General features: G+C 41.0%; 7 protein-coding genes across 8 annotated transcripts in view; 5 read left to right on the forward strand and 2 right to left on the reverse strand.

The window, feature by feature from the left end:
- Window positions 1-27,242: 27,242 nt before the first annotated feature.
- adcyap1b (adenylate cyclase activating polypeptide 1b) lies at window positions 27,243-32,994 on the reverse strand. 2 transcript variants are annotated; one of them, XM_034209758.1, is made up of 5 exons: window positions 32,717-32,994; window positions 32,271-32,375; window positions 31,260-31,394; window positions 30,815-30,919; window positions 27,243-30,263 (listed from the first exon to the last, which is right to left on the reverse strand). In XM_034209758.1, the coding sequence occupies exons 2-5, from the start codon at window positions 32,372-32,374 to the stop codon at window positions 30,080-30,082; spliced, it is 528 nt and encodes a 175-aa protein (XP_034065649.1). In that variant the 5' UTR covers window position 32,375; window positions 32,717-32,994; the 3' UTR covers window positions 27,243-30,079. The 2 variants fall into 2 exon arrangements, with proteins under 2 accessions (XP_034065649.1, XP_034065650.1); XM_034209759.1 differs by lacking the exon at window positions 30,815-30,919.
- Window positions 32,995-36,754: 3,760 nt separating this feature from the next.
- Window positions 36,755-66,173, forward strand: yes1 (YES proto-oncogene 1, Src family tyrosine kinase). The gene is made up of 12 exons (XM_034209150.1): window positions 36,755-37,127; window positions 49,177-49,467; window positions 50,856-50,955; window positions 53,587-53,685; window positions 54,883-54,986; window positions 55,261-55,410; window positions 56,853-57,008; window positions 59,972-60,151; window positions 60,548-60,624; window positions 61,504-61,657; window positions 62,163-62,294; window positions 64,239-66,173. Exons 2-12 carry the CDS (start codon window positions 49,185-49,187, stop codon window positions 64,445-64,447), a joined length of 1,644 nt encoding a protein of 547 aa, XP_034065041.1. The 5' UTR covers window positions 36,755-37,127; window positions 49,177-49,184; the 3' UTR covers window positions 64,448-66,173.
- A 237-nt stretch (window positions 66,174-66,410) lies between these two features.
- On the reverse strand, window positions 66,411-70,683 carry clul1 (clusterin-like 1 (retinal)). The gene is made up of 8 exons (XM_034209776.1): window positions 70,562-70,683; window positions 70,141-70,289; window positions 69,888-70,058; window positions 68,848-69,298; window positions 67,883-68,005; window positions 67,078-67,289; window positions 66,671-66,849; window positions 66,411-66,495 (listed from the first exon to the last, which is right to left on the reverse strand). The coding sequence occupies exons 1-8, from the start codon at window positions 70,662-70,664 to the stop codon at window positions 66,477-66,479; spliced, it is 1,407 nt and encodes a 468-aa protein (XP_034065667.1). The 5' UTR covers window positions 70,665-70,683; the 3' UTR covers window positions 66,411-66,476.
- Window positions 70,684-76,958: 6,275 nt separating this feature from the next.
- colec12 (collectin sub-family member 12) lies at window positions 76,959-104,279 on the forward strand. Its single transcript, XM_034209222.1, has 10 exons — window positions 76,959-77,411; window positions 81,084-81,134; window positions 96,721-96,843; window positions 99,511-99,597; window positions 99,732-100,775; window positions 101,237-101,851; window positions 102,150-102,286; window positions 102,382-102,491; window positions 102,588-102,733; window positions 103,274-104,279. The coding sequence occupies exons 1-10, from the start codon at window positions 77,405-77,407 to the stop codon at window positions 103,291-103,293; spliced, it is 2,340 nt and encodes a 779-aa protein (XP_034065113.1). The 5' UTR covers window positions 76,959-77,404; the 3' UTR covers window positions 103,294-104,279.
- Window positions 104,280-105,144: 865 nt separating this feature from the next.
- stam (signal transducing adaptor molecule (SH3 domain and ITAM motif) 1) lies at window positions 105,145-120,972 on the forward strand. Its single transcript, XM_034209235.1, is given in 15 exon segments — window positions 105,145-105,505; window positions 108,203-108,287; window positions 112,153-112,228; window positions 112,405-112,500; window positions 112,595-112,741; window positions 113,250-113,340; window positions 113,557-113,752; window positions 113,903-113,997; window positions 114,730-114,818; window positions 115,063-115,150; window positions 115,275-115,329; window positions 115,464-115,617; window positions 117,554-117,675; window positions 117,979-118,086; window positions 118,088-120,972. Coding segments are annotated over 15 exon segments (1,521 nt in total). The 5' UTR covers window positions 105,145-105,465; the 3' UTR covers window positions 118,167-120,972.
- Window positions 120,973-123,937: 2,965 nt separating this feature from the next.
- On the forward strand, window positions 123,938-127,681 carry si:dkey-32m20.1 (transmembrane protein 236). The gene is made up of 4 exons (XM_034208411.1): window positions 123,938-124,340; window positions 125,193-125,265; window positions 126,107-126,230; window positions 127,059-127,681. Exons 1-4 carry the CDS (start codon window positions 124,087-124,089, stop codon window positions 127,679-127,681), a joined length of 1,074 nt encoding a protein of 357 aa, XP_034064302.1. The 5' UTR covers window positions 123,938-124,086.
- A 3,825-nt stretch (window positions 127,682-131,506) lies between these two features.
- The window catches only part of cacnb2b (calcium channel, voltage-dependent, beta 2b), a 42,377-nt gene continuing 31,470 nt past the window's right edge, over window positions 131,507-142,413 (forward strand). Inside the window, exon 1 of the mRNA XM_034209771.1 lies at window positions 131,507-131,919. Within this exon, the coding sequence (XP_034065662.1) occupies window positions 131,872-131,919 (48 nt within the window). The 5' untranslated portion in view covers window positions 131,507-131,871. The remainder of the gene's footprint in view (window positions 131,920-142,413) is intronic.

Here is a 142,413-nt window from a genome sequence, read left to right on the forward strand (position 1 = left end):
TATCGTTTGAAATTTATCGATTCCGATTCCGATTCCGGTTCTGCTTATCAATTCCGGTTCTTATCGATTCCCCGTTTCGATTCCAAAATTGTAAAAGAAAGAGGTCAAACGTTTAGATAACAAAAATATCTTTATTCTTTTCAGCTTTAACTGAAATTGTTACAAATAAAAAATATACATGCAATACAAATGTATTGCACAATAGCTGTGCTTTATTTTAACTGAGCTATGCCTGTGGCAAGCTATTAACACTGTGCCCAATTGTCTTTTTATTTTTTAGTGTAGTGGAGCCTCACTTCAGAGCGTTTACCGCGACCCATCTTTGGTGTTATGAAGTGACTGAGCTCGTGAACTGTCTACGGGAGGGCGGGGGGAGCCTCGCTGCGGGGCAACTGTGGACCTCTGTCGCCTGTCAGCGCAACTTACATGATGCCGTTTAAAAAAATTAAGGGCGGTGCCGGTGTCAGTACCAGATATGTTCGGGCTACCAGATATGTTCGGGTGTATTTCCGTCGCATCCGTCATCCGTCATATCCGTCATATACTCACCTCCCTCTGCTCCCAGCGCTCTGCTGCCACACACCGGCCGTCTGTGGAACTTTAGCCGGAGGAACTCGGGACAGCTTGTTATGTGTGGCGTGCTATGGTGGGGTCCCATGTACTTGTGCACATAAATAATGTTTCTAATTATTTACAATTAAAAAATATATATATTCTACGTTACTTTAGCCAACACTTTTATAAGGCCACTAGATTAGATAATTACGAAATGTGTAGATGGAATACATATATTTCAGGTTGTTATTTTGTCATGATGTTTAATGTTTTATTTACCTTTTAGTATTTTTATATAGTATCTGAACTTTGGAGAGGAGTTGGGAGACAAACGACACATCAAATCACATCTACAGATCAAGGCGAAGCGAATGGAAGTACTCCCATACTCTATATACTAGCGTGAAAATGTTTGTGAAAACGTGTGCAAAGTCTCCGAAAATCCTAAAAATAAGCTCATATTTTAATTCCCCATAAAAAAAAACACATCATTCAGTAAAAACAAGGCCCCACTGATCATCTACTCTCTGAGACGATTCCAGGGATATCTGGCTTGAGTTTCGACCACCAGGGAAAGTGGACAAAAGTGCCCGAGATCAGCCTCTTAATTTACCCAGGGCCTAGTGCTTGGTTTTGGGCATGAAAATTCAGGAAACTACCCTGAGTATTTTATTAAATATCTGAACTTTGGAGAGGAGTTGGGGGACACACGACACATCAAATCACATCTACAGATCAAGACGAAGCTAGTGGAAGTACTCCTAGCGTGTGAAAATGTTTGTGAAAATGTGTGCAAAGTCTCCGAAAACGGAGCAGTAGCTGTGATGCTAGCTTTGCGGCTAGCGGTTAGTTGTTATTGTTTGAAGTTGTTGCTATGGAAACAACATGACGGAGAATTTTTTTATATCTTCTACATATAATAACGGACAAAGTAAAGAATGAAGTGTAGGCTATGCCTGTTTGAAGTTGTTGCTAAGGAAACAACATGACGGAGAAAAAGTATAATCTTCTACATATAATAACGGACAAAGTAAAGAATGAAGTGTCGGCTATGTTTAAATGTTCGGAATTTGACCGTGATGGCCCTCTTGAGTTGCCGTAAAATATGACGAATAGGCCTATGACGGATGCGACGGAAATACACCCGAACATATCTGGTAGCCCGAACATATCTGGTACTGACACCGGCCATCAGCGTACCGAGCCGGCCGTCAACGGCCCGCTGACGACCGGCCGTTCTGTGATTCTCCAGGTCCGCCCTGTATTCCACCGGGTCACCGCGGCGCCGCGGTACAGACGGACCCGCTGGAATACAGGGTCTACCGCGTTTAGAAACCGTTAAGCAGAACCGAAAAGGTGTATTTTGTACGGGTACCCGGTACCCGGCATTTTCTTATCGGTTCTCATCTGGAACCGAGTTTCGGTTCCCAACCCTAGTCCTCACCCACTTTCATTGAAGCAATTTCTTATTTCACTGCAAGACAACTTTAGAGGACTGAAGACTCTGCTCAATATTTCATTATAACTCTATTTAAACTGTGAGAACATGCTTTTTTTTAATAGATGCACAAATCAAGGTGAGAAGTTATCGACTATGATCGGAAATGTATACTATTATGCATCCTTCTGATAATGAATAATAGCCGATAAATCATCGCTAACACTACTATTACGTTCCCTTCTGCGCTAGGGGAATCAACGGGAAGCAACACAACCAGAATGGGATTGGTAAAAGTTATAAGCTGTTTTATTGCACAACCGGTGAACAAAATGGCGGGCAAGCAGCCTGAAACACACAAATTGCCACAAACACTGTTTGCAAGTTTAAAGGGGCAACCAAACTAAGGAAGGACTCTAAAAAGTGAGTCTAAACGCATACAGGGAAACTAAATACTCACACACTAAATAAAGAAGGAAACAAAACCTCACTGTAAAAGTGGTACAACTAGCAAAGGAAGGCTGTTAGAAAACACAGCTAGGACAACAGTCAAACAATACTAAACTAATCTAATCACACTAATCCAGTGGTTCTCAAAGTGGGGGGCGCGCCCCCCCTGTGGGGCGCAGAGGCATGCCAGGGGGGGGCGCGAGAGACCAGGAGGAAAAATGTTTAAAAAAAAAAAAAAAATCATAATAAAAAAAATTGATTCGTGTGTGTGTGTGTGTGACGAGCCATTTTGTGTGCACGAGCGAGAGAGAGCGCACCGGTACTGGAGATCGTTGTTGTTAGCTTCTGGTGCTAGCGAGCTACGCTAACAGATATAAGGAGTTTTTTCAACAACAAAGTGGAGGAGAGTCCTCTCCTGTCAGACTGAGAGACTCAGTGAGCTAAAGGACTCTCAGTGTTATCTCAGTGGGTCTCAAACGTTTTGGTCACCATTAATGTAAACAATTATTTCCGAGGCACACGTTTATATGATCATTATAGTTATACAAATATAAGAGAATAAATGAAAAACAGGTATGAAATACTATGACAGTAAAAAAAGAATAAAGTTTAAAAGGGTGATTTGTAAAATATCTATAAAGAAAAAGTAAATCTGTTTACAGTTCTGTTTCAAATGGGTGTTGAGAGAGGTATCCATAGATCTCTTCATGTTGCTCTCAAAGTGCACCAGATTGATGCATTTAACTTCAATATTTAAAAATAAATCTTCCCGGGGGAGCTTGCCCTCGGACCCCCCTAGAGGAGGTGAGGACCCCCCTATGTGAGATCCACACACCACCTGTATATAGCACTTTACACCTATGCCGTGAGCTGATTATCGAGCCTTCATTGTAACAGTCGCGGGTACACTGTGTATATGCGTGGGGATTGTTAGGGTAGAAAATTCCACTGTAGCGCCCGGTACATTAATGGGAAACCCTAAATGTTTGAGCACCCTCTATGAAACGTCAAGCTACCCCACAGCACCCCCAAAAGAAATCTCTGGCGCCGCCACTGAGCCTGACTATTTGTGTTGGGGGGGCCCGACTTTTTTTTTTCTCCAAAGGGGGGGCCTGACAGAAAAAGTTTGAGAACCACTGCACTAATCTAAGCACATCTAATCACAATAACACGGTCCACACAAGTTAACCCCCAGAATGAAGAGCAAATAGCGAGAGGCATCTGTTCACTCAACAGAGCCTCCAGAGTGATGATTGTCCCCAGCTTTGTAGTCCTCTCCAGCAGGTGTGCGCTGGGCTTGCACAGGGATTGGAGAACGTCGGGCCCGGCGTGCTCCAATCAGTATCCTCGGAAGTGGACCAGGAGATGACAACCAATGATGTTGGGGCAACCACACAGCTCATTTACATAATCACACACAACTGCAGACAATCTCAAACAGGTTACCGAGCAGGCAGAAACAGCAGCCGTAACAACTACGAAGCCAATTGGCTTGCATTTACTTGACAATAGCAGCATCTACGCACACTGTTGGTGGTGGTATGCACTTCAAAATGGGTTTGCAATCTGCCAGTTACCCCAGAAAAGAAGAAGAACACTGACTAAAGAGCCAACCATGTTGTAGCTGGTGTGCATATTTTTCAACATGATAGAAAATTGTATGTGCTTTACTAATAAAAGTAAATGTTGTTGAAGAGTCAGAAATATTCCTTGTTGTGTTCACAATATGGTATGAAATCAGTTAGATTTGGTTGATCACAGTTGTGGAATATCAAATCATACTTACCGTGTCTTACCCTCAGGTGTGCATAAACAACAGATAATGATAATTCTTTATGACAAACAAATATTTAATAGGATCTATTTTGTAACATGTATCAGTCAGGAGAAGCTGGTAATGACTCGTAATCAGTATCGGCTGAAAAAAATCCATGTCATGAATCCCTAGTTATTTGTAATACTGACTGTGGGGTTACTTTGTTGGACTGAATGTTCTTTGTGTGCCTCCTACGCATGTGGTTGTTGTACATATTGTGTCTGTGTGCACATATGTGGACCGCTGATGTGTGCGTATACAGACACACATTTGCATATGTAACTACACTCTAAAAACAAATGCCTTGGCTCAACAAAGAAAATCAACGCAACAGTTTGCATCGATGTTTATTGAGTTAAGACAACTTCTAATGAAATTGTCTTAAAGCAACACATTTATTTGAGTTAGGGGAGAAGGCTTTTCCTCTACAATCAGAGGTGTTTTTAATTACACTTACTTAATAATTGATATTATAAACACAAGTTTTGAAGTTGATTACTCAAAAGATGATGTTGTTCCGACTAGTTTTACCACATGATTTAAAAATAATTTTAAGTTGTATGTACTTAATTACCCTCATTCGGGATACAAGTTTTTTTAAGTTGATTACTCCAAAAATTAAGTTGTTCCAACTTGTTTTACCGCATGACTTAAAAGGAATTTTAAGTTGTACTTAATTACCATCATTGTGAACACACGTTTTTAAGTTGACAACCATTTATAAATTAAGTTGCTTAAAATATATTGTATTCAATAGTTTTTTTTCTTAGCTTTTTCATGTTTTTGCCTTTAAAGAAATTAATTGATTCCACAACAAAAATATTAGGCAATTTACTTTTTATTTTGAACTGCAGTTGTTTATTTCAACACATGATGTTTCAATCAGGAGAGAATTCATTTAGTTTGAACATTTATTGACACATGCCATATGATAAGGTGCATGAACACCTGAAATCACAGCTGACTGCAGGAGAGAGGAGAACCATTTTATAGTATATACCAATCAGCAGATCACACACATCAATTTTACAAAAGATGTAACAAAGATGTTTACACTGCCGACAGTCATTATTTCAGACAGTATGAACACATTTAACGCAGAATGCTTGCTCATTCATTTGTTTCCTTCGACCACGATGGTTGCCATCGTATGGTCAGATCCTGGGGTGGACCGGTCACTGATGAAGGCGATATTCATGTCCTTTTGAAGCACATTAAATAATAGGTTAGCGCATAAGAGATAATCTGGCAGACTCTGCGGTCCTGCCTTGGGTCTCGTCATGCTGCTTCCCTGATGGCTTCCACAGGATTGTAGTTGACATCCTCGTGGATTCATCTTATTATTACAGACACATGCATTTCCTAACATTCGGTCTACTGTAAAATGTATTATCTCTTCGATTTACACACGGCATCTATTGCACGTCTGTCCGTCCTGGGAGAGGGATCCCTCCTCTGTTGCTCTCCCTGAGGTTTCTCCCATTTTTTCCCCTTTAAACTGTGGGTTTTCTCTGGAAGTTTTTCCTTGTACGATGTGAGGGTCTAAGGATAAAGGGTGTCGTTTTTCTCATACTGATATTCTGAACAATCTGTGCTGTTGTATTTGCTGTAAAGTGTCTCTACTGTAGGCTATTTTTATTTTATGTACAGCACTTTGGCTCGACCAAAAATCGTTTATAAATGTGCTATATAAATAAAACTTGATTTGATTTGATAATGAATTAGGTAATTGCATACTTTTTAAACTGTCACTCTTAGCTAATTCAGAGCCATTATTACCAGCTGTTAAAGCAACGCTGGTATTGTTTTCCCCTATTGAGTCTGCATGTGTGTGTCATCATGGCAATGTGGTCCTGAAGACACACAGAGGTGGTTTTGAGTACTTTGCCTAGTGTTTAAATGCATGTGGACAGATTTTGTCAATCACAACCGTGCAAGTTTTAGTGTATCTTCTCATCTTTTTTGCAGGTTCCATACAATACTTGAACTGGTTAAGAGAAGAGCAGAAGCCACTTTTCAAATGTTACACAATCCTTTTCCCATGCCATTGCTGTCAACACCTATCCATGCTGAACGTTGCTAAGATATTAATAATTGGGGTGTGGCCAAAAGTGCAATATGCTTCAAAATGTAGCTGACAGAGAGCAGTGATTTTGTCCTGTGTCACTGTGCCCATGGATTTTATTTTATTTCAAGATTTGTAATTACGTCGCTAAACTCCTTGAAAAGGTCCTCTTCCTTTTCTCCAAGGTACACGACAAGGCAGCGGATGGCTATAGTTCTCTGCGTACTTCAATTGTATTGTGCTATTTTTGAAAAAGGAAAAAAAGAGAAATTACCTAAATGAATATATTCTGAATGGGTGACTGCCAACAACTTGCATTTCAATGACAACTTTAAATAACGATCCTACCTCAAGAAGCATGTCCTTGATCTGCTTCACGAGATTCATTTTTAATAAAAAGCGATATCACAATAGTAACAAAAGTATTTTTACTCTCACAGTAGCCTCTACTACTTTGTACCCTCTCACAGAACTATTCACAGTTCAAAGGCTGTTAATTTTGGTCAAACAGCAATTTGCCTATACAGTACAACTACAATGCTATATATCTACTGTATTTGAATGACAAAAGATGACATTCACCTTAAAATGTCCGTTGTATATTTCTATGTGTCTTAACTGTCGGAACTTGTCCAGGCATGTTAAGTGGGAGTGGACTTGAAACCCTTAACTCAAGGTGTAGAACAATTAAGTTATCAAGCCAATTGCATTACTTACTACAACTTGAATTTTGTTGTGAGTCAATTAACGCAGAAATCAGAGTTCAAATTACGCACAATATTAAGTTGATGTAATTACCAACATTATTACGTCAACACAACTTATAAATTAATGTTTGCAACTTAAAATGTTTATCTAAATCAATTATCTCACATTTTTAACTTGCAACCATGCATTTAATTAAGTGGAGGTGAAAGGGTCGCTTGAATTCGTTTTTAGAGTGTACTTGTGTGTTCACATATACCTCCTCTCCCCCTCCTCGCAAATGATTAATCTGTCTGCTGTTTTTACAGGACATCTTGTGTTTATTGTTTGCTGAAATTGAAAATAGCACATCAACACCGACAATTGGCGGGTATATTTTTCCTCGTGGTTAGTCTGCGTTCTGTTTGGATCTATTTCTGAACTCACCAGGGAAATGTTATATCGGCTGTGATCTGTCCCGCTAACTGGGGGCAGCGGCTGCAGCGCTGCAGCTTCACAGGAGGCTCAACTGCTCCTGCATCACTGCTGGCAAAATCAACAAATTTGCTCTCTGAAAGAAACTCTGGTGCAAAACCAGTCAACATCTGGCGACTGCTGTGCTTGCCAATCTTCTGGCATTTAGTCTCCAGCCCTCCTGTGTTTTTGCTTTATATGAATTCAGCTCTCAAGGCAGGAATACTGAGCCAGAATTGGGCTTTTGAAAAAGTGATCAGAGCCTCAAATCTAAAACCGTTAAATCCAGTATACTCATTGCACATATATTGCCTTGGTTTGTTTTGGATAGGGGTTCATCAAAAGGTAAAAGTATACTGTTTGCACAATCCTGGTATTACAGTGTATATAGATTTTCTTTCTTTAGTCAATAATTGATGTGTCTTTGGGTCTTATAAGACACATAACGGTTCACACATGTACAAGCCTACGAGTGGGAATTTAAAGATAAAAGCACATTTTATTTCTCTTGATTTGCCATTGAGTCTATTGCTTCAAAGAAGTCGTCAAAAGCCAACATACATCAAAATACCATTCTGAATTAAGTATTGCAGTGCTTTGCAGATCCTCAAAGCAATATCATTATCACAATGTTATATCTCTTAATAATTAGAACAATGATTCTGAAATATTAGATATATTCAGACCTAGAACAAACCAAGTACATTTATTGAATGAAAAAAGGATAAGTATGTTTCTAATACAGCTTTTTTCTTTTCAGATGAACATAGTCACTTTAAGCCAAGAGGTGTCACATTTTGATGGCTGAGGATCCTCAGTGTTTTCTTTACTTTGCAAAGTCTTAATAAAACAAACCAACTTATCACAGCCTTCAACAACAACACCCCCAAGACCTTCTAAAGACCTTTCACCACTGTAGGGATCAACACAGTGTGGGAAGTTGTGAAAAACACCTTTTCAAGAACACTGGCGCTTATATTTCATCTTAACCTTGAATTTATTATGCTTTGCATGATGTTTATTAGACCTAAAGGCTATCGACCAGAACATATAGAAGTATTATCATGCAGGCAAGAAAGAAAATGGTGCCAGTAGACAATAGCATCGTCACCTTAAGTGTGAATGTACCCACAAACACATTGGATATGTCTTTGTTGTTATTCCTTTCATACCAGTGTGGCTGTCAGTCAGACACCGTCAATCATTTGTCTTCACGGCCTTGAACACACACGACCACATCCTGTCCAAAGCCCGCTGCCAGGTCTATATCCAACTCCGAGGGCAATCAAATATTTACCGACCAAAATAAGGACGAGAAATCTTGCCATCTGAATAACAAAAGACTTCACCCTGCGTTTAATAAACCTCAGATTCCCAAATCAATCTGAATTAAAGTATTTGATTACCAGTTTCCTAGCAACCAAAGACCACGGCCATCTGTTGCTTCTGCAGACAGACGAGTCGGCCGGCGCTGCAGCCAGCAGGGAGGAATTCCTCCACGCTTTCCTCCTCTAAAGCTCATGCAGAGGTCTCTCCACAAGGACACAATTTGCGACATCTGAGAAGTACCTCACAAAAACTGTTTTCCAGAGTGCATTCTGTTCAATAATTTAGCATTGGACTGAAGGAAAAAATGCAATATTCATACAGACAAATGTCCCACTCTATTCCGTTCAGGCCCCTTGGAGGACCGAGAGGATGCCACACACTTCCTCTGATTACGAGACACAAGAGTACACAAGGTATCAGTTAGAGATCAGCTGGAGACAACTCCTGCCAGAGGGTAAGGTAAACACACACCAAGCATGTTGGGAGCCTGTGAGTTCATCAGATTGAAGCACGATCCGAAGGGAAGCCAACAGCACATCAATCATAGATATAAAACATGAATCGAATTGGGCTTTGGTTAGACGACAATTACCTTAGAGCCTATGACTGACAGAGGCGGTTGTTTCTGCAAGGGAGTCCGGTCGTCTTTCAACTAGAAGGTTGTTGGTTTGATCCCAGCCAGAGCAGTCAACATGTTGATGTATCCTTGGGCAAGATACTTAACCCTGAGTTGCTCCCGATGGCATGGCCAACGGTGTGTGAATGTGTGTGAATGTTAGCTTCCCTAGAGAAAATGCTACTGCTCTGTGAGTGGGTGAATGTAAATAAATGCAAGCAATATAACGTAAAGTAATGTAAAGCACTTTGAAGGGTCGAAAAGCACTATATACTGTAAGTACCATTACCCAAATAAATTATTTAAATAAATATATTCTTCTGTTTAAGTTGTACAATATATCTTCAAATCATACATGCATTTTGACTATTTTTCTCTTTTCAGGAAATAGACGGATGTGATTGGACAGTTTTGGATTCATGTTTAAAGGCAAAAAAACAAACAAGAGATGGTTGCAACTGGAGAGGAACAATAATGAAAAAAGAAAACACACAACGGCACGTAACGTTGAGGTACCGTTTGTGTCCATTTTCTCTGTCAGTGAGATTGCACTGCTGTTTTTATTATCCCTAGCTGTTGACCTTCAAGACAATTGTGTTGCAAACGCGATTGAGCTCTTGGGAAATATAGTTTGCCCATATGCATTTTAAATGTACTGAATGTTGATAGATGATAAAATAATCAATAATTGTATTTGTACAGCACTTTTCAAGGACGTGGCAGTGCTCTCTGCTGAAGGCCAGGGTGATACAAACAACATAAGAAAAGACAATACTGTACAGGACACTACAACACCATTGATAAAGGTATAAACAAAACTGACACAAAAACAAGCAATGGAATAAACACAATCTTCTGGTTGCATGAGAGATTCGTATAATGCAATCAAATAAATGAATAGGCTCCAAGCCGAAGCCTAAACACCCCTAATGGCATTTCATGACAAATTGCCTCCAAAGCCACAGAGGACATTATGCAACTGCTTTCACAGGCTGGTTAGTAAGTAACCTAATTGTTAAAATCACCGGTGTTCCCCATAGAGACATGGTTTAAAAGCAGTTCTCGCGGAACAAATACTAAACTGAGGCACCAGTACAGCCGAAGCTCCATTACTCCTTGACTTTATTTTGGACTCAGAGCAGCTGGCAGAACAAAAGACCCAACCCCAGTAGATACAAGAGGCCTTTTAGGACATGGGCTAAGATGTTCACTTATGCACCACGCCATGTATGTAAAAAAAAAAAGAAGGAAAAAAAAGCACTTATATACTAACTAAGAACTCATATACTAACTAAGCACTTATGTACTAACTAAGAACTCATATACTAACTAAGCACTTATGTACTAACAAAGGACTGGCTTATCTAAAGCCAGTTGAGTAGCACTTAATGGTTTGGCTCTATGAAACCTAATGTAATGTTTGTGATGAGATCGATTTTAAAATTGATTCTTGAAGAAATTGGCAACAAGGAGCTAAACATGTGGAATGATGATGAAGTAGGGCCTCTTGATAAAACTGATAGTAGTAGGAGATGGTATCTACCATTTGTCTAGATGCTGGGTTTTCTTGGAAAATGAATTTGCGTAAATCTAAAATCTGAAGACCATGTTGGCGCTGGGAAAGTGTTGATTTGCTCAATAGTATTTCTGAAATAGTGAGATGACAGGATATCAATAATATTGAAGCATCCAACAACCACTTGGCTACCGCCGTTATCTACACCAAGCCCGCTGATCACTGGGACACACAAGAATAGTACGCTTGTTATATCATTCATATTTTATTTGACAATATAAACAAATATGCTGACTACCTACCAAGCACATCACATGACAAATGATAAAATCTGCCTTAATTTGAGTGTATTTCAGACTCCTTTCTGGAATATTCTCTGTCGGGAGTGCTTTGTGAACTCTGGATAAGCCGACCAGCTCTGCAACTCGCTCCCACCAAACCTTCCAATTAAGTTTTGTTGTGTCCAACCAATTCTGTGATTTTAGAAAGCTGGTTTTCACGTAGCCTTCGAGCGTGGCCATTTGTAAAAGCTAGAAACACTTCTGATTTTGTGAGGATATTCGGAAACATGTGCAATGAACACGTTCTGATTGAGCACAACCCGACCCTTAGTCTTTTGCTTTGAATAGCAATAAAGCTTCTTTGTATTTCATTTTAAAAAGTTGATTTTGTTTGATTTGTATAGTTTTGACTTTATCACGTATACCTTTCTAAACCACAGATTCTGTATTTGTGGTGGAGGAGTTTTGGATTGACCACACATTTGTCCTCATTTTGACAAAGTGTCAAAGTGTTGCGGCCAGCCAGAGCAGCCAGCACTCAGTCTCGCTGTGTAGCTTTGTTTCTTTTACTCTCTTCTGAGACAGTTTAGGTGTCTTTTTATGTTGGCTTGTGTTGTGAGTTGCTTCAAGAATCACGATAATATCTTTGCCCAACTGAGAGGAGTTTTTGTGGCAGAGTTTTGGCAGACGTGAGACCACAAAGCTCTTTTAAAAGAGTAAGCAGAGAGTGAGCTCAGACCGTAGAGAGAGAGAGAAGAGAGAGCAGAGAGAGAGAGAGGACGTAGAGAGAGAGCAGAGAGAGAGAGCGAGAGAGAGAGAGATACATTATACCTGATGAGAGAGAGAGAGAGAGAGATATGAGCAGAGAGAGATGAGATGCGATATCATAGTATCTATAGCGATCTATGCTAGGACGATAAGGCTCTCTCTCTCTCTCTCTCTCTATCTTCGTCGCTCTCTATCTCTATCGGTCTAGCTCTCTTCTCTTCCTCTCTCTCTCTCTCTCTCTCTCTCTCTCTCTCTCTCCTCTTGTTTCCTGAATCCTTTCCCTGCCTCAAACTTGACATAGTGATTTGACTCCAGGCTGTGTTTGCTATACACTGCAGCATCACAGAGACATTCAATAATCTCTGTCTATAATTAGAAGCTGTAGTCGCGCACTCATTTCCCCTCTTTATTACTTTCTGGTTGCTGTTGGCTTGTGTCCCTGGTTTGATGATATGAGCTATATTTACCTGACATAAAATTAAACTCTATAATATCCACGGTTTTATTACAGCATATTCATTTCCCTTCATGGTTGGTTCTGTGCGGAAATCCTCATTCCGAAACACAATATCAGAGTCACTCAACTTCTCTTTATAACTTAGTTAGATGCCGCATTTCATAAAAACCCATCCATGTTTTGGTGAAATCAGCAGTCAGCATAAAATAAACACTTCATGAATTCAAAAGGAAGCACTTAAACATTCGCAGAGTAAATCTTTGTTTGCATTAGCTGTTGTCTTTTTGCTCGTAAGGTCCTCCCATTTCCCTCCCTTGGCCACCACTTGCATCATTACACCATTCAGCCTTGGCGCTGGTGCAAAGGGGGTAAACCAGCCCCTTTGGAATCCTTCAATGGCCATTATTAGTATTCTGTGGGGAAATAAAAGGACCCATCTGTGGAGGTGGTGATGAGGGGGTGACAGGAGGATAGGGGGAGGAGAGGCAGGGTGGGGCGTCCCCGGAGAGAATGAGGGATTAACTACTGACACATGGAGCCTGCTAATAAGGCGGTGTCGAGAACCCAATCTATAGGATCAGTACATGCATGTGCAACACACACCAGACACACAACCAACATACTTTTATATGTATGTTTAGTTTCATATAAGCAGACTAGTTTCTCACACACTCAAGTATAGACTCTATCACACACACACACACACACACACACACACACACACACAACACACACACACACCCACAACACACACACACACACACACACACACACACACACACACACACACACACACACACACACACACACACACACAGTTGCATCTATGCGTCTTTATTAAATTTGTAGTAGGGCCACATCTGGTCACATACACCCCGAGAACAAAGGGGAGAGGCGGAAGGGGGGGGGGAGAAAAGCCCAGTGTCAGATATGGAGATTTCATTCCCTGCGCAGAGTATTAATGTGCGTGTGCACGCGCCTAGCATCTGTCACATATAATTGGAGGGTGTCAGGTGCGGACACAAGGCCAGATTCAGTCCACCCACAACATGAATTGTCTGCTCCTGTGACTGGTAGAATCTGTGTGTCAACATCTATATTTATTATGGGCCTGACCCAGGGGTTTTGGGAACGATGACTGCCTGATGGGGGATGAATGACTCGGGTTGTCATGAATCACGCTGTATCGCCCGGAAGAACGGGAGTGTCATTCAATGTCGCTGTTATAATTGTAATCAGAATTCATTGATTGTCCAGAGCCTTTCTCCAGAGTGATTCAAAAAAGACATTTATATCATGATATTTTGACCAAATACCACTAAATCAATATTGTTGACAATTGGTGTTTTCAAAATAATTTACACAATGAAATATTTGTTAAGTCATCATCCGTAAAGTTGTTTTAATGACTAAGCAGCTAAAGGTAAATACCAGAAAATCTCGAATAAGTTAAGTAACTGTCAGCCTTTAAAACCAGGAAATGAAAACACTTACAATATCACAATATCCCAAATCTCAAAAGATATCTGCTCTCCTATCACAAATTGCTTTCTGCCCTCCCGCTTCTATACATTTTGTTTGTTTGTCAGATGTATAGCCTACATTGTCTAATTGTTGAAATAGTAGAATACATTTTAAGAAAATATCGATTTATTATATATATATATATATATATATATATATATATATATATATATATATATATATATATTGACCAGCTATGTCTTGAATGGGATTTATGTCGAGTAAAACAATCCTACCAGTGACTGTTGTGGGTAATAGACTTAAAGGTGGGGTAGGTAAGTTTGAGAAACCGGCTCGAGATACACTTGTTGTTATATTCCATGGAATGCTCTTAACATCCCGATAGCAATGAATATCTGAAGTGCTTTGACAAAAAATCCATTAAAAAATTCATCTGTGGAAGCCGTAGCGCTGTAAAAAGCACGACCAATCATCTGAGCCGGCCCGGCTAAAGTAACTTGATGGCCTACCTGCCTGTCAGCCTTCCATCTGTGCACAAACTTATCTCGTGCCCTCATTGGTCATGTGCGCGTTCGTGTGTGTTGGAGGAGGGGCTCTGTAAGGAAGTGGCAGATTTCTTCCGGCTGTGTATTTTCAAATTCTAGCGATCTCGAGCTGGGTTGCGTTCCAATAGTCCATTTAGCTTAGGAACCTTCCTAACGGAGTGAAATGACCCGGAAGTACATCACTGGCAGCCATGATAAGTGTCGTTCCAATTCTCCAAATGAAAGGAAAGGAGGTTTCAAACTTCCTTTATAACCTCCTTTAGCACCTCCTTTAGCTTTAGACACTGGATTTCCCTAACCGAAAGGAGAGGAGAAAATGCTGCCCCACAATGCATTGCAGCCGCAGCATTTGCCGTCACTCAACAGTCGGCCGTTCACGGAAACAACCGATTATGACCGAGAAATTATATCATGAAAGTTACGGTGCTTATTAAGCATTTTAAAACGTATGTGGTAAGTTGCCAAAGTGCTTTGTTTTGAACGTTCATCAGTATTATAATCAAAAAGAGAAATATGAACGTTAGTTTTTACTGAAATGATCAAATAAAGTCAACATTTCACTGAGCTGTGTGGGGTTGTTCAACTTTTAAAAGATGTTTGAATGGTGATATACACAGTGATAGATGTTAAGGACTAACGTTTATAATAAATACATTTGTATTTATTTTAAGATCTTTTAATAGTTCATACAATCATACGTATTGGGATCATTTGTATTAATGTGGACCGGAGGGAGAGGGTGACGAGCATAAGTTTCACTTTCCTTTTTTATTTCAATTCCAACTTTGGTCATGAAGAATATGTTTCTCTGTTGTCCACGTTCATAAAGCATAAAGCATCAGAGCACGGTGCAGAGTCTCTAGATGAGTTTACAGTAGTCCCTCGTTCTTATTAAACATCCATGTTGTAGTCCGCTGTATAGAAAACTGTAGTTTCCATAGTTTCCCCACAGCAGCAGAGGCGCATCATAAACACGTCAGATAGTGAAAGTGCATTCGGATTCTCTAAAGCACCGCAGTCTCTTCTCCTAAATCCTTTTGAATTATCCTATCCACTATCCCTTAACCCCGTGACGTTTCACTCAGAGGTCAAGGAATAGGAGATAGGGTTAGAATTTAGGAGCTGATTTTTGGATTATCGGAATGCAACCCTGGTTTCTCCAAAATGAGCTACCCCACCTTTAATATAGGATCTTTGTTAAACTGAACCACTTGTTTGTTTGTTTCCAAGTGTGACACACACACACACACACACACACACACACACACACACACACACACACACACACACACACACACACACACACACACACACACACACACAGGGGATCCCAGTTCTTCCTCTCATGAGACCTACCTGTCACCACCACATACTCACGGCCCCCCAGGAGTCTCCTATCCTTCTTCTAGAAGAACCCACTGCACCACTGACTCTAAGGAAGGCTTTGACACTTCCACACAGTCGTTTTGTTTGTGAAAGCAGTCCAAATTGTCTCGGTGTGCAGTTCTGCTTTCCGCTTTATCAGACCGCTCATGAATGTGTGCTGACTTGAGGAAAAGTATTGCTCATTACGTTCAGGTTTCATTCACGCTAGGTAGGTATTGTGTCACATAGGTTGATGAGACTGGGAGAATCACCCAAGGGACGAGGCAATTAATGCATGCAGAGCAGCCCCCACAACAGCAACATGACAGGAGGGTTTTGTCTCCCTCACTCCCTCCCTCTAACTTATATAATTTAAATGACAATATGGTTTGGAGTGCTTTGGATAGAAATAGATCACAACGACTGGAGGAGAGACAAGGTAATGTAATGTCATTCACTGCAAATCAGGTCCCGCTGGCTTCCTGAGATACGGTGGTTCCAGAAATAGATATTTGCTGACAGGGGAAGTTGTTGCAACCAAAGATCGATATACTCTCACTCCCCCCCCCACTTTACGCCTAAGGCATTTTTCTGAGCGCTGCATTTTGTTTTCCCTGTTCCTGTCTAGCCGTGCCCCAACTTACGAGACGGTGGTTTTGACTCTAACAAAGTTTACTCATGAAACAATGTAATGCCTGCAGAGTCAGCTTAATGCGGATTTATGCACACTGAGGCTTCAGGCATTTTCCTTAGAAGCATTCTTTTTTTTAACAATTACAATTATGGCTGCAGTTATTGATTATTTTCAATATGGATAACCCATGTGGCCAGTCTGCCTCTAATGCCAATTCATCACTGTGGATAACAAGTCAAATATACTATAGTTACTTTTAGTATTATCACCTTCAGGATTGAAAATACATTTCTAATCAAAAAAGTTGCAGCCTGGCAGGATGAATGATATTTAATATACAAATCGAAACCTCTCTATGATGATTTTCAAACATAGAGAGGTGAGTGATTAATTTAATTACTCATATCGGCAAAATATCTAGGAATTATTTTAAATGGTAGGCTTATAATAGGAAAGGGCTATATTTGCTGCGGTGGTTTGAAGTGGTTGCATAGTCCAAATAAAATAACATACCTGCACCTCAATGCGTCATGAGGTCAAGGAGAGACATGAAGGAGCATTAATGAGGACCTTGAGAAGGCTCCCCTGGTACAAAGGGAATCCTGCTGCACTTAAAAGACAACAAGATGGACCAGTGTACACGATGGTAAAGGAAATAGCACTTAGCATTTGGAGGATTTGAATAGCACCTAAATACCTCCGTGTCATATCACTCAGTTGGGAAACTTTCAAAAAGACTTTTCGACTGCAACGTGGTTATTTTAGCCTTGTGCATAATTTATTAGTGTCCCCGTGTAAACCGTTTTCATTAACCTCTTTGTTGCTTGTATGCGTATGGCTGTAAAAAGCCAAATCATTGCTGTTTGTATCGTGCATTTTTATCCATGGAGGTTTTACATTTGCACAACTATCCCAGAGTCTGGAACATCTATTGTTATGTGTGAGATGTCAGGATGGGAAATATTTGCAGTGGGCCACACAATGCCGGAGTAAACCAGCAAGTTTAAAACTGTTTTGGCTTATGTGCTTGGTGAGCAATTCTCATTCAAATGAATGAGCACAATCATGGAGTCTGGTATCCAATTTTAACTAAAGATCCATGCATTGGACGACATCCTGAGATTTGCAGAATTGTTCAATCTCGCTTTTGTTGTTGTTGGGTGGAGACAACTTGAAATGAGTTTGACAGTGAGTCAATCCATACTCCAACGTATGAGATTAGGTAATTTAACACTGGACAAATGTTGATTTGAAAACTTTCTTTACTCAAAGGTGACTCTGCAGTATCTATTTCAAACTATTAATTAATCTCCCAAATGAACAGATAGATGGCGTGTGTCTGGCATAGTGCTGGGTTTTGCACTCTCTCTAGTTAAACACTGATGATTTTGCCGGCATGCGGCAGTCAATCTTTCCCCATATGGCTCTGAACATGCTCACAAGCTGCTGTCAGACAGTGACTAGATGCCTCCTACACAACATGGTGGAAGTGATATGGGCCTACACGTCCAGCAGAACAGCAGCAGATGGTGATTATTCTGGATCCACGAGCCATTGTGATGGACACCTCTGAGACTGAGTGACAGCTGTTTCTCAGTGCGTGTGCTGATCAGCCACGGATCGGGGGAAATTACCTCAATGGGGGATTGGCAGGAAGTGTGGCAAAAACAGCTTAATCACAGAAGTGATGCACCCTCCATTAACTCATAATGGCGTGGTCAGAATCAGCGTAAGTCATTATAAACCATATTCAAAGTACAAGCACTTAAAATAGGCTCATTAAGTTCTGCTTTGTTCCTGCAGCTGAATGAAACGCTAACTTTATAATTGTTCCTCAAAATAGAGCTGTACTGTACAAGGCATTTCAAAGCAGTCTATTTACAGATTGTAGTCATAGCTACAATATTTAATGTAGCTGATTTGATTTCCCACTACAGGAGGACCTCTGTAAAGGTAATTCACACGATGGTTATACAGATGTTAGCTGTCAAACTCTGAAAGGTGAGAATTGTTTATAATGAAAGCGGCTGCATGAATCTCACCTGCATGCATTGCTATCATCATTAGGAGAAAAAGCATCATTACCACACTGTTGAAAAACTTTAAAGCCAAACTGGGTCATTAGGTGACATTTACCTGGTAACATCATATTTAAAATGAGGCATTATCTTAATTAATGTCTGTCAACTTGCTTTCAATTTGAAGACAGAATTATTTACGCTGGATAAAGGCAGCTTTGACTTAATTATTGTTTCTTGAGTCAAACATTTTCAAAAAAGGAATTTTGGATATACATTGTCTCAAAAAAAATTGTTTGACCATGTTTTAAGCAATAACATGTTATATAAGTCCCACTATGAATGATACAAGCGGATACAAGCGGATACAAGCGGATACAAGCGGCCGAGATGGGTTTTCTCCGCAGGGTTTCTCCGCAGGGTGGCTGGTGTCTCCCTTAGGGATAAGGTGAGAAGTTCGGTCATCAGGGAGGGACTCGGAGTTGAGCCGCTCCTCCTTCGCGTCGAAAGGAGCCAGTTGAGGTGGTTCGGGCACCTAGTTAGGATGCCACCTGGGCGCCTCCCTAGGGAGGTGTTCCAGGCACGTCCAGCTGGGAAGAGACCAAGGGGTAGACCTAGGACCAGGTGGAGGGATTATATCTCTTCGCTGGCCTGGGAGCGCCTTGGGATCCCCCAGTCAGAGCTGGTTGATGTCGCCAGGGAAAAGAAAGTTTGGGGCTCTCTGCTGGAACTGCTACCCCCGCGACCCGACCACGGATAAGCGGGAGAAGATGGATGGATGGATGGATGAATGATATATGAACAAACGTTAAGAATACAGATATGAATGAAATCTGAATGTTGGTTTGATAAAGTGCTAATAAGTTGGAGATGTCTGGCTTAGAGTATAAATGAGGTATTATCAAATGCTAACAAAAAATTAAATGTAGGGGAAATATACAGATACAAATAATAATAATCAAGTGTTGTTAAATAAAAATCTAAATGTGTGTTATGGATTTGTTCTTTCCACTAGTCTAAAATAAATAGTCCAAACTGTCACTGTAGTGTGTCGCCCTCACTTTTGAATAAATGCTGAAATTAAGCCATTAATTAGATCTCAAAGGTATGTGGAAAGCTTCAGTACAGTAGTTTGTACTGATTCGTATCAGTCCTCAAATACACACAATTTAAAAGTTTAATAAACACTACTATTAAATGATAGTCATTCAGTTGCAAGTGCATTGAGCCGTTTTAACACAGGATTGATCTGAAACCCTTGTGCCAGTGTTGAATATGAACTTGCACAGTGCTTATGCAAAGTTGACTTGGTTGTTGACCTTGTCTTATCTTTAACGCATTGCTAACCCCAAGTTTCCTCCATGTTTTGCCTGTAAAATGTAGCTAACTAAAGAAATCTTTGAGTACAACATATTAAACCAGCGTCGCCTGCTGTGTGTAACGTCGGTCAATACCATTAGCGTAAACTCGATGATGTGCAGTGTGTTTGTTTTTATTTGGAGACGTCTTTGGTGCTAAGTTATTGCTGTGTTTTCTCACTGCATTTCTCAGTAATCACTGTGCCAGTACGCTGTGATGTCACTGGACTCACAGCAGCTGCCAAACCCCGAAAACAAACTGTCACGAGCTGCTCGACTGAGACTGTAAATACCAGCAGTAACAAACACAGTGAGACAAGAATATCTGCATTCACGATATGATGTGATGTGAAATGTGCATGCATGATGTACTCGTCTATTAGAGATCATAGCAGGCTGACAGGCTGACAGATAGAGCAGAGAGTGAATACACATACTTTACAGAGATGCTGTATGCGAAACCAATGTGAGTTTGGAAAATTGCACAACATAAATGTATTCTAGTAGACCTCAACAATGGAATTATGATCAGTGGAAATGGCCATGACATGGGACCTTTAAGCACTGAGCCTGTTTTTCAGGTTTCAGGCTCGAAAATGACATTCCCAGAACAAATGACCATAACTACAAAAAAAATGGTTAAATTAATAATCTTTTATCTCAAAGCAATGATAAACCTGTGAGTTGGATGTAGAAAAGTCAGAATCAATATAGATGTTTTTTATTTTAAAGAAAATTCAGATTGAACATCATAGCTTGTATATTGACGGTTGCATTTACATTATCTTTAGCACTTTAAAAACTAGGCCTGCATGAGTATTTTAAACAGGAAGTAATCATTTGTATTTGCTGATCCAAAACAACAATTGTGCACGGTCCAGACTCTGACTCATGGCTATAAGTCTTAAAGGAAAACAGCCAGATGTGCATCTAATAAACAGCCCTTATTATCATTGGATTCATTTCCATTTATGTTTCTACTAATAAAAAAAGATTAACAACAAAACACATCTTGTTCACATACTTGTTCTCGCAGGATTCTTTCTGCTCTGAATTTGATTCCTCTTGAGTGTCACCTTCATTAAATGAAATGTCATATAATGTAACGTAATGAAGGTCACTTAGCAAGAACCCAAACCATGATATTTTTCTCTGAACCTAACCAAGTTATTTTTGTGCCGAAATCAAATCAAAATCAAGCCAAATAATGTTGGCTGGTCTCTTTTGACACATCATAGAACAGATTTGCTTTTCTCTCTTTGCTTTTTTTTAGTCCTTTTGCCTTTAATACATAGATTGACCGAAAAGGGGGAGAAAGAGGAACAACTTGCAACAAAGGGCCACGGGTCGGACTCTAACCCAACAGGTGTGGAAAGGACTCAACCTTGGCCCATGTGGCCCCTGCTGGGCTACCTGGGTGTTCCCATGGTTACTTACTTTTTACATGTTACTTGTTAGACGCTTTTATCCATAACGAATTACATACTCAGTACTGTGGGCAATCCCCACAGGAGCAATTTGGGGTGAAGTGTCTTGCCCAGTGACTCAACGACATGCAGTGGGGTTTGAACCTGTGACCATCTGATCCGAACACCAACGCACTACCCACTACGCCACACGCCTCTCTACTTACTTTTAAAGATATTGTTTTGGACAGAGAGTGCCTTTTTTGGAGATACATTGTTGAAAGGGGGGGAGATTAGGGAGGTGGAATTTCCTGAAACTTGGCAGCCGACACCGCACATTGTTCAACAGTGAACTGCAACAGTTTTTGAGGCACAGACAAATTATGTTGTCCTGTCAAAAGAGGAGGCTTCAGATCAGAGAGAATGCGTTGAATCATTCGAGGGAGGCGTGTGGTGCAGTGGATTGTGCGTTGGTGTTCGGATCAGGGGGTCCCAGGTTCAAACCCCACTGCAGTCAGCATGTCGTTGTGTCCCTGGGCAAGACACTTCACCCCAAATTGCTCCTGTGGGGATTGGCCACAGTATTGAGTATGTAAGTTGCTTTGGATAAAAGTGTCTAACAAGTACCATGTAATGTAATGTAATAATTCTAGCGGGCATGGAATAACATTATGTTCTAATAAGATAATACATTTTTACTATGAGACATCTTTTTGGGTAATACTTGCAAACTAAGAACGATCCTTACATGCTGTGAGTGTGTTACAGCAATATGTCAATCAATGAGATGTAATAACATCCCCGATGGAAGAGCTGTGTAGTAGGGGAGAGAAGAAAGAGAAATTGCACAAGCAGAGCCTGGTACTCTTCTATGCGATGCAGATGCTGTATCCCAGGGAGCGCAGGATGTCGCTCGCAGGTGTGAATAAAGAGCCCGGCTGGTTTCCTCTCCTCCCCGTGTTTCCCACTCACACCTCTCTCCTTATCACACAGCCTCACTTCTTTTGGTTCCGCCGAAGACAATTCCCGGAGAGTTAAGTGTTGCTGGATGACAGGCAGTACCTTTTGTTTTGAATATGTGTGAAAAGACGGGGGGAAACCTATGTCTGCTTTGTGCTTCCGCCTCTCAAAGCGAGCGCTTACCCTTTTGGTGTGCATGTGAGGTTTGGGATAAAGCAATCTCCGAGGATCTGTAGGTGAACGCTTGCTGAGAAGTTTGTGGGAAAGGAGAAGATGCATTTTACAAAGGGCATGCGAGAATCTCAAAACAAAAAACTGTTTCCATTATGGACATAAAGTGATTATGAACGTTTTCTACGCTTTGTAAGAAAAGAAAGGGGACTTTTTTAAGTGTTTCTATTCTCCAGGAACTAACTTTAAAAACTTCCTGCGTTCCAATTCTGAAGCTGTGCCCTTGTTCCTGCTTTATTAGACAGTCAGCTCCGGTATTAAATCGACATATTAAAACCTTCCCTGCCAGCTACACATACACCCACTCACACCCACACACATGCATCACACCGCCTCATATCACATTCATTAAAAGGAAATAAGTAAGATAACACAACCACAAGCTGTGTGTCAGCGGGTACATTTGACTCTCATGTGCACGTAACCCGTGAAGCCTGGAGCTGACAAGCTTCTCTCTCTACCCTTGAATGTTTTCCATTCATTAACACTCATCTCATTCAGGAAATCTGTCACATTTAGAGAAGTGAAGGTGAATGATGTGGAAAGGCCTCCAACAGTGAGCGGCTGCAGGGGGGGGGTGATAAGCCGTCTTCTTCCTTCCTTTGGAGGCAAGTGAGAGAAACGGTGAGGCAAATAAAGAGAGCTTGAACATGTTTCTTTCTCACACATTTCACACCAGGTTTTCACACCTAACTGCTCTAGCAATGATACATTATTCAGTGTTTGCGCAGCCAGGCCCAATGGAGAACTGTACTGGTGTATGAGCTACGGGAAAAATAAAAGACTAAAAGATGGTGACGTCCATTTGTTCACCTCTCTCTGAACTCTAAAGGTCACCTTTTGGATGCTCTCATGCATGAACCAATTATTTAAACAACAACGCACAGAGACATGACATGACTTACTATTCAAGTCATGTCATCATACTCGTGAGGCCCACCTGCTGAGCATTGTTCTCCCCAGATTTTTCTAAGAAGCACATGGGATACAACAGTCCTCTGTTCGTGTCTTTGGGAGAACGACACTGCATGAAGCTTCAAATACATTGTTTCATGTTCGACAGCACGGTTTCACAAGCTCTCAGGATTACCACCAACTACAGAGAATGGGAGTTCTGAGGTCTGTTAGCAATATGTGCTAACACATGAGAAATTATTTCCAGACTTTAACTGTGGTATTATTTGAAAGTTATTGCTCTAATGCTTCAATTCAAATGGTGCCATAGCTGTCATGGAAATAGTTACAATATTTTCGATGAGGTTATAGATTGTCTTGTTGTTGTTCTTGTGGCAGAAGCACACCATTAAACCCAAGCATGAACAATAACAATAGTCAAGGCATCAGGAGAGCAAACACTGAAACTTAAATCTCTACAGAATCATTAAATGTGTTCAAAACATTTTTTACATTAACAAAGGTTGAAATTAAAAAGGCTTGCTAGTGACAATCCTACATAAAATGATTGTCAGAAAACTGCAATTCCCCGCAGCATTAGTTATTTTCTAGCTTATTGTTTTTGTTTTACAGGCCCCAGCTTGAATGTTTTGCTCCAGTCTCACCAGTCTCATCAGCTGTTTTTTGGCAGCAGCAGGCATCTTCTTTCATCCAAAAATCTCTGATAGGCCCACTGTGCAGAACCTGGTCAGGACCAAACGGCAGATAGACCCAGTTAGTGTCTCGCTGGTGAACATAGTGGAGCATTTAGCAGCTAAAGAGCCACATATTTCCCTCAGGAGTAGCACAGCTACAAAATGGATTTAGTAGGTTGGATTTTGAACTTGCTTTAAGAGAGGCTCTAATGTCTACTTGATGTGTAAATAGGCAGCGAACACAATCTCCAAATCCTCTTTATGATTGTGTAATATGTCAGTGTTCTATTCACTGCCTGTTGCACTGCGCCCAAGAGGATAAACATTTTGCAGGTATTGTTTTATTTTGATCATAACTTACTTTGACAAATGTAGTGCAACCGATGTGTGCTGAATTATATTTTCCCATTGTTCTGATATTAGTACTGTCTGTTTCTTTGCTTGTGGTTCCTAATATAACATAACAAAATGTATAATTCTATAGAGCCAATTCTGTCATTTGAAACATTGGAATCAGTTATTTCTACTTTATTTTATATGAAAGTACTTTTTATTATTAACTATGCTTCTCCCAATGTGTACAGAGCATCCTTGGCACATTAGTTTTGGGATCAACAGTCTTTGTTCTGCAGTAAAACAAACATCATTTAACTTTAGCAACTGGCAAAAGCCTCAGGATACTGCTTTTTGATGATATACTGTATGATGGATAGTTCCCCATGACTACTCAAGCCTCACAGGTAAAGTGTTTCCCTCTAAGCCAGAAGCATCTCTTGATCAGTGGTCCATGTCTGCAAACCCTCGCCCACATCTCCTGTTCCCCTCCTCCCTGTCTCTCGCTGCTCCCAGAGGGGCTTCTGTTCGCCGCAGAGTGCCTCCTGCTTAATGCTTGATGTGACAGATCCCACCACAAGATGAGATTTAAAGAGAGAGGGGGACTGGGTGGGGGGCTGCCACCATAACGGGTGTCATTGCAGCCAAGTCCAGACCGTCCCCCGAAACCTGACCACTGAAATATTCACGAAGTGAGAAAGGGGGAGTGTAGGGTGAGGTGTGTGTGATTGCATCATGTGTGGGCCTCCCTTGTGACTGCTGTATTTTTAACCCTGACACGCAAGAGAGAAGTCGGGGGAGAGGGAGGGGGCAGTGTTTGTGTTTAAGGTGAATAAACACACACACACGCACACACACACACACACACACACACACACACACACACACACACACACACACACACACACACACACACACACACACACACACACACAGCAATACATCAGAATTACACATGCATACACAGGCCTGGCTTCTAATGATGGAAAACAAAGCTGGGTGTGGCTGTATTGCTGTGTGGAGGGGGGGGGAGGCAGTATGGGTATCCCCACTGGAAAAGCCCTGAATACAACCTCCCCACCCCCTCTCATACCTCTCACATGATTAAGAAGTGTCTGGAGGCATGGTAGGGCAGAAGGACGATTAATAATAGCTGTGTGTTTTCTAAACTCTGCACAGAGTGACCAGGCTGTTTTTGCAGCTCTGATTTAAAGAGATCATACAATTCTTCCCTCCGAAAGCCCGTATAGCAAAGCAAGCCAGGGACGCAACTTTCTTGAACAATTAAGATCAATTGTAAAACCGCTTGAAGACACTAATGGGGAGATGAGAAGTGGAGTGATGCTATCCATAAAGCAGCGATGACGCAGCGCTCTGAGGGAGGAGGAGCCTTCTTTTATTGATTCAGGCATTAATGTACACTATGTACAAATTGGCTCAGGGTGGCCCCTCGTGTGAAGCCTACTGCTGCGCAAACAAATTGGTGCATTTGTCTCAATATCCACTTGTGGGCGTATCAGGAGGTGAATATTTATTTATGAATGCATTTTTTCTTCATGACACCTGACTCGCTCGCTGCATGTATCTTTTGTTAAGCCAGAAGAAATGTCAGGGGGGGAATCTCTGCTTGTCAAGAGCACTAAGCCGGCTTTTTCTTCTTGACAGCTTGAGGAAGCAAAGGGGGAAGGGAGGGATGGATGGATAAAGAAAGAATGGAGACGTCCGATATGTCACACAGGTAGCTCAAACTCTAGCATAGCAACAGGGCAACTCCCATCGAAGGTGTAAAGTCTGCTGCAGTTTTCTTTTGGCCATTTTGAAATTGTAATCATATTTACCACCTGTGCAGATATTTGTAATGAAACAGTGTGAATCTGTGTGTCCTCTGTTCTGCAGGATGTGTTTGTCTGTGAGTGTGTGTGCAGTGCACAAAGTTGTAATGTAAGACCCCGTCCCATTGCAGAGCCTGCTCAAGGTCTGCCTTTGTTGAGCAAACACACACACACACTCCTCCCTTTCCACACACACTTGACACATGCTTATAGCCATGTCCCTTGGTGGACCGTTGCCATGCAACATATCTCTGATTGGGTTAGTTGAGCTCTGGTGCATGTGCACACACACGCACACACACTGTTTGGCTGATGAGGATCAGATCACACACACGCTGCCTCGCCACACCCATCCTCCTCTCCCGCGGGACACAGCTGCACTTCCAAGGCCAAGGATAGAGCGGGGGGGAAGCCGCGGGGCTGATCCTGGAGGAGCTCTGCTGCTCAGCGCAGGCTCGGAGCTTCTCTCCTCGAGCTCCTTTGAGACGTTGGATGGTTCTTCAGTTTGAGTTACAGGTGCATTTACCCAAATGTATTCACCCTTCTTCTCTGTTTCAGAAACAGTACCTTTTAAAATTCTAAAACCAGTTGGAAATGTCATGATGTGGTGAGTATTGACCAACAAAAACAACCTTTTTGCTCATAAATCAGTTTTACCTCCTATTCCTGATTGTGCACAATACACTGGTGCTTTAAGTGTCTCACTTTCTCTTTCATTTCTGATGATTAAGCCTCGGAAAGATTAATTTAACTTGATAGGAGCTCAGGTCGACATCACCCTCAAGAGAGCAGAAGCTTGTTGCTGTGGTTGCTGGAGGATGTTTCACTTTATTTCCTGTAATGTGATTTTTGTGTTTCAGACAAATATGCGGCCCTTGCTGATCATGCCCACTCAACTTTTAAAGGTATACTGCTTCTTTTTTTTATGTGAGTAGCAAACAAAATACTCAAGATGTGTGACCTCTCTCTGTTTCACATTATCTATATCAACTTTACATTTTTATGTGTTTCAAAGATTAGACATTCATTAGAAAATGTTGTTGTTTACAAAATTTATTCATACAAATCTTACAACACTTTCATAACATTGAGAAACGTAAAACCCCATATAAGGACTCCTGTGTGTATAACGATGTTACTTGTACTAAGGTTAACTTTTTAAACACATTGTTTTCAGATAGATAAGATTAAACATTGAGGTAAGGCGTTTTGGCGCTTTCAGAAATATCAACAACAGGCATTTTCTATGATCTGACAACATCTTGGTCATGTTCTGAAACCCTTTGAATCTTTATAGTGATGCACAGAGTTCTAAATAATATGTCGGGGCTATTTTCTGATTAATAAATTACTGACCAATATCAAAATAATCAACAACACCTCAAAGTCAACAGTAACAAACACTGGTCATTGTTCACAACTCTCACAGACACTGAACACCCCAATCTCATGCACACACACACACAACACACACACATTGCCTGCACCATCAACATATACACATTCTATTCTTTTTTTTTTTTACTTTTATACTCAGTAAATCATTGGCCATGCTTTTAAAAAAAAAGCCTAATTCTACTACTCTTGGGGCAGACTAAACTGAGCGGAAAAGGACGTTTCAATATAAGCTAATGGACTGCAGCATTGTAGGGCCACTAAAATTGCCATCTGTCACTTGTGGCGAATTTCTTATATCGTTTTTTTTCTCATGTCGAAGCAAGGCACCAAAGCCAAAAGCTGTTTCAACTCAACATTCGCATTCAGTCTCTCATTCACACAAACACGCACACACCAATAGTCACATATCTACATCCGCACACAGACACACTCACACATGCCCACCAAGCAGCTACATCCGCACACACACGTTCACACAAAGCCTGTAGAATAAAGCCAGATTGAAGGAGTGTATTGATAGGTTCTATGGGGGAACACATGCCACTGATTGGATTGCAGGGGTGCATAAAGCATTTGCATAATATCGAATAAATACATGAGATATCTCCCTAATATAAGTCAATGGGAAGATCCCGCTTCTTGAGGGCTGAATTTCATTCTCCTCCATGGTGCGAGAAGGGAACTCACATATTGTAAATCTGATGCCAGAGTGATGGGAATTCAACACCTGATATTTTCTATCAGACTCCTTGACCCTGATGTCACTTTGGCAGGTCAGAAACACCTCTTTTTTCTCTGTTTCCAGGTGCAACAACCTCTCTCAGGCTTGTGGGTGCCATAACCTTTCTTTTATGTAACTTCGTTTTCTCTCTTTCACTCACATTATCTCTTCATCTCCATGCATCCACTCTCCTCGTCTCTTTATCACATCCTCACTGCACAAACCTCGGTAGACATCCCACGCAGATCAGCTTCGTCTTAACAACAAATCACAGCACTGTCAAATCAACTATATAGCACGGCGATCTAGAAGCAAAAATAATCTTTTTCTAAAACGCTACCAGGACAATCAGCAAGAAGGGGGTCCAGTGTCTTGTCTCATTATATCCACAATGACAGCAGCAGGGGAGGTAACAATTCAACAAGTCAGTGCAGTACCAGTTTCCACCACCTCTAGCCCTCCTTGTTCACATTCCCAACACATCTAGGGGGGGGGGGGGGAGTGGTGCTGAAATATGCTTAGCACAGCCCATCTCCCAAATAGCACAATCCAAAAAAAGCACGATGGCATGCATGCAGTTTCTAAGCAAAAGTAGCAAAGGTGTCAGTTTCCACATGCACCAATAAATAAGAAGTTTAAATATTCCTCACTGGAACTCAGATGCTACCGTTCCTCACTCCGCCTCTTGTCACAAGATAAAAAATGCTTCATTTCCTGCATCTTTACATGTTCTGGGTCCATTCTGAATATTTGGAGTGCTGCCCAAATACAATCAACAGTAGAAGCACAATCTTCTGAATAATCCTGTTGACTGAGCACAGACAACATTGAGATGGATATGTGCACTGTGTAATTTCTATACTGTACATAATACACACATATGGAACATTCTTAACACAGTCCTATCGAGAACGTCTTTTCTCCCTACTTGTTGAGGTAAGTGAGCAAGCAGTGTTTGCCGCATACTTTTAACAGCAACTTGAGTGCTTTTGATTTATCTTTAGGAAAGGCTATAATGCCCTTGGAAAAGCCTGCAATTACATTTCTGTTTAAAAGAGGGTCAGATTTTACCACCAGTTACATGAATGGTTGTGTAAGTCAATCAGTTTTTCCATCAAATGGGAGGCTGTTCAACAAAAGCCGTCTGAATTCCCCTGGAGGGGCAGCAAGCTAAACAAACCCACAGACTCCCATTAAGGGAGTGAGGGGGGGGGGGGGGGCAAGGGCAAAATATATCATTAGATAAGCCAGATATGCCTAGCATGCTCACTGCTTCTTTGGGCCTGTTTGGAATACAAACAACACTAAAAAAATAGAACGTTGGTTACAAAAATAAGTATAACATTCAATACTTTGATTGTCTTTTTAAAATCTATTTATTTTCTGCATATGTAGATGACCTTTGAAGATTTCAAGCGCATAATGTTGAAGGTGCACAATTATCTTTTTTTTTGTAGCCTACTATTTTCTTCTTTTTTTTTTTTTTTAAGTCATTTTGTTTTGTTTTTAACATCTGAACATGAAAATAAAAATATTGGTCCACAAAGTATAACTGTGCGGTATCAAGTGCTTTTGTACAAAAAGAAAAAAAACGATATTATTATTAAAATATTCATTTTAATGGCTTTACTTCATACATAAATACATGTTGAAAGAACACAGGCGCAATCCACTGGTTGGTCAGATATATTTGAATGACTTTGATTTAACGACTGGATGTATATACACAGGAGGGCAGCTTGGCGCTTTAAAACGCTACAAATAGGCAAGTCGGCGTCCTTTGTTCCTAACTCTCTGTCTGTACCTTCTTCCCAGAACCGCTGCTAGGTATTTCTGCACGGCCATCTGCTTTCTATAGCGACTGTAGCTGTCGGTGAAGATCCCATCTGAATGTCTTTTGGATAGGGGCTCTGACTCTTCCTCCATGCTGTTGTCTTCACTGAAAAATAACAAACGAAATAACATTAGTTAAATCTGAAGCCTTCCACTACTCCACAGATTTCTGCTGTTTTTGATTGGAAAGCGCTTTGATAATTTAATTTATGTTGCATAATGTAAAGTTGCCTACAATCATTAATACATCGTAATTTGGCCTTTAATAGTATTGTTTTCGTTTGGAAAAGAGCGGCAAGCAAGACAGTGTAAAAGAAACAGTGATTTTAAGCGTTTTTACAAAAGTTATACATTATTCATTTGCAGCCAATTGGAAATTCTGACGCATTTTTTTTTTTTTTCATTAAAGCTTAGGAAATCAATTTATGGATGTATCACATTTAAATTGAAGTGTATTTTAGCCTCAGAAAAAACAGCCCCTCGGGAGTGCCACAACAAAAACAGAAACAAAATGATTTTATTTTTTTTATGGAGAGAGATACAAATAAATGAAAAGAAACCACACAATGAAAGACAGTGATGCAGCAGCCGTGTGCAAACGGAGAAACATAAGAGATGATGACTGCAGGTGAACGCTTATAAGAAATGCCTGCTTACCCTGCACGAATTGTCACCAGAGAATGCAGATAATGTCTCGCTGTTAACTGACCCAGGATCTCCCTCAAGGCTCTATCTAATTCTTCCTCAGCATGCCTTTCTGGTCTAGATGATAAAACGCCAAAACACATAGATCATCAGTGACTAAAAAAGCGCAGACAAAATGATCAAAAGTAGCCTGAAATGTCCCCACCCACCCTCAGCTCCAATATCACATCAGGTGAAATTAAATCGGAGCCTTCTTGCATAAAGACTACCCTTGCTCCTTATTAACAGTATTTTTGAACCAACATTTTAGGCTACTCGTAATGAAAATAACACTGAACAAATAACATGAGGAACTCTGGGAAAAACAAAGCAAGCAAACATTATCGCAAAACAGCAAAAAAGTCATTAACATGGAATCCAGATCGAGGCTTTAGCTGCGATCTGAAAGCACATGTACCTTTTCTCTGGTGGGTAGTATAGCGTGTATGCGTCGTCGTTTAGGGATGGTGGGCTTCGTATAGCAATCTGATCGCCATCAAAGCCCATGTCGGATAATGAATTCCCATCCTCATCGAAGGCGTCGTTTTCAAGTCTGCAAAAGGGAGAGCACTCATCACAAATCTGATCTGTGCACAAGTGGGACGCAACAGTGAAAGAATGCCAAAATGTCTGCATCAGTTTCTAAAATCACTGGGAGTTTAACTGCATTAGAGATAAGGGAAGAAAGGGACAACATGTACAATCTGCAGGTGTTTTTGCAATAAAATCAGCATACGAATTATTTCAATTTTGATTAAAAAACAAATAATTGTCTTAAATGTAATAAATAAAGCTTTATTGTATTGTTTCATTACATATATTTATTTTTTTCATCGGGAATGTAATATGGTTTGTAATTCCAATTAGCTCTCAACACAGGCTACAGCCTCATTAATTATGTAGGTATCGAAACAATGGGTGTGAAAATTATCACATTTAGAGTAGGCGTGGAGAGGTGTTAAAAGAATGCCGCAATTAGCAGTGAAATATTAGAATCAATAAGAGCCACGCCCAAATGATGAATGTTTTTCACAAGGAAAAAAAAGAATTCATCTTAAATGGATAGAGCTCTCCTATTCGTTTCGCCTCGCCTCTCCTTGGTGACGCCAGTCCACCGTCATCCCAAGAGCTTGACTGTACTCTCATTTTTAATCAGTGTCCCCCCGGACAGAAACCTCTACGCTATTTCCATAATCATTTTCCACAGAAGACCTGTATACGTGTAAATGACTGTATTTCCTTTTGTTATTCCTCTCAATTATGTGGTTACAAATTGCGAAAAAGTTATTTTAGTGCCCAAATCCAAATATTCGAATTAAATATATCATTATTCACGATGCAAACCCATTCTTGAACAATAATGATCGGCAGAAACATGGATAAAATACTACAATCAGGTAATAAAGACTGATGAAGCACGGTTACCTACCTAATCTTAGGGTAACTTAGTCCGATAGGTGTGCAGAAGACGCTGTAGTGCATTAAGATTCCGTAGACGAGCAAGATTAAAGTCGCTTTACTCGAACTGGCCATGCTGTTAGAAAAAATGAAAAAACAGGCGTAACATTAAACAGGTTAGTCAGTCCTAGAAACAACATGCTCTTTGTTCTGTCATATTCAACATGCTGTGCTACTTCTCTGATCAAACTACAAAGCTGGATCGAATAATAATGAACATAAACTACAAACACAACGTCCGTTTGCCAGAACAAAAAAAAAAACGTAAAAGTTGAACTGGTATTGAATCCTTTGCATGCAGCAGGAAAGTAATTACAATTATAAGCAGATCTCCATGCAGTGCATACAAAAAAAGATAATTTCCATTACTTTCTCTCGCTTTCCATCAATAGATGTATCCGCAGATAAAGCACATACCTATAGCAGGGGAGCAGGGAGGCTGTAGGATGTGATCCGGGTGTGGTGGTGAGTGAGAGGAAGAGAGACGGTTTCCTTCTCACGGCACTTCGTTCCCTGGCTGAAGCGCCTCCGTCGTCTCCTTATGTTCCCCTCGGTGCAGCCTATCTCACCTTCACACACAATGAATGGCACTCAAGCAGACGCAAACAAACCCGGTGTGAAAGTGCGCTGTGAGCTCCTCTGCATATCGCTGCTCTAAACTTTGTCCTGTGCTGTGATTGCCTTGGATTTTTATCTATGTATCCTAAGCCTTGCCCCCCCTCCCCTCCTCCTCTTCCTCCCTCCAATATGTCACATTAAGGATGCTATAGACGTCATCAAGTTTGCCTCCCGGAATAAAAAAAGTACAGTTCCTTCCTCATCGATGCATCCGTCACCCTCAACCCCCCCCCCCCCCCACCTCCCTCCCTCCTTAGATGTTAGAAGTTAACTTTAAAACTTTCTTTCTTTTAAAACAAAAGAATGTGGTAAAAAAAACAAAAAACTGAAATGTGTGTGAGTGCTTTCATGAGCTTTGCACAGGATGGTGTGACGACCATTTCAGATCAATACTTCCCTCACCGCGTCACCAATAAATCCAATTAGGGTTTTGTGATTATGACAGAGATGGGAAGTGATCGCCTTTGCTTGTTTTGCTGGTATTATGTGACTGGGTGTTTTTTTGTTGATCAGACATCCACAGACCAAGTTCAAGGCCTCTGGGGAGTCAGGAGCTGTCCAGTGCTGAACACAAAGGTCTCAAATTCTCTATTTACAGTCACTTTCAAATCATTTCCTACAATTGTTGACTGGATATCGAGGGGGTGGTTTTAATGGCGGTGCAATGACAGCACTAAGGCCTCCTATCCGCTGGATTGTTGAAATAAACGAGGCACGTAATCTGATTTGAAGCTGGTGACGCAGGATGCCGGTTCAGAGAGCTATCAGCCTACGTGGCTTTAAAAACGATCCACTCATTTTCCCAACATTGTTCTGAAATTGGCATAATGCACTGATTGATACATTTAAACGAATAACTTGAGAAAAAGCTCGTAGCTATACTGGTATACATGTGGCAATTAACCAAGAAGCATTTGGGCCTAATTCTCCCTGATGAAGCCTCAATTGGCACATTGTTGGCAATTAGTTGAGCCTCTTTTCGCTTTTGGTTTTTCTTTTATATGCTATTTATTATTTGCTAATAATACAGTCATATAATATCTTAGTTAAGCATATACTTGGCATTAATATTCATGGCATATAAAACGAATGTGTGTGATGCAAGTTAGATGCTTTTACATTGAAAGGGTTGACGCCTGAGTAAAAATCTATTTTGGTATGCCTGCACGATCCCTCTCTTTAATCACCAACTGGAGGTGAATGCACCTTTTCATTCAGCTCTGTTCACTGAATCCTATAGCTCACAAACAGATTGAAGAGTTTGCCAAAGAGAGATTCACGTCAGCGTTTTGTTTACTCTGACGCAAAATGACGCCCAGAGCCAGTCACCGCCGGAGGGGCCTATCCACAACTTCTTCATGGTGGGGCGTGATTCCCTCGAGGAGCACAATTTAAACATCATGTGTTATAAACCGAGCAGACCACTCACATGAGGCCTGTTTCAGTAGGTCTTGGTGCAGGACGGAAGACTGAGCAAACGGCGCCATCATGAGGACAAGAAGAGAAACGCGAGAATAATCCCAGCTGCACTCAGAGAAAAGATGAGTCAATACCCTCAACCATTAACTGATGTGTTTTACCAGCAGAGAATGACGTACACAATGAATGGTTTCTCCTTATCCTCAAATATTTTTAGTGGAATATCTCTAATGCTATGTTTAATCCTCCGTTTTTTATTGGAATATCGTATTGCTTTCCACTCATCCTTACATATTATTATTATAATAGCTTGAAAGGTACTTTCAATTTGATCAAGACCTCTTTTTGTGTTATTTAGAATCCACCATGTTGTCATATATAACTTCAGATTATTCTAGTCAACTGATATGGGCTGAATTGGATGGTTTTATTGAATTGCAGTATGGGCTTGGCATAGGTGCATAACGGCCTTTTTTGTTCCATGAAAAAAGCATGTATTGCAGCCACCTTGTTGCAGGTTGAATGTCTGAGAAATGTCTGAATAAACCTCTGAGATTTGTTCGTTTTAAAGACCTGAAGAGATGACTGTATATCACATAACAATATTTGAGAGAAGAAGCCAAAATGTTTATATTTAATTGAAGATGAAACATTTCTAAATGAAAGCAGCTCAAACAGAGTCTTTTTCATTCGGTTGTGACACAGTAATAAACCCATCAGATAGAAATATACTGAAGCGTCAAATCACCAGCAGGAATCTGTGCTTTTCTGATCAGCTGCAGACAAAACGAGACTCGTTGAGGTTGTCGCTCAAAACCCAAATGTTTTTGACTTGCTTTTGTTGTATCATCTTTTTACATATTAATTGTGGTGGTAATGGTGTTATTCTTGATGTCTGCTTTTATTTTATGTATTTATGTCTTTCTCTTGGGAGCCTTATGTACTCACGAATTTACTGAAAATGACTCATACTGTGTGTGTGTTTGTGTGTGTGTGTGTGTGTGTGTGTGTGTGTGTGTGTGTGTGTGTGTGTGTGTGTGTGTGTGTGTGTGTGTGTGTGTGTGTGCGCGCGCGTGTGTGTGTTATATCTTATTTTCCACAGGGGGTGCTAGGGAGACCTGCCCTGGGTGCAGTTTGCAGAGCCTCCTGTGCACAGTGCATTTAGAGTCAGTAGGGGTCAGCAAACCACTTTGAATAATTCTTATAAAGTCCCACACATGTTGATCCTGCAGTGCTGTAATATTCTAGTAGATTTGTTTCCACTTGTTTAAAATGCACATTTAGCACGATCTTCCCTACCCCAAAACAGCCCATTATGTGTTAATCATATAACTGTCAAAAGCAATAATATGAGCCCAAGCCCACTATATTTTCCCTTTTGGAAATGTTATAGGGCGGACAGATATTTAGGTGGGCTATCATACTGTTAACTGCAGGATTATATGTAATGTTAATCTGAGGATATTAAGAATGTAGTCCCATTCATTTTTCACACAACGGGCGCCAGATGCCTGCAACATTGCGAATATGAGTTCAAAGGTTAACACAGCGTCGCTTTTGATGTCTAAATTCACAGTTTAAAAGTACATTTTACATGGTTTGATTTAGTGACAAAATTAAATCAGTTTTGTCTTTTTGGCACTGAGCCAGATGGTGGATTGTGCTTCAATCGGCGCCAGTGATGTCGGCCATATTGGACACAAGGGAAAAACCATTCAATAGGAGATCATGTGGCGTTCAAGGGTCATCGAAAAAAGTCAAACATGATGGTATAAACCCACATTACAACCGTAATGTATGAATAAAACCTAGTCAAATAAACAAAAAGCCTGCATTTGCTCAACCAAGTTCTCAAGGTTTTATTTTGTAAGTGTTCCTGGATAATGTTGTAATTATTTGTTATAGCCTATATTTTTTGCAAAACATTTACATCATTTTGGATCTATGCTGAGACAACAAAAAAAGTAATGGTAAAGTAATTTAACATGTGCCCTTGGGTCAATTGTTTCAGATTTGTATTTGTTACACAAGAAGTGAAAATAATAATAACCACTGTTCCAGCACTATTTTCACAAAATACTTTTTATTATTTAAGGTGTTAGGCCTATCTTTTAGTTGCTGGTTCCCAAACTGTAGGTCTGGGTGAAGGTTCATGGAATATTTTAGAAAAGATCACAAAAACAAGGACACAAAATATGGTAATCGTTTCGGATGTTCTTGTTATGTTTGCCTTTCAGGCGAATTACGAGATAGTTGTTTCAAAAGTATTCATGCAACTAGACACTTTATTCACAAGCATTGCTGTTTAAAGGGAATCACAAGCCTAGAAAAGTTTGTGTTAATCACGTTTAAGGTCCATTGCAGCTGGGAAAGTCAGATGTACGAGTCTAATCTGAGTCCCTGAACGCAGCAATATTCCTCCTCTGGCCTCGTCGGCTGCTCGGCGCTAGTCCGGCTTTTGTTGTGTGTCTTTCAGGGCAGGCTGACCCATCAGCCGGCGGTGATTTCTGGATAATTTATCTGTTTTGCTGGCCTCTTGCTCCGCCATATTACGCACCCTTTGTCCCCCTGCCCCGAGTTCTCGGTTAAAGGAATATAAAGGATCCCAGCGGAGGACTTTGGGCTGGGGAAGTAGTTATCGGTATGGGACAGACGGAAGGCTGAGATTCCACTTTAGAGCTCCTGATTCCACTCCTTTGGGCTGCGACGGGAAATAAAAACGTGCAGGAAAACACAAAGATCACAGGACGCATGTAGCCGAGGCACAACAACTGCAGAGGTCGCTTTTAAGGTAAGAAGTGCTCGTCTAAAAAGTAGCATTTTGTCTTGGAAGTGTGTGAGAAGGGCCTGGTTGTGCTGTGACACTCGGGGAAAGTTTAGGAAAAGAGATCAGGAGAGTTTTCTTGGTGTTTTTTGTTCTAACAAAAGTCGGTTTCATTGCGATTCCCGAAGCAGGACCCGGGGTTATTTGCCTTCATTAGGTGGGAGGAGAAAACAATGAGAAACCCGCCCGGAACAATGCTAGATAGCTGCATTTGCACCATTTGAACCATGGAATAAGCACCATAACAAAACAATTCCCATTTCTGTAACTTGTTTAGCCCAATTGTACATAATGTGTGTTGACTTTCTTTCAAATTCACGTAACAAACTTCAAACTCCTTTCCATACTCCTTTCTTTCTGCCTCACCCAATGTCTATCTCTCTCCACACTATCAGCTGCTGCAGGCCTCAGCTGTTAAAGGCCTTTATTGCAAGACACACAGTGTTGAAACAAAGCTTCCAAAATGACAAAACATCTGCATTTAAAGCCTTTTGCACTAGTTTCCAATTCAACTGGACTTCCTCAGATTTGTAGACACAAAAAAATCATGTGTGTGAGATGATAAAGTACAGATAAAGCTGTATTGGTGTGCGTGTTCAAATAGTCCCTGTCCCAAATCGTGCATGTGTTGGTTGTGGGTGCTTATATACTCCGTGCCACAGTAATCCTCCTCCATGGTAATCCCTCTGCTAGTACAGACCCAGTTGGCTGGACACACACACACACACACACACACACACACACACACACACACACACACACACACACACACACACACACACACACACACACACACACACACACACACACACACACACACACACAGCTGGAAAGCAGAGGGCTGTTGGCAGAGGAGTGAGGAGCACTAACAGGTGGTGCTGGCCTGGGTTCAGGGACTTGAGTTTTAACTGGAGGCTTTAAGGATCCTTGCATACTCTTCAAATGTCCTCATAGCACCAATGAGACCCTACTGTATCATTACAGTTTGCTGATTAGAGACTTCCATCTTCTTCTGTCCCAGCCAAAAGTTAAAAGTCATAACGTTACACACTTGAACAAATGTTTGTTTTTGGATGAGAGAACGAGAATCCTCATATTTCAGATATCCTCAGTCAGCACAGAGAACAAGAGAAGCTTCTCTATTTTATAGCCTGGAGATGGCCCTTCCTCTCTCTCCAGCCATTGACAGGCACAGCAGGTGGTCTCAGTGGCATGAATGGATTCGGAAGGAAGTCCCCCTTTCCCCCGCACCGCCACCCCTCTCACTGTGTGATTGGCAGGGATGGCAGGTTGCCCTGAAGATAACAGCGAGCTGCGCCTCAGAGAGTGTGCCAGGGCAGTTACTGGGTTACGCTCCAGTAGCCGTTTGCAGACCCTGGTATACCCCCTCACATCTCTGAGATTGTGGGCAGAAGTCGTTCAACTTAACTTCCAGGTTTATGCGCTGGATTTATCTTTCGGGAGCATGAGCAAGTTCTGCTTGTGGATTTCACATTCAGCGCTTTGCCTCAAGGCATGTAAAACTTTCAAAGACTATAACATACATTTTTAATCGTAGCATAATGCAGTGCTGAAATGACCAATGCAAATCAACATTGTGGTGATCAGTGTGTCAAGCCAATATTCACTGGTTTCACCTTCCTAAATGTGAGGATTTGCTGCTTCTTTGGGGTTTATATTGTTATCATTTGAATACTTTTCAGACAAAACAATAACAATTCAACATGTTGGCTTTTTTTATCCCAGCTTTTCATTATTGCACTAATTTCTCTGACAGGGATTGAAAAGCTTTTATCCTACTGCTGATACAATACCTGCTTTCAAAGACTTACATCTAAGTCTGACCTTCCTTGCCACGACATGCCTTTTTCTTCACCCTGTGCACCAGTGACGTAGCTTGGTGCTAAAGTAGCAGCAGCAGCATCTCAGCTGGGTGTGGTCAGATGTTCAAGAGACTTGGCGGTCATTGAGACTGAAAATAGCTCCCAATTAGAAAAATACACAAGGTTGGTGGGGCGTGTTGCTTCAGGTAACACAGATTTGATAAATAGAACGCAACTAGTCCAGTTGGAGAAATGCAATTTTACCATTTCATAATCTTTCTTTCCCACGCAATTCCTTATTTTATCTTATTTCAGAAAGATTACGAGGTAAACAGATAGTGTTCTGATTGGTTGGGCGTCTAATTGTGCTTTTGTAAAAGTTGTGTCAAGTTAACCTTCTGCCCATTCCTGTGTTGTTTTGCTGAAAAACCCTTGCATTGACACTGCAATGCATTGTCCTGAAAAAGATGAAACTATTGTTTATTTACAAGACGGTTTTTCAGGTTTTGTTAAATCCTATAGTGTAGTATGTTGTCCTATAGTATTGCAACCCTGTTTTCGGAGTCTTTGTAGTGTCAAGCCTTGAAACTCATTAATCATAAACTCCCCCTGGACTTTCTGGAATGTATTTCATGCCTCATTGGTAGTACCCTCACTTCTCCAAAAACATCTTTGGTTTCAAAGTCCGCTTCTACCTTTCAACTAAGAAAGGCAGCTATACAATAATGTTGCATAAATAGATAATAACTAATATGATCAGATCAAGACCGGTTTAGTGCAAACGCATACATTTATGGTCTACCCCAACTTTTCAAAAACTCTAATCATATTCTAAAGTTACTGAATTTACAACCTTTACAAGTGCGTTAGTTTTGTCCCCAGTGACAGCAAAGTCGTCGGCTCAAAGGTCGACGGGCCTCTCCCAGAACACTTATCTTATGAGTCAGGTTTACGACAGTTCAGAGCTGAGTCATGATGGATTCACGCATTACAACATGGTAGCCAAAGAGATCCCATTTATACACACCTTCGTTATCAAAACTCACGGAAATATCACAGCAGATCCTCTGTAATGTGTGCGATAAAGATAAAGGAGGGACTATGAGGGCATGAACAGTGGTTTATCAGATGGTGTATTTTGTTGCACATATTTTAAGCTACTGTTGAGCTTTCTGCTTGTCTAGAACATTTTCATAACTTTTCATGACTGCCACATTTCTTCTGTTTTGCAACAATTTTTCCTCTTGGAATGCCAGGGTTAAATAAATGTTTTCTGCATTTTTCACCAAAGAGGGTGGTCAATTCCTCCTGCTATGCATGCCTGTAAAACGGTTAGTGTTAACTTGGTAACTGATTTATTGAAAATAAAAAACCTCTCTCTAGTACACATGTGAGTTTGCCATTAGACATGTTGGTATTAGTTCACCTCAGTGTAAGGGCTAGGGATGCTCCGATCGATATCGGCCGATACTCACTCTCTGCCGATCGATCGGTGCTCTCTAAAAATGCCGATCGCGAGGGTTATGGCTAGAAAGGATCTGTCTTGTGTAAAACTCTCGCGAGAGTTCGCAAGTCACGTGGCTGAATGTTTACGTTTGGCAGGCAGCCTTTCAGTTACGATCCTTAATATCAGTGGGCCACAGCAAATGATGGTGAGAAGCTAAACTATCTATTAATTATGTCAATTACAGGGAGTGTGATTGTTGAAATTAGGTGTTAGCGGTCTTGCTGTAGAAGAAGAACGGCAACACTGCAGATCACCAACACCATGGTTTATTTTGTATTCACAGGCAAGTCAACGTTGTCTCAGTAAAAGTCCCAAGATAGCTCCTGGTGCAATAAAATGTTCCCTTTCAATGTTTTACTATTATGTCTGATGTTTCTCTATTAATATTGCTGCTGCATTAATGTGTATGTTGCATGTTACTGCTGTAGATGTGTTTCCGAGCCGCTCCGATTACAACGAGAGTTACAACGAGAACGTGACGTCATATTTACACAAGACGGATCCTTTCTAGCCATAACCGATCGCAAGAGCCGATCGCAAGAGCCGATCGCATGACTGTAAAATGATGACGTAAAATACATGACACTTTTCTCAGTGCGCGGCAAAACAAGCTCGCCAAAATGGTTTCACCTGTCTGGCAGTATTTGAAGGTGTCCAAAAATGACAATAAAATAGCGGTATGCAACGTGTGTGAAGCAGAAATCCTGCAGCTCCACCCGCTGTGACGGACCGGTGAGTGGAGCAAAACACACACTGAGAGTTAGGCTGCAGTCGAATAGTCCATTTAGCTTAGGAACCTTCCTAACCGAGTGAAATGACCCGGAAGTCCCTCAGTGGCAGCCATGATAAGTGCCGTTCGAATTCTCTAGAATTCAGTGCTTCTCAAAGTGTGGTCCGCGGACCACTGGTGGTCCGTGAGCGCCCCCTAGTGGTCCGTGAGTATATTGGTAACATTTCACATTTTTAATTAATTAATTAATTAAAGTTTTCCGCACTCTCGCGGGAATATCTCCGCAATGGAGCGAGCTTAAGTTTCACTTTCGATTGCATGATATAACCCAGATAAACACCTTCATCACACATGTTGCCACGTGTTTGTACAATTTTCAGGCGATTTGTAAAAAACGATGTGTTTTCGGATATTTGTGGAGTTAGGTGGTCTGCGAGTGTTTTTTTATTGGTTAAGTGGTCCTTGGTATGAAAAAGTTTGAGAAACACTGCTCTAGATGATAGGAAAGGAGGTTTCAAACTTCCTTTATAACCTCCTTTAGCTTAGGAACCACTGGACCTCCCTCACCGAAAGGAGAGGAGAACATGCTGCCCCATAATGCCTTGCGGCCGCAGCATTTGCCGTCACACAACAGTCGGCCATTCACGGAAACAACCGATTATGACAGAGAAATGATATCATGAAAGTTACAGTGCTTATTAAGCATTTTAAAACGTATGTGGTAAGTTGCCAAAGTGCTTTGTTTTGAACGTTCATCAGTATTATAATCAAAAAGAGAAATATGAACGTTAGTTTTGACTGAAATGATCAAATAAAGTCAACATTTCACAGTGTTTACTGAGCTGTGTGGGGTTTGTTCAACTTTTAAAAGATGTTTGAATGGTGATATACACAGTGATAGGTGTTAAGGACTAACGTTATAATAAATACATCTGTATTGATTTTAAGATCTTTTCATAGTTCATACAATCATACGTATTGGGATCATTTATTAATGTGGACCGGAGGGAGAGGGTGACGAGCATACGTTTCACTTTCCTTTTTTATTTCAATTCCAACTTTGGTCATGAAGAATATGTTTCTCTGTTGTCCACTTTCATAAAGCATAAAGCAACAGCATCAGAGCACGGTGTAGAGTCTCTAGATGAGTCCATCGTTCTTATTAAACATCCATGTTGTAGTCCGCTGTATATAAAACTATTGAAACAAATAATCTGAACAGTATGTTTTTAACAGTTGATTACCCTGAACTATAATGAGTATAATTCAACTGAAAAACCCCATTTTAAAAAAAAAAAAAAAAAAAATCGTTTTATTTCATAATCGTTGCAAGACAAAATCGTAATTGCGATTAAAATATGAAAAAAATATTTTCGCAATTGGTTGTTCACATTAAAGAGACTGTTATTGTGCAGCTGGCCAATCCAATGTAGTGTAGAGTTGAATGTCACGTTGCTGGTTTTGGAAAGTTACGGAAATGGATGTACCCCCAAAACAATTGTTGTTAAGTTATTGGAGGAAGGGGTTTCCAAAGATATTTAACCATCAGTGATTACAAACCTCACTGGCCCCTTAAGGTTAACAGTTTGTCCTGGTTACGTGTAGGGCTGTGATTTTTCTCCTGAATGCCGGCTCCATCCAAAGCTTCCCCCCCTGCAGCTCTCCAGCATTGTTGTTTTCGGCCCTGTGGGAAGCGGCAGCCTGTGTCTCCTTAATCTGACACGGCATCACTGGCAGTCTGGCACACGGCCTCACATGTCTCGTGTCCTGGGATACGATCAGGCTCCAGCATTTGTTTGATCACATACCACTGCCTTTTGTGTGCTCGGGTACAGTATGCCTGAAGGAAAGTTATTCACAAATATGTGCATGAATTCCCTTCCCTGCCATGTCATATTCAATGTGGCTCGTTTAAAATGTCTGAATATTGTGTGTCTCTTGTGTGGTAAAAGTAAACATGAACCCTTGAACTCATACAATTATGTTTTTTTGTAAATATGCAAAGTGATTTGAATTGTATATCTTTAAGGACCACGTTTTATTAATGTTTTTTAAAAAGCAATTTACATTTCTCTGTTTGAGCTTGAGGCGGTATTTACTGCGTTCCCTCAGAGCCACCAAAAAGAATGACACATTTCTTCCAGCGAATCTCATTGTGTGTATAACAGCCTCATTCAGGAAACCATCTGAGAGAGGATACAATAATCTGCCTATAATTTGATTCGCTGTGAGGTCAATTTGAGCCTTCATTAGTTTTGGTAGATTTGTGTCACAAGGGTGATCATTCTCTTCACCACAAATATTCCCACTCAGTTTAACATGGATGGGTTTCTTTTACTCCCATGACTCAAACATGTTATTTGAGGACAGTAACATCTGAAATACTCTAAGCTTGTAGGATAGTCCAGGAGTAGAGGGGGATACCAACTGAGGAATCCCATGCACTATGCGTCCTTGACATTCTCCAAGGTGGTTTGCATAAAGCTATCAACAATTACTACGTAGGGATGTCCCGATCACCTTTTTTTGCTCCTGATCCGATTCCGATCATTTGATTTTGACAATCTGCCGATACCGATTTTTCCCGATCCGATCTTTATGCAATGCATTAAGAGAAAAAAAAGGTAACAGATAACGGCTGGTCATCCAACGCGATGAATTCAGCTATCTTGGCTGTTCCTTTTTTTTTTTGTCTGTTGTTTCAGTGCCGTAACCGGAGTGGCCGCTGTGTACTTGTTGTTGGTGTTTGTTTCTCAGGTGGCGTATTAGATTGGTCGTGTTGAACGTAGCTCTGTTCTTTCCACCACGCGTCGCGGAACCTCCGCCTTGCAAACATTGCATCTGGCTGTTACACTGCCTTCGCTTTCAATGTTATAATACTTCCAAACTCCTGACATTTTCTCTGTCCCGACTCCCGAGTCACCAGCTGAACGTAGCCTCTCGTTAGCTTACTGCTACTATTAGACACTGCGCCCACTCTGTTGCCAGATTTGAGAGAAATAAGCAACCAGGTCTGAAAACAAGCCCAAAAGAAGCAACACATACATGATGTTGTGTCATTTTAAACCAAAACTAAGGCCTCAGGATGACTTTAAGACGTGAAAATGGTCATTTTGGTTTTGTAACATTAAATAAAATAATACAAATATTTTATAAAAATAAATAAAAATTCCCAATCCCCGATTTTTTTTCCTTCCGATCTTTTGAAAATCACGTGATCGGATCGGGACATCTCTAATTACTACAATGATTATAATACGTTTGCGGCAGTAATACAACTTGTCCATTCATAAGAGATGTAGGTGCAAATATATGGTGTATATTATCGACGGATCTAATTTGTTTGGATTATTTAATCGTAGCACTTCTTGGTTTGATCGATTGTTGGTCTTCTTGGTTCCACCACTAGAAGGACAGTGTGTCTTAGCCCTGATTAGCATTTGTGCTGCTCGGTGTTGTTAGCATGTGTATGGGGTTGCATAGTTCAGGGGGTTGTGACTGTGAGTGTGCTGTGCTCTGTGGGAAGCACCTCAAGGTACTTTCTCTTTGAGCATAACAAAAGGTAGAGGAGGCTGACAAAAGAATGAATCGAAAGCCTTTTTCTCCGCGGAGGTGGCCTTTTCTGTTATTCTCAGGGCACCGTTCTCCACGGGTGGTTCACTAAGAAGTTTCAAAAACTACTGTAGAAAGAAATAAAGTTAAACTCAGAGGATTGAGATTGTTTAAAAATAAAACTTGGCTTATTGTAGTGTTTTTTGGAATCGGGTATGAACCTGATTTTTTTTTTTTATCTGAAAAATATTATTAATCCTGATTTATTCTTCATCTTTGCCCTAATAAATAGCTGTTTGATCCCTGTAGAGCAAGAACACTTAGTTATATCATTAAAAAGGACACCCCTGATTGCTTTCTATCAATGGCGTCCTTCTTGTAATAAATCACTCTTTTCAAATGATATCCCTAAATCCATTATGGCTTTTGCTGCCGGCGATGTGTGGTATGTGTTGAAGCAAAGACGAAGTTATCGGAAGGTAAACTTGTTGGCGCTGAAGCAGTTTAACATGCCAGATCATGCCTGTGGACTCGCTCAGGCTTGCCATCTATTCATAGCCATTTTAGGAGTGAATCCTCTGGGTGCACATTAGTGGAAATAGGAAAGGTTGCCAATCATTTAGGGAGGGGACTTTTTAATATGTCATTCAACCTATAATTAATAACAGCATTTGGGGACGTCAGTCAAAAGTATTCCTAACAGAAAGTGAAACTGCTGATAACTGATGGTTTGGAAAGGTTCTGCTCACGCCAAACGGGTTTTCAATTGTCCAAACACTGATCCAAATTGAGGCAAAGTCCTTTAATCGTCATTATTCTAGTTGTTGATCCAGATGGTTAGCCTACTTTTTGAAAGTGAATGTGTCACATAGTAGAACATGACGCTCACTTACCTGCTAGTTGACAGGGAACCTGTGTTCTTGCTCTCATGACGATCACCAGGAGTCGGGTTTCATTAGGATTAGCTTCAGTCTGGAGTATGTGCTTCCAGAGGATTTGAATCAATGATAACCTCTTTAAACTACAACGACACTCTCCCACCTTGTATTCATCCAGGTCAGACATGTGTTTGTTGTAGCATTAACTTTAGTGTCAGCAGCACCAAGAGTTTTGGACATTTGGCATCAAGTGGTGGTTGACATGTGCGACAGGATGAGGTCAAAGGTGGGGGCCATGTTTACGTTGCCTTCTGCTCTGATGTCTGTGGCTTTGACTTTGACATGGGTTTAGGTTAGCCCTCTTAGAGATAATATGCAATACAATTAGCTCCAGGTTGGTCAAAGCACTTGACCGAGCCTGTAATTTCATTATTGGCTTATCAGACAATTATTTTCTTAATTAATCCTAGGGTGTGAAATGTCTAAAACTGAAGATCTGATACCTAAACTTTTCCTGTAAATAAGTAATTCAATTGTTTGTCGGTAAACGCCATCTTTTCATTCTGGCTTTTCTCTGGCTTGTGTTTTATCTTTTTTTAAATGTTTCTTACACTTGCACAAGTATAACAAATTACAAAGTCACTATCGTGCCGCATATGATTCGCAGATGCCAGAGAACTGAGAAAAAACATTTTTACACGAACCCCATCGCTGTGTTGTCAGATCAAGAAACACTCACGGCTGAAAAGAGCAGACATGTTTCATGTTGCTCTGCATATCATCCAACATTAACAAAGTGCCAGGACAAGTAGTGCTGTCATGCTCACACTGTCGCACTGCACGTTGTCCTCACCAGCTGTTACTCTGTCTCTGCTAACAATCCTGTGGAGAGTGCATGCTTTCCGAAAAGGCCATGTCTAATTGGACTAATTAACTCACCAATCTTTATGTGTAGGAGTGACTGATATGTATTTATGAAAATTAATCAAATGTAATCTTCCTCAACTTCTTTTTTCACATGTTGTATCTGACATGTAGACACAGAGGCAGGTTAACAAACAATAGGTTGCTCTTTGTAGAGGAGATGGAAAAATACAAATAGTGATCAATTTCAACTACAACTACATTAAAAAAACATGCCGGCTATTTTAAAGAAACAATTGTTATTCTGATTTTAAAACAATGCCTCTCCTGTGCAGCATCAATATATCTTTACATGTGCAAGTTTACATATATCAATTAATCTCCTTCCACTATTCTCACCCTGTCAATCAGCCCTGTTCATTTCCGCTGCCTCAGCATTGGCTTTCAGTCAATGACGTTTGTCAATGGGAGGACGTCAATACACCCTCCATCTAAAATGGGTAATCCATACATTGATTGTTGACCCTCATTAGGTTTGGTTGTAGTGCTGCCCTTTACAGACCTAAGCCCCTCTTTCAGTAGAGAATGAAAGATTTGTTTTCTTTACCAAGAGATTTAGTTTTAGCTCCAATTTGAGAATCAGAAAATCAATACAAACTTTTCATCAAGGAAGAGGAAGCTTTAGTCACTTCTTTGGGATGTAAAGTGACTTTTCATATCAGCCTACGAAGTTATTAGCACAAACAGTTCATGTTACAAATCATTTTAGAGGTATGACAAAGTAGCTCAGACATTAGGCTAGTACAACAGAAAGCTTTCTTAACAATTGTTTACTAATGAAGCTGCCCATATGACAAAATCAAGCAAGGACCAAGGTACAAATATGCAAATGCCTCAAACACTACGAAATATTTGTGCCAGAATGTTGCTTATAGGCCTAACTCAGGATGATGGATGTAAAATAAATCTACAAAACAGTGTTGAAACGTTGCCATCCACAGAAATATGGACACATAACACACATTTTCCTGCATCAGTAGATGGCCTAAAGCCTTTTTGAAGCAAAGTCAGCTGCTCTGGGCCACTGAGAATAAAAGCTACCCTCTGTGTTCTGCTTGTCTTTTCTTTCTTTTCTGTCTCGGTTTGTATGGGACTGCAGTCTGTCTATGAATGACATCGCTGCTACAAATCTGTCACTGAAGGACATTTGAACCTATGTCCTTGCATTTCACAAATGCCTGGATGTGAGGCATGGACAGCGGATCAGTCTCGGACTGGAGTGAGCAGCGGCAGCTTGTTTTATGGGAACAGTTAGAAAGGACCACTTGACATGAGGCAAAGGTGACAGGAAAATAAATAGACAGAGTCGGATCCAAAGATGATGGTGTCAACTCATGACAACAAGGACACACTCAAACACTTATACAATGACATTTATTTATTTGACAACAGATAGTATTCTTGTGAGGACATCATTGCATAAACATAATCAAAATGTTTATTTCAAAACACTGACTGAGCAAAATGTTTTTCTCTTGATTCCTTCATTTACATTGACACACACACACACTCCCTCCCATACTCTCAGATATCAGGAAGCTAAGGAGGAGAGAGCTCTGGCTCTTATCACCGAGAGTCTTTATCCCTGTGTGTCAGAGAGAGTGTGATCACAGAGAGCAGAAATGGCCACAGGCTGTAACATAATCTAGTTTCCAGCTCGTCTGGCTCGACAGGCCTTTGTTGGGACTTGCGAAATCATGTGAGGTCATCCGTTGGCATGCAGTCTTTGGTTTCTGCATGGGAGAGTTATGCCAAGACCACCCCAAAAAAAAGCTCCAGGCTAGTATGTTCAATATGATAATTATGTATCTCTATTTGTGACACAACTTAGTCTCCAATGAAAATAGTGAGCTCATAACTTTTAGGTTCTGCTGCCAGTTCAAATACCGAAACCCTCTTGAGTTTTGGCTACCTGTTTGTTTTCAAATGCTCTTGATTATATTTGAAACTGTTCCAATCTGGGCCAGTAGTTGACAAAAGTATAGAGATAACAACAAGTGTGTGGTGTTGATTGTTGGATTATTCTGATTGTAAATATGATTAGACACTATCAAGATTTATAACACTGTACTGTCAACATCACTTGGCAGTAGAAATTATGTTTTAAGTAGTCTTTTGAAGACATGCATTTAAATAATATGAGCTTTAGACACCTTTACAACTGGCTTTACAACTCTTTATAACAATTTTATATTAATATTTTACCTAAATTCACACATATTGAATGTGTCTTTCTGGAAGATTTTTCTGAATTTCTGTCTTTGAAATTGTTGCCATTTTGTTATTGCGGTAATTTATTTAAAAAAGCTAGTTTTGGTTTTATAACTTCTGTTGTTCTGCATTTGTTTGGAGTTAAATGTCCTAAATGTATATCTTATCAAGAGTATTTGTTGATTGTATCTCAGGGAGCCTTCACTGTTGGGTTTGGAACAGTTTTGTACTAATCCATCCAAAACGTTTGGATATCATTAACAGCAGAGGTAATGCAATAAGAATATAAGAGGTGTGAGAGTAAACACCTACATCAACCTAAAGGGCTAGTAATGGACTGTAATAAGACCAAACCTCAGTTAATCACACTATGAATCCCTCCTCTCTGCAGGCTTGACGATGGGTTGCGTCAGGAGTAAAGAGGACAAGGGCCCGGCGCTGAAGTACCGAACCGACAACTCTAACAACACGCCCACCAATGCCCACCTGGGCCACTACGGCCCGGACCCCACCCTGATGGGTCACTCCCCCGCCATGAAGACACACAACAACAGCTACAACAGTCACGCCGCCTCCCTCACGCCCTTCGGGGGGGCGTCGTCTATCATGACTCCCTTCGGGGGGGCGTCCACCTCCTTCACCTCTGTGGCCGTGAGCAGCCCCTTCCCAGGAATCATCCCAGGTCAGTGTGAGGAGTTAAGGTTTCAGAGCGCACAGGGGATTTCAGGAAAAAAGCTTTGGAATTTCCCTAAAAAATTCAAATCAATTCACAAAACTTTGGGTCCCTTTGGGTAAGAAAAGGAAACGTATTATCAGTTTTTATTCAAATACAAAATGAAGTATAAATATTTACTCAACTAATTTGCAATCCTAATACTTGGCCAACATTTCCCTCTGCCATCATTTCCCTCTGCCATTTCCTAAATTAAGAATAAACTTAAACATATGAGCAGCAGATGTTATGCAAATAGGAACTTTGAAATGAGTCAGCCCAAACCTCCAAGGCCAAAGAGAAACCCAAAATAAGTCAGTAATATGAGAAGCATCACAGCAGGGTGGCTTCCCCCGGTGTTTGTCATGTTCAAGTTTTTATATTAAACAGTTTGCTTGGAATAACTTTAGTTGAAATGAATCTCTCATTAAATGTTATCTCATGCATTTTCAGGTGGTTTTTACATTTTTATAATGTGACTTCTTTGAAATCCCTTCTCGAATCTTTCAAAAAAGTCTATTGTTGTTTTTCGCACACTGGTTTTATTTACAACAGTTGACTGATTTGATCTGGATTACCCCTCTAATGTGTTTTTATCAGGGACATTGATTTGTGTTTTAAAACTTTATTTCAATATTAATTTTTAATAATAAATAAAATAATAAATATTTATATTTATTGTATTTATTCCTTGTAAATAAATTGTTTTATAATTTTATTATAATTTTTTTTGTTCAATCATAATTATATCATAGATTGGATGGAACTGCACACACTCGCACAAACTAACGCATACATTGACACACACACACACACACACACTCCCTGGCTCTCTGAAGGAGGATAATCTAGCCTGAGGGTTTTCTGGTGATCTAATCCTGCCCGTTCAATTTCCTCCTCCAGAAGAATATATGAGAGTCCTGTCGTCTCTGTGCACTCTGTGTCTGCAGACCTCAGACCAATCAACTGTTTTGATTACACAGAGGAGATTAAGTGACATCCGTTTGACTACACGTGACGCCACAGAAAAATGTGGAGGGAATGTCCTGTTGTTCCTGATGTATTCCTAAAATAAATCAAATGTAATAGAGCTAGTTGTATTTTGGTCAAGGCCCTGATTTGCAGGAAGGTGTTTCTTTCATACAGTCTTGAACATCATTACCATAATACAGTATTAATATCGGTAATATTAGCATAATTTAATATGTTTGCGAGACCTTTACCCAAGTATGAAATATTACAAAATGAGAAAAGGAGCATATTTTGTTTTTATTTCAAGCGTCAATCTTTTTTGAAACTACTGTGGGATAAGATGTTAAATATGCACACCTCTCATGCTCGCTTTCTCTTGTTTTCAGGCGGTGTTACATTTTTCGTATCGCTGTACGACTACGAAGCGAGGACGACGGATGATCTGTCGTTTAAGAAAGGGGATCGCTTCCAGATTATCAACAACACGTGAGTACAGAGGCTCTGAACACTGTGTGTGTGTGTGTGTGTGTGTGTGTGTGTGTGTGTGTGTGTGTGTGTGTGTGTGTGTGTGTGTGTGTGTGTGTGTGTGTGTGTGTGTGTGTGTGTGTGTGTGTGTGTGTGTGTGTTGTGTGTGTGTGTGTGTGTGTGTGTGTGTGTGTGTGTGTGTGTGTGTGTGTGTGTGTGTGTGTGTGTGTGTGTGTGTGTGTGTGTGTGTGTGTGTGTGTGTGTGTGTGTGTGTGTGTGTGTGTGTGTGTGTGTGTGTGTGTGTGTGTGTGTGTGTGTGTGTGTGTATAATCCCTTATTGTATTAAGGTCTGTTAATAAGGCATTCTGGGTTAATGGTTTCCTTTTAATGGGCCATCTGTTTCGTCCAGATTGCTTTCCCTCTGCTGTAGATCCTTCCTTTAGTTTAGGGCAGGGGTGGGGAACCTTTTCCTCTCAAGGGCCATTTCAATGTTTACAATATCCTCAGAGGGCCGTGCAAATTATTGACCTCTGCTTAAAAAAACTAAAATCACAGCCCATTCATTTCATTCTGTGCAAAGAAAAAGCAACCTCTTAATCCAGATATTTTACCATGACTCGCGCATGCATGCACGTGCACGGTGTGGCGTGACCACCCAAACAGAAAGATATGGACACAAGATGTGTGCAAATGTATTTAATTTCCTATCCATGTGAACATGATATAAGTAGGGGGGGACCTAACCTCCTCTAGGGGGTCTGGGGGGCCTGCTCCCGCGGGAAGATTTTTTTGTAAATGTTGAAGTTAAAAGCATCAATCTGGTGCACTTTGAGAGCAAAATTAGGAGATCTATGGATACATCTCTCAACACCCATTTGAAACAGAACTGGAAGCAGATTTATTTTTCTTTATGAATATTTGACTAATTCAAACTGTATTCTTCTTTATTAATAACAACTTTTTTTTACTGTCATTTAGTATTTTATACCTGTTAAACCTATACATTATTCTCTTATTTTTGTATAACTATAATGATCATATAAAGATGTGCCTTTACCTCACTGGTTGTAGAAAAAGCGTCTTATATTCGTTAGCATAGCTAGCTAACCAGATGCTAATAACAACAAAGTTATTGACTGTATGATCAGTGTGACAGATGAACAGATCACCACTGGGCTTTCAACTAAAGACACAGACACGCAGAAACTGCGGCATGTGTACGGACTTATGGGTACTGCAATTTCTGAAGTGCTGGAGCGGCGTTCTGGTGCTCTCCGTCAGCACTGCACCCCTGTCAGTCGAGACATATACCACGTGATGACACGTTAGGCTCGTGTTGTGTTCAAGGACCCTGACCTTGGCCAGGAAAAACAGGCACTCGCTTGTTTAATTTTTTTGCGGTCTAGATTTCTTATATTTTTTTCTTTTTTGCGTGTGTTTATAAATTACCTCGAGGGCCGTACCAAATTGTCTCGCGGGTCGTATGCGGCCCGGAGGCCGGAGGTTCCCCACCCCTGGTTTAGGGTTTTACATTTAGGTGTAAACAGTGTAAAACATACCACTCTTCTCTCACTTAGTCAAATACAAGCTATAGGCAAAAAAAGATATTCATTTATTACGGAATTTAACTGAATGTATTAAAAGACACTAACAGTGCACTGAAACTCATTAGATTGTCATGCTCTCTTCAATATGCCTCTTTAAAAGTATATTGTAAATTGCAGTTATTGCAAAACTCAAATCCTTAACTTTGCTTTTGTTTATTTTTGGCATTTCTATTGCAAATAGATATGTGTTATCCAATTGCAATATTCCTTAATTTCTAGAACAAAACTAAAGGAATATACAACAAATAATGATGAACAAATTAATACTTTTCTACTAATTTATTCTATCCTATTGTATCAGCATCACCTTTCTCCCAGGTGTGCACAGGTGTGAAAGTAGGCAGAGCTCCAAGTTCTCCACAAATGCATCCCTCAGTCCTCCAGCTGCTGTCCATGGACATTGGCTTTAGCAGTAATGAAAGGCCATCTGCTTTCAGAGAAAACATAGGAACAGTTTTACCAAGAGAACAGATTTGTCCTTCACCTCAGTTCCCCCTCTCATTTATTATTTCTTCTCTAGTCATATATTATATTATATATATTAATATTTTCCATTGGCATAAAGTTTCTGATTGTTCGAAACGGAGGTTACGTTTAGACAAATCTTACATTAAAACCAAAATGAAAGCCTTTCAAAATGCCAATTTATGTAAAGAAGAGCACATGTGCTTTGATTCAACTGTATTATTATTATTATTATTATTATTATATTGTTGAATTGTATTTAGTTATGTCAATCAGGGCCATTTACTGCAGAACAATTACTTTGTATATGTTAAGAATGTAACAGATGATTCAGTATTACTTAAACTTAAGTAGGTTTTGAATGCAGGACATTCACTTTTCCTTTAAAAACAAAACAGAAAAGTTTTTCATTACTTCCTCCTCCTCTGTTTGATGTGTCTTAATAACGAACCTGTGATTCCTGATGTGTTGAATGACGCAGAATGAGACCTTGTGTTCCACCTACCTGTTTACAGTAGGTGTATTTTTTCCAGTCATGCTTTTGTGGTTTTTTTCATTTCTAATTAACTTCTCCTCTCAGGGAAGGCGACTGGTGGGAGGCTCGCTCCATCAACACGGGGCAGAAAGGTTACATCCCGAGTAACTACGTGGCTCCAGCCGACTCCATACAGGCTGAAGAGTGAGAGCTTATTATCTATCTCTATCTCCGTCATCCTCCAATTTTAATTTAGCTTTTTCTTTCACTCTTCTCCTTCACATTCCTGTACTGTTTCTCACCCTGCTCGGTTATTTCTCTGATTAAGAAGACCTGATTACGGCTGGGCGCTCACACATTGTGACTCAGCCGTCATGTACTGACAGTGTAAACAATGGAGGCCTGTGTAGTGGCTGACAGTCGTTGGCATTCCCATTGCTGTTCATCCGGTGTGACAGAAACGAGTGCTTCAGACAGCTCTGCCCTGGTTTCTCATTGGCTGTCAGCCATTTGACTAATACAAGATGTTTAAGCTTCTCATAAAACCCTGGTGGAAACCAGCCCAAAACGTTGGCTTTAATCTTAAAGATTGAGTGCAAGTCATCAACAGAGGTTATGAGTTTTAATTCCTTCTTCATTTAGTGTTGTGAAATGTTTTCAATTCAACATGACTGTACTTGTATCTCTTAAAAACTCTCACTACTCATAAACATTACATTGCATTTAGCTGACGCTTTTATCCAAAGCGACTTACAATAAGTACATTCGACCAGGAAGACACAACCTTGAAGAAAACAGAATCATATAAGTACATCAGGTTTCATAGAGCCAAACATTTCAAGTGCTCCTCAACTGGCTTTAGATAAGCCAGTCCTTTATTAGTATATAAGTGCTTTGTTAATAAATCTATCGCTCGAAGTGGAGTCGAAAGAGATGAGTTTTCAGTTTGCGCCATAAACAAATGAGAAAAGCTATTTATTAACATTCTTTACAGACATTATCTAATGTTTTATTTATTTATAATAGCCCCTTACATGTAATGGATCAGGCTAAAAAGCTGTAATTATAGTAATGTGATATCCATTATGTTGTCTTAAATTAGATTTTAAGGTATTTTATTGCCTATTATTTTATTGCCTTTGATTTGAAGGTAACTACATACGAACCACATACAAACTGCTGGTATTGTAAATGAATGTTGTGTAAAACTTACTAACAATATATTATGTTCTGTCCAGCTTTAATATTCGACTTGACAATTGTATAGACCGGGTGTTTAGGATTCATCTAAACCCAGAGAATGTCCATCAGCAGTGCTCTTATTACCCGAACAGAGAAAATGCTACTTGTTATGCAGTTTATAACATGTGGAGCTCCTCCTGTCTCTCTCTCTTTCTGCAGATGGTACTTTGGTAAAATGGGCCGCAAAGACGCCGAGCGCCTCTTATTGCATCCAGGGAACCAGCGGGGAACTTTCTTGGCACGAGAGAGTGAGACGACCAAAGGTAAGAGGATTCATTTCATGAAAGCCAGACTGTAATGAAAATGCTGCCGTTTTGATATTAAAGGCAAAGATGAAAGCCTTTCCTTATTTGTGCTTGTGGGCTCCATTTTATTGCGGCCATATGTTCATTATATGGGAGTTCTTCTTATTTGAATGTCGGTTAGAAGTTAAAATGTGTTTTTATGTTTATCAGATGTTCTGTGGGATGAAAGCCTGTGATGCAGATTCAAGAGTTTCTGCTGCTCAATCTAACTTACTTCCTGTGGATCCTAAAGGTGCCTACTCTCTGTCTCTCCGGGACTGGGACGAGGTGAAGGGCGACAACGTCAAACACTACAAGATCCGAAAGCTGGACAACGGAGGTTATTACATCACCACTCGGGCCCAGTTTGAGAATCTGCAGAAGCTGGTGAAACACTACACAGGTATGCAGCACATTCATCTTATTCTCATGTGGGAAGCGCTTAGACAAATTGTTATTTACAACTGGACAGCTGCTCTTACTAAAAGTAGTTTTTCCTTCAATGTTCAAAGGTTTTATTGTCCTATGCACAAAAGCAGTAGTGTAGTTGTTGGCGATGAACATCTTAAGTCCTGGGCCAAGCTAACAGTGCGGCATATAATAAATAGGAAGTCAAATAGTGTAATAAAAATAGTGCAAGAGATACAATGGTGCACTTTAAATGCAGAAATAAGTCGGCTATTCTCTGAGTGTTTTATGTGAGAAAATAAGCCAATGTTTTATCAGTTATACGTTTCGCGTCTTTGAAATAAAAGTATTTTATCCAATGAATGCAGCTCTTGCTGGAGAAAATGCATTATTCAGCTGCACATCTGCTGAAATACATTCTGAGTTTATCTTACAAACAGTTTTCCTCCTGTGGTGATTTTTAAAGCAGTGTCTTCACTGATCCGCTCACAGCTCAGAAATCACGTCAAAGTCTCAAAACGGCAAACCATGTAAGGCTCAACCCGAAAGAGGCATGAATATAAAATGTCTCGTTAAAAAAAAAACAGATGTAAGCCTGCTGTAATCTTCACATTTGAAAGGCAGGCAGCTGTGCCGGGGAAGATACCCAGCAGATTGTCAGAAGAAAGCGTCTGAATGATGAAAACACACACAGGACAAACTGTTTATGAAGAACACACTTACACTCACAGAGGCAGTATCCATAAACAAGAGGATGTTTGTTTTACAGCTCCTTAACATTTCATTTAGGTCTTGTGTTGTTGACACTGCTTGCTTCCACACGATTCATGTAATTTACTCCCGGCAGTGTGCCTTATAATTGACTCTTTGTATTCCTCCAAGTGCAGGCTTTTACACTCGTGACATGAGTCAACAATACCTGAGAACATCTTACCTGTTCAGTAGCTTCAATATAACAGGCTGCTGCTCGCTGTGTCTCCTTTTACTGTGTGCAGAATGACAATCATGCATTTCATGAGATGGTTTGAATGGCCTCTTTCAGCTGCTTTAGGCCCTAAACTTTGACTACAATCCTTTATTACAATTGAAACTTTATTGAGTTCAACACATTTCAAGTCATTATGGTGAGAATACCATAAGATTTGATTATACCTGGGAATGAGCATACAAATAAATAAATTCATTTTTTCTGAGGAATGACGGGTCAAGAGTTTAGTGCGTTTATTTTGGATTGTAGTTTGTTGGTGTCAAGTGGCAATGTATTGTTGTATTCATCACGTGTTCACACTGCATTTACTGAAGCGTAACTCCCGTTGCTGCTACGATTTTGTTCTTAACTCAACACAGTTATTTTGTTTGTTACCAGGCTGGAGGCTGATAATTCAAACATAAAGCTCATTCTTTTCTTTCTGTCTTCACATGTCTGTTCCTGTCCAGAACATTCGGACGGTCTATGCTACAGGCTGACGACCGTGTGCCCCACGGTGAAGCCTCAGACTCAGGGACTAGCTAAGGATGCTTGGGAAATCCCACGAGAGTCTCTCCGACTGGAGCTCAAACTCGGCCAGGGCTGCTTTGGAGAAGTCTGGATGGGTAAGAGACCATTAATGCTGTTAAAACACACACGCATGGACTTTGGCTTGTGAAGATGTTAATGGTTTAACCGTAAGGCAAACAAATTGACTCCCAACAAATGTGGTATTTCTTGAGTATTTTATTTTCTTGGTCACACCAGAAAGCAGTACTGTGAAATACATTTTGCACAGGCTGCAACTGGAAATAATTGGTGCTGGGCGTTTGGGGTCATAGAAAATACTTGTGCTCTTTGAACCTAGCTGGAAGGTTTGAACACAAGAGATAACACACAGGCCAAGTAACATTTACTCCTCTGTTACGGCTGACTGCAATGCCTCTTTGATTACTTTCATCATATATTAATCTGCAGATTAGTTCCTTATTAAGAATTTATTTGGTTCATTTAATGCCAGAAAATATTGAACAACACCTTTTACAATTTCAAAAGCCAAAGTTGCCATGTTAGTAACATTTGATTATCTGGACACCAATGAAACAACAATAGTATTCATTTCAACAACATAGAAGAAAAAGTAAACCAGCAAATATTTTCATTTGAGACGCTGGAACCAATACATTTTTGCCATTATTTAATTGAAATGGTCTGCATTCAGTCCAACATGTTGATGATAACACACTATGTTATAGACCTTTAAAGGGTTTCCGTTGGAGTCTCTCTGTTAATTCCACAGAAATGCTGGAGCAAAAGCTGTATGACGCGAATGCAGGTTGGATTTGTGTGAAATTGGTCAGCTGATGTTAGAGTATGGAAAGCCTGACGTATCACACACTGGGATGCATCCACCACTTTCCTATGTCAGCACCGCAGACACATGAATACACACTCTAATATTTATGTTTGAGGCTCACACTGATGATGAATTATTAAATAATATAAACAACTGCATGGGCATCCACTCACACGGCCATTAGGGTTTACATACAGATACAAAGCATAAGCTGTACATTATTTATAACTGATGTCAATGTAATGTGAAACAACTCGGAGGCAGTAAATGCACACAAACTGAGTTTATAGATTTGCGTTAGTTTCAAGTTGAGACTGACCTCTGTAAAAAGCTTGTCTTGATGCCTCGCTGGCCCACATACTGATGTAAACGCTGATTACTGTTGAGCTACACGCACACACACACACACACACATAGCTCAGTAATTACAGGTCACCTCCTGCGCTTCAGTTCTCCGGCCTGCATGTGAGACGGGGCTTTCAGGGAACGCGAGTCTCTTTCAGCTCTAACTCTTTCATTAAGCGTGGCCTGCAGCAAGCCTCGACCTGCGAGCCTCCGCTGAGCAATCCCAGGAATCCCTCTGTCCCTCTGCTATTGATGGTTTTACACTCAGCTACAACTTCTTACTGACCGTTTGTGTCTGTTTATTTGCAAATACATTGCATATACACAGACAAACGGATAAGAAAATACAGTACAGAAAAAGGTGGAAACAGATGTTAAAATGTACAATATATTAGAGAATATACTAATAATAATACTTTAAAAAAATGTTAAAAAAATACTTGAGTACAAACAATAATATGAATCAATGTTGATGGCAAAATATATATGAAAAAAAACTACAAAAATGTAATTTAATTGAAAAAGTGTGTGTGCCTGTGTTTGAGGAGGGACTATTGACATTGACTCCTAAAAAAAAAGTAATGTTTGATGTCACTGAGTGAAACAAAACAACTAAGGTAAAACAACATGGATACACTTTACTGAAATCCAAAGGGAGAAGCAGCTACTAGAACTCCTGTTTGTTCCACATTGAGTTTTTATATGATGCCTTGTGCTGGTTGACCTCCATTGTTCTCCATGTGCTCGCCACCATATATTATTATTAGATATTATCATTGCCCTACTTTGTCCTCCAGCGTGTGTGTGAAGTTTGTTCTGTGTGATTCGTTCATGAAGGTCAGCGCTGTGACGGAAGCAGCCGATCTCCTGCCTCAGCTCATTGTATGCAAACAGGGCGTGAGTAAGTGGCTCTGCAGCAGGAAGTGGCTGATTGTTTTAGCCGTGGAGTGAGAGCAGCTCCTCTCACACGGGAGCGCTGCCAAGGATTAGTGTCATGACGGGGGATTTTTTAGGCCCGACTTTTCAATCACTTAAAAGGGGTCGAAAAGTATTTAATGGATCCTCTGTGTTTTAGAGTTACGGTGTGTGTCACTTGATACATTGGACATGCCTTAGATGAATTATTTCCTTAATAATTTCAAGGTGTTTCGGAGCAAGTACACCAATTGTTACAAGTGTTTGTTCACCACTGTTTAGTCAAAACTGCTCCACCAAATGAAAATCTCGATTTGAATATCAACCCTTTGCTAAACTCCAAGAATGAAGCATAATTACTTATTGCCATCAATTCAGAGAAACAGGGTCCGACCATTTAATGAGGTTTGACTAAAGCACTCTTTTGTGTACCATTCAATCTTGAAATGAAATAAGGAGTTAAATACCGAATTAAGGATACCCTACGTCCACACGGTTCCGTCGCGTTGAAGCTTGCCGGTGGGCGTGTCTGGCGCGCGACCAACCACCAATCACATTAATCTCCCGCCCCAGACACTCAAGCACGCGGGTGATTGGCTAGCGCTTCCGCCGACACTTGAAAAGTTCAACTTTCGAAGCGAGCAACCGAGGCCAAGCGAAGTGACGGAACCACAATGCAGTTCGGCAAAGCTTGACGTCACCCCATTCAAAGTGAATGGGAAGCGTCTCCGTTGAAGCACGCAACGGAACCGTGTGGACGTACCGTAAAGGGTCTTTAACATATTGTGATTAAATGTAGTGTTACATTTATGTTCCCTTGTTGTTCCGTCTTCATATTTGTCCTTGTTGATGTTGGAAATGGAGCTGCGATGTGTGCATGACTTGAACTGACAATAAATTATTGTTTGAAATAGAACATTGTTTTATGGTTCATTTCAAACCTGAGTGATCATTTTGTTTTGTTTTATTCAGGCACATGGAACGGCACTACTAAGGTTGCCATCAAGACCCTGAAGCCCGGCACCATGTCCCCAGAGGCCTTCCTGCAGGAGGCTCAGATCATGAAGAAACTCCGGCACGATAAACTGGTTCCTCTCTACGCCGTGGTGTCTGAGGAGCCCATCTACATAGTCACTGAATTCATGGCCAAAGGTACGAACTCAAAAAGCAGAAGTCAAGCATTGGCACACACCACAGACATTATGGATAATAACAGGAACAATCTGTACCGAGGGACATTAATGTAGCAAAGCAATCATCTTTAACCTCTTATCCAGTCAAACATCATTATGACTCATTGAAACCCTGAGTGTGACTCTTATTGTAAGTGCGCTTAAACTTTATTGGTCTGTGAGAGCAATAAAGACCAACATAAAACTGAAGTTAATGCAGAAAGCCTCCATGATGTTTGAAGTCATGTTGCCTTCAATGTGTTTTTGGTTATTTGAGAGTTTTCTGACACTGAACTCTCAACTAATGCTGAATCAAGTGTTTTTACATTACGCCCAAACAGATATATTCACCATGCTTTACTCTGAACTCTGGCAGGTAGTTTACTGGACTTCATGAAGGAGGGAGACGGTCGATATCTGAAGCTGCCGCAGCTGGTGGACATGGCTGCACAGGTACGATTATAAAACAGTGTGTACACAGAAACTCCCTCCCACCTGCCCAGCTGCTGTTTTAACTCAGTGTGTGAGAGGAGCACTTTTCATGCATCAGCAACAAAACAAAGAAAGCTCCATGTGGGAAACTTCCCAGCCGTGTGTGTATGAGTCAAATATTCAGTCTCAGTTTGGTCTCTGCCTGGCTATCATATTTATTTAATATCCTATCTGATATCTCTACCCTCCCCCTTCACTGTGTGTGCGCCTCCCCTGGTTCTTCACCACTTAACTGCCACAGTAGCACTTAAGCAGCGCTCATCAGAGGCCACTTAAGCCGGCCGGTGCGCTAACCCACCGCGATCTGCTCTTAATTCGCCTCTGCACACTCCCAGGCTTCTTCCTCCTCACTCAGCAGCGGAGGGGGAAAGTGTTTGAGCGTTACACCGAGGCGGGTTAAAGATCCAGATAGTCGTGTTAAAGATTTGTCCAGTTGTTGTCGCAGCTGCATATAATCTCGTATTTAAATAACTAATATTAGGGTTGAATGATAGGCCAATGACCCCGCTAATTGAGTATTATTATTGTAGTTTGTAACTTTAGATGGTTTCATTTGTAGTATCTTGGATTTGTAATGACTATTTTTAAGTTTATTTAAATGTAATTTGACTAGGTGTTTCTGTTGCCCTATATGTTAATGTTTTTGTACAGCCCTTTGAATTGCCTTGTGTTGATACATGCTATATTAAAAAACTTGCAGTGTTTTATTCAAAAGTAATTATTGATCATTTTATTTTCATTTAAATTGATTCAAGTCTCTTGCTTTGGTTGCATCCTGGTAAAACATGTATTTTCTGTCTCCTCCCCCCCGTTTCTTTGCATGGTCCGCTCCCGTCTCAGATCGCAGACGGCATGGCCTTCATCGAGAGGATGAACTACATCCACAGAGACCTGAGAGCCGCCAACATCCTGGTGGCTGATAACTTGGTGTGTAAGATCGCCGACTTCGGCCTGGCTCGGCTCATCGAGGACAACGAGTACACCGCCAGACAAGGTCTGTATTAAGAACTGGCACATGTGTGTCTGCCTTTTCTAAGAACCACATCAGCTATAAATACATGAGAAAGTGATTCTGAACCCTTCAGGCCTTCTTTGGTGCTTCAATATAACCTTTGGTGTCACTCCAACACTGGTTAAACTAAAACTGTTTCAAGCATTCAGGAGTGCTTTTGGATCCCTAAAACCTGTTTGAATATGACGTGTTTGGTGTTATTGTGAGAAGATATCAAGTAATTGCTTACATTTTATAGACCTTTTGACTGTTTAAACCAAAAGAGAATCGGCATATAAATAAAGAAATGATAATAATTAATTACACGAGCACATATTGACACTTTCATTGTACATTCAGTATACCTGCATCACATATCACAATGTTTCACTAACTTAATGAACAATCAATTAGTGTTTTAACTGCAGATGAATGCCCCAAAGGTCAGATCAATCAATTGTGAAAATATTGATTAATCCTTTTTGGTTTTTATTCTCTTTTTTCCCAGGTGCTAAGTTTCCCATCAAGTGGACGGCCCCTGAAGCCGCTCTGTACGGACGCTTCACCATCAAATCTGACGGCTGGTCGTTTGGTATACTACTGACTGAGCTGGTGACCAAGGGCAGAGTGCCGTACCCAGGTAACGATGAAGAAGCACAGATGATGAGGAGAAAACTATTTTGATGTCTATTTTTCCCTTTTCATTTGACATGAAGCTTCCTTTTCCTGCTGTTGTCTATATTCCTGTCCCCCTACGGTCATGAATAGGTTGCACTTCCATGGGAAACAGGAATAATTCATTAACCTCGCCTCAGGATGATTCTGAAATTCAACTCATCGTCCTTTATTAATAGTAGATGTGATAAACGTAGATGTGTAATGACTTGTTAATGCATGGGAAAGTTGCGCTCTCACATGATCTCCCTCTTCCTGTGGTGTGCAGCCTCATGTCTGCCCCCTGCTGGAGGACAGCAGTGTGTCTGTGGCACTGATTACAGAGCGTGCCATATGGCAGACTTAACCACCATCTCATGTAGAAGGCCATCTGGTTCCCAGGGCCCTCTTTGGTTTCAGAGCAACCCGTTTGGTCTAATTATTCGCCCCAGAGCTGCAGATTCAGGAGGCTGAACCCCTCTTTTCGCTTCTTAAAAGAGGAGTATGACTCACGGGACATGTGTGGCTCTGTCCTGCTGAGCTGCAGTCTTTCTAGGCCGCTTTTTTTTCCTTTTTCCCCCCAGTCTTTATGAATTGTATTCCACACCCACAAGCACAAACACGCACGGAAATAAACAACCCCGAAAAACAATGACAAATCAAAAAGTACATTATATCACTGTTAAATTCAGACACATTAAACTGACGTGACAGCACTCAAAGCAAAGAAGTACAAAATAAAATAAATGAATAAATAAAAAGTAGTTACACTTCCTCTTTATTTCTGCTCTTTTGTTTTAAAGAAGCGATATGAGGCACGTATACACGCAGCAAGCCTGGGAACACATCATCTTTTTTTCTATTTCAGTCCTTCTTATATATAGATTCTCACACACTCATTCAGATATTCAGTCAGGCACGTTATTAGAGATGAGGGTTTCAGATTTAAGACATAAATCACGCTAACACCTCAGCTTCCGAAGTGCCCACGCTGCTATCGTATCCGGGTCCCAGCAGTCGCTCCGGGCCCTTTCTCTCCCCCAGAGTCTGAGATAATCTGATCCCCTCTCTCCCACAGAGACGCAGTGGGAGGATGTGGTTGGGACCATACCACTGTCTCTGAGTCACAACCTCTTTTAGCTGCTGTTCAGCTCCCCATGGAGCTGTTTCAGCGCCGTGTCACAGGGTTCAGGATCACTGTCTTCCTGTCTTAGGAAGATATCCACGTCTCTGGTGCTTTAGTAGTGCAGGAAAAGCCAGAAGGAGAAGCAGCACTGTGGGAGTGGCAACATTTATTTTAGCCAAATATGACTGGTCGGTTAGATTTTAGTAAATGTTTCTGCCCTGTATGGGTCCTTACAGGAAATACTGTTCCACCTAGGTTGTTTTTTCCTTCATCTCTCTCATTTCACACAGTGGATGGGCTTCTTTTTTAAAGCTGCCTGATGCCAACACGTTTCTCCTGCTTCAGGCTGTGGACTGGGTTGTTTCCTGATAAGATTAGCACAATTTTTCTTCACCAGAAAACTGGCCCACTTGTCATTCATTCTCTTAATGAACTCCCACTGACCCACAGAGGGAAGTCACATTAACATGATTATTGTTAACACTAATCCATGTAGCTGTTCATTTAAGTGGCATTTTATGAAATGTAATACCCATCATGTTCCTCTAAATCTCTGCCGTCAAATAATAACTAATGTAAAAACCCTATTAGTTATGAAACAGTATGTATCAATATAAAAGTACCTACAATTTTAGGAAACGGCTGAGCTAATTAATTTCTGTACACGTGTTAAATATTACTTGAAAATGATGGTCATGTTTTGTACCCAACTGTATTACATGATGAGTGATGCGCACGGGAAAGTGTTATGGTTAAAAACACTAGATGTCCATTCACACTGCATTTGTTGTATTTTCTCTCCAGGTATGGTGAATCGAGAGGTTCTTGAGCAGGTGGAGCGAGGGTACCGCATGCCCTGCCCCCAGGGCTGCCCCGAGTCCCTCCACGAGATGATGAGGCACTGCTGGAAGAAGGAGCCGGATGAGAGACCAACCTTCGAATACATCCAGTCCTTTTTGGAAGACTACTTCACAGCCACAGAGCCACTGTACCAGCCCGGGGACAACCTTTAGTTGGGGGGGGGGGGATTGTTTGGGGGGTGAACTCTGGCTTCATACATCAGTGGAGAGCAAAGCCGGGTACAACACAGGACTTCGGCATGGGAAAAAGCCTTGATGAGGCTGCAGAGACAAGGTGTCAAAGCTACAAACTAGTCCACAGCCACTCTGGTTTATCTGCAGAAGCAAGAAGAAAATGTTCCCTGAAGTAGAGGGACGTCCCTTGGCTAATCGGGGACCAAATGTTTGGGGAAATGTCCAACTGTGCAGATTGGTGCTGGTACTTTAAGCTTTGGGAAGCCTGCTCATCAGAATAATCCACATGGACCGGCCACAACACTGTGATCAAACAGAGAGGGGCTGTCTTCTCATTTTAAATTGATGGCTACTTGCAGGCGCACCATTTTTTACTTTTTTAAATGCCCCCTCTCATCTAATTCAATCCCAATTTATTTTACACAGTTCTTTGATATTGAAGTCAAGATCTTTTGTATGTACATGAGTTTGGTTTTTAAATGCAGGTTGATGGGTTATGTTGTTGACCAACAACTATGGTTGAAATGTCAGTGTGTGCTGCGTCTGTGAAGCTGTGATGGAGGAGGTGCGAGGAGGAGGAGGAGGTGCGAGGAGGAGGAGGTGCGAGGAGGAGGAGGAGGAGGAGGAGGAGGAGTAAATGGACTGGTTGTACTTTACGGATGAACGAATGTACGGAGAGATCAAAGCAGATGTACACACAGTACGTGCAAAGATGTATTTTCAGCAGGTGTGATCAGGTGGATGAGTGAGAACATGAGAAGGCCGTGTTTAGAAATCCTACAAATGATATTTAATACGGTCGCTTGAATGGCAAATCACATCGGATTTTAATATGCTTTTTTAATTGTTTTTTAATTTAAACGGGGACTTGAAATCATAAACAGCTATTTTGATAATATTCATGTGCGATAACTTTTTTCCTGTTTAACATTTTATAAATGTTTTGAATATCAGCTGTGAAATTGAAGTATGTTTGAGTAGTTATCGGAAATAAGCATCTTGGTGCATATTTCTGATTGCTGTAAAAGAATCTTAACAAAGTTGCACAGTTTTAAAATGGCAGTTTTCCCATCTATTCCTGGTGAAGGATTATGTTAGATCTTTTCCATGATCATGTAAATCATACATGCTGCTGTAGTATTTCTTTCTGTTCTTCTCAGTAAAATACCACCAAACTAAAACTTAACATGCCTTTACTCGAATGAATTCTCTGTCTAACGGAGGGAATCCTTTCATCTAAATCCTACAACACAATTTTAATTTGTAAATGAACATATGCAAAGCCAACCAGCCATGTGTTAAGGAACAACGGCTGTCAGATGGTATTTTCCTCTCTAGCTCCCCTTTATGGTTTTCTTACTTCCCATAGTTATTAATACCAGACAAAACAAACACTGTGCACACACAGTGGGCAGGTCAGGGCGTTGGTGCTTTTATAAGTAATATAAAAGTCCAATAAAAGGTTACCTCCACTGTCTGTCCAGCGGTATGAGATGGGAAATCGTACTGTCATTCGATAAGTAATAATAAGGATCGGACAAAGATGTGAATTTCTTTTGTTTTTCTTTGTGTTTCACTCACAAGCTAATATGTGATTGTTCCTGAAAATGGAACTTGACCTGGTGGGGAGATGATAATGACATTACTGAGAATGGTAACTAATATGATTTTGTTCAGAAAAAATAAAAGTTTTTCCTCAAAGGAGTCATTTAGCCTTCTCTTGTTCTTTGCAAGCAACATCCAACCTCGTTCAGATCAGCCTGCGATGTCGAAGTTTGGATGTCCACGTCTTGAACAACTCGGCTCCAAGAAGCTCAATGTGACCTTTTATAAATCACTCAAGGCTCTTTTGGTATTTAATTGTATTTATGTACACCAATTTACAACGGGTACGTACATTTTCTTCATTTTACATTCAATAAATAGGAATGATTGACATACAGGAGCACAAGCTATTTCTAATCTTAAAATAAAGTGCTGGTAGAAGTTTAGAAAAGGAGACTGTAGTTTACTCATCCTCACCGTACCTGTGAAGAAACAGAATTCATTGATGTCAGAATAGACGAAGTACTTGACTTTAGTTGAAGTTTGAGCACACTTTTGTCTAAATTCCAATACCTATTTTGTTCATGTCTTTAAAGAAAAACAAAATCTACAGTAGAAGCAGCAGGTGGTGTGATGGAGGTAAATCAAAGCTCTCACCTGACCATCTCCTTGTACTTGCTCAGAGCCTCCTGAGTCACATACTGGATGAAGGCGGGGTCCCTCAGCTTCAGCTCCCCAGGGACAGAGAAGATGATTGGGGGAGAGTTCAGGATGTTCACCTCCACCTTGGTCTCCGTCTCAGATTCATTCTGTTCATCCTGGGTGTTTGGTGCCACCTGCAGGATGGGAGAAGTCACACACCAACGATTATCAAATTGCATCCGGCCTATTGGATTTTGACTAAAAGGGTTTGTTTATTTGGCATTTCATGGATTGTGTTTTGATTTTTATCGTGTCAAGGCTCCAAAGTTAGAGCATTTTTTAGTAGATGATTATTTCCTGAAGACTTCCTAACCATACACTCTATGAATCTACCCTTTTCATTAATGTCCTCCACTCCTCACCACGTTGACACTGAAGATATTTTCAGGAGTGTTGCTGTTCACAGACTGAGCCACCCAGCTGAAGTCGGCCGCCATGTTGCTCAGCCAGTTGACGGTCTCATCAGTGTGGTGATGGACGATGGACAGGATCTCATCGTACTGCTCTGTGGAAACATCCAACATCTGGGAGGCCTCCTCCAGCTCCACATGCAGGTCCCGGACGCTGGGGCACTCTAGAGGCAGAAGGAGGAGCAGGCAGGGGGGTTAATGTAAGCAGTGGTGTAAAGTAACTGAGTACACATACTTAAGTGCAATTTTGAGATACTTGAACTTACTTGAGTATTTCAATTTGTTGCTACTTAGTAATTCTACACCACGACAATTCAGAGGTAAAGTATGTATTTTTACTTCACTACATTGATTTAATATCTTTAGTTACTTTGCAGATTTGGATTAATGATGTGAAATATAAACAACAATTAGATAAGACTTTAGTTTCACCTAGAGTCCAAATTCACGAGCTACCCTGCAGTATAAAAAGTGATTAAAACATGCTCCACCTTTACCAGCTTTGATAACGCTTAATCAAAACATAATGACATATTATTTTTGAAATGGGTCAATCTGCATAATGGGTACTTTTACTTTTGGTACTTGAAGAATATTTTGATGCTAATACTATTGTACTTTTAGTTGAATAACATTTTGATTGCAGGGCTTTTACTTGTATCACAGTCTTCCTACACTTCAGCTGAGGTAAACTGAGAGTGTGTGGGTGGTGTTGTTGTTGTTGTTGTTGTTGTTGTTGTTGGTGGTGGAGCTTCACCTGTGAGCAGCGCTCCCTGACAGGCCTCACACTGGCTCTGCAGCTGCCAGCACTCGGAGGTATGTTTGCGAAGGTCCCGGCACAACTTCCTGTTCTGCAGGAAACGAGGGAACATCTCCCTCCCTACAGCAAACAGAAACATGTTCAACAACTAGATTAGTGTTTTTTTATTAATGTACACTGTGTACAAAGATAAAGTAAGTAAAAAGCAATACACTCTCTAATATTCTCCAAGTTCCCACATCTCGTTTGAGTGCAATATTATCAATATTTTGTCATTAAAATTATTTTAACAAAGTAGGCCTTTATTTATCCAAGACATGTACTTGGTAGGCCAACAATGCTGAGGTACATGTACTTAATTTGAGTATTCACACTTTATTCTAACACGTAATACACCAATAGGTATTGTGGGGGAAACTTCTGTTTAGCAATGCAGGAGGAGTCACCAACTCAAAGGAGACACGGGGAGAGCTGGACCTTTGATGTCAAACACTGATGGGTTTATTTGGAGCTTCAGCCGGAGAATTCACAAAACATGTCAAAGAGTCAGAGGTTCTGACTTCACGGTAGAGTTGCCACGTCAATTCTGAAGAACTCTACCCCAGACCCATGTAGTTAGCTAGTTCAGAGAGAATCATCAACATGCTGCATAATAAGATAGAATCATAACACCTCTATCAGCTGACGCCAACAGGCAGGAACAGGGAGACAAAACACTGAGAGCAGAGCAGCCAAAGCTACAGGTGCGTGCGCTCAGTCAGGACAGTATGAACTGATAAACTGGGTCAAAGTTATGGGCCTTGGAAAATATTTCCCCAACAGGTATAATCAAGTAATATAACGTAGGTCTATATTATACTGAAAAGGGCTGATGTGTTCTTTTTTTGGTACCTGGAGTATATGTTCATGCTTATATTTAAAAGTAAACAATCCATGTTTTTCATTTTTTCTGCCGTATTTACCTTTCTTCTTCTGCTCCTCCACCGCCTTTTGGATGTCCTCAAACCTCTGGGTCACCACAGCTCCAAACTCCTCCACCACACTCTTGCCGAAGTCGAAGAAGGACTCCAGAACGTCCTCCAGTCCCACCCCCTGCAGGAAGCTGGAGTCCCGGGCCGGGTCGTAGGGGTCCACGGTGTCCTCCTCCATCAGGGAGTCGGTGTAGTTCAGGAAGGCTTTCTGCAGGACCTGGTCCAGCCGGCCGCTCATTGTGGAGACCAGCCCCACGCTGCGGTTCACCAGCCCCCCGACCCTGCTGCTCAGGCTGCTGAAGGACTCCTCGATGCGGTCCGCCTCCATGTCGCTGTCCTCGTCGCTGTCCTCGAGGCCCTGGTTCACCAGGATGTCCCCTGCATCCAGACGGGCCTCTTTGGGGCCGAAGCGCCCAGACACTCTGCGGAAGAAGTTCTCCACCTACAGAGTGAAAAGAGATGGAGGTGAGTTTTTGTTATTGTAACCCAGGGTCACAAGAAGTTTATGGGGAGTAAGAAAAACTAAATTCTGCAACACAAAACGTAGTTTACTTGCTGTTCCTAAGATATTTTCTTGTTAAATAATGTAACGTTGAACCTCTTCAGACCTCCAAAAATATTGAAAATAAGGCAACAAAAACAGTCCCTTTGGTTAAAGTGATCCCAACTGATGACACTACCAGGGGTTACATACAACTAATCAAGGACCACAAGTATTTGAAGCACTGGTCTAAAGGAAATTACATACAAAGAATGTCGTTTTGGCACATTTACATTTTTTACTAGTGCAGCAATATTTATTTATTAATTGGACTAATGTCATTATTAAAAAATGCAAACAGGTCATTTAACACTTGTTCCCTTATCTGATGTTTTGATGCATTGTTTACTGAAAAATACAATAAGACAATTCTACCACCTAGAGCCACATATTGCATCCAAAAAAGAGCCAAATAAAAGTTGTATTTTTGCCGATGTTGCTGCAATAGTTTGGAGGATAGAGTAAGAATGACTGAAGTGGAGTTGGATACCTTGGCATGGAAGAAGCCATATCCCCTGCGGCAGGTGGAGGTGTAGAACGTTTTGCACGCGTCCTCCAGACAGGGCCTGCACTGCTTCCACTCAGACTGCAGGGACTCTTTGCACTGCTGCTCGGCCTCCTGCAGCTTCTGCTTCACCTCCTTAGTCAGCTGGTCTGCCTCCTGGTGGGAGAAGGGAAGATATGTTTTATCCATGTGCTTTTTTTCTGTCTGCCTTTCTTTCTTAGGTCAATGTTGTTCTTACCTTCTTCTTGTCACTGCTGTGTCGGAGAGACTTCATGAGGTGTTCGTGTTTCTGCTCGTTCCTCCACATCACCTCCCTCATCTGCTTCACCCCGTACAGAGCCCGCCTCACCTCCTCGTCCACAAGTTTCTCCCCATCCAGGGACAACTCTGAGAGTGAGAAGAAAAGAAAAACACAAATAGGGTGAAAACGATTGTCTCTTTATTAAATAATGCAATCTGATTTACAGTATATGACATTGAAAACTAATTAAGACACCTGTAGAAAGCCTATGATTTAATTCCACTGTTATCCACATTATATATCAGAATACACAACTCTAACATACTTTTTTGCCGTGGCAGATAAAAATGTACTTTTGACTTTAATAAACAACATCAAACATGTTCCCTCTAAATGAAGGAGTTTTGTGCTGACTCACGTTTTAAGGTGTCCTTTGAGATGCCGGTGGGTTCGTCCTCTGGGGCAGAATAAAGGACCCCCAGCGTCGCCCCCAGAACAAACAAACCAAGCAGCAGCTTCATCTTGAGCTCACTCAGCAGCTTTGAAGTTTAAACCTCTGGAAAAAGGATTCTGAAAGGACATGAAATGTGATATTACTATCGGTACAGAATCAGATACACTTGAAGATCCCTGAAAAGTCTTAAGAGTATTTCATTTAGTTTTCAATATTAAAGTCTGAAGATGTTAAATTGTTGGAAGGGTCTGTATTGTATTTCTCCCCTGCACCCGCATTGCTTTTACAGTGAAATCTTACATCTCAAATAAAGATATAACCTATATTTACTTATTTAAATGCACAGGGACATTGTTTTCCTGTTGACTTGATCTACTGCCATACCATTTTATTTTCAAAATGCAGTTATAGGATTTAAATTAGCTGTATAAACACGGTACATTTCAGTTATTCAATTAACTCACTAATTCTGTATACTGTATTCTGGTTGCCCATTTCTCTTAGACCTGTTGTAACTGCTTTATTAGAGGAATTGAAAGTCTTAACTCATTACACTTGTATTTTAAGAAAATAGCAGCTACCCTGACATTTGCATTATGATCACACACTGTGTTTAAATAAGGAAACTAAAACAACAGGTTAGGTCTGTTCCAGAAAGCTAATAGGATTTGTTCTGAGCATGATTAAACGTCAAAAATATTGTACGTGGTCATAAGTAGGTCTGCCTCTTGGTGGTGCTGCACATCTGTGTACACTTAAACAACCACAGTCATGTGTCCCAAATGGACTTACATCCTTTTGATGTCAGAAGGTAACTGGAACAGTTTATTTTAGTTGGTTCAACTACAAAGATGTGTCCCAACACAACCTTTAACATATGTACAGTCATTACAGTGACGAGTAAAATACCTACGTTTTAGATTTGTACTCACTTTCGCATTAGAATGTGGAATATATTACATGTCCGTCCTGTATGTAAAGGCTTGATTGTCATATGCAACAACTTCAACCTAGTTTTGGCAATACAAATCTTAAATTCCTCTAACAATGCATTATTTAATATACTTAAGAGATAACTGGAGTTAAATAATACTGCAAGATACCTAATGGTGTTCTACATCTAATTGTTTATGTTGCTTAGCTGTGTCATTTTAACTCTACAAATACTATAAGGATTATCTCTTTCATTTTTAATAATACACTGACCTATAGCAGCCTTGCCTTTGTTTTTGTTTTTGTACTTTAAGCACCACTATTAGGAGGTGAACGGTAGGGGGTTTAAAACTTGCTGAGCTGTGTTTATGCCTGCACCATCTGCTGTGTCAGGAGGTCAGGCTACATGTCACTTCATGTAGCCTGACCTGGTTTATATTGTGTTTACTTGCTAACTTAGTAAACAGTAAACAAGCTAAACTCACCTGCCCCAGTTCAGACAAACGAGGACACAAGTTAACATCCAGCGGGGATTTACAGTAACTGAGGATGTACTCTTCACTTATTTCATTATTGGTTTAGGCTGCTCTATTATATCCTACTCAAAACATGCCAAGCTGTTGTTTGTAACAAGCTCATATGATCTATAAATGAATGTACTAATATTGATTAAAGTAAAGCATTAATCATCATCATCTTAATCCATAGTATCCTTTCAAAAGTAGCAATAAAACATACAGCTGTACAAATGATTAATGTATCAAAAATAACATTTACTACAATAGCACACAATCCTAAGAATATATCATGACACTAATAAATAAAATGCTTAACTCAAGAAATGTAAATTTAAAATCAAATTGTATGACTAATTACAAATAGAGAAAAAGACCGTAAGTAATAATCACAACATAAACTCACCAGTAAAAGAGTGAAGACGCTCCTGCTTTGCGGGCATAAACAAAGTGCTCAGTGTGGACAGTAGGCTTGTAGTTGAAGTCGAACTGACCGGTCTATTTGTGCTTGTTCCACTGGAGTCTTTATCCTATTACAGTCTTTGTTCATGTTGATGCCCGTTAATCCAGCATTCAACACGCTGCCAGAGAGGTTGGTTTTACGTAAGGGGCTGCTTAGTCATGTCCGGCTACTGTTTACACTTAGAAATATAGGTGTTTGATGTATGGTAACATCAGAATGTAGCACAACAGAAGCCACAAATTATCTGAAAATATTATCATTTGGATAAAATACGGAAATGTTTAATAGTACACCTTTGGAGGAATAGAAAGTACATGTTTGACATATTGTCTTTCATTTAAGGGGCAGAAAAGTATTTGACATATTATGCTCACTCTCAGGTTCGCATTTGTATTTTGTACCTCTACTGTGACATGTCTACATGCTTTAATGTTCAAAAAGGTTTTTATTTTTCTGATGCTGCCTGTGCTGCAGCACCTCTTTTCACCCTCTGTCTGAAACCAGAGCCCAGTCTGCTCTGATTGGATAGCTGGCCGGCTCTGTTGTGATTGGTCAACCACTTAGAGATCATGTACAATGTGTTGGAGCGCTAGCCAATGGAAGTGTGAGTGTTACATAGTGATGTCACAATGTTACAGAAGTAAACAAAGGAGTCCAATGGAGGGGTTTCAGGCCTTTAGCCTTCGCAGACCATTTACATGCAGAAAGACCTAAGGCCCAGGCCTTTTATAACAAATATATTATCTTTAAATATTGCAATTATATGGTTTTTGGGAATTATTTTGGCCACAATAATTGTGTAGTTCATTTCATATTCTGTGGCAGCCCTAAATGTAATCAACCCATTAGCTTAGCTGTTATTTTGTAGGTGTTTGTTTGCATTGATCATTCATGTACAACTTAAAACCAGCTATTATTAGATCCTTGCCCAGATGTGAGTCCAGAGTATTTTTAGTTTAGGAGAACATTCCTCTCAGCAGGAAGCTGTTTATCATTCCCGCTCCAGGAATGTGAGAGACTCGGGGTGAAAGGGTTCCTCCGTCCCCATTTCTTCCATAGTGCCCCATTTACCTAAAACATGTGCCCCCCTTTGCATGCTGTGACCCAGATAATAGCATCCTGACTGGACAATAATCTAAAACAGCTTCAGGTCAATCTGCAGCCTGCAATGCTGACACCTTCAACACCTGGTTCCTATAACGCTGCGGGGGGGAAACTCTTCCCATGTTCTCCCACGGCCGACTTAAATGTAAAACAGTTGACAATAAAAAAAAGATCTCAGGCTGCATGCACGCAATATAGGAATAAATGTAAATCACAAAAAATTTCTCCATTAGTTGAACTTCAAGACGTATTGCAGGAGAAAGCGTTGTTTTGTTGATGTTATGCTCACACATCAAATGCACTTTTGACTTTTTGGAGAGTTATAAACTTCAAGGTGAAGCAGCGTGTCCATATAACTCACGATGTGGTCCTGTGTTAAGTTCTGAGTTACTGATCAAAGCATGCAGTCCTGAACTGAAGAGATAAACAGGTGCAGGGGATAAACTGCTTTAATGGATGAAACCGTTAACAGCTGGGAACCAACAGGTCTGAGAGCTGTGTGAGTTTTCTGAGGGAACAGGCTTTGTTTAAATGATGTCTTATTTAAGCTCTTTTAACACTGAGAAGAAGCTTGAAGGAGAATGTGGAGCAAATATTTCCCCAGTAGAAAAATGCAGTAATGAGCATGCAACAAGTGTGAGAAAAAAATCCAATTAAAATGAGTAACAGTTTTTGCTTGAGGGATATGTTGCCTCTCAGAATTTTTCTTTTTTTTTTAACAAAGAGCAGATGTAAATAATAAACATACTTTGTTATGTCTTACATGGACACTGAGTGATCACTGTGCCAGTCCTTGCCAGATCACTGTGCCAGTCCTTATATATATATATATATATATATATATATATATATATATATATATATATATATATATATATAAATTAAGCTCTATTACAAATACATTTTTATTCTGTGAACAACTTTTATAATAAATTACTTTGTGTAATGTGAAAGGTGTCGCTTATAGAGACAGACGTTTACCACCTGAGGCTGCAGAATTCGATAGCATCATTTAGCTCGTTTTTTTGTTTAATGTCCCACAATTGTTTTCTGTTTCGGTTCCCATAGCCTTTATCATTGCTTTGAGCTGAGGCAGCCTTGTTTTCAGTGAAAGGCTTTGATAAATCCACTGTACACTACAAGCTAAGCAGAGAGACAAGCTGGTGAACATAGTGAAGAACTTAGCAGCTAAAGAGGCAGATATTTCCCTCAGGCGAAAGATCTTAAAGAGATAGACTATTTTACTTGTATTCATCAGGTGGCCAGAAACAAGACTATAAATGTTGCTCTCTGTCTGCTGGATGTGTAAACAGGAAACTAGCACAATCCTCATGTCAACTGAACAGCTTGATGCTGCCTCCACGTGGCGAAACAGATTAATGTAGACCTGTTGTGCAGAATAAAAGACTTTCTCATTTTTTTTGATTAAATATTGCAAGATTTTGAAGAACAAATTGATAGTTAATATATAAGTAGCACATTCAAACTTGTCTAAACCAATGAATCCCAGCCAATATGATCAAAATAATAACAAAATGTATATTTGGCACTCACACACACGCACACACGCACACACGCACACACACACACACCCCAGGAGTTATACAGTGTTCAGAGCCTCTGTACCAGGGCCGTCCCTCCCTACAGGTCGATCATGCAGGCTGCATGGGGCCTCACATTGCGCAGGGGGCCTCGGCTTATGAGCTCGGCTTGTGCGCAGTTCTCAGCGCAGTTCCCCTCCCAGTTCCCCTCCCTCCCCGCTGACACGCGTGAGTGAGAGTGAGAGGTGACAAGGGGAGCACGTCTGTAACCCGACACCGTTGCAATTAATCGACATCTGACCAATCACGGCTTTGACTCGGCCACTAGTGCAGATGAAGAGATGTCGGCGAAAAGACAGTTTCAGTCCGGGATGCAGTTATTTCCAGTATTCTTTATTTACCATTCATTCGAGTACTGTATGCCTTTTATCTGCTAATGTACAGGAGGAAGAGTGATAAAATGTCTCTCTAGTTGGCTTACATAACAGTTAAAGTTTACAGCCTAAAAAACATGGAGCATTTTTCCCCTTTTATTCATTTGTATGTCAATTTGCACATTTCATGGCGATGCTCAGCCTCTCCCCTTAACTCCTAACAGTCATCACCATGTCAACCACAACACAGAGAAATACTGATAGGAATGTGTGTGTAGTTGTTGATACATTGCTGACAGAGGGAACTACATTTGAATACAGATTTAAGAGATATTAGTTTTTGAGCATGTCATAAGCATGTTTTGTCTTGACTATATTACAACTATATTATAATAAAAAAATATAGTATTTATATTATTGAATTGATTATGATTCTGATTATTATTATTAGTAGAAGTAGTTTATTTGCATTAATTATATTTTAATCTTTTTGAGGCAGGAAATGCCGACGTATTCACCTGTAAACGCATACTGAACGACATAAATGCACATTTACCATTTACTGTATGAAAAAGTAACTGTGTTGATAATAATAATAAACAGGAATTATATTTGCAAAGTAGGCCTACTTTGTTTCCAAAAAAAATGGTTGGGGCCTCATCTCACAATGTCGCTTTGGGCCCAACATTGGTCAGGGACGGCCCTGCTCTGTACTCACGTGTTGTTGATCATCTGGAAGCAATATTTAACACCACAGTAGTATTACACAAGTATTATTCCTTCAATACACAACATTGAACCTTGAAATAAAAAATAATATTTGTAATTTTCTTATTTTGTTACTTGGGTAAAGGTCTCACTGAGGTGAGCAAACACATTGAATTATGCTAATATTAACAATATTAATACTGTATTATGGTAATAATGTTCAATAATGAAAGAAACACCTTCCTGCAACTCAAGGCCTGAACCAAAATAAAACTAGCTCTATTAAATTTGTTTTTTAAAATTAAATACACGAGCAGCAACAGGACATTCCCTCCACATTTTCAAACTCTGTGGTGTCACGTGTAGTCAGTGAATCAAACGGATGTCACTTAATCTCCTCTATGTAATCAAAACAGGCATATTGCCCAAGGAGTTGTTCTCTGTTGTAGCCTACCTGTTAATCGCCTATAGTGAAATCCAAAACTCGTAATTATGCGCAGGTACTCACACACACACACACACACACACACACACACACACACACACACACACACACACACACACACACACACACACACACACACACACACACACACACACACACACACACACACACACACACACACACACACACACACACACACACACACACACACACACACACACACACACACACGGGGTGCAGACGGTGCGCACAGATGTTGGAACACGTGGTTTCTACTCGTAGCACTACGGGCGCACCACTTCCTCTCACGTTTGGATTCCTTCACTTTCTGAGTTTCTCCGGTTACTGCTGCGGGTACCACAGAGTGCTGAGCTGGACAAGGATACACCCCTCACCTCAGCATCTTTCCAGACTACTCTACTAATAAGACGACAGTTTTTTTCCTCTTGCAACTCCTTCTTGCATTCCCAACAAAGTCCACTCCTCTTTGTGGTGCAGCATCTGAGGTGCGACCCTGAAGTTACCTGCGCTTTACAAATCTTCCTGAGAGTTGGATGGAGTTTTGATTCTTATTTGCTACTCCTCCAACAAACGGTGGATATTGGGATACTCGCAGTTCCTAGCTGCTGTGCGCTCAAAGGGAACTTTTGGGCAGATGCCATTGCGATGCTGTGGATGTGACTTCAAACAACAGCTTCACTACGGTAGAGTCCTGTAAACCACAATGAAAGGTAGGCTCATTCATCCACCAACAGAAATAACTGAAGCACACTCCACACTTTCATTAATGAGCTATTTTTTACTAGTGCAACATTGCTCTCGCACTTTCTCTGCCACTTTTCTACCTCTTTCTCTCAGTCTGAGACCTGAGGAATGCGTGGGCTGCAACTCCGTCTAACATCTGGATTCAATTAAGGAACTCTGTTGGGATTGTTTTGCATCTGCCTGCTGCACATCAAACACCAACCTACACTAACTGAACTGCTCACAACAAAGCCACAACACATGATTACAGCCTCACACTGAGAGCAAGTCACTTTATGTTGGGATAATGTCAGTGGTGTAAAGTAACTACATTTACAAAATTGTACTTAAGTACTTTAATTGAGTATGTTAATGTTTTGCTATTTGAACTTCTACCCCACTAAAGCTCAGAGGCACATTTTTACTACACTACATGTGTTTAATATATTTAGTTACTTTGCACATTTGGATTAATAATGTGAAATATAAACACCTAAATAAGACTTTAGTTACACCGGGAGTAACATTCTAAAACTATGCAGTATACAAAGTAACAAGCAGCACCTTTACTAGCTTTAATAAACACATTAATGCATCGAATCAAAACATTTAATATGATTCTGAAATGGGCCAATCTGCATAATGAGTGCTCATATTTAAATGGCAACACTTTTGTACTTTTACTTTAGTAACCTTTTGATTGCAGGACTTTTACTTGTAAAAGTGCATTCCTACAATCTGGTACTTCTACTTTTACTTAAGTACAATATATGAGTATTTCTCCCACCTCTGGATAATGTCATATTATTTGTGCACTATTTTCCATTTCTGTGCTGCACTTGTAGGCTACTCGTTAAAAAGTGTCAATTGGCTTAAAGGTATAAAGCCTGAAAGGAAACACTGAGTCAGTCTTAACTCTGGTGCATGAACAGCTTTATTGTGGTATGCTATAACTCTGTGCATGCTCACCAGTACATCCAGTGATTTGCTGCCTTTCAACACATTACAAAGAATAGAGTCAATGTGGTCAGCTTAACTCATGAATGTTAAGGTATACTTTAAGTTTTCTCTGATGTGATTCTCATGTGGTGTCTTTGTGTTTTTGGATGCTGATAATTAAAACCGTGCGTGTCATTCTCACCCATTCACTCTGGCACTCAGTGGGTCATGAAGGTCTGCTCCTTTATTACATTGTGTAAACACTGCATGAATCCTGCCACCTTGTGGTCCATCTAAACATAATAAAACAAAGCTCTGCATTGTGGGCATGGTTATGAATAACTCTCACAGTGATGCCCTGCAGACCACTTCCTGTTACTGCTGTGGTTGCAGAAAGAGTCAATGGGACACAAATATCATTAGGTTTGTGTATTTAGGCTTTTATTTGTTTAGTATATTGTTTTCTTTTATAAGTTCTTTGTTATGATTATTAGAATGAGACAGCTCTGGAGACATCTTTATATATACACAAGCAGTCTGGTAAACTGTAGGACCCGTCATGCATCAGGGAGGGTTTATTGTTTTAGAGGCAGCAGGAAGCCAACTGTCTTTTACATATAGATAAAGCACAAGTAAACTAATCCTCTAGAGCTTGTAGACAGAACATATTATTACAAAGTCCACATAACTTGTTTTTTCTGTAATTTCAAGTCTTCATCAGTGGACGGGCTTTACTCATCCACTGATGAAGACCATGAGATGTGGTTAAAAGCTCTGAAAAAAAAGATGATATTTAAGTTAATGTACAACAATGGATTTATGTTTGCATACACACAGTGTATTCCTGTGGGGCATCAGTGGACACTTACACGTTTCAGGCTGCATTAAAACACTATAGTCACCGGTCATTCTCAACTCAGTCTGAATGAGCACTTATTTACGGGCCAAAAGGTTAAGGATGAGCTACATTTGTATAGAAAGTGAGAGTTTTAGTTACAAGTCATAACATTTGTTTAAACACCATTTCGAAGTGAAACAGGTGCTAACTCTTGAGAACATATTCATTAAAATGCAGTTTAATTTCTGTTTACATGCAATCTGTATGTATAAACCACAGTCTATGGTATAAAAGCTGTTCAACAATTAACCAAATGTATCCCAGTTTTAACCACAATGCATCTTTGACCTGCAAAAACAGCACGTCAGGCTCACTGGGTTCTATTTCTGTGGTGTTGAGCAACTCTTCTGAAGAATCATGGCACTCTGCAGCAGTATTCATCCCAACATTTGACTCACATGTCTATTTTCAAATGAATTCAGTTTCAACCTGTTGGGCAAGATGTGATGAACTTCATTTCCCAGAATGGCTATTAAGCCAAACATACTTACGGTAACATTAGAATTGTAATGGGACACAATCATGTTGCTTGGAAACACAAACAGGAAACCGAGTTTTGGGGGTATTTGGAAAGTGAAATTCCTCAAGATGTGGTTTCCGATTATTTACAACTGTTTGGACTGCTCTTGTCACCTCTTCACTCGCTCTGCTCTCCATCAGGGGGATGTCTATTTAGGCGTTTTAGTTTTAGGCACCCACAGCAGTCATTACTGAACATTGCTTCATATAAAGGAGCGAGACACCACAAATAACACTAGTACCATCAACCTTCTTCATTCACCTGTTTTTCTACCTGTATTTGGAGCCTCTCTTCACTTCCCTGATGGACAGCCACTGCTCTTATTTCACCACACCTCACTGGTTTTGGCGTTTTGTGATTTTCTGATGATCTTTGAGCCTTGTGGTGTTTCTTTATTTTAACTGGTCATGGATGTGGTCGCAGAAAAAAACAGCTTTGAAGTTTGCAAAGTACTTTCCCACAGACAAAAGAGATGCTTGAAAGGAGACGATGCTCAGGGCCTCCGGTCATGAGAGATTGGAGTAATCCCCCATAGTAAAAAGTCTACTTCAAAGAGCTGAGATACTGTGCGAAACAGGTTACATGTTTATGTTTAAATAAGGCAATACACAATAGCTTCTCTGGACTGAAACACGGCTTTATAAAAGGTCTGGACCATTCAGGCCATTTCAACTCTGAAAAAAGACATTTAAGATATGTATGAATGTCATCCTTGACTTAGGAAGTGGTGGTGGGACAAACAGTAGCTTGTGTTCCACCGAACAAATTACTGGAGCTTCAAAAAGCACAGCACAAAAAGTTTACTGAGTTTGCCAACAAAGGGACCGAATTCTTTCTGCGGATGAAGACTGTGAAAGCTCTGGAAAACAAACTTGTAAGTGGACCTTGGCTTCAGATTATTTGGATTTAAGTGATGGAGAAAAGTGATGCCTTGGTACCAGGCCTTTTTAAAGTCCTTTACCCTGGGCATGCTTTATGTTGGGAGGCTTTGCCCCGGATGTCTGGAGGTCAAGATAAGATAGGGACCTTGGAGATGTTCCCGACTCCCACAGGAAAAGGTCTTGCCCCAAGTTCACACAAGATAGACGAGTGCCGTGACAATAATTCAATATAATCACATTTATGTTGTAAAAACACCATATATTCAATTAAGGATACATGAGGCTCACAAGTTTTAGGATAAGATTTATATTTAGCTTTGTACAGTCAATGCTTGAATGTAATAATATGAAGTAATGTGTGTCTCTTTTTATTAAATCTCAAACTCGTAATGATTTCCCTTATTTCTGTGTTCTCCTCCAGACGACTTTGCTGATGAGGAGGAGGTGCAGTCCTTTGGTTATAAGAGATTTGGTGAGTATCATGTGACTTCTTGACTTCCAGCTTAAGGGACTTGTTCATATAATATCCCATATGGTGCACCAGTGATGTGATTGCATAAATAATATTTTCTTTAAATACAGTATGTTGCTTGGCTGTAATCCACCTACAGTAATCCACAAGGTTAAAAGGAGCCCACACCTCATTTCCCAGAAACACACTTATTTTTGGCTGCTGATTTCAATTTTAGTTTTGTGTTATTACAGCAGTACAGAGAGGGAAACCGCAGCATCCTGGGTGTTCCTGACCAGCCGCCTGACGTTGCTACCTTATCAGCATCTCAGTGTACCTTTGTTTCACTCGGCACAAAACTACACACAATAATTTGGTCTAACACCAAGAAAATCAGTCTCACAGGGTCTGCTGTTTGCCTTTCTTCTAATTGATACGGCTTTCAGATCCACAATTTTCCAGGTTCATAATCTCACTCACTCATCAGGCAAAACATATGACACCCACATGGTAGCTACCCAGCTGTGTGTACGTAGCACGTTGAAAAATGTTACATTTACACATTCCTGGAGTTCAAGCAAATCTCCTGACACAAGCCACAGTCGTTTCCACTGAGAGAGATTTTAGCAAAATATGCCAAACTGACTTTTGAAAACTAGTCAAAAGTTTTTAACTAAGATAATACACTGGGTCTTAAAGATTTTAGGGTTTTGAGCATTATTATTATTATTCAAAAAATGGATCATATGCCTTTAGATTCCTCAGACCTATTTACCATGCGAAGCCCAGGGTATTTCCTAAAATCACTTGTGCAATTTTGCACCTTTTTATACAGACATTGAACAAAACAAGGCACTCTCAACCCTCCTGTTGTCTTCGGGTCAAATCTGACCAATTTACTACTTTCATCAATCATAACTTTTTTGTTTTAGATTTGATTGCTTTAAGGCTTTATGATATCCTTCACAGTAGACATTTAAACATATACAATTGCTGATCACCACTTTCATTGAATTTTGGATGATTTAGTCAACTTTGCAACACCCATGGTGTTCCCGGTAAAACACACACATACACACACACACACACACACACACACACACACACACACACACACACATACACATACACATACACATACACATACACACACACATACTCTAGATGTGTGTCCCCCCTTATGTGCCCAATCCCCCCACATGGATCACACCTGGCACACGCAATACATGTTCAGTGTCTATTCTTTGTATATTTACTGCAGTTGTTCATGTATACCAGTAGTCTGATACAGTTTGAAAGGGTGTTAAATGAAATTTGGTGATGATTAATGGTTTTTGTGTTAATGTAATAGCAGTTACAACAGGACCGGTCAAATTTGAGAAGTTAGAGTACATAAAATATAGTGACTTTTTACATTTTTAAAAACATTTATTTTTTAATATATGTGATTTAGACAAGATATATTAACATATTTATTCATAACATCTGTGCTTTTGCTCTTGCTCTTGAACTCTGGCTACTTAGCATCTGCAGAGGGTCAAGGGTTAAAGAAACACTCCAACAAAAATGTGTCTGTCGAGTATCAAATACTCACTGCCTGTAGGCTTAAAACGTGTCAAACATTTATTAAAAATCAAAGTACAATTGCATTTGAAGAGCGCAGGAACCACCTTAACCAATGATGAGTTTATATGCTCCTCAGATAGTCCCATGTGACAAGTTGTCCACCTCTATCCAACATACCCAACAAGACTCTAGATATAGGCAATAGTCAAAAGTCAATACACCTGGTTGTTGTTTGCCCCTAACACTCCAAATTGTCACAGTGGCATGAAAGTGGTATCAATCTTCTCATTTCACTCCCAGCAGGAAATAGAGCAAGAGTATTTTCCAAAATGTTGAAGTATTCATTTTGACATGTCATCAGTGGCTGTGTTCTGGCAGAGAAATGTATTTTGTGCTTCTCGTGTGTCCTCAAGGCGGAGAGGAATGAGGTCCTTGACTCATTTTGACATCTGCTTTCTACAAAAGGTCTGCTATATACCACCGAGAGTATGTCCAAACCTGAGAAGTTGCTGAACCACTTCCTGTATCCATAGTGGAAGTTTATTTAGACCTATATACTCGGAGAGAGAGGTGGAGAGGACCTTCAGGGTCTATGCTGTGTCAGCAATGGAGGAAAGAGAGGGAAGAGGGGGGATGGAAAAAGAGAAAAAATGACTACCTCATGTGATTATTTTTCGGCTGAGGCGTTGCATTCCTTGCTCGATTTATTTTTGGGAGCACAACAACAAATGGTTTTAATTTACGGGGGCTTTATTACTGGGGAAGAATGTTTGGGAATGCCTGCCTGTTACTTACAACCCCCCCCAGGCCATGCATGCAGTTCGTGTTCTGCCGTCCTAATGAAAGATTACATGCTAGTGTTTTCAATAAGAAGTGGAGTAAGATGGAGGAGGAGGACAGAGGGAGAAAAACATTAAAGGATTACAAAGAAGTAGACCTTATCAACAGTGTAGGACAAAGAAAGACCGACAAAGCAGCGCAGAGCAGTGCTGACTTGTCTTGTTGTTGATCTTATCCCAGACCTCTAGATCAGCGAGAGCGGTCTGCGACTGGTCAAAGGGATGGTGGGTCAATCCTGGATTGACCAATGACTGGCTGGCGAGAATGCATCCCATACACAGCACAAATCACTGCGTCCCAGCAGGGGCCGGCCTGAAGCATGCCATGAGGGTTTCTGCTGAGAGTGTTAGCGGGGGGGCAGGCGGAGGTCAGCTGCAGGTTAGCCGAACAAATCCCTGCAAATAGACTAAGGGCTGCTCTTAGCATGATAAAGACTCAAAGGCAGATGGAGAGGAATAAGTCTGTTGCACATCTTACCAGTCAGTAAAATAATGTGTCTCACAGTGGGCTTAATGCAGGGCAGCATGTCCTCAGCGAGTACATGCATCAGAAGATGAGACAGACTGATCATATTTCAGAGGAAATGTTTGTTTTTTTTCATCTCAGTAATGCTTTCATTTACACACATCCTGGAAAATTGATGGAGGCATAGTTTATGTCTCCTGTCAAAGTGGGGTACGAGTTAGGGAAGTGTGCATAATGTCAGTACATAATGTGCCTTTATGAACTGAGACAGACAGTAATGGACCATGAACACAAACTCATGGGCATGTACATTATTCACTTTCACTGATGGGCAGTTAGTTGCTCACATTCCTGTTGAACTGGCACACATAATGTGCCTCGTTTCAGATGTTTTTATGTAGTTGAGGGTTGTAGAGTCCCATGGGTCAGAGGACTTAAAGGTGAATCTTTCTTGACTCATGTCTAAGTGCCTTTTGAGTCTTTGAGTAGTCATATACATTTCTTCAATTGACAATAGTTTGTATCCTGTTGGTTCCCAAGTGTTTGACGTCTGTATGTGTGAGCCGGATTTAAAAATGTTATATCAAGGTGGTGGAATGGCCTCTAATGTGTCTGACTCTCATACAGGAGACTAGAGTTAGCGCTCTGTTGCAGACCAACAATTTTTGTTGGGTTGTCTTCAACTCTAACCATACTTTTAGTAGCCTAACCTCAACCACACCAACTCTACCGTAACGACATCCTATCCATAGTGTAGTTTCTGTCCCTGAGTGAACCCCCCAGCAACAGTTGAATTAGCATACACACATATTTAGAAAAACATGAAGTGACATAAATCCCAAAACAAGAGGATGCTGAAAGTAGGGAGTTAGGTTTGCAAAAGGCACCATGGATGCAAAGCTCATCATTAGTGTATGGACATGATAAAAGCTTTTTCACGCTTCTTGACGTTATTGTGATGTGGACGATGATTTGCTCGGGGTCTCTGGAACTGACATTTCATAATAGGTGCTTCACTGTTATAGCCTTTTGTAACATGTTGTCTTTTTGGTTAAGTGTTTGTTCAGCGTTTATATACTAAGTGTTTGAAATGCTCCTTATTTTTATAATAAAAATACTTTACACAAGTTGCCAGTGGGCAAAATGCTTCCCAATTAGGATGATTGTGTCTGTCTTTGACACATGCGCTACTGTCTGTTCAAAATAAGTGAAAGAAACATATCCTTTTATTTTCTTTCCGCTGCACCAAACCGTGACTACCATGGGCCGTTACACCCTTTACTTTATATTTATGGACGCTATATGAAAGAGCCTGCACTTCTGCATGGCTCCTTTTGTTATCAAGCCTGGAGTTCAAAATGAGCTCTAGCTGCCTTGACTTCCATCTTATCTTCATAGCAGGCTTACAGTTTCAGAATCATACAGTGCAGACATTGCTTTGCAGACATTAGATCAGGCGCTCCTATTAATTCAAAATGTCAGTTAAAAAGGATTTAAAAAATAAAACATGACATTTCTGGAGTTGCCGTGGAGCTTCTGTCAGTGTGGTTTTATATAAAGCCGTAGTTTCTTTTAACAGCTCGGCCTAACCACCTCATCAAACATCTTCGCACTACTCAGTGCTGCGTGTCTCTGAGGGATACTTTGACCAGTTGTAATGACACGCCTGCAACCAGCTGTCATCTGATAGGGTGTCTTTTTTCACATAATGGATGTTTGCTAAGCTCTCCTTTCCCAGAAGGTTGTTGTCTCGATCACAAGAATAACACACACAAGTATTGGAAGTGTCTGACTCCATTTTCTGTCAGCAAGTCTTAGATATGCTCAAGAAGTTCTGCCTATGCCTCAGCTTCAGTGTTACACTTAATGGAGGACTTTTGGCTCCAGAGAGGGCCAACATCAACTTTGCTGTTTCCTCTCTTTTGAAAAACAGCAGAAAGCTAGAATGAAAAATGTGTATTTTCCTTTGTACTGCTGTGAGTCTCAGAGCGACTCTCGGACCTGCCTGCGTTTTTTGTTCTGGCTTTGATTACGTTGGCCTCGCAACAACACACCACTCACTGTTGTTCTTGTTTATGCTTTTTTATTTTTGGAGATACTAAAAAATGTCTGTGTTGTGCAAAGAAGCCAGCCGTGTGGAGCCTTTCCATCGACTTGGCTCCCGAGTGTTTTGGATGACGGTTTCAAGTCAGGCATGTGTTTGTGTCTTCACATCTGTACATCTGCTGCAAAGGAAAATATCAGAGTCACTCAGTCTGCATGGATATAGTACAGCAGCTCTTATGTTGTGTGAAGTTCAAATTGTTATGTACTTCAGTACAATAGTTCTGAGTTAGTTCACCCACAATATACAACAACTGATTTTACTCTTTAGTAAGGTCTTGTGTGTGCATTTGGTGCTAATTGGCTGGATTTAGAGATAGTACTCCAATCCCATGGAGGAATATGAGATTGTGTTTGTTCTTATAAAAAACAAAACAGCATGATTCATTTCTTAAAACAATGGAACTACTTATGTGAGAGAAAAAACAATGCCTCTCGGTCACCTAAATTCAACATGTGGGGTTATTTTCAAAATCTCAGCCAATACAATTTAAAAAAAATTCTCACTGGACAGCTTCTGCAGTAAGTGAGAACATGTGTATTTTGTGCTGTGGACAATTGAAATTTGGCATATTTTGATAAAATGTTAATTTAATAAGACATTACACAACTGTTGACATGGACCACAGTGGAGCTACACTAGCCTGAGCTGGAAGTCAGACCACCCTCTCTGTGGTCAGCGTCCCAAAAGAAAATCCAGACTTGGACTCCATAGTGTTTGGTTTTATTGGCACTGCTGGGCGATGAAGCTTGAAAGTGGTGTGCTGTGATTGTATTGAGTGAAGCACAGACTCGGGCTGATGATCATCAGGCTGGCTGATGATTGTTGCTGATTCAGTATCTTAAGTACTTCCATGGTGGGCCACCCAGCAGGCGTGACCACGGAAAACCCAACTGCACAGATGGTCTGGGAGTTAACTCCAGTGTTCAACTTGGCACCAAAGTGGTTTTGGGTTCAAATTAATTGCGTAATGATATATTCTAAACCCGCATGACAAAACATGTCTTAGTTTATTTGTGTTCAAGTTGTTGTGGTGCAGTAGAGATTAGGAGAAGTCAAGATTTCTGATTGATCTCACCGCGTCTGATTTGTCAACGTCTTCCAAGGCACAGATACTTCTCTGAGAGGCTCCAGTGTGGTAGCCAAAATGAATACAAATCTTTCTCTAATATGGTTACAATTATAGTTGTGTTTGCCACACTTAATAGAGTGCCGAAAGTTCTCCTAGTAAAAGGAAAATTAGTCGGACTAAAATGGTTTCTAGAGAATAATGACATCAGAGGCACATTGCTGCATGCATGGTTCTCAGCCAAAAATACAACATCCCGTAAGTTCTTGCTTTATTAGACCCTCTTGTGCACTTTGCCTAACCCTGTGGATGACGGAAATTGTTTTGGATCAAGTGTTGGTTTTGTGAAGAGGCCAGAGCAAGTGTTTTCCTTTTATAATAACCATGTTTCATGTTATGGCTGGCTACGTCACTCACTGCGTCTTTGGAACCAAATAGTTGGTGCGTTTTAGGACTGAGATTGGGATCTAAAGCCAAACCTGATTATCCATCGATTGACATGCCAGGCTGGATCCAAGATATTTTTGTAATTTGGGAACATTGTTATAGCAACTCTAACCGGCACAGTTAACTTGTAAGCTAACTGACATTTTAAGAAAAGCTAATCTTTTGGGAAATCTGTGTCCAAGGAGATATGGACACACTGATCTTTATTTGTACTCTGTAGAGCCTTGTGACTGTCAGAGTTGTAGATTTAGTTTTTCTGTGATGAGTTCACTGCTAGCCAAACTAACTATCCATATATAACGTGATGCTAATACAGAATGCAAAGTTGCTGTAGTTTACTGGACTATCTGTTGAAGTTATGTTTCTTTTTCATTGTACTTAAGTCTCTATGTTTATGGTGTGCTTTTTTATAGGGATTGAATGGTAATATTTCACTTGTCATACTGTTGTCATACGTTTTTCATTTCTCCCATGAGGGGCAACACACATCATGCAACATGCTGAATAAACAGTTGGATTGAAGGCTACCTGTGGGTTTGCTTGTTGCTGTACTTGGTTAGTAGTACAGTTAGTCTAACTCCTCATTTTCTCTGTGCTTTTTCCAAATGTTGTGTTTGTTTTTTTAACAGATTTAGCTTTGTAACCACTATAACTCGTGTCTGCTTTCACAGTTACACGATTACTCTTCGAAACACATACATTTGCTGTCTTCCACCTTTATTAAAAGCAATTTGACCCTGTGGCATGAATGCACCTCCACGCATATTGAGGGCAGAGACACATCATAAGTCAAGAGAATAGTTGCTCATGTGGTATGACTGACTTGGTGAAAGTGAGGATCAACCTCCCTATTTTACCGCTCTATGAGGTTCACATGGTCCTGTTTTACTTGGCATTACCTCATTCTGATATGCCAACACTGGAACATGAGCAGGAGGAGTCTGGGGGTCTCTATTTCTCCTCTCAGGCCAATAAAGTAAGTTTATGGCTTCCATGTTTTTCTAAATTCATGAATGTGAATGATGGTTATTGAAACGTCTGTTTTAAGGGAGTATATATCTTACTGTAAATTCCCTGTATTTCAGTAAGAAATGTTAAAGGTCTCAGACAGGGAGGGCTAACTTTGCTGCACATACTATAAACTAGCATATAGTGCATGAGAGTAAGAATTGTTTGGAATTTAATGTCTAATTGTTTTTTAACTATCACTATTCGCAATCATGAAGCGACGTAAAGCCGGTCATTGTTAGACCTTGGCTTGTATTCGCGTGTGTAATAATGTATAATAATGCCGGGTTAAGTGCCGACCTCGTTTGACTAAATGTTAATAAATATCATTAGATAGTTTTTCAAGTTTTTGTCGGTCCAGTTACAGCACAAGCAAATACAATAAAAGGTAATCAGTCTTATAACCCTTGAGATGCATAATCATTATTTAAAATGACAAGTGATGAAAGAAGTGTAACTTTGGAGTTAAAATATAGCTTCCCAGAACTTAATAAGTCCTTTGTGTGTTTGCATTAGTGTACATACTTGCATGTGCCTGCTTTAAAAACATTCCTTTGTAATAGTGCAGGTAATAGGTGCTATTAGAGTTTATTTTGTAGCAGATGTGACTCAAACTATTTATCTCCTCATCTCATTATCCACAGTGAGATCAGAACCTGCATTTTATTCTTCAATGGAAACTGCTGACTGGACCACAAATACTTAATAGATACCCAATCAACCAAGGCAAAGGCCCCTCGAAGTTTCCCCTGTATAGAGGCCCGGCTTTGTTTATGAGGCACACTCGTGTGCTTATGAGTTGGTCTATGGGGATGTCGATGTAGGACCCATTTGTCAAAGTCTGTCTTCTTCTAACTAGGCACAGATGGGATGACAAAACCTGATCTAATCAACTCCATGTTCACTGCTTCATTGGATCGGAATCCCTGTTTTAATAGGCCATCTAACTGTTTTCCTTACCAATTAGATTCTGTTTGTGCCTTTGAGCAAAAAACAGCAGCTTGCTCAGCTAACAAGAAATGCACCATAAAGTTTCCCTCAACAGTGAGGTCTGTTCCACTGAAGGGTGCCATATTTCTCCTTTTGCACGCTTTTATCAACGGATAGCCCACTGTTCATTATTTCCAAATGTTTCTCACTTGTTATTGCTCGACTTCTGTGAAACTGGAATGTGTCCATAAGCCTGCGATTGTACTTGAGGGGCTTGCAATTATATAAACGTTGCATTGTTGCACGTTTATAGACGAGCAGGTGATAGGCAAGAGTGCCTTGTGAGGGGGATATAAACAATTATATTTAAAAATGATATATAAACTTATCAAATTTGTTCAGTTCCTCTAGAAAACTACATTTTTAGCAATATAAAAACACATATTACGGTATTCAAAGGTTATTGGGGTTGGAAGGGGTCAAATTGTATACATCATTTTGTAAAAAGTCCCTTCCCACCTTTTTTTGACACTCAATTCAAGACACCATTTTTGAGTGAAGGGCTGCTAAGTAAATGGTTATAACTCTTGCAGAATGAACAAGGGATTCCACTTCCAAGCGGGCCGTGTTGGGAGACATTTCTTCCAGACAGCTCTTTAAAAAAGCACAGCATTACATATCAAAATGAAAGCCAATGTGGTGTAACTATTTGACGTTTCTCAATAAATCTCAGTAGTTAAGAATGAATTTTGGATAAGAAAAAGTTCAACGAGAAAAGTGACCTTTCCTTCAGTTTAGGACCCACTCTTCCTCCCTAATCTTTGTTGTACATTCCCTAAGTATTTTCTTCTGCAAGCCTAGCATAAAACTTGATGGATGATACTAAAGAGGATATTTGCCAGAGACCCTAGTCCATATTGTACTGTATGTCCCCGTTTGGTGTTTATGAGCACCCTGTTCAGCGTGGTCAGCTTTAGGCAATGGGTGTTTTGTGTGCATGTGTAATGAGAGCTTGTCATCCTGTTCAGACATGCAGCCACCCATATGTTATTTTTCTTCAAACAACCCAACATACAGATCTCCTTACTCATCATGAGCACCACAGAGAAGGTTTCTATAATAACACCCAAAGAAGCCCACAGAAGGCAAAGTTAAAGAGCCCAGCACGTTATCCTTATGATGCTTGGCATGAAGGGATTATGTATCAAGTGTTTGCATGCGTCCTTTGATTTGGCTTCATTGTAACAAGGTCCAGATGTTTTAGAGGAACGGGGCTCAATTTAAAGTGTCATAAACCTGTTGGTCGGAAAATAAATCATAGCCGAGGCTTGCTCAGCAATTCAAGGACCTTAATGCCTTAGTAATTTGTCTCAGTGGTGACTTCCTCTGTTGGAGAGTGTTTACTTGTTAACATTCCTGTTGGCGACTGTAAAAAGGGCCAGAGGCGGACAGCACGACCCCAGCGCACCATGTTAGTTCAGTTTAAGTTTCAACATTGTTTGAATGAAAAGATCAGAAGTAGCACACTCAGTTCTTCAACCCCAAGCGGCACTAGATAAATAAGAACAATAACATTTGTCTTATCTGTTTGAATTGTTGTGCATTGCAAAAGAGAAGGCCACTTTATTTACTTATATTCAAGTATAGAAAATTAACACATCTTCTGGAAGAGTTAATGAAATACAAATCAAAAGCTAAAGAACGCTCCATCACTTTGAAGCAAACTGAAGTATCTTCACAACTGAGAGTTGATTTGTTATTAAAATTAATCTGCAATGAAAAATGATTTTTAATGACTTTTGTAACTTCTTTCTTTTTATATAGGGTTATCTAAAGTCAGTTTGTCGGACGATGTCAGCATGCCGGTGTCGATATATAGATTGAGGCACTGCTAAGTACATTTGGACTGAGTCGCCAAGGAGTAAATGTATAAGAAGGAAAAATCTCTCTTTGGTTGAACTGCTTCAAGCTTTAAACTGATCAGGAGTTACATGGAGATATGTTGTTGTTTTTAAGGGGTCTCAAGCTAAAAAGATTGTGACTCGGCGGTTTGGGGGTTGCTGAAACACCACTTAAGCAAAATGTGCAACAAACGATTGTTGTTTGAACCATCATAAATAACGTGCCCGCTGTGATATTTTTGAATGGGTGCCTCCATGGGAAATCTAGGCTGACAGCAGCTTTATGTCTTACCCACTGTCTTCATTCAAGTGGGTTTGAGTAATGTTTTATTTAGGTGGCTACTACTCAAGGGTGTTTTGTTTTGATTAAGCAATTTTTAAACTAGTTCAAGGGAGAATATGGAAATTACAATGAGCCAAAATTAGATGTAATTGTAGTTTTGACAGTTTGTACATTTGTGGACAGACAGCATAGTAGTGTATCCACTCTGAATACAAAATATGTGTGTTCCCTCTGAAAATGTCACAGGAAAATGCAGAATTTGGCAGCATTGTAATGTGCCAAGGTCCATTCAGGTAGAGTATGGCCTGTCTGTGCGACTCCTGGGTTTTGGCCTGTGACCAGATTTTGCTGTGGTAGCCACCCTGTACTGTATATAACATAGTATTAACACTCTGCACAAAGGGTCTTCACACAAAAAGGCTTGAGTCTGTACAGGCTTTCTTTGTGTTGCCGTGGAAGTTTCCACTGCCAGCCAGGAGTGAGACATGGCATGCAGGCCAGTCTAAAGGCAGGTACATGGAATAAGAGAATAAGTGTTGATTTTTTTCTTTTTTCACTGACTCAGTCCAAACGAAATACAGCTGTTTTACAGACACCACACTGGGCTACCTACATCTTTCTCTTTCTGTCTCTTTTTCACATAATTTCTTCTTAGAAGTAGTACAAACAAATGTTTCTTCAAATTCTTTCTTTTTCTACGTTTTTTTTTTTATCTGAGAGTCTCTGTGTGTGACGCTGTCATTTAGCACAGGGGTGCTTTAAGCTACATGCTAACGTCAACATGCTAACATGCTCACAATGACAATGCTAACTTTCTGATGTTATTGTAAGTTATTGGGTTTTCTGTGTTTACTTATAAGCTAGTTTAAATGTAATGGCACTAAATATAAAGTAATGTTGATGGAAATGTAAGTAGCTTTGCAGGTGTTTGGTAATAAAACACAGAATTCGACAAATTAAAGTTGTTGACTTGATTATATTGCTTGTTTTATACCAAGGCTAGTATAATACACCCTTAGGCCTACAGGACCTACAGGGATTGATGTGCCATTCTTTGTCTTGACAATCCATCTAGCAGATTTAAAGATTGATTTTAAAAGAACACAGTAAATATCTTTACCACATTTTATGGTTATCTAGCACTTCGGGATCTGAATTCAGATATGAAGTGCGTTATAAATTAAACCCATTATCTAAATTGATATGTTGATCTGTCCAAATTGTTGGATAGACTGACAGGCCAACAAAGTTAACTGCCACGTCAATAACATGGCTGTAAAGTATGTTTTGAGATTAATGCTCATAGTTATAATTAGATGTGACCAACAGACGGTTGCTTCACAGTAATTTCCCCACCTTTTGGCAGCCCCAGTTCTAGTCCTAGGAGTCAGAACATAAACAGTTTGTGAAGTTCGGTGTGTGTGAATGCATGAATGCATGGATGCATGTGTGTCGCAGCTTTTGCGAATTTGAGCTTGTTTTTGTCTTGGCTCATAAACTCAGCCCATAAATGATCGCGTAAAAACAAAAACAGGCCAATACTGGAGCTGCATGTTTCACACTTGACAGCCATAACATGTAAGATACAGTATGCTCCATGTTACCTCTGCTCTTTTGAGGCTTTTTCTGGCTTTTATTTTCCTCTTGAGGATAATCTGGCCGGATTCCATCTTGTTGATTGGAACGTCCTGGCTGCCGTCCAGCTTTCTAACTCTCAACAGTCCTACCGTGTTCTGCACCAGGCCGTTTAGTTCGGCAATGTGTTTTCATTCAGCTCATGACATGTATGTGTCAGCATTTTATATACTGTGGTAGTTTATGCGTGGACAGCAAGAAGTCTCAATGGCCCTGTGGATATGAAACACGACACACTTACTGAATGAGGTACAACACGGGGGGTTGTAACACAAAATGTACTAAGCAGTACACGCAAAGAAGAAATTATGGTGACATCTGGATTTTGAGTATTAAGTTGATTTATTTATCAACATTTGTGTGACCCTTGAAAAGATTGTACATGATCCTTTTGAATTTCAAAGGCTTTGCTGTAGCATGCTTGGTTTATCATCATCAGACTAATACACATTATCAGTTCATTTGATGTTTTATTACTTTACCATGATGACCGCAACATACCTTAAGACCCTCTGTGGATGTAATTATGACAAAGCATGCCATCAAGTAACTATTTGGACCGCATCTAGTAATACAGACGTAAATATACAGAAAACAGCATAAGTCAAAAAACAGAAGTGCCATCAAATGTGTTTGAATATCTCATTCAACTAATACTTATCAAAATACATTATTTCTGTATCTCAAAGAAAGTAGGAATCAAGAGCAGTTTGTTTGAAGATAAGTAAAACAAAAGTATGAGTAAAGAGTGTATAAAACCCCACTGGTTTGTATTGTAACACAAAACTGAAACTACCTTGGAAGCAATTTGACTTTCATTATTACTTTATGCCACATCGCTGTAAAATCTGTTGCTTTAGCAAAATCCCTATAAGAGGGGAACGGAAAACACTCCTGTCACAAGCAGTGGGAAAATGTTGCATCCCTGGAATGAGCTTCATGCTGTTCTGCCCAGAATTAGTTTCCATGTTATTTCTGTGGAAGCATCGTTGCTGTGAGAACATGACAGTCTGGGTTTGTAACCTGCCAGGTTCTGTGGAATGTTAACGTCAAAGTCCTGACAGTTTAATCATTTTCATTTTAGGTTATGATTTTACCATCTTAGAAAAATGTTTCTCGGATGTGCAAATGGTCTGAACATCCATGTGCCAAGTCAAATCCCAAAACATTTTCCATTTCTGCCCCCTCAATGTGGAGCAGTTTGTAAAACCGGTTTTTTGTTTGGTTTTCCCATCTGTTTAAACTTGTAAACATTGTCTGTAAGGAGCATACCACCAATTTAGTGTTGAACTTATAATGTTCTTGGACATATCAAAAATCAAGATGGAAACAGCAAATTCAGAGAGTTCATCTTTTTTAATCAAATCATTTTAATTTGTTTTAATATCAAAGTGAGTTAATTTATCAACACAGTGTTAAAGTGCTGAACGATGACAGAAATAGTCATGTTAAGGTCATTTTCAGTATTTAATAACAATCTGACAGACAGTACAGTCTAATAGATAAAGGTATGTGGGGGCATTGTACCTTGAAGAAACTGTTAAACTTATATTTTAGTACTGGGAGGTTTGTGGAAAGTTAGTTATTAAAACATCTTTAATGGCTCATGCCTGAGTGAAAGGGGTGAACATGTATTAGAAATGCAGTGACCCTGAGAGCATGAGGGTCTCAGAAACGATACTGCCTTTATGTTCGAAATCTAACACAGAGATACCATCCCCGCTTTGCTCTTGACCCAGAACATGCTGGCGGTCGGCTGCTTGTTTACATGGTGTGATGTTGTCCTTTAAGCAGCATGTGGTCTGGACCAGTGAGGGGGGGGGGCTCTGATGCAGCTCTCCACACTGACTCCCAACATGAGGCTCTCAGCACACATAAGGACAACAGTCGCCTGCCCCTTTGAGGTGGTCAGATGTGATGTTTGCACAGATGTGTGGGTCCAAAGCCGAGAGGCCAAACCCCCCAGTGCCCCTCTGGTGGTCCAGCCCACCCCTCACTGTGCAGGATGGAGCCTCTTGTGGCTGCACTTTCAGTCCCATCGTGGGGGGGGGGGGCTGACCTGTAGGGACAGAGACAGGCCTCTGATACCCTGAAGTCACATGAACATGTCAGTCCAGCTGGGGCTTGTTGTAGCTTCCCCCAGTGGAAACAATGATTCAGCCAAAATGTAAGGGGCATGTTTGAGTGTGAAGGCAAACTTGTGAAATGATGGAAATGGTTGCACTTGGAAGCAAATACATCAGTCTGGTGATCAGAGGTTATAATCAAACAGCCTGATTAGACAAGACAAAACAAAGACCAACTTTATCTACTGTAGTTGCCAAAGTGATGCACACTCACTGTTTTTCTTTGCAATAAAGGATTTTCCCAGTGCAGATGTCCTCACTTTTGGTTTAACCTTGAAATAAACTGGTAGAGTGCATCAACTTCAACTGGTACTATTATTGTCTAACTGCTTCGAGTGTCTCCTATTTTTTAGCGATGCCATTCAGTTTATAGTTTCAGCAATACATTTTATTGAGCACAATATCATTGCCAGAAAGAACATTGTAGTAACATAATAGTTTTTCTATTGGTTGCACATTGAAAAGCCCAGATTTGAAGACAGGTTTAATGTAACAACAACGTTTTTTTTAACAGTTTTGTTTTTGCCCAGACAATTAAATATTCTTTAACCTTTTCTCTCTAGTACACTTTTAATGGTTTACACAAATTCTCTCTTACTATATGACGTGATTTCAAGTTTGTTCCATCTCCAGAAGGACCTTTATTGCCTTTTGTGAATGTACACCAGCTGCCCTCTCTGCCTGCCAGAGGCTACATGGTTGGTTCTAATGAAGTCAAGTAAACACCCTGCTATAGTATAATGTTTAGCATCGTATCACATGGTGTTAGAGGCTTTCAGGACATAGTGTTAAAACTAGTGAACATCCTTGACACGTATAACCAGAAATGTCACTGCACCATAGTTTTAGGCTGAATGGCTTCGAGGAATGACACAGAATGAAGAATGCTGTTTTGTTTTGGTTTCTCAGTCATATGGTGAACACATGCGCAGTGTTTTTAAAGTTTCAGTCTTATATTCATGAGAGCAAATGTTTTCAATTGATACTTGGCTGAAAAAAAGCACAGCGTGTCCCGTTTTAGACACACTAAACTTAGTTATAAAATGAAAAAAATATCCCTTATGATTTCATCTTTGAATGAAAAACTTTGCCGGATTTTTTCAATTCCCGGCTCCAGTTGCACAATATTTGAGTTTCTACTGTTTCTTAACATTATCCTCTGTTACTAGCATTTGGCACACTAACTGCACACTGTAAAACAATTGTTGACACCAATTCTGTTGTATGTTGCAGGAATTCAGGAGGGTTCGGAGTGCACTAAGTGTAAAAATGACTGGGCACTGAGGGCGGCTATAGCACTGCTATATGTGCTCTGCACCCTGCTCACCATAGCAGTGGCCGTACTCGGATACAAAGGTGAGTCAAAACTGAAGACAATAATCACTTCTCGTAAAATACTGCAATTTTTCAAGTCACTGCTGCAAACCTTGACAACTTCACATATTTTAAAGTTGTTGTCCCATTACAAAAATCCAACATATAGCCCTCTATTTGACACATAATTACTCAAATAAGGCAATAAGACTCGGCTTTAATCCCAGGTAGATATCTAGATATACCTTCACAAGTCCAATTTCGTAATTGGTATTGGTATCAGACAGTATTAAATGGTGCTTCTCTAATGCATTCATTTGTTATTTCTACACATTTTAGGTTGTTTTGAGCCAAATGTTTACAAACTGTCAAGCCCCCTGAGACAAATGTAAAATGTGTGATATTGTGCTATATAAATACACTTCATTGATTGATTTAAGATTGCCCTAAAATGTTGTTTATAATTCAGAGGATATTTCGTACTGACTTTAGTGATCTCCTGACTCTTCATCTAGTTTCATAATCAAGTCAAACTCAAGACCAACATTCAAAAAGCTAAACTAAGATTGTGACCATGGAAAAACATTATTATTGTAAAAATGTTTAGCATGCTGGCCTTGGTATTAGGTTTCCAGCATAACTTGCCTTAGTACAGACTCAAGAGTGGCCAGCGTGGTTGTATACTATTCTTATCTAGTCCCTTTTGATGAACACATTTGTAAATGATCTTATAAAGGATTTGTGTAGATGTTGACAAAGTAATATATAAATGAATTATCAAAATGGGAATAAAGCAGTTTTCCTTCACTTCTTCTTCTCCTGACCTCCAGGTCTAATCGTTCTGCCTCTCTCTTTCTCTCTGAGGTTTGATGATAGTCAAACGGCTATAAACAGCAACAGCATAGACAATTATATTAAACCAAGTCAGAGAGTTCAGGCTAAGATTTACTCCCTTGACAGAATGCATTGTTTACTCTGAATTGATATCTTTCAGAGATTGGCCAGATCTCGAGATTGAAAACAAACTCATTGTGCAACATTGTCCTTACTACAATCCGTTTACGGTTTCTCCTTGTTTGAGCTAGGGCAATGATAGAAACAAAAAAGGACTCCAGATATCTCAGGCACCATCAATATGGAACATTACTCTGCGTACGGTTCAAGGTCAGACATTTCTTGCCCCGATCAATCATAAAAAAATGAAAGTCTTTTAGCAGAAATGTTTTGTTCATACCTGATCCACAGGCGCTCTTACCTGGTGAAGCATACAGCTCACCCAACAGAAACAAGCTGTATCCATCCAGTGAGGAATGAGTCTATTCAAAATACTGTCTACATGTTCAGATCTAAATCTGAGTTGTGCCCTTTGAGTGCTCTCTGGATTGTTTTGGGTTTGCGGATTTTGGTCTGTTTGTGTGGAGCCCATGTGATTGTGGTGGTTTGGCTCTAATGTCTAACAGATGACCACGCAGCATCTACCCTGGCTTAACAACCCAGAGTAGATTTTATGGCTTGGTAGCAATTTGTTGTCTCATGAACCACAGGTTCACTCACAAATGGCTGAAAGTGTCCAAAATAGTTTGGGAGAAAAAACAGTGAAGGCTGGTGGTTTCTGTGTTGTGTTTTCCCTTACTGCACAGTTTAAGCAGTAAACAGTTTATTTCTATACTAATGAACCTGTTTCTTGGTCTTGGTCCTCCAAATGACCTCTATTGTTAGAATTAAGGCATTGTTTGTGTTTGCTGCTGGGTCAATAAGTGTTTACTGCAGCATTGATCAGCATTAATCTGCTTGACCTCGTATTGGGTAACTGCCTAAGTATAGTTTACAACTTCACAATAGGCATCCGATAAGCCTTACTCAAATTAGCAACCTTATATAACTGAATAATGCTTTTCCAATACATGACTGTGTGGGATGGAAAGATTAACAGAGAGGAATAAGCAGATATTTTACACATGATAGTGTGGGTCGGATGTCACTATTATCATCTCAGTGCTGTAGCAATATACTGTAGTCATCTCAAATAATGTATACAATATATATTTGCAGGGTAAACCATGAGGCTCAAGCTGAACAACTTCAGCTGTTGACAAACATCTCTTTGGACTGTGTGTTCTCGTTTGTTCTCGGTTCATGTTATTCTTTTGTGTTTTTGTCACTTCTGGAATGCTAACAGTGAAAGCTAAGGATGTTTTCCAGCAGTTTTTAGACGGCCCCACATACCGACGGAAAACTAACGGTGCAGAGGAGATGGACTCTTTGCTGCAGATGTGATGAGAAAGAGAGTTGAGCCAGAGTCAGAGTGTGCTATTCATCATGTGTCTGGCATTGTTTATAGTTACTCCTGAAGTGGAAATTGTAAATGTGCTCTGAAAATTGAGACTTGTAATGATAAAGAATACTCAGTTGCCCGGTTACAAAAAACGTAGGAAAGTCTTTCATGTTTGTAACATCCTGTGTAAAGAATTGCTGTTCGAGTGTACAGTTATTAACTGGAGAGGAATGAATACTGCAGCACCCTCTGCTGTTCACAATCAGCTTGGCTCAGTAAATACTGTTTACACAACAGGTTTAACATATATACTATAATAAGGGTTCCTCTTACCAAACAGTAAGGAAAAATACTGCAACTTAACTTCGCCTTTTCCCCTGTTAGTGTATATCCTGTAAAGATGTATTCAGACAGTGTCTTCTCTCTATCATCAGTGGTCCAGAGGATGGACAATGTCACACAGGGCATGCAGAATTATGGAGGGCAGATAAATGCAGTGGAGACAGACCTGAAGAAACTAGGTAAGCCCTGTCACGCAAGATTAGATCAAACATTTATAGTTTAACTCACAATAGCTGTGAACTAAATGTTAAATTTCTGCAAGCAGGAGATTTTTGACGCTGATAATTTACCATATTTCGTGTTGTTTTTTTAGATGATCAGGTTGGAGACAAGTCAGGTAATGCCACAAGTAACATCAATACTTTTAAGTCAGACCTGGAGGCATTACAGAACCAGCTGAATGACATTGCTCTCAGGGCAACCAGAAACAGAGACGCACTGGATGAGCTTCAGATCACAGGAGATGACATGCAGAATGGACACGTCTCCCTGCAGAGTTTTATACAAGGCAACGAGGCCTCACTGCGTGGGGTCAACCAGACCTTGACCTCCTACAGCGGCATGATTGACAACCTCCAGACAGACACTGCACGGCTCCAGACGGAGATACAGGGCCAGGTCAATGTGCAGAGCCAGACCCAGGTTAATATCAGTTCGCTGAACATCACCCAGTCCCAGCAGCGCAATCTGCTCGGCACGCTGCAGAAGACGGTGGAAGACGCAGGCCAGGCGGTGCAGAAACTGAAGAATGAGTATCAGGGTCTGCAGCAGACAGCCTGGCAGACGCGGTCTGACACGGAGTGGCTGAAGGAGAAAGTCCAGCACCTGCAGGTTTTGGCAGCGAATAACTCAGCCATGGCCCATTCAAACGGAGATGCTCTGGATGATTTGGGGGCTCAGTTCAATACCCTGACCAGCCAGATCCAGAACACCTCGGCTCTCAGTGAGGAGCAAGGCCAGAGCCTGCATGAGCTGATGGACAGCCAGAGAGACCACGATGACATCACCTCATCTAAGTTTGATGAGGTGGAAGTGCGGTTAGACAGACATGAGAATGACATGGACCGTGTGACCGGAAATGTGAGCTTCAGCGCGCAACTCCTCGGTGCCATCAGCTTTAAGCTGAACGGCCTGAGGTCCTGCGCTGAGACAGTGATGCGACATTCAGACATTTTAGTGGGGCTGAATGGTAGTGTAACAGAGGCCAGCCAAGACAATAAAGAGCTTCGCGCACAGCAGGATGTGCTGGTGTCCAGGCTGGACCGAGAGGTCAACAACCTCTCCATTGTGATGGAGGAGATGAAGCTGGTGGACAGCAAGCATACACAGCTCATCACCAACTTCACCATCCTGCAAGGTAAGAACAGAATAAATCATACATTTCAGAGTTAGTTTTCTGTGAGCCTGTGTAAAAAAAAACGTTAGGACTGTTAAAATAATTAAGTTATGGACTTAATTGAACAATATATGTACACGACCTTGATCCTTTTGCTGACCTCCACAATGCCCTTTGTGTTACCATGCATAATTGAATGTCACTTTTATGATGCCAGAATAAACAGCAGGGTTTTCTGTACCATCACAAAACTTATATATTTCAATCAATTCCAATATCAGAATATTCTAAGCATTAAAATGCTTTTTGTGAGGGTGCCTTATTGTTCTTGCATTATTATGCTATTATATGATCATTATGTCAGTGGAATGAGATGATCTTTAAAACACAATAATAGTGTTTATAGTTATCATGACAGGTTTCATTTAACCTGAACAGTGACATCACATTTTGACACATCATCTGTTGTTATTGTGTTTCAGGTCCGCCAGGTCCAAGGGGTCCCAGGGGTGACAAGGGTCCCCAGGGGCCAGTGGGTCAGTCAGGACAAAAGGGCGATAAAGGAGACAAAGGGATGCTGGGATTGGTGGGATCTAAAGGAGAGAAAGGTGTTGCTGGTCTACCAGGGGCAACAGGTTCAAAGGGTGCAGCCGGGGCTCGGGGTCTTCCCGGGGCCAAAGGATCGAGAGGGTCTGGGGGCCGACCTGGAAATTCTGGTGAAAAGGGCGATGCGGGCGCTCCTGGGGTTCCTGGTAGGGATGGACTGTCAGGGCCGCAAGGAACTCAAGGGCCACAGGGGCCCAGAGGAGCAGCTGGGCCTGCAGGGCTGGAAGGACCTCGTGGGCCCGTCGGACCCATCGGCCCCCCCGGTCCTCCAGGACTTCCTGGGTTACCTGCATCTAGACCTCCAACTCCTCCAAAGCCCCCACAGCCCACTAAGCCAGCTAAGGTCCCTCAACCCCCCAAACCACCTCAACCTCCAAAACCACCTCAGCCTCCAAAACCACCTCAACCCCCCAAACCTCAACCCTCAAAAGCAGCAGAGGTAACTGAGGGCACCGTGTCCCGGCAGACCCAGGTCATTGAACCAGCGCCTGGTGAGTTAAATCATTACATAAGGGTTTAAAATAGATCGAAATGGAAGGAAAATCACCTTTTCGATTGTAACACCATTTCATTACGGAAGTGAGTTTACTTTTGGTCACATCCTAAAATGTTTTCTGTTTTCATGTGGCCCTCATCCTGTCCCATACTGAATCTGTCCTTCATTGGAAAAAAATACATTATTAAAAAATGTATACATTTATTTGTAATTATTATTTGTTATGTATACATTTAGAACGTATTCCATGGGAATATACTTATACTACTGTTTTCTGTAAATGATTAATCCAGGTTGCCCAACTGGGTACAGAAGGTTTGGAGACAGCTGCTATTACATCACCACTCAGAGGCTCAACTTTGAAGAGTCCAAACAGTTCTGTACCAACATGTCATCCCTGATGCTCATTATCAACGACAATGACGAACAGGTAATGGAAATCAGACCCAGATGGTTACTTTAATACATTCAGACTTGTATGCTAAACTAATCCTGTGAAATAATGTTTTGCTCTTCTATTTGTAGGAATTTGTAAAGGATGCAACAGCAGGAAGAGGCTATTTCTGGCTGGGCCTTACTGACTTGGAGGAGGAAAATGTCTGGAAATGGGTGGATGGAACCTTACCTGCTTTCACGTGAGTAGACCGGCCACATTTATTTAAAAAATAAGTTTCAGTGATTTAAATGTTCTGTTTAACTTTAATACATTTTTATGATGTTGTTGCTATCAGGAAGTGGAAGCCCGGTCAGCCTGATAACTGGACCCATGGCCATGACAAAGGCGAGGATTGTGCTGGCCTCATCCATAACGCCAACTGGAATGATTTCTACTGCACCGACCGCATCGGCTTCATCTGTGAACGTGCCTCGGTTGACCGTCAGTACCTTTTATAGATCAGACCTTTTTCCAATTTGGAAATCTCCTATTTCTGTATTTCCTACTAAGCCTGTTGTAGTTTTCGACCTCAGTCTCTTGTGGACGAAATAAGTGTTACAACAAAAAACTTGACCAAAAGAAAAACAAATTCAGTTTTCACTTGAAAAATATAAATGTTTTATGTCAAATATAATTTAAAACAACTAAGAAATTACATCCAAGCAGAACCTTTTCCACTTGTTCTTAAGTAATAGAATTAGGAAAGAAAACATTTTAGGTCAGACTTTTTTGAAGTTGATGATCTGAATGTAGTTTTCTAACTTGCCTCTCAGGGCTTTCGTAATACATTCTTGAATGTAAGGGAGCTGGAAATAAACCATTGAGTCACATTCAGCTCTTTCTTGTTTGAAAAAGAAGAGGGAGATGCATCTGGCGTAGATTTCTTTAGTTAAAATAACGTTTCAAATTATTGCTGTTGCTTCAACTGTTAATGTAGGTGTTGACATATACCTAATGTGTTTTTTGTTGTTCTCTTCACAGTGGTAGTTCCTGTTTTATAGCATCCATGTCTGACAGTGTGAGCTGTCTTTGGGAGAAAAGTGAAGAGGCTGAAGATGAAGAGGATAATGAAGGACAAGAGGAGGAGCTCTAGATGACTGGAGGACTCTGATAATGCCAGACCAGTCAAGCATCACTGACACTCAGACTGGTCTTTGTCTTAAAGGCACTTTACAACACATCGTGGTGCAAAAGACCGAGCAGGCCCAGACCAGGCCGACTTTTTATGATTTAGTGCTGATGGATTCATGTGAACGTACGTTTTATTTAGCCGATACTTATTCATTATTTTGGGCAGCCTCTGTTGTACAGGTGTATCTGTAAATAGTTTATCACAAAAGATACCAGAAATCATTGTTGTTTGCGATTGAATTTCATATTGTTTTATTTCCTGGCTGCCTTTTCTATCTTCACACTTACAAAATAAAATGTATCTACATTAGAGGATTTTGTTGTTAATAAAATGAACTATTTTTATACTGTCAAATACTTTTCAGATTCAGAGCATTGATTAGAAATAAGCTCTCTGGTAAATGATGAGCACCATATTAGTATTAGAAAAAGACTGCAAACTCTCATGATAGGTAGAAATGAAGTTAGTGTATATTTCACCTTTATACAATCTAAGTATCAATGTATTTTATTTTTCTTATTGAGAATAGTTTCTCAATATGAGCAGTGCTGCTGTTTTATGAAGGACAGTGTTTTTAGACTTTAAACTGCCAGTAAGAGGCGCACATTAACAATATGTACATTTTTTGTGAATGTGCCATTGTACAATGATTTATTCATTATGCTAAATAGTGTATTTGAAGTATGTTACACTTTTATAATTTGCATAATCATATCCTATTGTTGTATGATCAACCTTTTCTAATTCAAAATATGCTTAAGACTGAGTAGCAGTTTGTAATCTGTCTTAATGATCAGTATGCCAGAATGAATTTACCAAGTTCCTATGGATCACAATAAAATGAGAAAGAAACTATATGTGGAGTCAGTGCTTTTTGTCCTATAAAATAGATATTGGTATGAAAAAGCCATGTATTTCTTTATTAAATGTGTATTTAAAAAAACAAAAACACCCTCATGCACAACTAAACTGTTGTGCATTTGAAAAAAATGTAAACAAAATCTGTAAATAATAAAGTTTAAATAAATAAAAGGTTCAGCTATGGTATTTGGCTTAAATATATATCGATTTTATAAGGAAAAATGTTAAGAATATTAAAAGCAGTATCATCAACACATCTAGTAACATTTATTATAAGAGGATAGAAATAAACAATCGTATGGCTCAAACCAATGACAAAAAAGCATAGAATGGTAAAACAATTATTAACATAAATAACACAACTATTATGTAAAAAGCAATAGGTCAAGAAACATGTATTGTATGATGAGCGACAATGATAGAAACAAGACACAAGTCAAGTGTTTCTGTAAATTGTATAAACTAATTGTGCAAATAAATTAATATTGAATACATGAAGCAGGTGGCGAATGGTATTTTGAAATTAACAGTTATTTAAGAAGCTACAATAATACATCATAAATGTAGAAACATTTAAAAAAGGGAACAAGTCTGAAATCAGTGACTGATTTACCTGGTTATTATTAAAATACTGTGGCTAAGCCTATTGCATTATTTTGTAATGATGATGGACATTATTAACTGTCTCCATCATACCAGGACGAATGAATGTACTGAAGATAAAAAGATCCTTAATGCTGCTGAGAAAAAAAGATTAAGCACAGGGTCAAGTGGGTTTTGTGGTCTGGGTCTAAACGCGATGAGATAATGTCACATGGTCACCATCACCTGACCGTGACATCCTTGTTATTTTAGGACACTTTGAAGCTTTTGATCAATTTTCTCCCCTGAACAGTCAGTGCCGAAGCATTAGCAACCGAGGTGACTGAGACAATCAACATTATGAATTCAACAACAGTTGATGACAGCAGTTCATTTAACGAGCGTCTGTCCGCTCCGATTACCCAGAATGCTTCGCTTGTTGCCGTCTGTCGAAGGAGTGACTGTGTAGAATAGACTCAGCTGCATTTGACATTCATGAAGTTACCGTTACTATGCGACTTTATTGTATGAAATAAGATAAAAGAGGGAACGAAAATAACAGAGGAAGGGGAAATCTGTTGTTGTCAGTACGCCAGCAATGCCTCTCTTCACGACCAACCCATTTGACCAAGATGTTGGTGAGTAATCAGAACTGGAGGCTATTTCTAGCAGGCTAGCTAAACATTAGCTTTGATAACACAGCTTTGTTTGTGTTCTTCAGCTGGCTGTAGCTTTAATATACCCCCAACGAGCTATAGTAATAATATTATAGGTCGGTCTTGTTGTATATAATGTAGGCTATATGAGCTGACAATATGTAATCCCTGTTAAGATGATTAATGTCTGTTTTGCCTGTGTTTGTTGTGATTCGCTCTGTTAGCCACAGTTGGCTAACTAGCTTCCACCCTTATATTATGTATATGTATCTGTTAGCAAACCGCAACCAATATCAGACAAACGTACACAGAGTTCGCGATTTTAAAGAGCTTTTAATATTTATTTTGTAATCATATTATTATGTTAAGTAGACTTTTTTTTAATAGACAGGTTACCTTGACTTGGGACAGAGATGTTATCATCAGATAACTGAAGTAACGGTTTTCTCACTCGTTATTGAAAACGCGTTAAACAAACATTAGATATAATTATTACAAATCATATTCATAGTTTACGTTTTAAATGTATATTGCTGCCAGTTATAGTGGATTGCTGCCAAACTAAATGTCGTTGTGTTTAACATACAATGACAATAAAGCATGTCATGTTATCTTATAATGGTTCAGAGAGACATGAATATTAATTAAACAATTGATTGAATTGGGAGATATATACAAATATTTAAAAGAAAACACGTTTGTTCACATACAAATCCAATTAAATTAGGGTTAATTTGTTATGCTGCATTCACCTATGTAAAATCTACCATATTCATGCATTTGTAATACATTAAATGTCATATTTTGAAATTGTATCATGACATTTAACAGTACATTTTCACATTATGATTAGTTGTACACAATATATAATCTTTTGAGCAAAACTGACAGGTGTTTTCAATAGCTTATAATTTGTATAATTATATATTTCTTATATATATTGTGTTATTTAATACAGTCTATGGTTATTGGTCATACAGAATTGATAGTATAAGGCTAATAAGTAGGGCTTCTCAGAGCATTTTTAACCGTTTTTTAACAGAACATATTCTTTACATGTATTGTTGCATTAAGCATTCATAATGTCCAAGTTACTGCAATAACAGCTCGCCATCTGCCTCATCATCACTTCACTTCATCCCATCATATGTTGGCTAACCAATATGATGAGCCTGACATCTCACAGCTGTGCAAGTGAAAGAGGATGCAGTGGTTTGTGAAACACTGCGCTTCCCTTTCTCTCTGTGTTGTGGCTAGTGGTAGACCGCATACGCCTCGATACACAGTACCCTATAAAACTAAAGCCCTTAAAATCAGTAGTAAATGCTAATTTGGCAAAGCTTATAATGGGTGTGTTTGGAGTAATAGCTGTTTTTTCAGATCAAGTGATTTTTCAGAGATGATTTGTTCTGTTTTTGTATAAACATGCTGATGGATATCTCTTCGTCACTATTGGCGATCATATGTTTGTAACTAGTGATTGGGTATTTAAATATCATCTTTCATTTTATAATCTAAGATCTCAATGTCTATATTCAATTTATATTTTACAATTTAGGATCTCAATTGTATATATCATCATATCTCTATTGTAGTTGTGATTATGTTGTCTCGGTGTCGTTTTTCAGTGAGCATAGGGTTGGATAATAGTATATTTCTCTTTAGAACATTTCTAGCTTTCACCTCTTTTATTCGTGAATTTCTGAGAAAAACACGAGGTATATTACAAGACACTTCAAGTACACAACTATGTATTTTGGGAAGTAGAGAAGTCCCACATGACATATTCCAAAGAGCAGAGAAGCCCAATGGCAAAGTAAACACTGTCTACCATCACTGAATAAAAGGCTTTAATTAGCATACTTTCTAAATAGTATAAGCTACTCTCTCAAATCATTTAAGTTAAATGAATTCTACCAACAGTCTCAACACAAACCAAACATTATGAGCTCAATCCAATCCAATCCAACTTTATTTATATAGCACTTTAAAACCTTCAGACCAAAGTGCTGTACAGAGAGATAAGCTCACACAACATAATATAAATACATTTAAAATGCAAGATACAAACACAAAACAAACCAGAATAAACGTAATAATAAAAAATAAAATAACAGCCATATAATAAAAACAATAGACCACTGAAAGCAAATAAAAGCAACAATCTACGTGTTTCTGAATGCTCAGGAGAAGAGGTGGGTTTTAAGACGGGATTTAAAAGCAGACAGTGTGGGAGCCTGTCTGATGAGCAAGGGCAGGTCGTTCCACAGTTTAGGGGCGGCAGCAGAGAAAGCACGGTCCCCTCTGCGCTTAGACTTTGTTTTTGGCACCCTCAGGAGCAACTGATCAGCTGACCTGAGTGGGCGTGTAGCTGTGTAACAGCTCAGAGAGGTAGGGCGGGGCCAGGCCATTGATTGGTATTTACTGCAGAGCTATTGTACTGTTTGAGGCCTCCGTTATTTTGTCTGTATCTCTCTAATGTTTATGCTAATCTCTATGATTAACACAAAAACAAAGGAGCGGATCTCACATACACACCCACAGCTTGCCACTACCATTTTTGTTACAAGAAGCTTTATTATTTCTGAACATGGGAGGATCCTCGCCTCTCCTTTCTGGCTCTAAATGAAATCTGTTGTTTGTTATGCTTACATTGGTTTTCGTGCTTCTCCCCTGCAGAGAAAGCAACCAGTGAGATGAACACAGCGGAAGACTGGGGCCTCATTCTGGACATATGTGATAAGATAGGACAGTCGCGCACGGGGTAAGTTAACTGTCTTCATGCTAAACCAGACACACAGACACATTTACGAGGCTTAAAGTCCCATTTTTAAGGTTTTTCCAATCGTTAACACACATCCAAGGGTTAAAGATAGAAACCAGGGACACCAAGTGTATAAAGACAAATGTATGATAGATAGTGATGACTTAATGTTCACTAAAATAGACATATACAGCAACTTGCATGATGAGGAAAAAATAATTGCCAATATTTTTGACTGATATTGCAATAGCAACATGATTCACAGTTCAAATGAGATTTACTTTATGAGCTCAGTACCAAACAAAGATGGTTTATTAAGTCTGTACAGTACCATTTATAGGATAGGAATTATTCGCTGCTCCACAATAATATTCACAATGATATTTCTTTACATATTTTGCCTTCACCAACAATTGCTTTACTTGGATTTTTCTCTTTCTAAAACTTAAATTACTTGTCCAGCCCCAGTGATATGTTCAGTCCAACATAGCAGCAAGCAAGGGTGTAACTTTGGTTTGAGAAGTGGGGGAGACACAAAACAGGGGGTCCTCCGCAATGAAAAATTTTCTCGATTCAATTCCATTTCCTGCCTTTCTACAAATATATTAGGGACTATGGTGTTAACAAGTCCAAGAGAAATGTGTAGTGTATATGATGAGTGTGCAGATTTATCTAGTATCCTATCCATGTGAACCTGTTTTATTTGTTGATGGACCTCACATCCTCTAGGGCAGGGGTGGCCAACCAGTCAGAGGTTAAGAGCCACATTTTTTCTATGTTACTGCAAAGAGCCACATCAAACACACAGGCACTGATACCGCTTGTTTCCGTTTTTTTGTTTTCTGGAGACAAGATTTCAACCACGTCACTGATGCATTTTTGTGGCATTGGGATATATATTTTTTAAATCCTCTGGAGCAGAGAGAGGAGCTGTGGATTATTGTTATTGATGAATGCATCAGTGTTTCTTAGGGTCAAAAACACTAAATTCACAACTTAAAATGAAAGCGTTTAGTTTATTTAATAAAAGAGCACATGTTCAATGTGAAAAGTGACAGTAGTTATAGATTATTTGCAATTTGGTGCTATATATATTTTTAAAAAAAAATTATATATATTTTTTAAACACCTTGAATTTCAGGGGGGGGCGCGGGGCTCCGTTGGCGGGGTGCAGCGCCCCTCCAAAACAATGGTAGGGGAAACACTGGATAGTGTTTCATCAACGATAGGTTTCCCCCCCTCAAAGGTGATTGGTTCACTGCATCGCAGGTATTATTGTGATTGGCTCTTGGGCCACATCAAAATTAGACTTGCTGTCATCCTCTCATACTGACACCACACATACACACGTATAGGGAGAGCCGGGACGAAAGTAACACGGGACGAAAGTAACGGAGCGATTTTATCCGAGCCCAAACAACTTTGACCGGCCAAATTACGTTAATACTTAACAGACCTACTAAATATCAGGTTTAACTGTCAGGAGTAGCTAGTGTTGTCACGATACCAACATTTTGGTTTCGATACCAAGTCAAGAATTGCGATTCCGATTATTTTTCGATACTTTTCTTAAAAAACAGTCTTAAATGTAATTATTGTGCTTTATTTCACACCAGAACCATAACCATAACACAAACTTTTAAACAATGAGAACAATAAATTAAATAAATGACAAGATTTCCTATTAAATAAAATTAATACATTTCTTACAGACAGGCCTCGTAGTGTCCGTAGGCTTGCCCTCACTGTCAGAGATATAGCTCAAATACTTCCAAATTTCGCTTCTGGCGTCTTTTTTGTCAACAAGCCGAGGCGCAGCGGCAGTTGCACTCCCACTTGCAGCCATGCTTCTCGTTTTCTCACATGCTCTGGCAGCTAGCGCGTGCATGAGAGAGGGGAGGGACTTAGAGCGTGCTTGCGAGGGGCGGGACTGCAGACACGGCTGCAGTGCAGGGAGTGGAAGCAGAGCGCTGAACACACACGGCTCTTATTAAAACGGCGCTTTCTCACCGGAGTACTGTCTTTCCCCCGTCATTCTTAAAGTAGCGATACTAATGAAACGGAGGAATCGTAACATTTTTAACGGCAGGGTATCGCGGTACCTTTCAAGTATCGGTACACCGTGCAACACTAGTCAGGAGTCAGTGTCTCTCCCCCAAACTCACACATATACAATTCGATATGAACTGAAGAGCCGCATGAAACTAGGCAAAGAGCCGCATGCGGCTCGAGAGCCGCGGGTTGGCCACCCCTGCTCTAGGGGGTTCCGGGGGCATGCACCCCCAGGAAGATATCTTTCTTTAAATTGAAGTTGAATGCATCAATCTGGTGCACTTTGAGGGGAAATTAAGAGATGTATGGATACAGCTCTCAACACTCATATGAAACAGAACTGTATATATTTAAATAATTAAAAAACCATTAGAATATTCTCACAACTAATAACAAATATTTGATATACTCCTCTCTCCTATCTTTATCTTACCTAGTCTGCATATTTTCTTTTTATTTATGCATATTTTACTAATCACTCCCCTTTTTAAACTGTGTTTTTTATTTTTTACTGACCTATATTGGAATGATTTCTTAACTTATTTTGTACAACTATATTAAATAGATGGAACTATTTGTTTACAAAGATGACCAAACCGTTTGAGACCCACTGAAATAACTTAGACTAAAGTTTACAATCTCATCACTCGGAGAGTCCTTTACCTCACTGAGCTGACGTTATCTCAGCCTCTCAGTCCGACAGGAGAGCTCTCCCTCTCCTTATTGTTGAAACTGCTTCTAATCTCTGTTAGCTCCGAGCTAGCACCAGATGCTAACAACAAACTGGCCGTTTCTCAATGTCGAGTAAACCTGCTGCAGAGCCACTATTTCAAGTATACTACGTCATCGAGTGGCGCCGAAGGACTGTTTAAATGCATTGTTACGTCCCAACTAGGGGAAGAGGAAAAGCAACATACACCAGTTGGAATTGGTAATAATTATAAATAGTTTTATTATATAACAGATAGGACAAAATGGAAGGCATTCAGCCTGAACAAACAAAAAGAGGCTGTAAGACAACACAGCTATCTTTGAGGACAACAGCTCAACGTAATACTATCCTAATCTAAACACCACTAATCACAATAACATTAACAACGACCACACAAGGTAAACAGTTAACAGCGATGGGCAAGTAGCGAGAGGCGTCTGTTCACACACAACAGAGCCTCCCGAATGATCACAGTCGACTGGCTTTGTAGTCGTCCCCAGAAGGTGTGCGCTGGATGTGCGCTGCGATTGGAGCGCGTCGGGCCCGTCAGCTCCAATCACAGTCTTCGGGGCAGACCAGGGGATGGGTAGCCAATAACAGCAGGGCAACCGCACAGCTCATTTACATAGAACACATTCAAAACAGAATTAACAGGGCCGGAGAGGCGGCGGCCGTAACATGCATGTTAAATGCCCAGCATTCGGCGCCACTCGATGACGTAGTATACTTGAAATACTGGCTCTACAGCAGGTTTACTCGACATTGAGAAACGGCCACGGTCTCTCTCTCTCTGTCTCTCTCTCTGTCTCTCTCTGTCTCTCTCTCTCTGTCTCTCTCTCTCTCTCTCTCTCTCGCTCGCACACTCACACAAAATGCGCTCGTGCCACACACACACACAAGACGCTGTGTGCTCCCCCGTGACGATGACCGCTTGCGTAAAAAAAAAAAAACACATTTGAAAAGTGGGGGGAACACAAACAGGATTTTGAAAAGTGGGGGGGACATGTCCCCCCTGTCCGCAGTGGAAGTTACGCCCATGGCTGCAAGCATAGTTTTTTCGTCCTTGCCAAACAATTAACCTTTTTTACCATTCTGTTGCAGGCCTAAAGAATGTCTCCGCTCTATTATGAGAAGAGTGAATCACAAGGACCCTCATGTGGCCATGCAGGCCTTGACTGTGAGCAGATTATATAATATCATTTGGTTCTTGGGAGAATCACATAGTCTCCTTTTTTATCTAACCCTAACCAATCTTAACTGAGATATGAGCTTGTGTTGTAACTAGCTGTTTTCTAATATCAGTTGATGTTTGTCACTTGTTGCTCTGGATTAAATGGTTGTTTGTCCTCACAGCTCCTTGGTGCTTGTGTCTCAAACTGTGGGAAGATATTCCATTTGGAGGTGTGCTCCAGAGAGTTTGCCAGTGAAGTCAGTAACGTCTTAAACAAGGTGTGTGATGATGGCAATGTATTAGTTTCTACTCTTTGTAATTAGGTCATGTTGCATCCAGTTTCATGCTGTGCCTTTTTACGGATGTCCCCAGGGCCACCCCAAAGTGTGTGAGAAGCTGAAAGCCCTGATGGTGGAGTGGGCCGAGGACTTCCGTAACGATCCCCAACTCAGCCTCATCTCAGCTATGATCAAGAATCTACGCGAGCAAGGAGTCACTTTCCCAGCCGTCGGGTCCCAGGTAGGTGAGAGGGGTGCGAAAGACAGGTTGTTGGTTTTTATTGCGTACTCTATTCAAATCTAGATCAAATCTATCAATTGCTGTAATTATGTCCATCTTAGTGGGCTAGTAGTTAAAAGCCATATTATACGACTAAGACATCTCCATTTTGTTTAGCGGCTGAGCTCTTTTCTTGCACTTTACATTTCCTAATAAATGCCCAAAAATTATGTCACAATTTATAGAAATTAAATGTTAGGATTTTGAAGTTAAAGGTACAATGAGTAGGATTTCCCTAAAACACAATGAATGGACTTATTATGAATCCCTCTCAATGATCAGTTGTGACTTAATAGATGTGTGTAGTGTCTATACCTGCAGACTTACTGCCCTTGTCTGGTTTTGATGTGTTTGGGACATTTGTGGGCCGACACCAAAAACAAAGCAACTAGGAACCAGATCGTAAGCACGCATCCATAGGAAAATACATTTTGCCTTTGAACAACGAGACATTATTATTCTTCCACAGGCTGCAGAGCAAGCAAAAGCAAGCCCTGCTTTAGTGGCAAAGGATCCTTCCACCTCAACAAAAAAGAAAGAAGAAGACGACTTGGCCAAAGGTAAGGAGGCGTATAGCTGATTATCAGAAGAAAGAAATGCTTATTTAAATGTATTTGAAGAGGTGTTATCCTTAAAACACATGCATAGAAATTCTTTAAGTTCTGTAATTCTTCACTGTTTAAACTGGTCTTAATGCATTGCAGATATTCAGGAATATGTAAGGACTTTTCAAGGGTAAACCCGTGATTTCCCACATCTGTGTGTTCTGTGTGCAGCTATCGAGCTGTCACTGAAGGAGCAGCGTCCGCAGTCGCAGACCTCGCTGTCGAGCCTCTACCCGAACACCTCCGGCCTGCTCTCCTCACACAAGTCTGACGGCAGGAAAGTCCGCGCCATCTACGACTTTGAGGCCGCTGAGGACAACGAGCTCACCTTCAAGTCAGGAGAAATCATCACCATCCTGGACGACAGGTGAATTATAACGCTGTTACAACTTAACCCTAAACAAATATTTTGTATCTAATCTGTTGAATCTTGAATTTGACATCTACATGCAGCAGAGAGAAGACACAAATTAAATCAGATTTTTTTTGTGAATGGTGTCTGATTTTCTTGTTTCAGTGACCCCAACTGGTGGAAAGGGGAAACGTACCAGGGAGTGGGTTTGTTCCCCTCTAACTTTGTCACTGCCGACCTCACTGCAGAGCCAGAGATGAGTGAGTACACACACACACACACACACACACACACACACACACACACACACACACACACACACACACACACACACACACACACACACACACACACACACACACACACACACACTCACTCACTATATCATCTTAAGTTCTATGATAGCACTTCTGAGTCCATGAGCTATATTGCTTTATTGATCTTATAGTGGGAAATACTTCATCTCTAGCACACTGCTGGTAAAACAATGCACAGATCAATCTCTACATGTGTTACAGACATAAAGTGACCAGGTGGTGCTGTGTGATGCAGTACCAGGGTTGCTCTGATAACATTGTGGAGTCTGATTCTGATGCAACAACTCTCAGTTTCTGCCATATTGATAGAGAATCTGATGTTGTTTTCTACGTGCTGAACTGTTAGCAACCTCTCCACATGCTGCCTTCTATGTTGCAATCATGATCACATCCTATAACAATGAGTGTGTTGTGTGTCGCTACTTCTTGTTCAAGCAGGTTGAAAAACAGTAATTATACAATTGTGAACATGACAGTTCAAGACAATTTATCCATAGTGTGTGTCAGATTAACATTTGTATTTTCCTTTTAATATCTGGAACAATCTTTTGTGCTGGTACTGGACTGTAACTGAGTGTCCATTTGGCGCATCCTGCCCTCTTATATACGTTTTACTGATGCTACTGTTGCATTGTTTTGCTGCTGCCGTTTTCGCTGTTACATGGACATCTACAGTGAAGACGGAGAAGAAGTCTGTCCAGTTCAGTGAGGAAATCCAGGTGGAGACCATAGAGCCCGAGCAGGAGTCTGTGTTTATAGACGAAGTAAGTGTGTGAACATGGTATGCTGCTCACTAAGCTTTACCTGCCTCATTGAGATCCACTGTAGCAGCAATTAAGAGTTTTGTACCAAAATAGGATTTAATTAAATTTGTCACCTGCTGGTATAAATCACAGATTAACATAGATAAGATGTTACAAGGTGAACTTGTTTGTTTCTTACCCGGATGAAAGATGGACTCATCACATTAAAAGGGTCATCAGAGGAATTTTTGTTGAAATCTTTCAGGACAAAATGGACCAGCTGCTGCAGATGATCCAGAGTGCCGATCCCACAGACAACCAGTCGGACAGCGTGGAGCTACTACAGCTGGAAGGTACACTGGATTTAGGGAATGCAAGGGAGGTCAAAATGCATATCAGTTTGCAGAAGCTAATCTGTTATTTTATGTAAAGGTGTGTTATTTTTAAATTGGCAACGGCTTTTGTATTTTTCATTAGGTGCCTGCAATCAAATGGGACCGCTCATCGACCAGAAGTTGGATGATATAGACAGGTACAATGTACAGAAGTGACACACAGTAAACTACAGAATAAGATGTAAACATATAGCACTGACCTATGTGGATTACCCATGTCATGAATATTCAGTTGATGTAGTTTTCTTGTGTTTGGGGGTTGTCTCATCAGGAAGCACTCGGAGCTGTCGGAGCTGAATGTGAAGGTGATGGAGGCTCTGTCTCTGTACGCCAAGATAATGAATGACGATCCGGTTTACGCCATGTACGCCAAGCTCCAGAGCCAACAGTACTACATGCAGCAGCCGGGCAACGCAGCGCAGCAGGTACCGTCTCTCTCACATCAGGTTACCATCCCTCTCACATCAGGTTACCGTCCCTCTCACATCAGGTTACCGTCCCTCTCACATCAGGTTACCGTCCCTCTCACATCAGGTTACCGTCTCTCTCACATCAGGTTACCGTCCCTCTCACATCAGGTTACCGTCTCTCTCACATCAGGTTACCGTCTCTCTCACATCAGGTTACCGTCCCTCTCACATCAGGTTACCATCTCTCTCACATCAGGTTACCATCCCTCTCACATCAGGTTACCGTCTCTCTCACATCAGGTTACCGTCTCTCTCACATCAGGTTACCGTCCCTCTCACATCAGGTTACCGTCCCTCTCACATCAGGTTACCGTCCCTCTCACATCAGGTTACCGTCTCTCTCACATCAGGTTACCGTCTCTCTCACATCAGGTTACCGTCCCTCTCACATCAGGTTACCGTCCCTCTCACATCAGGTTACCATCTCTCTCACATCAGGTTACCATCCCTCTCACATCAGGTTACCGTCTCTCTCACATCAGGTTACCGTCCCTCTCACATCAGGTTACCGTCCCTCTCACATCAGGTTACCGTCCCTCTCACATCAGGTTACCGTCTCTCTCACATCAGGTTACCGTCTCTCTCACATCAGGTTACCGTCTCTCTCACATCAGGTTACCGTCCCTCTCACATCAGGTTACCGTCTCTCTCACATCAGGTTACCGTCCCTCTCACATCAGGTTACCGTCTCTCTCACATCAGGTTACCGTCCCTCTCACATCAGGTTACCGTCTCTCTCACATCAGGTTACCGTCTCTCTCAAATCAGGTTACCGTCTCTCTCACATCAGGTTACCGTCCCTCTCACATCAGGTTACCGTCCCTCTCACATCAGGTTACCGTCCCTCTCACATCAGGTTACCGTCTCTCTCACATCAGGTTACCGTCCCTCTCACATCAGGTTACCGTCCCTCTCACATCAGGTTACCGTCTCTCTCACATCAGGTTACCGTCTCTCTCACATCAGGTTACCGTCTCTCTCACATCAGGTTACCGTCCCTCTCACATCAGGTTACCGTCTCTCTCACATCAGGTTACCGTCCCTCTCACATCAGGTTACCGTCTCTCTCACATCAGGTTACCGTCTCTCTCACATCAGGTTACCGTCTCTCTCACATCAGGTTACCGTCTCTCTCACATCAGGTTACCGTCCCTCTCACATCAGGTTACCGTCTCTCTCACATCAGGTTACCGTCTCTCTCACATCAGGTTACCGTCCCTCTCACATCAGGTTACCGTCCCTCTCACATCAGGTTACCGTCCCTCTCACATCAGGTTACCGTCTCTCTCACATCAGGTTACCGTCTCTCTCACATCAGGTTACCATCCCTCTCACATCAGGTTACCGTCTCTCTCACATCAGGTTACCGTCTCTCTCACATCAGGTTACCGTCCCTCTCACATCAGGTTACCATCTCTCTCACATCAGGTTACCGTCCCTCTCACATCAGGTTACCGTCTCTCTCACATCAGGTTACCGTCTCTCTCACATCAGGTTACCGTCCCTCTCACATCAGGTTACCGTCCCTCTCACATCAGGTTACCGTCTCTCTCACATCAGGTTACCGTCTCTCTCACATCAGGTTACCGTCTCTCTCACATCAGGTTACCGTCTCTCTCACATCAGGTTACCGTCTCTCTCACATCAGGTTACCGTCCCTCTCACATCAGGTTACCATCTCTCTCACATCAGGTTACCGTCTCTCTCACATCAGGTTACCGTCCCTCTCACATCAGGTTACCGTCCCTCTCACATCAGGTTACCGTCCCTCTCACATCAGGTTACCGTCTCTCTCACATCAGGTTACCGTCTCTCTCACATCAGGTTACCGTCCCTCTCACATCAGGTTAGGTTGGTTTTAGACTTACTCTCGTGTTAACATTCTCCCCAGGTGTACCCAGGTCAGCCTGCATCAGGTTCTTACGCCATGAGCGGCCCCGCAGTGCAGGGATACTCTGTTCCTATGGAGCAGCTCCCAGCGGGCCCCCCTATTCCTGGACAGCCGGCCCCCAGGTGAGCATCCTCCTCATTCTGTATGAGGCAACACAAAACATTTCCAATTACTTGATTTGATATGCCAATGTATCCTTAATCTGTTAACTGGTTCCTATACATTATTATTATTGTTTCTCTATTTTTCTGATTTGTAGATATTCTATTTTTTAACACCATTTAATTCTATTGTGTATGCCCTGTAATAATATCATTTTTTTAAATGCAAAATAAATGCATTAGGAATTGTACTTTTCACCGACTATTTAATGATTACAACTTACTGTGGTGTCGGATGTAATGTTGCTTCACTCTTCTTCATAGTGATGTTCATATGTACATGGGCCAGCCGCCAGTCTACGCTGCAGCTCCAGGCAGCATGGCCCCTGCAGACATGCAGGCCTACCAGAGTGCAGGGGGGGGCCCCGGGCCCCTGCATGATGCAGACGCCAAACTACAGCAACGCCTCCGGCCAGAGCATAGCCCCTTCCTCAGAGAAAGCCCTGCTATAGGGCCCCTCAGATCCCCGTTACCCTCCCACGCAAACACATGCACCACACCTGCAGCCGTGCATCATCTCTTATGTTACACTTAGATTTGTTTTTATCATGGAATCATTTAAGAGTAGACTAAAGCTATCATTGGGCACTCGGTGTGGTTTTATCTGGCAGGTAAATATACTGTTACACTTCTCACTCCAGGTGTAGGAGTGATCATTGAAACACACTGTGTGTTCTTTTATTTAAGGATGTTTCACTCTTCTCCGTATCTTTACATGACTCTGAGGTGAAGACTCAGAGGAGCCTCCAGTTGCACTTTTATCTTTAGTTGCACTTAGGATTTGTTCATCACTCAAGCCTGATCACTTCTAAATCTAGACCTAGACCAATATTTGCATTCTCCATTTTTATATACAAAACCTGCATCTATTGCTTCCTTGTAACAATAGGACTATGGGAACATTGCAGTAATGCTTTATTTTATGGGTTGGAACATATTTGGTACCAATAAAAGAGGAAGTGATACAAAATGTATTTAGTTGCCCTAATGAAAAGCTAAGAGGTAAATATTCATTCATTCATTAGTCCTATATCACTGCAAACTTTATTTTTCCAACTGTATATATTTTTGCATGTTCAGCAAACAGACTGTGTAATGATTTCAAAACGTTGTAGGTTACGCTTATTTTAATTGGAAGTGGATTGATATGTTATTATGTACAGTATTTAACCTTTTTAATTTAGTATCAAAGTCCACAGTTTGCTCATAGAAACTTCCTTGAAAATTGGTAACAAGTAACAATCCTTTAATATAAAGTGTTAACAAAAATGCTCTGAGATAGAAAGTGTTCCTGCAGCCGTTTCAACAAAAAGACAAAATATTTCTGCGATTACTATTTGATCAAGTGTGAAATACACACGGGCATTCCTTCTCACCACCTTTCAAGATGCACACTGGAGCTACATACACACTACAGGCAGGTGTACAGCATAACACACACACACACACACACACACATACACACACACACACACACACACACACACACACACAGTTGCACCAGGTGGTCCACACATCCTCAGCAGTGTTATAATTGAAGGTCACTTCTCACACACTTAAAGCCCCCGCAGTGCTAATCGTGTCACACACAAAAAGGGGCGTCGACTTACTTTCACTTTCTTTTTTTTCAGAAAAAGGATTTTTAGCGATGCTGCAAACGTTAGGTTACTACATTCTGTATATGTCGTCAACTTTTAGAAGTACTGAAAACTGAAGCCACTTTGTTATTTTGGAGGGAAGAAGAAACCGGAGGAATTTAAGCATGCACATGACTCCTGTATATACTGTACCAAACTCGTAGTGACGCCACGTGACGAGTTCATTGTCGGTCGGGATGTTAGCACAGCGCCGAGTGATTCTCTCAGCCTAAAAGGTGAACTCTGCAGTCAGGATCTCCCCGCTGAACTGAAGGTGTAAAAGCCAAAAGGAACAAAGTAAAATCCGCCAGAAAACAAGATATTTGTATTTTCTCAACATAATTCGCCCTTTCCATCAAACTGCAGAGTTTTCCTTTTAAGAATGAGCAGCTCTACGTCCTAGTTGTGGGTTTGCTCCATCTCCATTCAGGCGCTGTGCTAACGGCCACTAAGGGGCGACCTCTCCGAACAGCCCCAGTGTCTTTAAAGCATCTCTTTAGTCAGTGTTAAAAAATGAATACTATGTTTTTTTTGTAGTGCATTTTAATTTATGTTTTGATTATTGTTATGCTATTTTAAATGGAGAAGCCGTTCAGGATGTATGTATTCAGAGAAAAGTGGAATATGTGATATTCTGTCTAACTTAGTTGTATATTTAAATCGCTCACATGAGAACATGGACATTTCTCTCAGTGTTTGATACATGCTTAATGTACTGTAGGGTCAAATGGTAATGTGAAAAAAAGCTGATCGTACCTCCCCCATTGCATTTCAAACCCTTTCTCGAAGCTGTCTAACACTAAAACAAATTCTACCTGAAAGAGAACCGAAATAAGGGTTTATGATTCTGGAAAGCACCGTCAACACGTGTTTCTCTAAGGAGCTCCGTTACAGTGACACCTGTGGATCTAATGTAGTTCTCATACCAAACTCTTCCATGACTTTACCTGTTTAAAGTCTTTGGGAAGTTTTTCAAACACTGACTGGATTGCAAGAAGTTGAAGAAACAGGAATATTATTTATCTGTTGTTTAATATTGAATGATGCTACATGAAGGAGTTATGATACAATGAACTAGATTATGCAGTCAGGACAAATGTGTGCTAATCTGATTTGTGTGTCATTTCAATTTCGCTGAGATACTTTGCTCCTCCTTGCCACCCCTGTGCCACTCTTTAAGAATATATAACACCCCCCAAATGAAGCTCTGGTACCTGGGACTAGGAGGCCATTCAATTCTCTAGAACTTTTCAGATGTTAGCATTCCTAAAGTTGATTTGAAAGACAAGATATCTTTCTTTTGCTGCCTTCAACTAAAGAGTGGAGTAGTGTTAATCTGTTGAGTCAAAGAGGGCTGAATATATCAGATATATTAAAAGGTAGCAGCTATTCTGGGACAGGAGCCAGTAATTCCCCTCATACTATCCACATCTAACATGTTGTTGCACTGCAGCCCCGGTGTGACCTGCACAGGATTGAGATGCCGCCTGCTTTTAAGTTTTAAACACACTTATTGTAAAGGTTCAGTCTAATCTTGTATCCTGCTGTTTGTATGTATTATTTGAACCATACTTATGAATTGGTATTCACAATAAAACCAGGCCAAATGTACAGAATAATATGAACAGCCTTGTTCTCTTGTTTTCAAAGCACTTCATGGATTCGTAAAATGTGTTTTTGTTTGATTTGCTTCTTAAACTGTTTCACTACTGAGAGACATTTTAAAGGAGACATTGTTATGCATGCTTGTTCCATTTCACAATATGAACAATATTTCCTTTGGGAGTTTAGAACAGCTTTAAGTGTGAATTTGTAGCTTTTCTCACTTGTGTGAAGTAGGCAATCCACGAGAACAGGTGTTGCCGCCAATCAGAGTTTTGCAACATTTTGATCAAATCATGACCATTTGGGGTTGTTTGCTTATCTTGCAATACAGTACTAATGGAGCACTTTCATTGATGTTTGGACAGTTAAAATATACACTTAATTTATCTTGTACTTTTATCTAAAACAAGTGCAGTTAAACGGTCCTGCTATACATTCTACCTTTATGTTCAACCATAGACTGTATATATAAATGGACGTAGTGTCCGTGACGTCACCCATACAATTCTGCAGAGTTGCCGTGAAGCCCTTAGTAGGCGGAGTCGGCCACTAACGGCTCGACTGTGACGTCAGAGTCTAATCCCGCCTGCTCCAAATAAGGGCAAAGAGGCGGGACCAGCTGCCTCCGAACTGGAAGTAAACAGAGCTAGCTCAGGCTAAGAAGCTAAGCTAACATGAAATACATGCATACCAAGTTACTGCTAACAGTGTAGTACCCCTATATAAACGTTACATTCATAATCAAATGAGACAATCTGCAAGAGAATTAGCTATATTTTGTTATTCTTAATGCTTGTCATTCACACGTTGAGAAAAGACGGACTCCACCGCCCGGACCTAACGGAGCCGCAGTGGGCTAGCTCCGGGACGCCGGCTGGAGCTAGCCCCCTGCGGCTCCGTTAGCTCCGGCGGCCACCACTGGGATAATCGGGTCCCCTATTAACATTTGCTCCCGTTTAGCATTATGAGCGTCTAGCCATAGACTATAAAAGTCTTACCCAAGGCTGAATCATAAAATACATACATTAAAATGTATATGTATGCATAAAGGGTTACGTCCTTAGCTGGCTAATAAGTAACAAGCTAAGCTACCAAGCACACAAACACCTGCGAACGGGGTTAACATGTATAATATTATAATTTTAGACTTCTTGGAAGTTCTGTTAGTACATTCAAGCGCACAGCACGACATTTTAATTGTCTGGTATTTGTAACAATATTCCCTAAAAGGCACAATCACCACGAACACGGCAAAAGCTAAAGGGTCAAGTACAGTACTATAGGCGCTTTCACACTGCGGTACTTTTCCCACAAAGGTTCATGTGAATTTAGTTCATGAGAACTCTTTAGTTCTCATGAACTAAGTACAGATCGCGTTCACACTGGAAAAAGTCCCTGGGGGTGGATTAGGCAAATGAAGCCGCTGACGTCACTTGTTCTTCTTCTGCTTTGGGTTTACTGGCAGGCCGCAAACCACTTCACGGCGTATACTGCCGCCCAAAGTCCCCGGCCGGAAGTCCCCGGAGTTAGGTACTGGCTTCAGTAGAAGCTGCTGGGACTCCCAGCAGCTTCTACTGAAGCCTTCCGAGTAAATCGCCAGAACGCCGACACCTCCTCATCTCCACCGCTCCCATGTTTTATTTTGTGTTGCCATAAATTAGTCTCTCTGCGTTTCTGCCTTGGGCTAATGCTAATGCTAATAATGCTAATGCGAGGATAATAAAATGGCGGCTTCACAAAACTTTTTGGGAGTTTTACGGGGCGTGGTTTGCAATCCTTCCAGCCAATCAGAAATGTAGCTCTTTTCTCACAAAAGAGCCGTTCGAGGGGGTAAAAAGGTTCACATGAACTAATTTTAGTACCGGCTCTTTTTGGTGTGAACGCGATAAAAGAGTTCACATGAACTAAGTTCACATGAACCTTTGTGGGAAAAGTACCGCAGTGTGAAAGCGCCTTATGACTAACTAACGTTGTAGCCTCTATGGTTGTAGCCTAGCAGAGTGGACAAGTTGCTGTTACCTGACAGTGAGGCATGTACGTGTCCATCAAAGTGACCACGCCCTAATTTATGCAAACACTTTAAGACCTAATATAAATAAAAGGGTCGTGTTAGAAAACAATTCACTCACAGATTCATAATCATGAGGGTGGAATCTAACTATATCGATAATAATATTTATTGCATCCATGGGTAGAAACATGTTTTTTTTCTGCTGTAAAGTTGGGCATTTTAACATGGGGGTCTATGGAAATTGCTCCTTTCTGCAGCCAGTCCCTAGCGGCCCATGTATGAACTGCAGTGTGTGGCACTTCCGTATTGGCTTCCCGGCTCTACCCACAGTTTGCCGCTTGTGTTAAACCTGTTAAAGTGAAGTGTTAAGAAATACCTAAGATTTGTAGGGCATGTCCTCTGTATTGCCACTAGGTGTGTGTGTGTGTGTGTGTTTGTGTGTGTGTGTGTGTGTGTGTGTGTGTGTGTGTGTGTGTGTGTGTGTGTGTGTGTGTGTGTGTGTGTGTGTGTGTGTGTGTGTGTGTGTGTGTGTGTGTGTGTGTGTGTGTGTGTGTGTGTGTGTGTGTGTGTGTGTGTGTTGTGTGTGTGTGTGTGTGTGTGTGTGTGTGTGTGTGTGTGTGTGTGTGTGTGTGTGTGTGTGTGTGTGTGTGTGTGTGTGTGTAAAACAAGGTCAAGGGAAGAGATGTTAAGTGTCCCCAACAAAAGACAGAAAAACTGCTTTGTTTAGCAGCTAAAGACAATGACACTGATTTTGAAAGTGGCATTTTAAGTGTATTAATGAGGATTCTTTTAAAGTCTCATCACAGTTGTTTTATTGAAAGTTTCTTTATTTCAACAATGTCTTGATTACTCAATTCTTCAAAAAACATGTTAAAACGTGAGTCTCAAAGTAACCGTTCCAGAACGTATTTACCATCTCCTTGAAATTATGTGATGGGATGACTTCTTTTTTTTTGCGAGCCCATAAAAAGGCGAGCATGATTACCTCGGCAATAAAATAATACAGCCTCCAGTGCAGTGTAAGCAGTCTCAGTGAGCAGAGTCCAGAAGCTCGTCCGGTCGCTTTGTGGGAGATGATTGTCGAAGTCTTTTCAGACCAGCGACTGGTTTTCAGAGACGATGCCCTCGGGGAAGACGCTGAAGTTCGTCCTGTACGAGGTGCTGCAGTTCGCGGCCCTCATCATACCGGTCTGTGTCATAATGGAGAGGTTTGCCGGCCTCATACGGGACGTGAGAGGGGGGGATCTGACGGCCTACTGGCTGGTGGTGGCCGCCTCGGTCGCCTACGTGACCTCCGTGACCCTGCTGGTGTGGGTGCCTCTGAAGTATCTGATCCTGAAGAAGAGGAGGTTTATCACGGAGATCACACAGTGGTGAGTACAGCCATTGGGAAGAAATTAAATCAATGTCAGGGTCAGAATGGTTAGGAGAGAACAAACCTTTTTAGGGTAGTTTTTGGATTTTGGCTTACTCAGAATAGAACGTACTTGCTCTAATAATGCAGAAGTGAAAGGGAACACTGAAGCTCCTCAGTAAAAGCAACAACGCTGCAACACAAAAACACCTTGTGACAGTTCAGAAATATTATCAGAATTGACTCTTCAAAATATCAAAAAGTGTCCATGATGCAAAATGACTGCTGATGTTTTATGTGGACCTAATCTTAACTACTGTGTTGTTGCTTAATCATTAACAAAGTATCATATTGTATATGTTTTGTTTTCATTTTTTCTGAAATCATAAACAATAAAGAAATCCTTGTTAAGATACAGTCACAGGGCTTTTAATGGTACAGGTGTATGTTGATCTGTTATGATCACTAGTTTACGGTGGCTAATGTTAGCCCAATTTAGCTAGATATTGCTTTCTTACTGATGTAACTGAGTGTTTTTGGCATTATGGCTCTAACATCATCCCATGATTATGTGAAACTGTTTATCTTTACATGATTTCGCTTTATTCTACAAAGTAACTACTAACTGCAGTATTTGCTTCCTAATGATGTGGAATACAAGTATAAAGTAGCACACAATACTCAAGTATCTACATAATTGTACTCAAGTAAATCTATTCAACAATTGTCCTTTAATGTAGCAAAATAAGCCGGACAAAAGCACTACAAGAAATGCAGTTTATACATTCAGAAAAGCACTTTCAACAATTATTCCTTACACTGGGCTAACTGTTATTCAGATTGACTAAAATCAACTCCTTTTGTCTTTCAGGAGGCCGACAGCGCTGGCGTATCTCATGCTGTGCACGTTCCCGTGCTTTGCCATATTAATAGCCAGCTCCAAGGTAGAGTCACACAGGCGGATGGCTCTTGTCACAGAGAAGCACCTGTTGATGTTTCGTTCTGTCACGCTCCGACGGGGTCCTTGAACAGCCATATTTGTTGTAAACAGTCCATTTGTGGCTCGGGATGGTTTTATGACCCCCTTGTGTATGTGCTTGGGGAACTATTATTATTCACTCAGTGATGGTCGACACGGCACATTGCACCTCAGAGAAAGAAACTGATTGCTTGTCACCAATTCTTCTTCCAAGTATCCTGACATTTTGCCTCTCTCAAATATTTTCTCCCTGTGTATTGAGAGGGACTTTGGCACATTTGTAATGATATGTAAACCACAGAGGAAATGTGTCCACTGTCACATGACTGCACGCTGTGTCTGGGGTATTCAGTAGCCCACAGTGAACATAACAGGTTGGCCATTAACCCAAACTTAAGTACCATCCTCCCCTCTGAAAACAGACAGGAATCTATACACAAATGTGACGTGTTTTCTTTTATTCCTTGACAATACTCCTTGGCGATGACATAAATAAGATCATTTGGCTACACAAAGACCTGCCGCCGGACACATCATACATTTAATAACACCATCTAATACTTCTTCAGCTTGTCTTAAGTGAGTTTATAGCAGCATTTTATTTCTATAATGATGGGGTGGTTAAATTGGATGGCTTCATAAAACTCTGCTCCTCTTTGTCAGTCCAGCCAAATGCCATAATGAATGGTTTCGATTCAGTTTCATCCGGCTTCATTACTCGTGATTTATAAGAGGCAGATCAGTTCTCTGTCCTATTGAATTTACTATTCTTTTGTTTCCTGTTGCTGTAATGGGTTGTACTTCAGGTGCAGGTGGACAGAGGACTCAAGCTCGACCATTTTACTGAGTTGCCCGTGTCCTTGGTGCTTTTCTCCCTCATCTGTGTGGACATCATCGAGAGGATCCGGCCCTGCAAGCTCATGGGACCATGTGAGTTTTCGGTAGAGTTAAAAATTAAATAATGTTTATGTATTTGAAGTGTTTGGGTTTTATGTTGTGTGAGATCAAATAGATTAAAGTCTTTGATCCTGTAGATATTTTGACAAGGAAAAGTGTGAATAATGAAATGTGCAGCTGCTTAAAGGGATGGTTTGATGTTGGGTTTAACCTAACCATAGTCAGTGAGGGTATTACCTACAGAAGATGGCGACGGGGTATTAAGACCGTTATCTATGCTCTCTTCAAAGCCACCAAACTCCTTTGAGAAAAATCTGTAATTTTAACTTGCAGCATGCAGAAGTTGCTGGTCTACACCTGCCTGCATCAGTTTGTGTTATTCAGTGACTTTGGTGTTTTACTGACTATGGATACGAACATTAATCAACCCCTTCAAACAATTCCTACTATCGCTTTTAAGGGTATTTGTAACGTGTGCTTTTCCTACTTTGACAACTCACAATGTCTGCTGTAAAAAATCAGCGGTTCATTACTCTAAACAGTTATTGTTGTACCAACATTTGATCAGTTTCCTCAGGGGTCCTCAGGTGTCCCTAAGGTGTCTGCAAAGAGCCCTGTTTCAAAATGTAGTTTACTGTTTAACACCTTTTAATAACATGCCTGAATACATTTTTCCTTTTCTAGCCGGGATAGACATTGACTGTATGTCCAAATAAGATTCTACAGCACTTTGAAACTACGTTGAAAAATCAACCCCCTTGAAACACGTACTTTCAACACACTAACTTCCCTTTATAATGTTTGTGCATCAATTTATCCACGATCTGCAACTTTAACAGTTTGATTTCTTGTAATCCGCAGCAGACAGCCTGGAGTCTGACCTTGAGATGCCCGGCCCGGTCCTCACCCACCTGGAGTCGGTGAGCACCGTCACAGGCCAGCTGCCCGCTGACGATGATGAAGGTCAGAGCACTATGACCCCAGAGGTCAGGAACGGCGGACCCTCGGGCAGATGGTCCGACCTCCCTGGCTCCCCCAGCCGCCCCCCACACAGCGCCGCCTACCTCTACTCCTCTTCCTCGCGTCGGAGGTCCTACTCCGGTCCTCTGGGCTTCCTGTGGCGCAGGGACATGAGGTCAGAGGTGCTGGTGGATTGTTTCCTGTTCTGGTTTGACACGGTGGAGATGGTGAGAGTAGCAGGAGAGCCGCTGATCTTCTACTCGGTCTGGGTGTTCCCCGTCTACATCCTGGCCTTCATGTCCACTCTCCGCATGATCATCACTCCTCAAAACCCTCTGTTGAGTTCTGCCGGAGTCGCTCTGCAGGACCTTCCTTTCTTCGTCTTTAGAGTCGCTCTCATTTTCGTGTTTGGTTATGTCACACCCGTGTTGTACACGTTGAAAAATGTGCTGGTGAGCCTGACTTTTATCTACTTTACATTCCTGACTAAGCTGAGGATTTTCAAAAGGCAGAGCATGTTTTGAGGAGGAGAGGCAGAGCCTGTTGTTAATGACAGGGCCGCTCTGATTGTGGATGGAGGAACAGTTGGTGTGTTTATGTGGAGGGAGCCGCACCAGAGAAACATGCAGCTGGTGCTGGTGATCAAGACAAACATGCTTTGAATTGTAATGGCTGCAAATCTATGATCAGGCCGTTCATCCAAATCAGAGTGTAAAAAAGATCCTGTATTTAAAACAAGAAAGGTGTGTAGGCTCGAGTGTACAGTGAGATTTTGTCATTTTTCTGTGACTAATTGAATCCTAATGTATTTATTGTTTTTAATTTTAAGTTTTACTGCTATTTTTTATCTATTTGTTAACACACTACAAAAGTGATGAAAAAATAAATAATGATTTTTAAACAAAAGCTTCTCAACCTTTTCAAACAACACAAACTTTGTGAAATAAATATCCTTTGTTTTCAGACAAGTGTCACCGTTTTGACAATATTTACATATCATTCCTTTAATCTGACTGAATTCACATCTTATGTCCTTTCATTCATGCTCCTGAAGAGCTCATCGGATACAGACAGTCAGGTTTTTGTCATAATGCCACAAAATGCTCCATCCCATGTTAGACAATTCTTAAAGACTGTGTTTTAACTGACAGCAAACGCATAAAGACATTTTTTTTCAGCTTCTACTGAATGAACAAACTGGGTAACGTCATATACATTAAGGGTTTGTGCAAACTACAATATTTTGCCACAATTTGCCACATTGTTTGACAAAAAGACAAAAGAACTCCTCAGCACAGAATGCACACCTGTGCCCTGAGGTTGGGGACGTTGTTACTCTTGGAAACATACAGATGTCTCCATAGGAAAATAATAATCACTGATACAAAAAACAACGTGGCATTTATGTACATTAAACTTTCTTTTAAACTGTTCCATGAAAGTTCCTCTTCTATAGGACTATCCGTATGGTTCTCTTTTCAGTTTTGTCCCCCAAGCGCTATTGGTGATTAACCATATCATTCCTCTACATTACCTTTAATCCGTGTTAACTTTGGACACTTTATTTATTATCCGTTCTTCTCTTATGATTTCAGCTTCCTAACCATGTGTTCCCCTCTGTGACAGCACCAGCACATTTTATTTGTGTGTTGCTGCTTTTAACTCTTCGTCCTTGGCTGTTGAGAATCAGCATCTCGCCCTCGTCTCTTGCCTTTGCTGCAGGCCCTGTGGTGCTTTATGTGTTTTCATGGCAGTATAACTCACTGCATTGTGTGTGTGTGTGTGTGTGTGTGTGTGTGTGTGTGTGTGTGTGTGTGTGTGTGTGTGTGTGTGTGTGGTGTGTGTGTGTGTGTGTGTGTGTGGTGTGTGTGTGTGTGTGTGTGTGTGTGTGTGTGTGTGTGTGTGTGTGTGTGTGTGTGTGTGTGTGTGTGTGTGTGTGTGTGTGTGTGTGTGTGTGTGTGTGTGTGTGTGTGTGTGTGTGTGTGTGTGTGTGTGTGTGTGTGTGTGTGTGTGTGTGTGTGTGTGTGTGTGTGTGTGTGTGTGTGTGGCTACAGAATGCCACAGTGACACAGCAGAGAGAGAGAGATGCTGATGTATAATCGCCAGTCCTCCACCAGGGCATTTCTGACAGAAAAACCCTGCATGGAGCACTTGGTCTTTGTCTGTCTGATGGATGAGCCGGGGCGAGGGGACACACAGTTTAAGGGAGTGTCTAATTGGCGGCTGTTGTGTCCCCCGACAACACACAAAAGGTACGACATAAAGGATTTTGAGATAAAGCGTCAAATATCCCTCTGCACCTGATGTGTTTTGGTGAATCGCCTTTGTCACACTGAATGGCAAGATTTGTTTTAATGCTTTATCAATGATACACGCAGAGTGAGGGGACTATAATGGCGCATTTCCACTGCAGCGGGTAGCCCCGTTTAAGCGTCCTTAATCGTCCTCAAGCGGCCAGGCCAGTTTTTGGTGGCCTTTCCATATAGCCTAGCACCGGCTAGCGGGTACTTTTTCCCTCTTTTTCCGGCCCCATAAAATCGTGGTTCTATCAGACCAGGGACAGGGCTGAACTAGTGACGTCAACACTCTCGACTGCTGATTGGTCAGAGAGAATCGTCACAAGATCGCGTGCGAGTTCATCCCTAGCGTCGCATATATATCTAGAAGCAAGCTTGCAGCATTTTTATACACAGCATTTTTCTAAACGGAGGAGCTACAAAAATGGCAACGTCAAAGAAAAGCACACCGTGGTCGACCGAGGAGGTGACGACATTCCTACATCTCATTGGGGATGATAAAATCCAGCGGGAGCTCGACGGAACAACAAAGCCGATCGCCCCGCCTACACTGCGTTGCTACCCCAGGTCCTAAACTGTAATGGAAATGCGCCACGGCCTCGGACGGCCAGCGAGGCAGCCTGAGGCCTAAGCGGGGACGCTTAAACGGGGCTACCCCACTGCAGTGGAAATGTGCCATAAGTCACAGGGAGGGGAAAAACTAGCCTGCTTTCATTTATTGAAAACTAAAATTAACTTCCCTTAATTTCCCCACAGGATGATTCATACTATAATCTGCAAGAAAGCATTAGTGCAGCTTCAGTTATTGCTGCCATTTTGTACTCATGATGGCAGTCCAGAGAGCTCTTCTGTTATTCCTGTGACACACAGTGAGTGCTGCAAAGGATCAAAGGGAGAAGCAATAGCCTGTATCTTCATCTGAGTCTCTCGGATCCACGTTCAACTCGAAAGCTTTCTGAGGAGTCAGAGGCTTTTATTTCCTTGTTCCTTTTTTGGTTATATAATTAACTTTTCCTGCATTCTTAGAGAAGCTTTGCATTAATTCATCCTGTTTTCACTTCATACTCAGCCTGCAAAGAAACTGAGATGTACATTGTCATTATATTTCCTTGCTGACGATAGCAATGCCTCACTGAGCCTCTGTTGACTCTTCTTTGCCTAAAATGATCACCTTTATTTGAAAAACTATCCAGAAACCCACCTGTACTTTTAGAAAAAAAGTTGATATCTTTTGGATACACGCTGAAATATACTGACTCATTTTCTCCACTTGTGCCAAGAGGTTTTGGGACTCATTTATATAATTAAATGGTTTGAAAAGAGGGGAGATTTTCCCCAGTGCCTCCTCATCCCGCTGTTAAGGAGGGGTGGAGGCTTTGTAAATCTGAGAGGCTGGAGGGTGCATTTGAATTCAGGCTGTGTGTCTCCTGCGCTAGCCGAATGTTACCTGCTCTAGCATGGCAACAGAGAGAGAGCGGTGAGCTTCAGCTGCAGCCTCCACACACACACACACACACACACACACACACACACACACACACACACACACACACCACACACACACACACACACACACACACACACACACACACACACACACACACACACACACACACACACACACACACACACACACACACACACACACACACCACACACACACACACACGCGCATTCACAGCAGGAGTGCAAAGAGTGACTCAGGTAAGCAGGAACGGTCCTGATGAGAGAGGGAAGCAGCGTGCTGGAGTGAGAGATATTGAAGGAGGAGCTATAGAGCTGGAATTTTTGAGGAGGGGAGACGAGGGGAATCGCACAGAAATCGAAAATCTAGACTCCCAGGACTTACCAGGGAGGGATAGACAGGGAGGCAGACGAGATGGCTGTGGAGTGTGGCTGCAGCTGTGATTGGATAAATCTGACAGACTACAGAGCACTGAGAGACACACACATAGAGAAGAAGATGACATTTAGTTTCTGAAGCGAGTCTATTCAGGGGGCTTAAGCCGGGGGAGGTGGAAGGGAGGTTTTTCTGACAGAGTAAGTCAAAACAGAGAGGTGTGAGGTTTGGTTTTGGGAGGGTAGATAAACACAGGATGAAAGCTGAACCACCTGTCCTTCTGAGATGAGCTGAGGACACACACACGGAGACAAACTAACCTTAAACACTTCTCATCAGACTGGCGCACGGGACACGACTTCAAAGATGCTTTTTGGCGTCCGGATCACCTGAACTCATCTGAGAACTGAACTCTCGAGAGGGACGCCCTGGAGGACCCAAAAGAGTCTGTATCTTATTGCGGGAACTCCCTGAAGAGGTGGCGATCAGGAGCATCACCTGTGCCATGAGGACCCTGTGTGTGAGCCCGGCCTGAGACCACTTCCCCGGCCTGTCCCCTCCTCTACTGGATGTCTTGATGTATTGCTGTGGGCTTGGACACTGGCGGAGTGTGCAGTCCACCTATGTGAGTGACCATCGCAGCACCTCCATGCAGCATCCACATGTTTTCTTTTATCCCATAGCAACAGGGAAGTATTGAGTAAGAGAGGGGAGGGGATGCATCTTTACAATACACACGATTATTGCATTTTATATACTGCTGAATGTGTAGTCACTGCATTACAATGCCGGTGATATTTATATCCGTCTATAAGCCGATAGAAATGTGACTCTTGCAACCTGTTCACTCCTCTGTGACGGTTCCTCTGTGCGAGTTTTCAGCCGCGCTGCAGTTTATCAGGACAGACAGGGTCATTGTCAAACAGCTGGCAGTATCGATCCAGTGCAGGACTTCATGAAAACATGACCAACAAAGCCAATAACCCCGTACAGGATGGTTTGTTTGAGGCAACAGTTTGATTTCAACACCATGCAATAAAAACCAAAGTCAAGGTGATTTAGGAAAAGCTGCTGTCCTCACTTCACACGGTGACCTGTCTGAAGGAGCAGGGGAGGACAGACAGGTGCAGCTATCGCATCACAAGACAGCTTTTAATGTCCTCTCAATGACAGAAAGGAGCGAAGAGTCTCCTCCACCTGTTTCTCTTCATTTCTTCTCATCCTTCCACTAACTCCCATCCTTTCCTCTCTGTTTACTGCTTCGTCACTGTAGTTATTGTTGCTCATGCGTCTATGCACAACCTCTGTTAAGTCCTGTTGCAGCTGATACTATAGAGTGTGAGAGCTGTGCATTGTGGGATGGCGCTGACTGCGGTGGAAAGTATCGCAACCACAGTCCTACATGAAACAGGCTTACTGTCAGCACTCAGCACTGAATAGGCTGTCAGAGCAAAGCCTCGCAGATTACCCACACTGCTCTGCTGCATTCAGTGTGTGCACACCTCAGCAACCAGCCAGGAGAAAGAAACATACACAATCAAAAAGCCATGCACCGCAAAAAACAGTGACATATCAACATCTGATGACAGCAGTTAGGAAGGTGTCTGTCATTTAGCAAAAAAAGGAACGCTGTTGGTATAAATGCATATTTAAAGGAAGTACAAAACAAGAAGTGTTGTTTAGAAGCACCCAGGCTTGAAATGTGCTTCTGTGGTGCAAGCATATTACTCATCTGTTATATTCACACCATTTGTTGACCTACAATAAGCAGTCCTAAATGAAGTAATTACAAAGATGGATCATTGTAAGCTACAACTTGGTGTAGGACAGTTCCCAATGTTGGTTAAAATGACTCACTTGATCGTGAATTAACAAAATATATATACTCTACTGCACAGTGCACAGTGTGTTAGTTTGGTTTCCAGATTCCCCCCCAATCTTTGCTGCTTTACTATGAACTAATAGTTTTCATTCATCATGCTTTTAGACACTATTCAAAACAAATTGTCCCTTCATGTGTGGCCTTTTCTGGCAGAGATCACAGCTCGATTACTTCAAGTGCTTGTCTGGCTCTAGGAAGGATCTTAAGATGACTTTCTGTTCTTTGATTTATTTCTGCTGTTCACATCATGTCACTGTGTCAAGAGGACGCCGTTTCCAACCACATGGGCTCAGTTATTCCCATTGTATAATTCGGCCTATAAACCTTAGAAAAACAAGACACATTTAAGGGTAAAAAACCTTTCTGAACCTCATATTTATCCACAGGTTTATAAAATGAGAAGGGTCTGTCTTATTTCTTTGTGTCTAATTTGTTATTAAGGAATGCCAGATAAGACATTATACTTTAAGACTTTCCCCCTAAATACATTGACACAATGTATTGCATGAAGCACTGTTTGGGAATATCAGCTTTTAATTTTCTATGCATTTTTCTTGCAGCATATAGAGGCAGACAGAACATGTTGGAGAGAGAGAGGAAGAGATGGATGACTAATGAAACAAATGTTGCATCTAAACTGGGAACATATCCATTCACATTTATTTTGGTGTTTAAAGGCCTGCTGTATTTTCAAAGCGATCATTTTATGGAAGTGTTCAACATTTCCTGAGGTGTTTTTTACAGTACTTCTTGTGAACCCTGCCTTGTGTGTTTGTTTTTAAATATCACATCACTTTAAAAGGATCTAGTGACCCTCATGTTGTCAAGAAAAAACATTGATATTACGAACATCTCACAGACAGAATCACAGCGTTGACTCCCGGCCTTGATCACGCCCTCCTGTGTACTTGAATACCAGCTGGAGCCATATTTGATTGCTTCCTGTGATGACTTTGTTCTGGCTGTTGAGTGAGGCTTTTCAGTTGAAATGATCAGATAACCCCCATGACAGTTTTTTGCTGGTCCGATTTTCAGTATTGTCATTGAGTTTCTCTTATTGGCTGTTCTTGAAAACATTCACTGTGGCTGAGTTTCAAAATTCTGATTACTGAAATAACTGTTCTCGGATGTATCAGTCTAAAACAGGGCTGTCCAAACTATGGCCCGGGGGCCAAATGCGGCCATTTTGAATCGGCCCTCAGCTAATTCAAAAAGTATAATGAAATATGGCCCACATGACACTTGTGCTTGTTTTATATTGTTTGTGTTAAGAAGCCCACTTTCCAAATCAATTAAACATTTTCTAAAAAATCTAAGTTGATGAGAAAAAGCCCAATAACTTATTTACATAACCAGCTTGAAATATACCCTTCCTATTTCCTCTTATAAGCAATCTGAGGCTTCTGTTTTAAGGGATGAGCTGTCAACAAAATAAATGAAATCCTATGGAGAGCTGTGATGTAGGCGGTTTATTTCAAGTAACAAGCATAAGTTTCCTACATTTGATTGATTTTGATAACTTAACTGAGAAGGCGATATACCTCACCTCTAGTGAGAAACCCAGCCCTTTGTATATTTTTCTGTGTGTGGCCCTCAGTGAAAAAGGTTTGGACACCCCTGGTCTAAAATGTGAGGAGTAGAGATGAAGACACTACAGCTCTTTCTCAAATAATGACCATATTATAAGAAATACACTTAGCTCTGATGTTACCTCCAGAGTTTTGGGGATTTTAATAGCACATCCCTTCCTCCAGTTGTATTGTGGGGTGCAGCATCTCTTGAATAGTAATTCTGCAGAGGTTGTGATTCCTCCCCCTGTAGCCCACTCTCCTGGAGGTGAATGTATAAGGACCACAGATCCATACAGCGCTAAGGTGGACATTGATTATAACGCTGAATCAAAATACTGTGGATTTGGTAAACATACTGCAAGCTGTGGTCGGTATTGACTTGTTTCCACACTCAACAGTCACACTGCTATTTTCTACTTCACCGGAGGCGATGGGATGGTACAGCAGATCACAGATGAGTTTCTGTGCACGACCAAAAAAAGGCTCTTACGGTTGTTTCTGCCTCGGCTATTTATTTTATTCTTAGAAATGCAGTTTTAGAGGAGTAAAGCAGTCTTACATGAATTGCTTATGAAGTAAGAAAAGATAACTGGAAGGTGTTACAATGTTTCAATACATATACTGTTTCTGACAAGTTTAGTTTCAGTGCTTTCAGTTTACATTCACAATTACAGAGAAGTAGTAGTTGGCAATACAATCTTGGATCTCAGGCTCTATATAACACTGCCAGTGAAATATTTATATAATATCATATCACACTGAATCAGTATCTTAGTTATTAAGTTAAATATTTATACAACATAAAATACATTTGTATAAAATCTTGTTGATCAGAGTGGGCATTTTGGTGTTGACTTTTTGTTTTATTAATTGGATAAACATAATCAAACTGCAATTTTTGAATGTAATACATCTTAAGCCCCAAGGACCCCCTCGGCGGGTCCTTTTTTTTTTTGTTCACGACACTGTGTCTCAGGGGATCTTAATATTTAAGAACCTATTAATGTGTTGTACCAGATTAACGGGAATAATCTCAGCTAACTGACGATACAAACCATTTTTACCAAAACAAAACACAAGTCTCATAAGAAGCATCTAAATGACCCCTGAGCGAAAAATGCTAACCTATTACTGCACAGATAATCACTCCTAGCTCCCTTATTACTTATCCTAGGTGCACATCCAACACATCGTTTATGATCGCAAAAAGACACAGAATCTAACGGTGCCCACCTCAACACTGAAAGATACAAACACGTTATCAACAAAAACGTACATCAAAACAAGTGGCGCTAGGTAGCCCACAACGCTAACATGCCTTACCTTCGTCTTTGTCTGGTCTAAACTGGTCTTCAATGGCATTAAAACGATAAAAACGATGGTGTAGTTAATCCATAGGTTAATCCAATGTGTCTGTGTCCCCTTTGAAATGTTCTGATAATCCATAAACAATAAAACAGCTTTGCCATTGCTTTATATCAGAGCAGCGATATTTCTCCCCTCTGCTGCAAGATAGCATGCGCGGATACGACACATTTTTTAACATGAGTGTGTGCGGGACGATTTCCCTTGGATTATATTGGCTCTGACGGTCAGAAAGAGATGTCACATGTCAAAATCGAACAAGGGGGGCCAGAGATATGGAAAATCCACCCAAATGGCCCCGGAAGAGGTTTTTTTCGCTAAATCTGTCTAAAAAGGTCAAATATCACTTGTTTTGCATCAATCTTGATACAGGGTACTTATTATATGTTGTACTTTGGATTCCTAAAGGTTTTAGTCTACTAACCCATCATCCAAGGTTAGTTTTCACTATAAGTACAACATATATTTTGGAAGGACACTATAATTTACAGTTTTTTATATGTTCAATCTGAATTTTCTTTAAAATAAAAAATATCTATATTGATTCTGACTTTTCTACATCCAACTCACAGGTTTATCATTACTTTGAGAAAAAAGATTATTAATTTAACCCTTTTAGAAGGGAAGATATGGTCATTTGTTCTGGGAATGTCATTTTCGAGCCTGAGACCTGAAAAACAGGCTCGGGGTTTAACAGGTTAGAGGAGCAGCTTTGGAAATTGAATTATCTAACCCAACAGTTTAACATCAAACAATCTGTGGTTAAAATTGGAGTTGAATCTTGTAGCCTTTTTCTTGACAGTCAACACTTTAATAGTTCACTCATTATTTCCCTGCAACCTCACTGTGACAACAACTCACTGCGCTTGACTGAATCTAGGAAAAAGTGAAACCTCATCAATCCCTGTGAAACAAAAACCTGTTGATTTAATATTTCTGTTTGTGTAGGTATTTTCTAACGTTAGAGAGACAGGCTAACTGTCTCCACCTTCTTGCAATTATTCTAAACTAGGCTAATCGTCTCTTGGCTCCAACGCTGCACTTTAAGTACAGACATGAGAGTGTTAGAGTATTGATTTGCCCACGTCACTGAAGCTCAGTTTCTAAAATATTGAACTACTCCTTTAAAACTCCCAAAGACCTATGAAACATGTTTTTTCCACTATAATCTCATGTTGGGGATCAGTAACCTGCCCTCTCCAGTCGTCCCTCCTCCACACTCAATCACAGTCCCTCCATGTCTCACATCGTTCATCACATCCTTCCCTTCTTTCTTCTCCACCTCCCTCTTTCCATCCATCTTTTCTCCACCTCTCTTCTCCCAGATGTTAGGAGGGCAGGATTGGCCATTTGCTGCCCCAGCTTCCGGCATGGCGGAGGGGGGGCCAAAGCCAGATGTGTGTTTGCATATTCATACAGGCTTCATGAATCTGAAAAGAGCAGACAGCCACCGAAAAGAGAAGGAAGAAGAGGATTTAGGTGGAAGACTGAAGGCACTTTTCTGCATGTACTATTCCTGCATCTTGAAGTTGGACTATCTTTGTTTCTTCTTCTCACTCCCACTCCTCCTCCTCCTCCTCCTTCTTGAGTCAGTTTTGGATCATGTCTAGCAGGGTGGGATTGGAGGACAATTTTCCGGGCAGATGACAAACGTGTGTGTGTGTGTGTGTGTGTGTGTGTGTGTGTGTGTGTGTGTGTGTGTGTGTGTGTGTGTGTGTGTGTGTGTGTGTGTGTGTGTGTGTGCTGTCAATTCATGGTTTTGTGTTGGGTGTATGAGGGTTAAATTAATGGAGTTCAGTTTATGTGAGTGTGACTTTAACTCTGGATGAAGATTCGCGGGGTTTATTGATGTGTATAAATAGAGGGGATACATAAATTAACGTCATTGAGATTGAGGAATCAGGAGAGGCCACTAGTAACGGTGATTATTATATTGAATGTGATTTAATGTGTATGGGATATGTGTGATCCTAATTGGTGTATTGTTGTTGTCCTTTTTTCTTCTAAGGTTAACAACCTATTTAGATTTGATTAAATCATCAAAACTAGGAGTTGTTTCCGTCCATCTTGATTCCACCCATACTGTCGGGAGATAGACAGTACAGTTGTTAACTAACGCATCGGGAGGGATAACGTTTTCAACCGATGGCGAGACACAGCTAGGAAGGGAGACTACAGTCACGACCGGATGAGCAGGAAAGCCCGTGGTCGCAACGAGCGGCGGGAAGTGAAGGCCCGAGGCTAGCAAAGCTAGCAAGGACCGTCGAAGCTAGAGGAGCTAACGAAGCTACCGGAGCTCACGACCGAACGAGCAGGAAATCCCGTGGTCGCAACGAGCGGCGGGAAGTGAAGGCCCGAGGCTAGCAAAGCTAGCAACGACCGTCGAAGCTAGCAAGGACCGTCGAAGCTAGAGGAGCTAACGAAGCTACCGGAGCTCACGACCGAACGAGCAGGAAAGCCCGTGGTCGCAACGAGAGGCGGGAAGTGAAGGCCCGAGGCTAGCAAAGCTAGCAAGGACCGTCGAAGCTAGCGGAGTGTAGCTAACGAAGCTACCGGAACTCGCGAAGCACCGAGGAGCGCCGGTCCGCGAGTCGAGCTGACAACCGGACGATAAGGAAACCCCGTGGTCGCAACGGTCGGCGGAAAGGGAAGGCCCGAGGCTAGCAAAGCTAGCGGAGCTAACGTGGTCGGATCACGTGAGTAACACGGACAATATTTCGGCGCTATTTAGCCAAAGAAGCTAGCGATAGCATAGCGAAAATGAATCAGTAGCTATCCAGCAGACTGAAGGTTTCCACCAAATAAAGCTAACTAGCAAGAAGACAATAACTAGCTAGCAGACTGAAGGGTGCTAGCATAGGAACCCAAGCTAGCTATCAAAGTCAAAGACACCAAGTTATTGGTTAGCAAACGAAGCTACCCAGGGAGTAAAGGAGAAGCTAGCTAAGCCAAAGGCACCAAGCTGTTGGCTAGAAAACGGAGCTAACCATCTAGCGATCCAACTAGCTAGCCAGGACAAAACAGATTGAGCTAAACTCAACCTTAAATTCAGAGAGATGATTAAGGGGGAGGAAACAGTGAAGCATCTGAAAGACCTGCGGACGAGGGCGAAGGTGGCTCTAGTTCGTAAGGTGAACTCAGTAACAAAGACGGTGAACACTATGTTAGAGGAGGAGTTGATGAAAGAATATAGTGAAGTCCACAAGGCCGCCACCAAAGTCACAGAGGCCAACAGTGAATACCTGATGAAATTAATTCTGAACGCTGATAGCGACGAGGACCAAGTACCAGAAGAGCTGAGGGCAGATGTGGAAAAGACGGATGGAGAGACCAGCCAAAGGCTTGAAGAGGTCAGTGAAGTGATTAAAGCAAACCTTTGGTCTAGGCATGGAGAAAAGAAAGTGATGTTTGCCATCGGGGAAGCTGAAAAGGTCTATGAGGACGCAGAAGCGACACAAATTGACCTGGTGAGCTATGAGAATTACGAAAAGTAACTTAAACATTTAGAAATACTGATTAAAGAATTAAAGGAAGTGCACAGCACCTGGAGGGAATGGGCTCCTGTGACCGACCAAAAAGATGTGGAAGAGATAGTGCGCCAGCTGGAGACAAGGAAAAACGCACTCAAGCGTCAAAAGGAAGCTGAGTTTAACAAAGCACGCGGCGCAGCAGAGTTGGCACGCACCGCAGCAGAGGATGAGCGCACCAAGTTAGCCGAGATTCAATTTGCTGCAGAGGAAGCACGCATTGCAGCAGAGGATGAGCGCGCCCAGTTCGCCCTGGTTCAGCTAAGGCAAGACCAGGCCCAACGCTCTAAATTGGCAGAGGCTCAGATTGCAGCAGAAGAAGCACGGTTTGACCTCATGAAAGCGCAGCATAAAGCAGTGGAAGAGGCAGGCACGGAACCCAGAGACAACCGGATGGGAGCGATATCAAAGATACGACTCAAGCCGGTAAGCCTTCCCAAGTTCAGTGGCAGTATGAGGGAGTTTCACCGCTGGAAAAAGGACTGGGAATCTTTGCAGAAGCAGGGAGAACCGTCCGGGTCGCCTGAAGTCAAGAAGTTCCAGCTTCTGGACAGCATGGAAGAAAAGGTAAAAAATGATGTCAAGTTGGCCAGTTACAGTACAGTCGAAGACATGTTCAGAGTATTGGAGAACCGTTATGGAAACAGGACCACGATTACACTGCATATCGTCGCAGAACTGGAGAAGATACCAGCTGTGAAAGGAGATCAGCCGAGGAAGGTGATAGACCTCATCCAAGCTGTGGAAAAGGCTTTGGCAGACCTCACAGACCTCGAGAACCCTGGAGCCATCAACCACCCTGTTACGTCCCCACTAAGGTCTAGGGGACCTGGAGACAATAACCTACAACCAATAATTAATGAGGGAGTCAGCGTAACAGTTTACAAAAGGTTTATTTTCTTAACCCAGAACCGAACAGACATGTAACTGAAACCTTAGTTGGTGAGGAGGAGGAGGAGGAGTCAAAGGATTGCGCCAAACAAAAGAAACAAGCATAACAAAACCAGGCCTATCTCTACATCTATCCTTTGAAACCAAAACTCAAACAAAAACCCTCACTAACTAAACTACAAAGACTTTGACAAAACAATATACAGGGGTGGCAACAATCCGCTAACCTAGTGTGTCTAAACATTAGTTAGCTACGTGGTGAGAAATGTACAGGGTACCCCAGACTTACCTAACTCCTCCACCTCTCAACACACTTTCAATAAGGTCAGACAATACAAAGAAATGTAGTGGCTAAACACTGCAGGCTCCTTCATCAGCAACAGGCCCAGAGTGAGAGAGCGAGAAGACTTCCTGGGTGCCTCCTTTATGGTCGGCCCTGGCTGCTGATAGGCCAGCTGAGGGTGAGAGGATCCAATCAGCCATCAGACTCAGGTGCACAGGCAGATACCGATCAGCTGCTGATTAGCTGTGCAGAAGACAGGGAGAAGAGAGAAACACAGGAGGGAAGGAAAACCACACCAGTACAGCCTGCCTGGCACGTAACACCCCCACACATATAAATCTAAACAGTATGTTTGGACCTTACAATGAACATTTTCTATTTACATAGCACGAGATAGTGCATCGGCAAGAACATTATCGGAGCCCTTTTTATGGCTTATGTCAAGGTTGTAGTTCTGGACAATCAATGACCACCGCATAAGGCGTTGATTGTGGTTGTACATCCTTGAAATAAAAACCAGCGGATTGTGATCAGTGTATACCTTAATAGGTTTTACACTGGAGCCAAGATACACCTCAAAGTGCTGCAAGGCAAACAATAGAGCTAAGGCTTCTTTTTCAATAGTAGAGTACTTCAACTGATGTTTGTTGAACTTTCGGGAGAAGTAGCTCACGGGGTGATCGATAGCCTGTGCATCTTCTTGTAGAAGAACAGCCCCTGTCCCAACTCCACTGGCATCGACCTCGAGCTTGAATGGCTTCGAAAAGTCTGGTGCAGAAAGAACAGGAGTACAACACAGAATACCTTTTAGGCTCTCAAATGACTGCTGACACTCACCGGACCAAACGAAAGGCTTTGAGGGACTGGTCAACGTAGTGAGTGGGTCCGCCACCGATGAGAAGTTTCTGCAGAAACGGCGATAGTACCCTGCCATTCCTAGGAAGCGGCGAAGTTCCCTCCTGGTGGTTGGCACTGGGAGGGAGGCAATTGCCCTGATTTTTGCATCAGCAGGGCACACCTGCCCTCGACCAACCTGCTGACCAAGGTAGAGAACGGTACCTTTTCCAAACTCACATTTGGCAAGGTTAAGCGTTAGGGAAGCGGCCGACAAGCATTTCAAAACTTCTCTTAAGGTAGACATGTGGCTAGACCAGTCATTAGAATAGACAACAATGTCGTCCAGATATGCCTTACAGTTTGGAACATGTCCTAATACAAGATTTACAAGCCTCTGAAAGGTGGCAGGTGCATTACACATACCGAAAGGCATCACAGTATACTGAAGGAAACTGTCAGGTGTCACAAAGGCCGAGATGTCAGAAGCACGCTGTGTTAAAGGAACTTGCCAGTATCCCTTTAACATGTCCAGCTTACTGACAAATTGTGCAGGACCAATTTCATCGATACAGTCATCAATGAGCGGTAATGGGTGTGCATCGGGGACAGTGACAGCATTAACTTTGCGAAAGTCAGTGCAGAATCTGGGACTTCCATCTGACTTTGTCTCTAGCACACAAGGGGAACTCCAGGGACTGGAACTAGGCCTTGCAAATCCGTTTTTAAGTAGATACTCAACTTCCCTTTTCATAACCTCTCTCTA

Source organism: Gymnodraco acuticeps, unplaced genomic scaffold (genome assembly GCF_902827175.1).
Source record: "Gymnodraco acuticeps unplaced genomic scaffold, fGymAcu1.1, whole genome shotgun sequence".
In the NCBI taxonomy this organism is placed as follows: domain Eukaryota; kingdom Metazoa; phylum Chordata; class Actinopteri; order Perciformes; family Bathydraconidae; genus Gymnodraco; species Gymnodraco acuticeps.

Coding starts and splice junctions, on each gene's coding strand:
- adcyap1b (XM_034209758.1), bottom strand. CDS start 32,374: ATGGCCAGTTCGAGTAAAGCGACTTTAATCTTGCTCGTCTACGGAATC. Junction 31,395..32,270: donor CTAAGTTACCCTAAGATTAG/GTAGGTAACCGT, acceptor TCCCTTTTGCAG/ACTTGAAAACGACGCCTTCG. Junction 30,264..30,814: donor CTGGTGACAATTCGTGCAGG/GTAAGCAGGCAT, acceptor GTTATTTTTCAG/TGAAGACAACAGCATGGAGG.
- yes1 (XM_034209150.1), top strand. CDS start 49,185: ATGGGTTGCGTCAGGAGTAAAGAGGACAAGGGCCCGGCGCTGAAGTAC. Junction 53,686..54,882: donor GACTCCATACAGGCTGAAGA/GTGAGAGCTTAT, acceptor CTCTTTCTGCAG/ATGGTACTTTGGTAAAATGG. Junction 54,987..55,260: donor AGAGAGTGAGACGACCAAAG/GTAAGAGGATTC, acceptor TGGATCCTAAAG/GTGCCTACTCTCTGTCTCTC.
- clul1 (XM_034209776.1), bottom strand. CDS start 70,664: ATGAAGCTGCTGCTTGGTTTGTTTGTTCTGGGGGCGACGCTGGGGGTC. Junction 69,299..69,887: donor ATGGCTTCTTCCATGCCAAG/GTATCCAACTCC, acceptor TTCACTCTGTAG/GTGGAGAACTTCTTCCGCAG. Junction 67,290..67,882: donor TCAGGGAGCGCTGCTCACAG/GTGAAGCTCCAC, acceptor TTCTGCCTCTAG/AGTGCCCCAGCGTCCGGGAC.
- colec12 (XM_034209222.1), top strand. Junction 81,135..96,720: donor CTTTGGTTATAAGAGATTTG/GTGAGTATCATG, acceptor TGTATGTTGCAG/GAATTCAGGAGGGTTCGGAG. Junction 96,844..99,510: donor GGCCGTACTCGGATACAAAG/GTGAGTCAAAAC, acceptor CTCTATCATCAG/TGGTCCAGAGGATGGACAAT.
- si:dkey-32m20.1 (XM_034208411.1), top strand. CDS start 124,087: ATGCCCTCGGGGAAGACGCTGAAGTTCGTCCTGTACGAGGTGCTGCAG. Junction 124,341..125,192: donor ATCACGGAGATCACACAGTG/GTGAGTACAGCC, acceptor TTTGTCTTTCAG/GAGGCCGACAGCGCTGGCGT. Junction 126,231..127,058: donor CTGCAAGCTCATGGGACCAT/GTGAGTTTTCGG, acceptor TGTAATCCGCAG/CAGACAGCCTGGAGTCTGAC.